Source organism: Bos javanicus, chromosome 10 (genome assembly GCF_032452875.1).
Source record: "Bos javanicus breed banteng chromosome 10, ARS-OSU_banteng_1.0, whole genome shotgun sequence".
NCBI classification, from domain to species: Eukaryota; Metazoa; Chordata; class Mammalia; order Artiodactyla; family Bovidae; genus Bos; species Bos javanicus.
Genome location: NC_083877.1, coordinates 58,912,195 through 59,056,373, shown reverse-complemented (window position 1 = coordinate 59,056,373; position 144,179 = coordinate 58,912,195). Strand labels below are relative to the sequence as shown.

Genomic DNA, 144,179 nt, shown 5'->3' with positions numbered 1-144,179 from the left:
GGTTAACAATTCTTTAACTCTCTTGGTTAAACTAGCTAGTGTGGTTTGTGTCTCCTGATTAGATCCTGACTGACCCTGTCCTTAGATCTATTTCTTGCCATTCCAAATTTATTTATTAATTTTATAATGATACTGTTTTGGCTCTTGTGCCAGTTAATAAATATCATCTTTCACCTCCATGCTGTGCTGTGCTTAGTCGCTAAATTGTATCTGACTCTTTGCAACCCCGTGGACTGTAGCCCACCGGACCCCTTTGTCCATGGCATTTCCCAGGCAAGAATACTGGTGTGGGTTGCCATTTCCTTCTCCAGGGGATCTTCCCAACCCAGGGACTGAGCCTGAGTCTCCTATATTGGCAAGTGAATTCTTTACCACTGAGTTATATAAGTCCCTCTCCCCTCCATACCACCCTTTAATACTCATGTTTTGTGATGCTGGAGCTAGGAACATGCAAACCACATTTCTACTTTGCCAATTTCCCTCTATTAGGTGCTTATAATAGTGTCAGAAAGAGACTTAAAGACTGAAGAATGGATTTCCTCCTTTCTGGTTGTTTTCCTGCTCTTTTCAGTGGCACCCTGGCCTTACTTCTTCACTATGGCAGTGTTGCTTAGATCCAGGAGAAGCATAGTTACAGAATCCCATTTACCGTTATTGTTTAACCTTGCAGAACTAGCCTCATTGCAGCTCCTCAAAGACCTTAGCACCAGCTGGTCAACACCCCTTCCTTAGATATCTGGGTCATGGTTTTGTTGAACTCCTCTTCCGAACTACGAGACATTAGAACCAGCTAAGCAATGCTCCCTTCTCACAAGTCTGGTGCTGAGTTTCTTGGGTTTCTTCCTCAAAGCCTCTAAGTTTTAATTACTCTAACCTGTTCCCTTTGTTCCCTAGCCACAAGCGTGGAAGCTCCTTCTTGTAATATGTCTATACCTATGTCTACATCTATCTTTACCTATCTATAATCCTAGTGTTCTCTTTTTCCCTTTTCAGTTCTTCAGTACTTAGTCAACAGTTCTTTAATTATCATGGTTAAAATAGCTAGTATGGTTTTTGGCTCCTGATTGGATCCTGACTAAAACTGTCTTAATTTGTTTCCTAAATTCTATGATCTCTCTTTTACAAAACTCATTTTGTTATTTTATCGATTTATGATAGGTATTAATTTTATAATAAACATGCCAGCAAAAAGAATTCTTACATTTTCCCTATACTTTGAATTATAGTTTTCAGATTGCATTTGGTTTGCCATGTTCCTTTCCTTATTACTGGGGTTTTTTGTTTGTTTGTTTTGGGGGGCTTTTATTTTTAATGAGTATATTTGCATAGCTGTTATGTGTTTTCTTTCATCTTGCCCATGCATAACATGGGACCTCTTTTCTAGACATGTTTTGCTCTGATACTGTTCGGGTACTTCTTTCTTGACAGCCTTTCTTCCTATCTGACAAGTGTTTGTCTTTTCCTGTAGCTGTAGTTTGAGAATTTATACTAGGTTGATAAAAAAGTAATTGTGTTTTTGGACCATGAATTTTAAATCATTATAACTAGGCTCAAACACATCTTTATTAATCAAAATAGGAACCATTATGATCAACACATTTTTGCTAATGAGAGATAAGTTGGTTTATTTCTGTACTGTAAAAATCTGTGCTTCGGGATTCATTGAACTCTTGGAAAGCATTTTCTGCTTCCTGCTGGTTGTGGAAGCATTTTCCCTGTAAAAAGTTGTTGAGATGCTTGAAGAAGTGGTAGTTGACTGGCCAGAGATCAGGTGAAATGGTGGATGAAACAAAACTTTGTAGCCCAATTTGTTCAACTTTTGAAGTGTTGGTTGTGTGACTTATAGTGGGGCATTGTTGTGGAGAAGAATTGGGCCCTTTCTGTTGACCAGTGCTGGCTGCAGGCATTGCAGTTTTTGGTGCATCTCATTGATTTGCTCTGCATACTTCTCAGATGTATTTTTTTAATTAATTTATTTTTTATTGAAGGATAATTGCTTTACAGAATTTTGCTGTTTTCTGTCAAACCTCCACATGAATCAGTCATAGGTATACATATATCCCCTCCCTTGTGAAACTCCCTCCCATCTCCCTCCCCATCCCACCCCTAGATGCAATGGTTTTGCCAGGATTCAGAAGGCTATAGTGGATCAGACGGGCAGCAGACCACCAAACAGTGACCATGACCTTTTTTTGGTGCAAGTTTGGCTTTGGGAAGTGCTTTGGAGCCTTCTTTTTGGTCCAACTACTGAGCCAGTTGTCAATGGTTGTCATACAAAATCCACTTTTTATCGCACATCACAATCCGATTGAGAAATGGCTCGTTGTTGTTGTGTAGAATAAGAGAAGACAATAGTTCAAAATGATAATTTTTTTGATTTGCCGTCAGCTCATGAGGGACCCACTTATTGAGCTATTTCACCTTTCCAAATTGCTTCAAATGCTGAATCACTGTAGAATAGTCACCACTGAGTTCTTCTGCAACTTCTCGAGTAGTTGTAAGAGGATCAGCTTCACTGATGGCTCTCAATTGGTCGTTGTCAACTTCTGATGGCTGGCCACTATGCTCCTCAAGGCTCTTCTCTCCTTTTCAAAACTTCTTAAACCACCACTGCACTGTACATTCATTAGCAGGGCCAAATGCTTTGTTGATGTTGTGAGTTGTCTCTGCTGTCTTACTATTCATTTTGAACTTGAATTAAAAAAAATACTCAAATTTGCTTTTTGTTTCATATAATTTCTATAGTCTAAAATACATAAATAAACAGCAAGTAATAAGTCATTAGCAAAAAAAAAACAATAAAGTGAGAAATGTGTATTAAAATGAAGCTCGGTGTATAACACAACCACATTTATTTAAGAATGTATTTAAACATCAAATAGCAAAGTTCAACAATGCAAAACCACAATTACTTTTGCAAAAGTCTATTATTAGGAACAGATTAAGACCTAAGAAATGAGAAATAAATATACTATATTTTCTTACCATAAAATCGCAATAATTGTTACATAATGAAATCTCTCCCTGCTGGCCTATAACCTTTTCTTATTTCATAAGTCTCTCTGCAAATATGAATCATGATAAACCAAGTATGGTCTTGTTTTTATTTAAAAAATGAACACTTAAGGGCAACTTGTGTTAAGTGCATAACTAAATACTACTTATTAAGAAACTTTTAATTTTGTCTTTCAGAATGCAAAAATAATGTAACTTCAAGACTAAAGAGAAAAAGCATCTGGTACAAACTTGCTGTCCTTGCTACTATTAATTGGACTAGGGCTATGGACATTGGATCCTGGTCAGAGATCTCTGATATAGTCTTGTATAAGAGCTCTGCTGAACAAAGACCCCTTCACTTCAATATTCATAGTGAATGTCCAAACCTATCAGATACTCTTTTTGAGGGCATTTGAGCTTGAGACATAAGAGAAATAGTTTGGTAGTAGTAGAAATAGTAGAAGCAAAGTATCTAAATCTCCTTAAAAGCAGAGTACCAAAGTTGGGATTGAGATGTTAATATTGCTTCCTGATGACAATACAACTTAATGTCTTATACTTTAAGACTTTGCAGTTCTGGAACTGTGATGTTGCTATAAGCCATGCTATTATCTTTCAATAAATTTCCATTATTTAACATGTCTTGAAACTTAGAAGAGCATAACTTACATTTGTTTCTGGTTTTTCACTATTCCATATAAACAGCTTCATGCTTATAATTTTAACCTTTGGTTAAATTATTTTCCATAGTATAAACTCCCTGAAGTGGTCTTAAAGTTTCAAGAAATAAACATTGTGGGTTTTGCTTCCTATGTTGCTATATTACTTTCCAAAAGTATTGTAGGGTTTTATCAGTAAGATTTGAATATGGAATTTACTCTAGTCTTAAGTATTGATTTTGTGTTTAAGTTAATTTTATAGATATAAAATAGTATCTCAAAGATTTCTTAGTTTGTATTTCTTTGATTTATATCCAAAATACTGTTGAGAAAATTTTGGTGAACTTTTGTGTAGACCCCCATGTCCACACGCCCTGTGGACCAGCAGACAAAACTTCAAAGCTACAAGTTGATGATATTTGAGTCAGCAGTGTGTAAATCTTAGACTGAATTCTAGTATTTGTGCACTTGAAAACAAAGACTTTATTAAATGTAGACCACAATATGAGATTGACAGTCTTCTGTTTGGACTAGCCTATCATCAGTGCTTCAGAAAAGATGATTATTCATTGCATTAATTTTGATGTGAGGATTGGCTTTTATTCCCTTCTGATTTGGTTTTAACTAATAGGAATTATTTAAATGAATTTATGGAGCTCAGAAATTTTTGTGTCCCCAGATCAATTTTCCACTTGAACTCATGTATAACTGCCAATGCTTTCATGTGCTTCTACTGTCATATAGTTGTCACTTTAGATTTCACTGTGGTCCTTAAGTTACCTAATCTGAATAAAATAAAAAAAAAAACTATTTTTCAATATTGTTTCAATGGTTTTGATAGTTAACTAAGAACTTCCAGCATGGAAAGGCAAACAGACAGAAAGCACCAGTTAATATCTGCTTCTGGATCTACTCTCTGGTTTCTCAAGATCATCTGAACCAAACTAAAAGAAGTAGTGTGGAGGAATTCAGCCAAGATAATGAACTGAAATAGAAACATTTTACCCTATTCAGCGCACAGAATGTTAGGCTAAATAATAACTTAAGAAATATATACTCAGGTTCAAAATTGGGGAAAAAAATTCTCCAGAAATCTATAGACATAGCAGGGAGAAGGAGTTGACACTTTGCTGCCCATGAGAGCGACCAAACTGACCTATGCCTTTGGGCTGGGCACATCTAGGCATGGAAGCTGAGGCTGTTGGTCCTGCACCTGCAGGGAGCTGTGAAACTACTACACTGTCCAAGAATGGGGACCAGGAAAGCCTTGCAATCATGATCCAGCTCGCCATGGATGAAAACAAGATGACACGCAAGTGATGGAGACCGGGGGTACTGTTCAGAGTGAGAGTTACCCTAAATTTGGATGGCCCAAATCAAGAAACAAACATAAAAATGTGTGTAACCTAAAATTAAAAGGAGATTGACTAGAGAGGAAAAACAATCGGATTGCTCATCAGCAAATAAGTGCTAGAAAACAGTAGAATAATATCTTCAATGTGCTGAGATTTCAATATGATTGTGTGACTGTATAATTTCATTTTTTATAAGTGTCAAGTTTAAAATCTATACCAGGCCTATCACTGAAGAATAAACACAAAGACTTTTTCATATGTATGAATACTAAGAGAGTTTGTCATCCATAGATCCTTTCTTGAAAAAATTTTGGCTGTACCATACAGCATATGGGACCTTAGTTTCCTGAACCCCAGGGATCAAATGCGCACTTCTTGCAATGGCAGCATGGAGTCCTAATCACTGGATCAGTAGGCAAGTCCCATATCCATAGACACTGGGTGAAAGAACTATGGAAGAACGTGCTTTGCAAGGATAATGAATACAGAAGGAAGAGTGGACCTATATAAGCACTGAATTTGGGAAAAATCACAGCTAAACTTTAAAAAGTGTGTAACTTTCCATTTTGCCTTGGGAAATGCATTTCTATTCAATGTCAAATATAATGTTGAAAGACAAATTCTTGCTTCTGAAAATTTTTCCAGTAAACACTGAAGTTATAGCTGTCATCAGATGGATCAAAAACATTTTTTTTCTTAACATAATGCCCAGACTTGTACTACGAGTATCACAAACTCTTAAAAATGAAAATTATACATTTACACAGTCATAATTAAGCATATAGCTAGAGGCTGAGAAAAAAAGAAGGGTCAGCTTTTAATTTGGACTTAACTGTTATAAATTCTAGTAAGTGTTAATACCTAAAGTGAGATAGAATTCCCAGTATTAATCAAGAATAAATGACGTCAATCTCTAAACGTCCTAAACTTGGTCCGAGGTAAGCCTATCCTCATTACGTTTGACTTTTTGTAAACTTTCAACTTCTTTCTTGAATTAAAGGGTTTGAAGAAGACTACAATACTTACTACTGTAAACCTATATTTCTGTGGTTGTAATGGGCATATTAGCAGTTCTGAGGTTGACCTCAACTTTTAAATACCTTATCATTTGATATCTCATTTTGAACATGTTATTTTCTACTTGCTTTTGCCATTAGTATTTTTCTTTGTATGAGGTCAGGTGAGTTAGTTCAAGGTGAAAATGGTTGCTCAAGTGAAATTTAGTCATTTCATGCAAAGCATAGAGCATAGAGCACTCAAATAATTGAGTAAATTTTAGTTGACTTAAGAAATAGAGTGTCCTACAAAGGAGGCAAGAATATACAGTGGAGAAAAGAAAATCTCTTTAACAAGTAGTGCTGGGAAAACTGGTCAACCACTTGTAAAATAATGAAACTAGAACACTTTCTAACACCATACACAAAAATAAACTCAAAATGGATTAAAGATCTAAACCTGAGACCAGAAACTATAAAACTCTTAGAGGAGAACATAGGCAAAACACTCTCTGACATAAATCACAGCAGGATACTCTATGACCCACCTCCCAGATATTGGAAATAAAAGCAAAAATAAACAAATGGGACCTAATTAAACCTAAAAGCTTCTGCACAACAAAGGAAACTATCAGATCAGATCAGATCAGATCACTCAGTAGTGTCCAACTCTTTGCGACCCCATGAATCGCAGCACGCCAGGCCTCCCTGTCCATCACCATCTCTGGGAGTTCACTCAGACTCACGTCCATCGAGTCAGTGATGCCATCCAGCCATCTCATCCTCTGTCGTCCCCTTCTCCTCCTGCCCCTAATCCCTCCTAGCATCAGAGTCTTTTCCAATGAGTCAACTCTTCGCATGAGGTGGCCAAATTACTGGAGTTTCAGCTTTAGCATCATTCCTTCCAAAGAAATCCCAGGGCTGATCTCCTTCAGAATGGACTGGTTGGATCTCCTTGCAGTCCAAGGGACTCTCAAGAGTCTTCTCCAACACCACAGTTCAAAAGCATCAATTCTTCGGCTAAGCAAGGTGAAAAGACAGCTTTCAGAATGGGAGAAAATAATAGCAAATGAAGCAACTGACAAACAACTAATCTCAAAAATATACAAGCAACTTCTGCAGCTCAATTCCAGAAAAATAAACGACCCAATCAAAAAATGGGCCAAAGAACTAAATAGACATTTCTCCAAAGAAGACATACAGATGGCTAACAAACACATGAAAAGATGGTCAACATCACTCATTATCAGAGAAATGCAAATCAAAACCACTATGAGGTACCATTTCACACCAGTCAGAATGGCTGTGATCCAAAAGTCTACAAATAATAAATGCTGGAGAGGGTGTGGAGAAAAGGGAACCCTCTTACACTGTTGGTGGGAATGCAAACTAGTACAGCCACTATGGAGAACAGTGTGGAGATTCCTTAAAAAACTGGAAATAGAACTGCCTTATGACCCAGCAATCCCACTGCTGGGCATACACACTGAGGAAACCAGAAGGGAAAGAGACACGTGTACCCCGATGTTCATCGCAGCACTGTTTATAATAGCCAGGACATGGAAGCAACCTAGATGTCCATCAGCAGATGAATGGATAAGAAAGCTGTGATACATATACACAATGGAGTATTACTCAGCCATTAAAAAGAATACATTTGAATCAGTTCTAATGAGGTGGATGAAACTGGAGCCTATTATACAGAGTGAAGTAAGCCAGAAAGAAAAACACCAGTACAGTATACTAACGCATATATATGGAATTTAGAAAGATGGTAACAATAACCCTGTGTACGAGACAGCAAAAGAGACACTGATGTATAGAACAGTCTTATGGACTCTGTGGGAGAGGGAGAGGGTGGGGAGATTTGGGAGAATGGCATTGAAACATGTAAAATATCATGTATGAAACGAGTTGCCAGTCCAGGTTCGATGCACGATACTGGATGCTTGGGGCTAGTGCACTGGGACAACCCAGAGGGATGGTATGGGGAGGGAGGAGGGAGGAGGGTTCAGGATGGGGAACACATGTATACCTGTGGCGGATTCATTTTGATATTTGGCAAAACTAATACAAATATGTAAAGTTTAAAAATAAAATAAAATAAAAAAAAAAAAAGAAAGAAATCCCAGGGCTGATCTCCTTCAGAATGGACTGGTTGGATCTCCTTGCAGTCCAAGGGACTCTCAAGAGTCTTCTCCAACACCACAGTTCAAAAGCATCAATTCTTCGGCTAAGCAAGGTGAAAAGACAGCTTTCAGAATGGGAGAAAATAATAGCAAATGAAGCAACTGACAAACAACTAATCTCAAAAATATACAAGCAACTTCTGCAGCTCAATTCCAGAAAAATAAACGACCCAATCAAAAAATGGGCCAAAGAACTAAATAGACATTTCTCCAAAGAAGACATACAGATGGCTAACAAACACATGAAAAGATGGTCAACATCACTCATTATCAGAGAAATGCAAATGAAAACCACAATGGGGTACCATTTCACGCCAGTCAGAATGGCTGCGATCCAAAAGTCTACAAGCAATAAATGCTGGAGAGGGTGTGGAGAAAAGGGAACTCTCTTACACTGTTGGTGGGAATGCAAACTAGTACAGCCACTATGGAGAACAGTGTGGAGATTCCTTAAAAAACTGGAAATAGAACTGCCTTATGACCCAGCAATCCCACTGCTGGGCATACACACACCGAGGAAACCAGAATTGAAAGAGACACATGTACCCCGATGTTCATCACAGTACTGTTTATAATAGCCAGGACATGGAAGCAACCTAGATGTCCATCAGCAGATGAATGGATAAGAAAGCTGTGGTACATATACACAATGGAGTATTACTCAGCCATTAAAAAGAATACATTTGAATCAGTTCTAATGAGGTGGATGAAACTGGAGCCTATTATACAGAGTGAAGTAAGCCAGAAAGAAAAACACCAGTACAGTATACGAACGTATATATATGGAATTTAGAAAGATGGTAACAATAACCCTGTGTACGAGACAGCAAAAGAGACACAGATGTATAGAACAGTCTTTTGGACTCTGTGGGAGAGGGAGAGGGTGGGAAGATTTGGGAGAATGGCATTGAAACACGTATAATATCATATGTGAAATGAATTTCCAGTCCAGGTTTGATGCATGATACAGGATGCTCGGGGCTGGTGCACTGGGACAACCCAGAGGGATGGTATGGGATGGGATGTGGGAAGGGGATTCAGGATGGGGAACATGTGTACACCTGTGGTGGATTCATATTGATGTATGGCAAAACCAATGCAATATTGTAAAGTAATTAGCCTCCAATTAAAATAAATAAATTTAAATTTAAAAAAATAAATAAATAAAAATAAAAATAAAAAAAAGAAATGAAATAGAGTGTCCTAAATATCTGGTGCTGCAGTTTTTAATCATGACATCTCCCAGGATATTGGTGAGGAGGTATAAGACATGGTACCTATCTATGTGGAATATACAATCTGTTGGGGAGATAAGAGAAATGGGAAACCAAATGAGGTAAGTTTACAGGTGCCTCCACTGACAGACTTGAGCAATTGGATTTGATCTGATAGGGAATGGAGACCTGTGACTTGCCAGAGGAAGCAAGTGATGTGCCAAAATGATGTTTCAGAGTGACATAAGTATAAATCCAAACATTATCTTAGGATCTTTGCAGTTACTGACAGTTGTTTTTTTTTTTTTAATGATCTATATCAAAGTTATCTACCTATCGTGAGAATTAACTTCAGTAGATATTTAGACTAAAAACTGGAATCAGCCTGTCATTCAGCATGCTTGTGGCCTTCCTTCCTCATCATCTGTTAACATGCTTTTTGAAATTCAAATTTTAACATTTGCTTATCCAAAACAGAATTAGAAAGATAACATTGCTGTCAAATTATAAAATCTAATATAAATGATTTCTGCTATAGTCATCTTCATGATGCCAAAATATCTACATTGACATCTTTATGATGCCAAAAAATCCACTCTCTTGATGGTTTCTTTATGGTACAACATCATCCTGTTTTTCTTTTTTAACTGTAAAAATAATACCAGGAAAATATCATCGTGATCTGGTTGTGGGGAAGGACTTTTTAAACAAGATACACAAAGTACAATCCACAAGGCAAAAAAAAAAAAAAAAAAATCAGGGCTATGTATGGCTGTATATGTTATTCACTGCGCAACTCCAGGGGGACCATTTACCTAGGTCTTGATGTGAATGCTTCTCCCAGAGTTGTAGAATGTGGTAGTCTGGTGAAAAATGGATGGATTTCTTAAAAGACACTATAAACAAACTTAAGATGGAGCACAGAGTGAAAGACAATATTTCCAGTGTTTGAAACCAACTAAGAATTTATCTTTATAACAGTATGCCCAGTAGTAATATGAGCCACAAATGTGAGCCACTTATGAAATTTTAATTTTTCTAATAGCCATATTATGAAAAGTAAAAATGAACAGGTAAAATTAATTTTGACAATATATCTTATCTAAAATACTTTCATTTCAACATATAACCAAGGAGATATTTTACATTGCTTTTGCATGAATTTTTAATATTCGGTGCATATTTTACACTTCACTACATGTCAATTTTTGTGCTTACAGCAACATGATGCGGTGAGAGAAAAAATAACATGAGTTCTACAGCACAACACCATTTATTTACATTCAGACACACAATTCTACAAACCCCCACACATTTTACAGGAATATATACATATTTAAGGACATATGATGAGAGTGGATGTCTGGGGTAGAGGGGAGAAAACGGATCAGGAATAAAAATGGAAAAATATAATACTGCTTATGGCAAAAAAAAAAAAAAAAGTTCACAATGTAGAAGTCCTCATTTTAAATTCCCCAGACCTCTTTTACTGATTCCTTTTGGGAAATTCTCTTTTTTTTTCCTGTAATTTGGAGGAGAGTTTTCACCCTTCCTGCTCACCACTTTATTCTCTAAGACAGCCTTATCTACTTCAATAGTCTTCTCTATGCCAAATCTACCTACATCTATATCTCCAACAAGATTCTCTTGTACTACTTAATCTTCTCACCTCCCACTGCACGTTTTTACTATTAGCTAAACTTAACACCATGAGCATTGTCTTCACCTTCAACCTAGATACTGCTCTAAGATTTCTTGCTTCTATCACCATCATTCCTTCAGTCTCTGAGAGGAACATTTATAGTCATCTTCGATTCTCTCCTCTCCTTTTCCTTAATATCTCAGCAGTTATCAACACTTGCTGCTTTTACCTTGATTATCAGTGTTATCTTTTTCTCATTGCAACACTCTACACCCGGAGAACTCATTAGGTTGTTTTAAGACAAATTTTTTTTTTTAAGAGTAGTTTTAGGTTCAAAGCAAAGTTGAGAGGAAGGTAAGAGATTTCCCATATAACCCTCTGCCCAACATATGCATAGCCTCCCCTATTATCAGCATCTCCTACTAGAGTGGTATGTTTTTTACAACTAATGAACCTACACTGACACATCATAATAACTGAAAGTCCATAGTTTAGGGTTCACTCTTGTTGGTGTACATTTTATAGGTTTGGATGAGTGCATAATGACATGTATTCATTATTATGGTATCATGCAAGAGTATTTCACTACCTTAAACATTCTCAGTGCTTCACCTATTCACCCTCCACCCACCACCTTTAGGTTTTCATCCCTCTGGTCCGTTTGCAAATTGCCAAATCTCTCTGTAGCATTGTTTTCATCATATTGCTACCTTGCTTAAAACCCCCAGTGGTGCCAATATGTTGTCTTTTGGCTGCTCAGCATTTATTTCTCTTTCACACCTCAACTCCCTTTGAGGAATTCTCTCTTCCCATTGGCTATGATTTGGCAAAACTGTTAGTCTAGTACTCACCTTCTTCAGCTGTGAGAAGGGTATGTGACCCAAGTTACATACTAGGGCTTCGGACCAGTCTATCCCTCTGTTTGAATCATTAGCAATGTGACAAAGAGATCAAACAAGGTTAGGTATTCATTCACACCAGCAAGTAGCTCTGGCTTACTTTAAGAAAGTGAAAGTCGCTCAGTCGTATTCGACTCTTTGTGACTCCACCGACTTTAGTCCATGGTATTCTCCAGGCCAGAAAAGTGGAGCTGGTAGCCTTTCCCTTCTCCAGGGGATCTTCCCAACCCAGGGATCGAACCCAGGTCTACCGCATTGCGGACGGATTCTTTACCAGATGAGCCACAAGGGAAGCCTGCTTTTAGTCTGCTTTAAGACCACTCTTCTATTTCCTGCTTTTTAGCCCTTGGAGGCCACACTGCTTTCTAATGTTTCCAAATTCTGTTTTCTAGCCATCGCATTGATTCTAGGCAATCCTGGTATCTTTCCAATGAATCCCTCTCTTGAAGTTCGCAAGAGTTGGTTTCTGATGCTTACAGGCAGAACCTGATTGATTCCTTCTCTATCATACAAAGCATATAGACTTCTTTCCTGGTTTCGTATCCTCTGTGATCTCACCTCCACCTATTTTTTCTTACTCAACAAAGCCTTAGCCACGTCAGTCAGTTTCTGACTCTGAAATTGCCATGTTAGTCCTGCTTCCATGCTTTATGACATCCTGAAATGACCTATTCTCTTTCATGCATCTGGCTCTCTGTTGGATACAATGTCCAAATATATGTGGAAAGCTTTGCTGAAATCTGTGATATTCCCCTGAGCTACTAATCTAGTTACTCTACCAAAAAAAAAAAAGAATTATTTTGTTATGGTGTGTTCTTAGTGAATCCACGTAGGCTGCTGATAATCACCACGTGACTTTTTTAAATGTTCACAAACCAACTGTTTAACAATCCATTCTAGACTTTTACTGATCAGTCTGAAGCTTTGTGGTTTGCAATTTCCAGAAGCTATTCTTTCCTTCTTTCTGGAAACCAGAGCCCTCGACTATTTTCAGCTCTGCCAACTCTTATTTTTGTGAATTCTTAAGCTTGTTGATAATAGACAGTGAGAACTAAACATATTTGGACTGTTCCTCACTTTGGTGCTTGTTTTGTCTGGGTGCAGGCATCAGAATGACCTTAAGGCAATTACATTTTCTTTGACTCTTTACTAACTTTAGGATGTAATAGCCTGACCACCTCTTTTTCCCCTTGATTGGCACTTTAGTATGTATTTTAAAATTATGGAAATGATATATGTTTATCATTAAACTACTCTAATATTACCAAAATGTACAAATGAAAAATAAGTCTCCCCAGTCAATCCTGGTGTTAACAAATTGGAATGTATCCTTCTAGACATTATTTATGCACTAACAAACATCTCCTCATATATTTTTTAGATAGATCATACCCTGCATACTGTGCTGTAACTTAGTTTATTCACCTAACAATATATTATTAGCATCATCCCGTGTTTGTTGTACAGAGTTACCTCATTTTTGCAATGAGTACATGGTATTCCTTTGTAAACACTGCAAAAATGCATCATTTTGACATTTCATTTAATCTTCATACAAGTCTGTGAAGTAGATAGGCCAGATAGTTAAATGATGCCATTTAATAAAGTCTCAGAAATATTAAATGCCCTGCCTCAGGTGTCACAACTATTTAGGGGCAGAGTGAGGTTAGAATCCACACCTTTTGTTTCCTAAATCTAAACGTAGACAGCTGCTCCTGTGCCCGCTTGTGGGAAGAAAATAGGACTGATGAAAAAAACCTGTGCATGACTCAGAGGGACCTCAGCATACGGTTGTCAGGAATGTGCTGTGTCAGTCCCCTGGTGCCGTGCTGAGCAGTGTTGGTTTGGGGAGTTTTTTTTAATATGGTGAGAAACAAAGAGAATTAAAGTCTTTCCATGTGTTTCTTAGGTTGAACAATGACGTCTGCTTACGCATAGAGACAGTCATAGTATGCATATGAACTTATAGTCTTACATGTAAGGCTGGGATTATTCACCTTGTCTGCGCACTGAAATCACTTGGAGAGTGATTGAAAAATAACCACCCTGGGTTTATCAACACTAGGTAGTCTGACTCACTTGTCTGGAAGTGGAAATCTTTTCAGGTGATTCTAAATATGCAATCAAGAACCATGGAGTGGGAGGGCAGCCTGAATTGTGAGTTAAGCCTTACTAAGCTTCTGGGAAGAAACTTTTTCTTCCTTCCCTGCAAGTATACCCCATAAGGGTTTCTAACTCCTTGAATTTTTACATTCTTTCAGCAGAGGAGCATATACTTAGATTTTGGTTGATCAACTGGTCTGATAGGTAGAATTTCTAGCTCTCAGCAAAGAGAAAAGACAGGAAACAAAGCCTCTATCTGGGGAAAGGGAAAAAATAAAATAAAATGAAAAGGAAGTATCATAGAGTGGAAAGTCAAGATTTTCCTCCTAAGGGAAATTTCATAAAGTAGTGTTACTTGATCTTTTGAGTAGATAATACCCAGTAGTGTCAGGAAGAGTCAGGAAGGTTGTGCAATCTTTCCAGAAAAGGGGGAACTTGTCATTCCCAGGGCCTCCCTAAGTCCTATTCAACCGCAGGTTCACCTTCAGGGCTAAAGCAGTAATGCATCCCATTTCAGTTCCTATTTATAGTTCTGGGGTCTTGGTCTCTGGGGTCAAATATAGAATAATAAAAAATGAGAATAGTCCCTAGAAAACATGGTACCCATTTAGGGGGATATTTATCTTCTAACTAGGAACCAATCTAGACAGCATATTAAAAAGCAGAGACATCACTTTTCTGACAAAGGCCTGTATAGTCAAGCTATGGTTTTTCTAGTAGACATGTATGGATATGAGAGTTGGACCATAAGGAAGGTTGAGCACCAAAGAATTGATGCTTTCAAACTGTGGTGTTGGAGAAGACTCTCGAGAGTCCCTTGGAAAGCAAGGAGATCAAACGAGTCAATCCTAAAGGAAATCAACCCTGAATATTCATTGGAAGAACTGATGCTGAAGCTGAAGCTCCAATACTTTGGCTACCTGATCCAAAGAGTCTATTCACTGGAAAAGATCCTGATGTTGGGAAAGATTGAGGGCAGAAGAAGGGGGCGACAGAGGATGACATGGTTGGATGGCATCACTAACTCATTTGACATAAGTTTGAGAAAACTCAGGGAGGTAGTTCAGGACAGAGAAGTCTGGTGTGCTCCAGTCCATAGCGTTGCAAAGAGTCAGATATGACTTAGTGACTGAACAACAGCAGGAGCCAGCACCCTGGAGGATAAAGGTTGAGTGGGCTGAAGTCACTTTATACTTATGGTGACCCTTAGAGCAAGTTTGGTATTCTCTTTATCTATACCAGAAGTAATCAAGCAACTTTTAAACACTGACCATCCTGGATTAATGGTCACTCACTGATCCTAAGAAAGAAGTTAGCAAGAAAGTAATCTAAGTTTTACTTCCATTAATATTATAGAATTAAGAAAACATCTTAAAATGTTACATGGTTTGTATCTCCAAATAGTTATCGTGTATGATTTCTACTCACATTGGAAAGAAGATACCACTGGGGTATCAAAGCACAAAACGGCAAGAAACAAAGGCATTGAATATAAGCAGATGGAAAAAAATCTGACAGTAACCAATAGATCTCAATTTAAAATCAGGATAGAAAGGAGCAAAAATTAAACAGGTAGTTCTATAAAGGAGTGATAATTATTTGTATCCAGGAATTTTTAAATACTAGTATGTGGATAAATATGATATTAAAAGATATTTGCAGGTAGAATAATTAGCCATCTCTGTTAACTGTCCTGATTTTAACACTGAACTCTTGTATTAAGAAAGTACTTAATCCTGAGCAAAAATGAGAGAGTAGGTCACATTATCTATAGGTCCATATTCTTGGAGAATTAATGAATATAAGAAAGTCTGTGAGCCAGGGTTCCACTATACATTCAAATTATAGTAATGTTGAAATGTGAAAGTGAAAGTCACTAAGTTGTGTCCGACTCTTTGTGACCCCATGGACTATACAGTCCATGGAATTCTCTAGGCCAGAATACTGGAGTGGATAACCTTTCCCTTCTCCAGGGTATCTTCCCAAGCCAGGGATCAAACCCAGGTCTCCCGCACTGCAGGTGGATTCTTTATCAGCTGAGCCACAAGGGAAGCCCATAATAATGGTAGGAGAGTATAATAAAGTGAGTATTTTAAAAGGTGTGGGCATGTTGCAGGAAAATCACAAGGGAGAGAGTAGTACCTTAGGACTGATAACAGCAGTACTACTTGTTCAGTAGTATTTGAAGGCTTCAAGTAGACAGTGAGAGTATCTGGAGCTAGATGGATGCTAGAGATAGAGGGATAAATGAAGAGAGCCACTTGACTGAGGCTGAGACCTTAAATGGAGGGACATACCTGATGCACAACAATCATTTAGGGAGTGGGCCAGGGCGTAAATACCCTGGTGTCATTCTCCCTCCGCCCCCTGATCTTCTGTGGGTGCTTCCCATTTGGCCAAAACCTACTAGAAATTAGAAGGAAGGAAGCTGTTGATCTGCCTCCTGGGGTACAGAGGAGGGTGAAAAAGTGTGGAGGGTACAACTGAAGGAAAAATAAAAACTATCTGACACAGAAAGAAAGAATGAATAATTATGTTTATCTCTGAAAATTAAGGTGGATAGTACAGTGGTTGCTCTCCAAAGATTAGGCTTTAGAGAGAGAAATGTGAATGGAAGGAATAACAAGTTTGACCTTGGGATTCAGAATGCTGCTAAGTCGCTTCAGTAGTGTCCAACTCTGTGCGACCCCATAGACAGCAGCCCACCAGGCTCCCCCGTCCCTGGGATTCTCCAGGCAAGAACACTGGAGTGGGTTGCCATTTCCTTCTCCAATGCATGAAAGTGAAAAGTGAAAGTGAAGTCACTCAGTCGTGTCCGACTCTAGCGACCCCATGGACTGCAGCCTACCAGGCTCCTCCATCCATGGGATTTTCCAGGCAAGAGTACTGGAGTGGAGTGCCATTGCCTTCTCCGGGGATTTAGAATGGCTAGAAGTCAAAAGCTCCAAACTGTTTAGCTCATGGCCATCCAAGAAAGTTTTTTGTGATGATAGAAATGTTTTATATTTGCCCAATACTATGACTGTTGCTTCTCTGATGGCTTAGATGATAAAGGATCTGCTTGCAATGCAGGAGACCTGGATTCAGTCCCTAGGTCAGGAAGATCCCCTGGAGAAGGAAATGGTAACCCACTCCAGTATGCTTGCCTGGGAAATCCTGTGGACAGAGGAACCTGGCAGGCTACAGTCCATGGGATCACAAAAGAGTTGAACACGACTAAGTGATTAACACATGATTGTTGCCCAAATGGAAATCCTAGCTAACATTACTGAGTATGTTAATTTTAAATTTTATTTAATTCTAATTAATTTAAACTTAAAGAGATATTTGTGGCTTCTAGAGACTGTATTGGATGGTGCAGGTCTATATGTGGAGGTCAACTATGCCAAGGTACTGTTGCAGCTGGATAAAAGCCAAAATGAATTAGATTTCACAGGACTCTCAACCTCATCTTAACTACTTTGAAACATTTTACACTGTTGACTATTCCTTCTTTCTTAAACTGTCTTTTGTATTTGGCTCTCATGATACTACACTCTTCTGGTTTTCTCTCTGCTTCTTTGTCCATTCCTTCTCATTCTCTTTCATAGGCTGGTCTTCTTCACTTTCCACTTAAATGTGCCTCAGTATGTGAGGATACTTTGGACTACAAGCAACAGAAAACCCATGAAGAAATTTGAAAAATAAGGAGTTTCAGAATTCAGGTGATTTAAGGGTTGCTTAATTTAGTGGGTCAATTAAGTAACTGAAGTCCCAGATTGTTTTACATATTTCTTCTTCTCTGCCATCCTTAGTTTGTTAACTTTGTCCTTGGACTAACTCCTTTCATGATTGCAAGGCAGCTGCTGCAATTCCAGATACAATGTTCAGAGGAAGAGGAGGTTTCTTTTCCTGTAACTCATAGAAAGCTGTCCCAGAAATCCCAGGCAAATTTCTTATATCTTATTGGCCAGAGTTGCCCATGCCTAAACCAGTCCCTGGAAAACTAACTATGATTAGCTCAGCTCAATTGTTATAAAGCTTCACTGCACATTTGGATCACCTAACAAGTTTTTAAAAATTCTAATATGCCCCAATCCAATTAAATTCCAATCTCTGGGGATGGATCCAACAATTTATACACACACATAGATATATTCATAGTAGCTTTATGGAGATATACAATTTAAAGTGAACAATTGAGTGATTCCTAGTAGTATATTTACAGAGTTGTGCAACCATCACCATGGTCAGTTTTACAGCATTTTCATCACCTCCAAAAGTTCTCATTAATAGTCATTCCCCATTTCCCCTAAGCTGTCAGTCCTAGGCAATCACTAATCCTTCTTTCTCTATAGATTTGTCTATTCTGGACATTTCATAAAAATGAAATTATTCAACATGTGGGCTTTTGTAATTGGCTTCCTTCACATAGCATAACATTTTCAAGATTCATCCATGTTGTAGCATATATCAGTACTTCATTCCTTTCTATGATTGAATAATATTACATTGTATGGAATGCTACATTTTATTTATTCATCAGTTAATGGACAGTTGGGTTGTTTATGCTTTTTGGTCATTATGTATGATTCTATGAACATTTGTGTATGAGCTTTCATGTGGACATATTTTTCATTTCTCTTGGGTATATACCTAGGAGTAGAATTGGTGGGTCATGTGATAACTCTAGTCCTAACCTTTTGAGGAACTTCCAGACTGTTTTCCAAAGTGCCTGAACCACTTAGTATTTCCACCAGCAATATATGAGTGCTCTGAATTTCTGTACATCCTTGTCAATAATTATGTCTTCTTTATTGTAGTCATCCTAGTGGCTGTAAAGTGATATTTCTTTGTGGTTTTGATTTGCATTTCCCTGGTGGCTAATGATATTGAGCAACTTTTCATGTATTTATAGACCATTTTTATGTCTTTGGAGAAATGTCTGTTTACATCAGATTTTTCTCATTTTAAGATTGGGTGGTTTTCTTTTCATTGAGTTGTAAAGGTTCATTATATATTTTAGATACAAGTCTCTTATCATATATATGACTTGCAAATATTTTCTCCTATATTGTCAGTTGTCTTTTCACTTTCTTGTTGATATCCTTTGAAACATAAAGATTTTTAATCTTGATGAAGTCCAATTTTATCCATTTCTTCTGCCGCATGTGCTTTGGTGTCATATCAAAGAAACCTTTGCAAAATCTGAGGTCATAAACATTTATTCTTTTATTTTCTTCTAATAGTTTTTATCATTTTGGCTCTTATAATTATGTCTATGGTTCATCTTCAGTTATTTTTTACATATGGTATAAGGAAGAGGCCCAATTTAACTCTTGGCATGTGGATATCCAATTGTCCTGGCCCCATTTGTTGAAGAGACTATCTTTTCCTCATTGAATTGTTTTGTCGTCTTGTACCAAATCAACTGACTGTAAATGAGATGATTTATTTCTGGGCTTTCTAGTCTATCCCATTCATGTTTATGTCTGTTCTTTTACAAGTACCACAATGTCTGATTACTATAACTTCGTAGTAGGTTTTGAAATCAGGATATGAGTCCTCCAACTTCTTTTTTTTTTTTTTTTTTACATTTTGGCCACACCTGGCAGCGTGTGGGAATCTTAGTTCCAGACCAGGGATCAAACCCACATCTACCCTGTGGTGGAAGTGACAAGTCTTAACTACTGGACCACCAGTGAAGTCCCCCAAGTTTGTTTTTTTTAACAAAGATTAGTGATTTCAGGTTGTTATATTTCTATATGAAAATTAGGATCAACTTGTCAATTTCTGCAAAAAACCCAACTTTGATTTGATAGGGATTATGTTGCATTGTAGATCAGTATGAGGAGAATAGCTTACTCTTTAAAAAATTATTTATTTATTTATTTATTTGGCTGCACTGGGTCTTTTAGCTGTGGCATGCGGAATCTTCATGGTGGCATGGGGGATGAACTCTTAGTTGCAGCATGTAGAATCTAGTTCCCTGACCAGAGATCAAACCCAGGCCCCTTGCATTGGGACATCCTGGACCACCAGGGAAGTCCTGAGCGTTGCTTACTGATAACAATATTAAGTCTTCTATCCATGAACATAAGATGCTTTTCCATTTAGTCAGACCTTTAAAAAAAATCAATTTTAACAGTGTTTTGTAGTTTTCAGAGTATGAGAACTAGTGCTAGGATGGTGGAGTGTAGGTTGTTGCTGGTAGTGAGATCTTTAGCTTCCCCTAATGCACATGAGTTGCATGGGGAAAGGAGACTAACAAATAAAAATCCAGATTCTCTTCAGACAGAACAAAAGGTTATACAGTGGGAAGTAGTTCCTTAGGTTTTGATTGGTGCCATGGGAACCCACACTGAGGAAGGGGAGGTGGGACATGGTTTATTTTTCACTTTTCTTGCCCCTACTCTTTTGCAGTTTCTGACTTCTCCAGAACAGGGAGGGATGAATGGATGACAGGTCAGTGAGCAAAGGCTGGTGCTGTTTATAGTTTTCTCTTGGCTGTGGAATGCCTTCTATAACAGTATGTGAGCAAATATTTTCCGGCATTTTATGGGTTCTCTGGCAAGCGTGCGTTGGACCTCCGCACACTTTTCTGTGCTTAAGGTGATCTCTCTGGGTGACCTTTAGTGATCTCCCCTCGCCTTTTCTGTTTTCTTGTTGTGCATTCCCTCTTTTTGGTGAGGTGGGGACTGTCACTCAGAGATCTGTCACTTCTCTCAGACAAGGTTCTTTCAGATAGCTCACACCTGGCTACCTGTACCCAGGTGTCCGTTTGGCCTGGTGAATTCCTGTATTCTTGCCATGCCACGTGGTAGAAGAGCAGTTTTTGACAAGTTCTGACTCCCCGCCCCTTGACTTTCTATCATGGTAGCTCTAGCCAGTCTCCTGCCTTCAGACCTCTCCAGATATAGAGCAAGCATTAAGCCCAAGACTCCTGGGACACTTATCAGACTCTCCCAGGATTCCCAGGCTCTGCTCTGATAGTAAACAGCTTGGTGCAGGCCTGAGAGTTTCTGTAACTTAGCCAGCATTCATTCAGGGACTGACTAATACGTTAGTCTCTCCTGTTGCAGGCTATCCTGATTTCTGTGAAATTTTCTTTGAACTCTACATAGCTGGCTTGGGGGAGGGTATACAGAAGACTGAAAAAAAATAGCACCTTTGCTAGGGCATACACCCTTGTGAGAATTAGGAAAAATATCTTACTCCGCAAGATATTTTACTGCCATCTGCTGGTAAACTGGTGTAGTACTATACAAATCTCCATTGACTGTGAGGTGAACGGTGCCCCCTGTGGTTGTGCAATATACACTTAGCACAGCTGTAGGGAGTGTTCCCAAGAACAGAAACCTTTGAGTCTATGAATTCCTTTCAATGACGTTTTTCTAATGAACATTTTTCCCCTCATATTTAGAGTATGTGTGGTAAGGGTTTTATCTTTTCATAATCCTGCAGAGATGTATCTAGCACCTTTCCTCTCAGTGTGGGAGTATTTATTACCCCTTGTTTTCAACTTTATGCCCTTAAAGGACATTCTGAGAAAACAGAAAAATCTCATTTTATTTCTTGTTATTGCCATTTGTTAGCCAACTGTTAGGCAGGATATGAAGGTAACTCATGAAGAATTTAGAAGATGACAGCTCTTTTGAAGTACATATATCTACAGTAAGCTCTCTCCCACCTACAGAGTTAGTAGTAACCAGATTTACCCTGGATAATAAAGTGTCAAAGAATCTAGAAAGTCTCAGTCATATTTTACAGCCAAATATATAATAGATATTTGATGAATGAATGAATGAGAAAATGAGTGAATACATGACCAAATGGAGGCCATCTAAGAATCTAAGAGTTATTTGTTTTCATTCATCAGGGTATTTGTGTGAGAATCTGCCTGTAATTACCTACCACAAACTGGTTTGCTTAAAACAGCAGCAATTTAGCTCTCATAGTTCTTGGGCCCAAAGTCCAAAATCAAGGTATTTGCAGGGTTGGTTTCCCGTGGAAGCTCTGAGGGAGCGTCCGTTCTGTGCCCCATTCCTATCTTTTATTAGCAACTCTTCATGGTGGCTGGAAATTTTGGAATTCCTTCGCCTGAGGTGTATAACTCCAATCTCTGCTTGCATCTTCACATGGCTTTTCCTGTGTCTCCCTTGTGTCTCAAATCTCCTTCTCTTTTTTCTTGTAAGGACTCAACGATTGTATTTAGAGCTTACCCTCAATCTAGGATGATCTTACCCCAAGATTCTTAACTTAATTACATCTGCAAAGACCATATTTCCAAATAAGGTTGCTATATGGGTGTGAGCATAACTGACGGCATCTTGAGGCCCATGCAGTTTCTCCTGTTTCCCTGCTGACCCTACTCAGGACTGTACTGTGTGGTAAATCACTGCCCTGTTGTCAAGACCTTTGTAGTTAATAGATACTGTTTAATAATCATCAGGAGTAGGTGGCTTCTATGTTTCATTAGTTCCCAAACAATGATGAAGACTTGTTGACATATTCCTGGTGCGCCTAAGACTGGTTACTCATTCAGTCATCTTGACCCTGGAATGCATTTCCTGTTTCCAAGCAGGCATCCCCATTCCCTAGGTTAACTATAAAATGTCCCAGTGCCCTCTCCACAGTGCAGAGTGCAGCTGCAAATGTTTCAAATCGTTGTCCAGCCAATCCCATCTTATAAGTTTGTTATTGTTGTTGTTTAGTTGATGCGTCATCTCTGACTATTTTGCAACCCCATGGACTGTAGCCCAGCCAGGTTTCTCTGACCATGGAATTTCCCAGGCAAGAATACTGGAGTGGGTTGCCATTTCCTACTCCTGGGGGTCTTCCCAACCCAGCGATCAAACCCAAGTCTCTTGCATCTCCTGCATTAGCAGGCGGATTCTTAACCATGGTGCCACCTGGGAAGTCATCCTATAAATTACCCAATGGTATATTGATCTATTCATTATATGGAACTGTCTGCCTCCTTTTCTGGTCTCAAGACATCCTCTCAGTTTGGTGGGTACTTTTCATTCCCTCCGTCCTCCAATAATTGTATTCACAGGTACTGGGATTAGAACTTGGAAAGCTCATTTTGCAGGCTATTATCCAACACACTGCACCAGTGAAAATCACTCATACTATGGTCCAGACTTGAGTTATGCAATGCAGGTAAATGAGCTTTTCCACACTTTACAGCAGACAGTAAGATTCTATTTGGCCAGTGCAAGTATGTCTTTGACTTGATATCCATGTTAACATCAATCATGAGGAATACTGCACCCACAATATTGAAGTCATATTAAGTGTCTGGACCTTGCATGGTAACAAGCTAAGGGAAATCACAAATAGAAAATCATCTGTCCTTAATATTCTGAGAGGTACAGTCATCAAATAAACTAAGATGTAAAGAATGACAGTTTCTTTGAGAATAGAGACAAACAAGAAGCACAGTAGAAGATTCCTTCCTTGCTGGCTCAATGGTTTTTCCTAATATTGAAATTTTTTAAGAGTATTCAAATTTCTCAAAAGCGTCTACTACAGAAGTGAAGTGAGAAAAATTCTTCAGCAGATATGTATAACCATTGCTTCTGAATTAGAATGAACCCATCATAATCCATTTTTTTCAGATATATTTTTGGTGAGCATGGAGGCCTTGTTTCTTCTCATTGAATTGCGATTCTAAGCACCTGGCCACTGTTATGCCAAATGAGGATCTGCAAGGGCACCAACTGCTTACTCTACTCATTCAGGTTTAAACCGGAATCCTATTAATCCTTACACTCCAGTAGGATTCCTCCATGAATAACAACCATTGTTCCTTGCTAAATTCCTTCTTTCTGAAGAATATCCTTTGTGTTTATGTGAAAATTTTGTCAAATATACACAAAGATACAGGGAACTCTCACAAAGCCATCACCAAGATTCTAGAATTATCAATATTTTATTATACATAGATAACCTAGCTATTCTCTCTCTCTTTGCTGAGATATTTTAAAGAAAATACCCGATATTATACCATTTTATCCCTACATACTTTGGTATGGATATCTAAAAATTAGACACAGTTTTTCTTATATACAACAGACAATATCAGTATCATAACCAAAGTAATTCTTCAGTATCATTTAATACCCAGTCTATATTCAAATTTCCCTGAGTACTTAAAAAATGTCTCTTTGTGATTTTGGTTTGTTTAAACCAGGATTCAAAAAAGACCCAGACACTAAATTAGATTGGTGTCTCTTTAATCTCTTTAGAGACCTCCTTAGTGGTCCAGTGATTGGGAATCCACTTGCCAATGCAGGGGACACGGGATGAATCCCTCCTCTGGGAGAATCCCACGTGCTACGGAGGAACTAAGCCTGTATGTCTCAAATACTGAAGCCACTGCAAGGAGAAGCACATACCACAACTAGAGAGTTGCCCCCTGCTCTCTGCAACTAGAGAAATCTCTTGAGCAGCAATGAAGACCCAACACAGCCAAAATAAAATAATTAATTAATTTAAAACATCTCATTTAGTTCAGGGTTTCTCGACAGTGGCATTATTGATATTTCAGACCAGATAATTCTTATAGGGATGGGAGTGGAGGATGTGTTGCGCATTGTAAGATGTACAGCAGCATACTTGACCTCTGCTTCCTAGATTCCAGTAGCACCCCTCACATTGTGACAATCAATAATTTCTCCAGACATTGTTACCCCCACTGAGGACAAAATCATCTTTGGTTGAGAAAACTGATTTAATAAGTTATCTCCTCCTTCTTCTCCTTCTTTTCAATATGACATTAATTTACAGAATAAATTAGATGAGTTGTTTTGTACAATGTCCCACATTCTGAATTTGTCTGCTGGCACCTGGGATCATCTACCTTATTAATCTGTCATGTACTCCTGTCTCTGGAAACTAGGTTAAGGGAGGCAAAAAAAAAAAGTGAAAGTGTGAGTCTCTCAGTTGTGTCCAACTCATTGCAACCAAATGGACTATAGCCTGCCAGGCTCTTCCATCCATGAAATTCTCCACGTAAGACTCTAAGAGTGGGTAGCCATTCCCTTCTCCAGGGAATCTTTCTGACCCAGGGATGGAATCCAAGTCTCCTGCATTGCAGGCAGGTTCTTTACCGTCTGAGCCATCAGGGAAACCCAAGGGAGGCACAGTTAGACTCAATACTTCTGGCAAAAATACTTCAGAGTTGGTGCCATATACTGGACTTCATATTGTATCAAATCAGAAGGCCTAACATGTCTGATAACTTCCAGATGTTCAAGCTGGTTTTAGAAAAGGTAGAGGAACCAGAGATCAAATTGCCAACATCTGCTGGATCATCGAAAAAGCAAGAGAGTTCCAGAAAAACATCTATTTCTGCTTTATTGACTATCCCAAAGCCTTTGACTGTGTGGATCACAATAAACTGTGGAAAATTCTGAAAGAGATGGGAAGACCAGACCACCTGATCTGCCTCTTGAGAAACCTGTATGCACGTCAGGAAGCAACAGTTAGAACTGGACATGGAACACAGACTGGATCCAAATAGGAAAAGGAGTATGTCAAGGCTGTATATTGTCACCCTGCTTATTTAACTTATATGCAGAGTACATCATGAGAAACACTGGCTGGAAGAAGCACAAGCTGGAATCAAGACTGCTGGGAGAAATATCAATAACCTCAGATATGCAGATGACACAACCCTTATGACAGAAAGTGAAAAGGAACTAAAAAGCCTCTTGATGAAAGTGAAAGAGGAGAGTGAAAAAGTTGACTTAAAGCTCAACATTCAGAAAATGAAGATCATGGCATCTGGTCCCATCACTTCATGGGAAATAGATGGGGAAACAGTGGAAACAGGATCAGACTTTATTTTTTGGGGCTCCAAAATCACTGCAGATGGTGACTATAGCCATGAAATTAAAAGATGCTTACTCCTTGGAAGGAAAGTTATGACCAACCTAGATAGCATATTAAAAAGCAGAGACATTACTTTGCCAACAAAGGTCCATCTAGTCAAGGCTATGGTTTTTCCAGTGGTCATGTATGGATGTGAGAGTTGGACTATAAAGAAAGCTGGGCTTCCTGAGCGCTGAAGAATTGATGCTTTTGAACTGTGGTGTTGGATAAGACTCTTGAGAGTCCCTTGGACAGCAAGGAGATCCAACCAGTCCATCCTAAAGGAGCTCAGTCCTGGGTGTTCACTGGAAGGACTGATGCTGAAACTCCAATACTTTGGCCACCTCATGCAAAGAGCTGACTCATTGGAAAAGACCCTGATGCTGGGAGGGATTGGGGGGAGGAGGAGAAGGGGACGACAGAGGATGAGATGGCTGGATGCCATCACCGACTCGATGGACATGAGTTTGAGTGAACTCGGGAGCTGGTGATGGACAGGGAGGCCTGGTGTGCTGTGATTCATGGGGTCACAAAGAGTCGGACATGACTGAGCGACTGAACTGAACTGAACTGAACATGTCTGATTGTATCATTATCAGTGGTGCTAAGATTGATCAGTCGGTTCAGAGTGCGACAGTCTGATCCCTTCATTGTAAAGTTCTCCATCAACCTTCTATTTAGGGTTTCAAACATTGATTAGCTTTGCTTGTATCAACTATTTGATTAGTTTGAAAATTGGAGAATTTCTAATTCTCTATTTGCTTTATATTTATTAACTGAAGTTTTTTGTGAAGAAATTTCTCTCATCAACTATTTGGTTATCATGAAGCATAGCTCCTTCAGGAAAGGCAGGATAAATCTTATTATTTTTAATTGCCAATTTTCAAAGTAAGCATTTGTACCTTAGGTTTCTATGATGACCAATGCATGAAAATTGTGTGTGATTGTATCTCTTATTTGATTTTGATTCTGAAAAATCATGAACTTGGGTATTTTTTATACATTTAGTATGTTTTAATCTAATGCAGTCAATATTTTATTTGATGCCCACTTTTTCTCCTGTATTTGGCCAATGGGAGCTTCTTAAAGTTTTAATTTTATTTTTCCTAAATGAGAAAGTTTTGCAGTTCTTTCAATGAGGATCTGGGCAGTAAATTACCTTAGTCTTTAAATGTCTGAAGAAGTCTTTATTTTGGCTTCATTATTAATTAAGGATATATATGTATATATATATAGATTGCTGCTACTGCTAAGTAGCTTCAGTCATGTCCAACTCTGTGTGATCCCATAGATAGCAGCCCACCAGGCTCCCCGTCCCTGGGATTCTCCAGGCAAGAACACTGGAGTGGGTTGCCATTTCCTTCTCCATATATAGATTACATTACTATTATTTTTCCTCAGTACTTTGAAGATATTAATCCATTGTTTTCTAAAATCTACTGTTTTGATGAAGAGTCTATTATCTCTCAGATGACATTCTCATAAGTATTTTCTTTTTTCTCTCTGGTAGTTTTTTTATTTTAATAAAATACATTTTATTTTTTCAACTATTTTATATTTATAGTGAAAAGTCCAGAGTTCTCATATACCCTCTGTCCCCACACACCCATAACTTCTCCTATTGTTGACATCCTACACCATGTGGTATGTTTGTTACTATTGATGAACGACAATATTATCACTCAAAGATCAGAGTTTACATTCGGGGTCATTCTCAGTGTTGAACACTCTATTGGTTTTGGCAAATGTACCCACCATTGTAGTATCATACAGAATAGTTTCACTTTCTAAAATCCTCTGTGCTTTATCCCTCCTTCCTGGCAAGCTGCAGTCCATGGGGTCACAAAGAGTCAGACACAACTGAGTGACTGAGCATGCACACACAGGCTCACAGCAGGATTCCTTGTTACTTCTGCTAAAGTCCATAGTACTTTAGATTTACTTCAAGGGCAGCCTCTTTTTTGCTCCTGGCATTATGTGGGGACTTAGGTTTCAGCTCCTTTTCTTTTATTAAAATTATGATCTTATTTTTAAAGTTTGTATTTATTTATTAAAATAATTTTTATTAGAACTTGTGGCAAAAATACACAAAATTTTACTCTCTTAACTTTGTGTACAGTTCTAAAGTTGTGTACAGTACTTAAGCATACAGTTCAATGTCATTAACTATGTTCACACTGGTATGCTAACATCACCACCTCCATCTCTAAAACTTTTATCTTCCCAAAGTGAAATTCCGTCCCATTAACAATAACTCCCCATTTTTCCTTCCCCTAAGCCCTTGGAAGTGACCATTTTACTTTTTGTTTTCATGAGCTTGACTATTTTAAGGGATCATACAGTATTGTGTTTTGGTGATTGGTTCATTTCACTTATCATAATGTCCTCAAGGTTTGTTCATGTAGCAGCATTTCCTTCAGGAATTTCCTTACTTTTCAAGGCTGAATAACATTCTATGTATGTATATATCATTTTGTTTTTCCAGACTTCCCTCAGTGGACACTTGGGTTGCTTCCACTTTTGGCTATTGTGAATAATGCTGCTATGAGCACTGATTTACAATCAGCTTCCTGATCTCTATGACTTAAGATTTAGGGCCCTTTCATCAAAGATGAACTTACTCTATCCCTCTATCCCCCCTTTGAAATTTCCAGTTTCAAAACCCCTCTAAGTGATTTAGCTTCAGCTTCCACTCATCAGGGCCACTAAGTAAAACTGTACAGATTATGTCCTACACAAGGGCACCTGGGCAAAGTGGTGTACTGGGGCAAAATCAGGCTTGAGCTCCATGCTTTGAGTCCTGCGGCCATGTGGGTGAATCTACTCAGAGGGTGGTCCATTTTCTCATTTATACAAAGACACCTAAACAGTTAACTGCCTTTGCTCTCACTTCTCTCTTGTCATGGCTTTTAGTTTCTGCTTCTGTTTTAGCATCCAGAGACTTCCCTCTCTTGCTTTTGAACTTATCTAGGTATGATATTTTGGAGAAGGCAATGGCACCCCACTCCAGTACTCTTGCCTGGAAACTCCCAAGGGCGGAGGAGCCTGGTAGGCTGCAGTCCATGGGGTCGTGAAGAGTCAGACATGACTGAGCGACTTCACTTTCACTTTTCATTTTCATGCATTGGAGAAGGAAATGGCAACCCACTCCAGTGTTCTTGCCTAGAGAATCTCAGGGACAGGGGAGCCTGGTGGGCTGCTGTCTATGGGGTCGCACAGAGTCAGACACTACTGAAACGACTTAGCAGCAGCAGCATTTATGATATTTGATAGGCCTCTTATCCCTATACATCAGAGGGCAGACAGAATGAAAACCACAATCACAGAAAACTAACCAAACTGATCACATGTCTAACTCAATGAAAATATGAGCCATGTCATGTAGGGCCACCTAAGATGGCCATCCAAGATGGATGATGTCAGAACTCATGGAGGAGAGTTCTGACAAAACATGGTCCACTGGAGAAGGGAACGACAAACCACTTCAGTATTCTTGCCTTGAGAACCCCATGAACAGTATGAAAAGGCAAAAAGGTATGACACTGAAAGATGAACTCCCCAGGTCGGTAGGTGCCCAATATGCTACTGGAGAAGAGTGGAGAAATAACTCCAGAATGAAGAGACAGAGGCAAAGCAAAAACAACACCCAGTTGTGGATGTGACAGGTGATGGAAGTAAAGTCTGATGCCGTAAAGAGCAATACTGCAAAGGAATCTGGAATGTTAGGTCCATGAATCAAGGCAAATTGGAAGTGGTCAAACAGGAGATGGCAAGAGTGAACATCAACATTTTAGGAATTCAGTGAACTAAAATGGACTGGAATGGGTGAATTTAACTCAGATGATCATTATATCTACTACTGTGAGCAAAAATCCCTTTGAAGAAATGGAGCCATTATAGTCAAGGAAGGAGTCCGAAATGCAGTACTTGGATGAAATCTCAAAAACAACAGAACGATCTCTGTTTATTTCCAATGCAAACCATTCAATATCACAGTAATCCAAGTCTATGCCCTGGCCAGTAATGTTGAAGAAGCTGAAGTTGAACAGTTCTATGAAGACCTACAAGACCTTCTAGAACTAACACCCCCAAAAGATGTCCTTTTCATTATAGGGGACTGGAATGCAAAAGTAGGAAATACTTTTGCATTTCCAAAAGAAATACCTGGAGTAACAGGCAATTTGGCCTTGGAGTACAGAATAAAGCAGGTCAAAGGCTAACAGAGCTTTGCAAAGAGAATGCACTAGTCAAAGCAAACACCCTCTTCCAAAAACACAAGAGAAGACTCTACACATGGAAATCACCAGATGGTCAATACTGAAATCAGACTGATTATATTCTTTGCAGCCAAAGATGGAGAAGCTCTATACAGTCAGCAAAAACAAGACCAGGAATTGACTGTGGCTCAGATCATGAACTCCTTATTGCCAAATTCAGACTTAAATTGAAGAAAGTAGAGAAAACCACTATACCATTCAGGTATGACCTAAATCAAATCCTGTATAATTATACAGTGAAAGTGACAAAGATTCAAGGGATTAGACCTGAAGAACTATGGACGGAGGTTCATGACATTATATAGGAGGTAGTGATCAAGACCATCCTTAAGAAACAGAAATGCAAAAAGGCAAAATGGTTGTCTGAGGAGGCCTTACAAATAGCTGAGAAAAGAAGACAAACTAAAGGCAAAGGAGAAAAGGAAAGATATACTCATTTGAATGCAGAGTTCCAAAGAGTAGCAAGGAGAGATAGGAAAGCCTTCCTCAGCTATCAGTGCAAAGAAATAGAGGAAAACAATAGAATGGGAAGGACTAGAGATCTCTTCAAGAAAATTAGAGATACCAAGGGAACATTTCATGCAAAGATGAGCACAATAAAGGACAGAAATGGTATGGACCTAATAGAAGCAGACGATATTAAGAAGAGGTGGCAAGAATACACAGAACTAGACAAAAAAGAGCTTCCTGACCCAGATAACCACTATAGTGTGATCACTCACCTAGAGCCAGACATCCTGGAATGCGAAGTCAAGTGGGATTTAGAAAGCATCGCTGTGAACAAAGCTAGTAGAGGTGATGGAATTCCAGTTGAGGTATTTCAAATCCTAAAAGATGATGCTGTGAAAGTGCTGCACTCTATATTCCAGCAAATTTGGAAAACTCAGCAGTGGCAACAGGACTGGAAAAGGTCAGTTTTCATTCCAATCCCAAAGAAAGGTAATGCCAAAGAATGCTCAAACTACCGCACAATTGCACTCATCTCACACGCTACCAAAGTAATATTCATAATTCTCCAAGCCAGGCTTCAACAGTATGTGAACTGTGAACTTCCAGATATTCAAGCTGGATTTAGAAAAGGCAGAGGAACCAGTGATCAAATTGCCAACATTTATTAGATCATCAAAAAAGAAAGACAGTTCCAGAAAAAACATCTACTTTTGTTTGATTGACTATGTCAAAGCCTTTGACTGTGTGGATCACCACAAACTGTGGAAAATTCTTAAAGAGATGGGAATACCAGACCACCTTACCTGCCTCCTGAGAAACCTATGCAGGTCAAGAAGCAACAGATAGAACTTGTACATGAAACAACAGACTTGTTCCAAATCGGGAAAGGAGGAAGTGAAGGCTGTATATTGTCACCCTGCTTATTTAACTTCTATGCAGAGTATATCATGAGAAATGCCAGGCTAGATGAAGCACAAGCTGGAATCAAGACTGCCGGGAGAAATATCAATAACCTCAGATATGCAGATGACACCACCCTTATGGCAGAAAGCCAAAAAAAAAAAAAAAAAAAAAAAACAAAAACTAAAGAGCCTCTTAATGAAAGTGAAAGAGGAGAGTGAAAAAGTTGACTTAAAGGTCAACATTCGGAAAACTAAGGTCATGGCATCCGGTCCCATCATTTCATGGCAAATAGATGGTGAAACAATGGAAACAGTGAGAGACTTTACTTTTTTGGGCTCCAAAATCACTGCAGATGGTGACTTCAGCCATGAAATTAAAATATGCTTGCTCTTTGGAAGAGAAACTATGAGCAACCTTGACAGCATATTAAAAAAAAAAAGGCAGAGACCTTACTTTACCAACAAAGGTCCATCTAGTCAAAGCTATGGTTTTTCCAGTAGTCATGTATGGATGTGAGAGTTGGATTATAAAGAAAGCTGAATGCTGAAGAATTGATGCTTTTGAACTGTGGTATTGGAGAAGACTCTTGAGAGTCCCTTGGACTGCAAGATCAGCCAGTTCATCCCAAAGGAAATCAGTCCTGAATATTCATTGGAAGGACTGATGTTGAAGTTGAAACTTCAATACTTTGGCCACCTGATACAAAGAACAGACTCATTGGAAAAGACCCTGATTCTCGGAAAGATTGAAGGTGTGTTGAGAAGGGGATGACAGAGGATGAGATGGTGGATGGCATCACCAATGTTATGGACATCAGTTTGAGTAGGCTCTGGGAGTTGGTGATGGACAGGTAAGCCTGGTGTGCTGTAGTCCATGGGGTCACAAAGAGTCAGACATGATTGAGTGACTGAACTGAACTGAACTGATGTATTATACTTCATATTTTTGTATTGCTATGCATGTTTTATTCCTATATGTTTGGGATGGGAGGAAAGGTGTTTTCATTGACTGGAAGTTACAATCTTTGTTGTTATTTTAAAATAATGCATTTCTCTGTATACACTTTATTGTTCCAAATTTAGAGGGGGAGAGGATTATAATAAAGAAACACGAACAGTTAAATTCTAATCTATTAAATCAAGAGCAAAATGATAAAGTGTCCAGTAATGAAATGTGGATGTAATGCTGTGAGCATATTTATACTAAGGGAAGCTACTGAAATGAAACCTAGCTGCCTATTTAAAAATTCAAGGGAAATATAGTGGGCTGTATTTAGGACATATTATTTGGTAATATGTACACAAAGGGTTTCCCTGGTGGCTCAGAGGTAAAGAATCCACCTGCAATATGGGAGCCACAGGAGATGCGGGTTCTATCCCTGGGTGGGACAGATCCCTTAGAGTAGGGCATGGCAACCTACTCTAGAATTCCTGTTAGGAGAATCCCAAGGACAGAGGAGCCTGGCAGGCTACAGTCAACAGGGTTGCAAAGAGTAGGACATGACTGAAAAAACTTAGCATGCACTCATACATGTGCACAAAATAGAATTTGTTATTATTTAATTTTCACATACAAACAAAAGGATAAATCCCTCTTAACCTCACAACATAGAGGTTCACTGTGTACTAGTTATTCTGAATTTGAGTATTTGTAAGTGTAATATTGGCTCTCCCAAGTTTGCTTTCCAATCTCAAGAAACCAGATGCTCCTGATTTATACAAAGTAACTGTCCCTGTGGCTCTCCTTGTTCACCTTCTTGTTATAAAATCTAGCAAGTAGCAGAGGAAGATGTTCTCTGCTCAGTCTCACTGGCTCTATTCACAGTGAAAGTTGAAGGGTTTTGCCCTGTAGGCAAAAATTCTCTCTCTGTAGTTGCTTTACACAATAATCTAGAAAAATGGAGACTTGAATGTTGCTTCACTGTTTGAATGGGATGTGAAGGTAGAATCTACAGCTTTAGGATTCTGAACCTGCAAGTGAGGTCAGAACCCAGAAGTCAAGTGCCAGTTTTGAGGTCAATGGAGGAGCCTAGAATTTTTTTTTTTTGGGGGGGGTGTGTGTTTTCTCTTTTGTTGGCAGCCACCCAATCCAGTATTTCTGCCTGAAGAATTCCATGAACAGAGGAGACTTGCGGGCTATAGTCCACGGGGTCACAGAGATTTGGACCCAACTGAACAAATAACATGTTTGGACAGGGCATAAGCAGATAACCTATGGCCATAAAAGCTGCCTAGAAGCCTGGTGACAGAGGTATTTACCTGAATCATATGAGAAAAAAGCCCAGTCTCCCCAGCCAACAAAAGATGGCCTCACTTTTCACTGGCACCTTATTCAACCTTTAGATAATGCACCTACATTTAATTTTCCATAAGATGGATAATTTCAGAGCAGCAAGACAGGAGTGAAATTATCTTGATGAATCTCAAAACAGTACTACATGAGAAACCTATATTCATGCTTACAGTGGGGTAACAAAGGTTCAATTTGCTTGAGATGGATGTAAGCAGAAAGAGGACCAATCAGGAAAGAAGAATGGAATGAGTCATAGGGTACTTTTGGAATATGAAACAGAAATAGTTTACCTCTGTGGTTTTCTGGGGAGTTTGAAGATGCAGAATATAATTCTCTCAAACTTAGCTCACTATCCTGGTTGCTAGCCCTTGTGTTAGTTTCTGAAATAGTCTTGGTGGGGATGGGAGATCAAGACATAAGGTAGCCTGCTACTGTTGTTAGCCAGGTTCAGAGAAAGACATCTTATATGTGTGTCAGAAGAGACTGAGGATTTGGGTGGTGATATTTCCATAGGAATTTAGGTCGGCAAATGGGCTTGTGTAGATTACAAGTTAGACTAGGAATTAGCAGTTTTACTGCTAAAGAAATTCCACTAGAAAAAGTCTGGTCCCTTATAGGATTGCTGCTCCATCTAGGCTACTCTTCTCCCTCTGTGAATCCCAGTCCATACCTTTTAGTTGTGATTCCTCCTCCAATTCCTTCATTTTTCCAACTCCCATACCTGGTGTCCATCAAAAGCCTGTCTTCCTACTTACAAGTGATTGCAGAGTGCCATTTGATTCCTTAGAGGTGGGAACAGGCAGATTGTAATGTGTGTTTCTTCATCTCCTACTTTCATTCTTTCTACAACATGGATAGAGTGTAAAAGCATGAGACCCAACCACATTAAAATTTTTGTATTGAAGTATAGTTGATTTAACAATGTTGTGTTAGTTTCAGATATACATCAAGATGATTCAATTATATATATATATACACATACACATACATATATTCATTCTTTTTTAAGATTCTTTTCTTATGTAAGTTATCACAGAATACTGAGTAGAGTTCCCTGTGCTATACAGTAGGTCCTTGTTGATTATCTGTCTTATATATTGTAGTATATGTTCATCTCAAGCTCTTGATTTATCTCATCCCCCAACGTTTCCCCTTTGGTACCATAAGTTTGTTTTCAGTATCAGTAAGTATGTTTCAGTTTTTTGAATAAGTTCATTTGTATTGTATCATTTAAAAAAATCAGATTCCACATATGAGTGGTATTTTATGATATTTGTCTTTCTCTGTCTGACTTACTTCGCTTAGTATGATAATCTCTAGGTTCATCCAATTGGTACAAATGGCATTATTTCATTCGTTTTAAGCCTAAGTAATATTCCATTATATATATGTCCCACATAATCTTTATCCATTCTTCTGTTGATGGACATTTAGACTGCTTCCATGTCTTGGCTATTGTAAACAGTGCTGCAATGAATATTGGGGTGCATATATCAAAAAATCATTGTAGATGGTGACTGCAGCCATGTAATTAAAAGACGCTTGCTCCTTGGAAGGAAAGTTATGACCAACCTAGACAGCATATTAAAAAGTAGAGACATTACTTTGTCAACAAAGGTCCGTCTAGTCAAGGCTATGGTTTTTCCAGTGGTCATGTATGGATGTGAGAGTTGGACTATAAAGAAATCTGAACGCTGAAGAATTGATGCTTTTGAACTGTGGTGTTGGAGAAGACTCTTGAGAGTCCCTTGGACTGCAAGGAGATCCAACCAGTCCATCCTAAAGGAGATCAGTCCTGTGTGTTCACTGGAGGGACTGATGTTGAAGTTGAAACTCCAATACTTTGGCCACCTGATTCGAAGAGCTGACTCACGTGAAAAGACCCTGATTCTGGGAAAGATTGAGAGCAGGAGGAGAAGGGGACAACAGAAGATGAGGTGGTTGGATGGCATCACCAACTCAATTTACCCAAACTCAGCACATGAGTTTGGGTAAATTCCGGGAGTTGGTGATGGACAGGGAGGCCTGGTATGCTGCAGTCCATGGGGTCACAAAGAGTTGGACATGACTGAGTGACTGAACTGAACTGATATTCTTTTGAACCATGTTTTTCTCTGGCTATAAGCCCAGGAGTGGAATTTCTGGATCATATGGAAGCTCTATTTTTGGTTTTTAAAGGAACCTCCACACTATTCTCCATAGTGGCTATACCAATTTACATTCCCACCAACAGTGTAGTAGGGTGTCCTTCTTCACACCCTCTCCAGCATTTATTATTTGTACGTGTTTTTTGATGATGGCCATCCTGACTGGCATGAAGTGATCTCTGTAATTTTGATGTGCTTTTTGGCCATTTGTATGTCTTCTTCAGAGAAATGTCTATTTAGAGCTTCTGCCCTTTTTTTTTTTTTTTTGATTGGGTTGTTATTTTTATTTCTTTGACATAGAGCTGCATGAACTGTTTGTATATTTTGGAGATCAATCCCTTGTTGGTTGCTTCATTTGGAAATATGTTCTCTCATCCTGTGGGTTGTCTTTTCATTTTGTTTATGGTTTCCTTTGCTGTACAGAAGTCAACTACATTTTAAACAAATATCTTTTCTATATTTTATTGGCCATAGAGTATTTATTGGCAGTACAATCTATAACAGTGATTTATATTACTTTCCAGTAATTGGTACGAATCACATACTCTTATTAATCTATTTCAGCAGTTTATACTGTATCATAACTTTAGTTTATCACAGTGCCTACTGCAATGCTACCTGATACTCTTCTCCCTGAGAATAATTTTCTTCTTTTGGGCTTCCTTTTCTCTTTTCTGTTCAAATTCCCTTGTTATAGTCTCATGGTTTGTTGGAATAATTCTGTCCTTCTACCTTCTTTTCCCAGCAGGGTTCAGAGGGTTGGGGGGATGTTGAGTTCTATGCTTCCGCACTTCTGGTGGATTCTTTTCTGTTTCTTCTCTTCTTCACTCCTTTCCTGCTCTTGTTACCAGTCTGTTTTTTCCTCTCTCTTTCCTCCTTTGCCCAGTCTTACTGTGCCCTCTAAGAAATATGATTAACAGGAAAGTTTCTGTTCTCTGGTATCAATTTCTTCTTTGACTGGATTTTTAGTTTTTCTGTAGTCTCTGAGATTTCTGCTACAGCAACATTCATGGAGGACAGCTGGACACTAGGGAAAGGAGAGGGGAAGGGGTGGGCAAAGAAAGAGAAGAGGGAAGGAGAGGGGTCCTGGGAGGACCCCAAACAAGCTAACATGGAGCGTTTGGGAGTAAATCATAAAAATAGATGGACTTGTACAATATTTTACCAGTTACAAATTGCTTTTTACATTTGTTACCTGATTTATCTGGAGTATAGGTATGCTTCATATTTTGAAGATAACCAAACTGGGGCTATAAATTAAGAATAATATAAACTGTGATGATGCAGCTTGTAATAGCAGAGTCAGGGGTAGAGGCTTCTGACTTCAGCTGTATTTCTCTGTCTACCATTCCATGATGCTAGGAAAGGTGAGTAGGGGTGTACCGAGGGAGAATCCCAGTCACTTTACAAAAGGGTATGCTCTTCACCGATTAAAAACACAGAAAGTCAAGACTTAAACCCTAGATTACCGTGATTCATTTTTCTTGGGGTAATAAGGTAAATTAAAAATTAGGTGTGTCTGTTATAGGAAGAAGGAGCGAATTATCTTCTGAATTAGAAATAGTCTTTAATAGTCAATAGAAGAATGAGTAAAGGTAAAGAAGAGTAACTCTGTTAAATAAGATCAACCTTAAAAAATTACTGAGGTATTGACAGAATGTGAGACCTGATTTCTAAGTGGGCAGAAAGCTGTCTTTCTAAAACCTTTATTTCGGTCCCATGTAGATGCAGAGGAAGAAGGAAATGGCAGCCCACTCCAGTACTCTTGCCTGGAGAATCCCGTGGACAGAGGAACCTGGTGGGCTGCTGTTTATGGGGTTGCACAGAATTGGACACAACTGAAGTGACTTAGCATGCATGCATGCATTGGAGAAGGAAATGCAACCCACTCCGGAATTCCTGCCTGGAGAATCCCAGGGACAGAGGAGCCTGGTGGGCTGCCGTCTATGGGGTCACACAGAGTCAGACATGACTGAAACGACTTAGCTGTAGCAGCAGCAGTAGATGCAGAAAGATGGACATGGAGAGCGTTCAGGGTCCCTTCCAGCAAAGCAGGGATGATAGACATTCGGGAGACTTTTTCACCTTTTGTGATTTCGGAATCTTGCAGTCTATTATTCTCTGTCTTTGCTGCGCCTTTGTGAACTGCTTGTTCTACCTGAAAGCTCTGGAATATTCAGGGCAAACATTCTGAGCAAGGACCTCATTGAGTGTAAGGTCTCTAGAAAACAGACTGCTGTATCATCGCCTTTGGAAAACAATAGTTTTAAGATAGTTTTCAGGTAGGTGAAAGACCAGTGCAACAAACCGATAAAAGGCCTCTGTCATCTGATCTTCTGCAGTCGTTCCTGATGAGAACTGTGTTCCTGCTAGGAGTCCGAGCAGATGCTCTGGCCAGGAGGCCTCTATTTTGCTAGAATCTTGCCCCAATTTAAGGATCAGATTGCAGCTCTCCCAAAAAAATTGCTCTGTGATAGGCTGCATTACTTAGAAAATTCCAATAAAGCATCAGAATGTCTGAGATAAAAGAGCTCTTTGTAAATTAAAGAGAAAAATAAAGGACATCAGTATAATCCTATCTTTAAGCCAAATCTGGATAATGTTAAAGTACTTCCAAACATAATAACACCATTTAACTCCTTCTTTGCCGGAAATGCAACAATCTGCACTAGGAAAAATGTCTCTCCCTCAGTAAAGCAACATTTCTTGAACTTACTATTTAAACTGTGGAAAGGGGAAGAAACAAATGAGAATAAAAAAGGTAAAGTGGGAACTTGTTCTGATCCTGGTAAAGTCTGACATCTCTGGCCTCACCAGCTCACTTTGTGTGGTGGTTTTAAGTATCAAAATGAGAATATGTATGCAGAGATACATTATCTACTTAATAATTTTGTGTGTGTGTGTATCCTTAGTGCCTAGAACAGCAGTGGCACATAGTAGGTGTTCAATAAATACTTGAGCAAAAAGAAAAAGGTAAATTGGGAAGATGGCAAGGAATTGTCCCACTCTTAAAACATTTAAAAAATGGATAAAGATTTTAATGCCAAGATTTGCTTAAAGAATTTCCTCAAGCCCACTAGGGACCTAGAATCTACTGACCCTGACACCTCTTTCATCCCCCACTCTTCTCCTGTGTCCTTACTTCCCTCCTTACCCAACTTCTATTGATAGCCCTTGCATAAACCCTCAATTTCTTTGCCTTCTCTCCTTTCTTCCTCCTTTCTCCTTGCCTGGCAAATTCTCAACTCTAATAAAACCAGCTCAGGCTTCCCTGGTGGCTCAGATGGTAAAGAATCTGCCTGGAATGTGGGAGACCTGGGTTCGATCCCTGGGTTGGGAAGATCTCCTGGAGAAGGGAATGGTTACCCACTCCAATATTCTTGCCTGGAGAATCCCATGGACAGAGGAGCCTGGTGGGCTACAGTCCATGGGGTCGCAAACAGTTGGACATGAATGAGTGACTAACACACACACATTGGCTACCTCACGCTTAAAAGTGTTGGGGAGAAACATATAACCATGCCAACTGGACTCAATTTAAATTTGTGGTCATAGACATCCCATGGCCCTCCCTCCATGCTGCCTGCCTATTGTGTTGCATCTTCCACTCCCCTAGATAACTAGTTCATGCTTGCTCCTTTTTACTTTGTGGATCACTTTGCTTACTATTTCCTTATATGCAAAATTAGAGAAAAATTCCATATGCTCCCACTACCCTAATCCCCCTACAGCTCATATCTGTTAAACTCTTGGAAGATGATGCTCAGCATTGAATTCATGCTTTAATTGTCGTTTACTTAAAAGTAGTTACTGGAGGTTAAAATAATCAGACAGCATCAACATAGCACTGTTCTGGGCACATTCCCTGACAGTAGTGTCCCTTTGCCCGTATTGCTGTGTCTCTTCTGTTTGAAGTTTCAGTAAGTGAATGCAAGCCTGTGTAAACTAGGGACTAAGCATATGACCCTTGCCTGTGCATGTTAAGTCGCTTCAGTCATGTCCGAGTCTTTGTGATCCTATGGACTGTAGCCCACCAGGCTCCTCTGTCCATGGGATTCTCCAGTCAAGAGTACTGGCATAGGTTGCCATGCCCTCATCCAAGGGATCTTCCTGACCTAGGGATCAAAGCCGTGTCTCTTATATCTCCTGTTATTGGCAGGTGGGTTCTGTACCACTAGTGCCACCTGGGAAGCCTGGGGCTACATTTCTGCTGAACTGCAGGTAGCCTGTCTTCCTGGGCCAGCACTGGGGGCATGCTAGGGGTACAGGCTGCTTTCAATTCTCACTGCTATGAACCCTGTCCAGCTGCCACACAGAGCCCTGCCTAAGGTTTGCGGGTTCATTTCCCAGGGGTGGGGTGCAACCGTACAGGCCAGCCCCTGTATAGTACTGCCTTCCTTTCTGCCACATCTGCCATGTATCCCAGATGAAGAGACAGTGGTAGGACTTGGAAACCAATCTTGGGCATTTTCAAACTAGCTCCTACTGGTTGAGTATCTGTTATGTGCCAGAAGCCTTACGCACATGAGCTCACTTAATTTGCACAACCACACTCCAAAGTAAGTTTCATTGTCCTCACTTTCTAGATATAAACACCCTACCCTCTCCGAGGCCCCAGTTTCAGATTTCTGGATAGTACCTTCTCCCTCAAGAATATATGTTTCCCCAGAGACGAGCAACAGGGCTGCCCTGATCCATTTAGATTCATATGAAAAGAAAAGAAGCATTGCCTCCACCTCAAAAGTGACAAAGCAGGCAGACAGAAAGCACAGGCTTGGAAGCTAACAACAGTTGTTACCAATGGGACTACTTAGCTAAGTCCTCCACTGAGAACATCTGTGCTTAGGTTTACTCAAAGTGCTTTCCACTACCCAGGGAGCTATGAGTTTTACATTTTGTAAAGGGGTTAGTTGGGTCATTTCACCAGGTCAAAAGGTGTCAACAATGAATAGTCAAGTTTTAACCTCTTTCCAAACTGAAAAATTCTCTAGCTTTGAAGCAATAGCTCTTCTAGTTTCTTCCAGTCACCTCCCACCCTCCCCAACTTATCAGTTCTAGGCATCCTGCCAAAACAAGCCCATTTAAAAGATTAGAAAACTGAGATCTATATAGACTTGATATCCTCAAGATCAGGCAAGATATATGCTCAAATTTTAGACATAAATTCATATGTTTTCCATCATAGAACACTATAAAATTAAACTGCTATAAACTCACAAAGAATTTGAGAGATATTTCTTAATAAGTTCCCAAGGTTGAACATTCCCCTATGTATTGTGTGTATGTGTGGAAAAGAAACTAGCCCCAAATTTCGATGTGACTATAGCTGGAAGAATAAATATTGATCTCATTTTTTCCTATAATTCTAAATTCTAGATCTTAGGAGTTTAAAGTTATAAGCAAATTTTACACATTATTTAGTCCAATCTATCATAAATTTTAAGTATAAAGGAAAATCCAGAATTGTCTTATTTGAAACAAAAAAAAAGCACCTTTAGAAAAAAATGTTTTCACATAACACATTATCACCAAATGAATCTATTGAGACAAAAATAATACTAGAATAGGCTGTCTCTGAGGCCATAATATGACTTCCCCTTTTATGTTAATGGTAAAATTACATGTTTAAAATATATATGTTAGGATGAAGGTGAAGAAATATATGTTACAAAGACCATCAAAGTACAATGAAAGTTTTGGCTTTCATACAAGATTTTAATTTGTTTTGTAGATTCTTCTTTGTAATTAGATTTAAGTTAGATCATCTCATGTGACTCTTCTATAAAAACAGAGGTTTTAGCCAAGCACAGACATGCAAAACAAAAACAAAAAATGTTTTCCTTCAGGGACTAGCCTAGCTATAGTTTTAGTTGGAAGCTCAGTAATGCATCTATACATCCATGGTAATTAAATCTAACTTCTAACAAGCTTAAAGTTAAATTTTAATGATCTTTTATAGCTGGGCAGTAAATGATATGTAAATGAGTCATGGATACAGACCTTAGTTTGTAGAAAATGTCAAAAAAACAGTACTGATTGATATACTGTAAAAAGAAAGAGGCTGTGTTCTAAATTGACCTCTGCCACCATAAGTAAAGCTCTTTCCTGTGCCTGGTTTAACTTAATTCTTTTAACTCTACAAAGTAAGAAAGACAGATACTGTTATCCTCACTATACAGATGAAGAAACTGAGGCTCATAAAGGCTAAAATACATGACCAAAATCATGCAGTTTGTAAACAATAGAGCTAGGGTACAGATGCAGCCCTTCAGACACAATTCTATATAGGCAGACATCATGCCTACCACCTCTAAATGTCCGATATAATAAAGTTGTGTTTAGTCATCACTCAATTACAACCAGACTTTTAAAGTACTTTAAACACCATTCAGCAAGCACAACATGTTCTCTAGTCTGCAGGACTAAATGCTTTTATGATTCCACTCTAGGAGGATCCAATTAAGTGCTAAGTTAATAGCCAACTTTATAGCCAAGCTAATAGAAAAGCCACATTACACTGGCTCCTTCTTGTCAGAACAGCCACTTGTAAGACTTTCTGCTGATTTATATCCCCTGATATTTATTGGAATGTCTAGGTTACTGTTAAAAAAAAAAAAGAAAAAACAAACAAACAAAAAAAAAAACGCTCCCCATTGCTCTGTTACATGTTAAGTCACAATTGTAGGCAGAACATTTGTAAGTAAACAATGTAGAGTATTCAACCAATTCAAAAAATAATGCTAGCTATGTGTCTCCAAACTCTTTCCCCAGATATCTGACGCCAAGCATTTGGTAAATCCTAATAAGCCATTTCAGTTTGGTTTCTTCTTGAAGTCAAGCCAAATATTACATGTACATAGCATGCTTTTATATTTTTCAAAGGGCTTTCGTGTTCATTATTTTATTTTATCCCAATATGACAGTAATGTGTAGGCTGAAGTTATTCTCTGTGGTCTCCCAAAACAGCTATTTATTTAGTCTTGGATTTTCTGTCTGTTTTTAACCCACCATAACACTGCAAGTGTTAAAGAATGAATAGAGCATGAGGGTCACAAAGCTTTTTTGAAGATAATAGAATGAAGAACAGGAGTGTTCCGTAAGCCCACCTTAAGTTGGCAGTGCTTGAAACTAAGGAAGTAACAATAACAAAATAGAGCAACAAACGTTTCAAAAGTTATGAATTAATCTAAAAAAAATATAACCTAGGTTCAGTCATTAAATTTGTAAGTTGAAAGGATAAGATAAAGTTGGTAGGAACTGGCAAAAATACTTTTGTATCAGAAATGCCAATAGCACTTAAGAATTCAGAAGGAGCCCAAAATATAACTTTTTTAAAGATTAAATAAGAAATAATTGAACACAGCTTTACCAAAATCCATGAATATTCAAAGTAAGAGAAGAGAATAGGGAGTGAGGTTAACAGATGTCATGATTTAATCAACAGTCCTCTTTATAATAAAGTTTTAAAGATCATTTGAAAGTGCTAGATTTTCTTTTTACAAAGAAGAAACATATGCTTATATGTACTTTGGAAAAAGCATCTGGAGGCATATACACCTCTTTATTAGCAGCAAGTGTCAAGAAGAGAATATTTGTATGGATCTTGATCCGATCTCACACAGAAGTTTCCACATGTTCTCGAAATATGTGTGAAGAGTGTTCTCCTTCAAAAGATAGTAAGCTCAGTCTCCTTTAAAAATTCCAGCTGGAGAGCTACTGATCTGCCTGTAAACTGTCCCTTGAGACATTTTAAGTCAGTGTGTTTCAGTCATGGGTCCATCAAAATTTGGCTTCATGCCTCCCTCATAAACTGGATGAGGGAGAAGGAAGAGAGGAGAGAAGTCACAAGATGGAGGATAAAATATTGTTGTTGTATTTCAACTTATCCAGGAGCAGAATGGGCAGCATTCTAAGTCTAATGTCAGTGATAGCATATTTCAGAATATTTGGGGCCTCCTAACCATGGCGATGGCACCCCACTCCAGTACTCTTGCCTGGAAAATCCCATGGATGGAGGGGCCTGGTGGGCTGCAGTCCATGGGGTCGCTAGGAGTCGGACACGACTGAGCGACTTCACTTTCACTTTTCACTTTCATGCATTGGAGAAGGAAATGGCAACCCACTCCAGTGTTCTTGCCTGGAGAATCCCAGGGATGGGGGAGCCTGGTGGGCTGGCGTCTATGGGGTCGCACAGAGTCGGACACGACTGAAGTGACTTAGCAGCAAGCAGCAGCAGCAACCATGGAACAGCAGACTGGTTCCAAATAGGAAAAGGAGTATGTCAAGGCTGTATATTGTCACCCTGCTTATTTAATTTATATGCAGAGTACATCATGAGAAACGTTGGGCTGGAAGAAGCACAAGCTGGAATCAAGATTGCTGGGAGAAATATCAATAACCTCAGACATGCAGATGACACCACCCTTATGGCAGAAAGTGAAGAAGAACCAAAAAGCCTCTTGATGAAAGTGAAAGAGGAGAGTGAAAAAGTTGGCTTAAAGCTCAACAGTCAGAAAACGAAGATCATGGCATCTGGTCCCATCACTTCATGGGAAGTAGATAGGGAAACAGTGGAAACAGGATCAGACTTTATTTTTTGGGGCTCCAAAATCACTGCAGATGGTGACTGCAGCCATGAAATTAAAAGGCGCTTACTCCTTGGAAGGAAAGTTATGACCAACCTAGATAGCATATTCAAAAGCAGAGACATTACTTTGCCAACAAAGGTCCATCTAGTCAAGGCTATGGTTTTTCCAGTGGCCATGTATGGGTGTGAAAGTTGGACTGTGAAGAAAGCTGAGCACCGAAGAATTGATGCTGTTGAACTGTGGTGGTGGAGAAAACTCTTGAGAGTCCCTTGGACTGCAAAGAGATCCAACCAGTCCATTCTAAAGGAGATCAAGCCCTGGGATTTCTTTGGAAGGACTGATGCTAAAGCTGAAACTCCAATACTTTGGCCACCTCATGTGAAGAGTTGACTCACCGGAAAAGACTCTGATGCTGGGAGGGATTGGGTGCAGGAGGAGAAGGGGACGACAGAGGATGAGATGGCTGGATGGCATCACTGACTCAATGGACGTGAGTTTGAGTGAACTCCGGGAGTTGGTGATGGACAGGAAGGCCTGGCATGCTGTGGTTCATGAGGTTGCAAAGAGTCGGACACGACTGAGTGACTGAACTGAACTGAACCGTTTAAAACATGCAAAGCCTCCTAGAAAAAGCCTAATGTTTGGTTTCCTGCCACTTTGGGACCATTCTGGCTCTGGGGCTGGAGTTGTTTTCCTCACCTGTTCCCTCTGGGTGCAGTTAAATGGTTGCCTAGTGATTGAGTTGGGAACTGCAGCTTCCCTAAGCACCCCCTCCACCTTCAACCCCAGCCCTGGGAAGTTTTTCAACTAAAATATAGAATAAGAGAAATTTGTCCATAAATATTTCTCACAGAGCCTTAAAGTGTCATATTACCTCACACTGTTCCCAAGGGGAATACCTGAAACTATATAAACTGAAACATATAAATATAGTTTAAAAAATTATTGTTGTTGTGTTTGTTTGTCAAACCCTTGGAATAGGTCACCAACGCAAGTCTGTCATAAAATCAGGAGTGTCAGGCTAGGCAAGACTTGAGAAATCAATAGTCAGAACCCTTCATTTCAAGGATGAGGAAACTGAGGCTTAGAGAGGTAAACAACAGGAACTGCATGGGGCTGTTATACTTTCATTCACGTATTAGCAGATATTGTTCACTGAATTTCTACTTGGCCCTATGTGCTGGGGAAGCAAAGAGTAAGGTCCAAAGAGCACACTGTCTAGAGGGGAGCAAGACCTGAAAGCAAGAAAAAAGACTGTGGGAGTGCGGTGGAAAAGCTGTGCAAAGGACCTTCTCATGTCAAATCCACTGGGGGACACTGGTCCCATATAAGGCTACACACTTTTAAAAGCACACAGAATAAAAAGAAAAAAAAAAAAAACATGGTATATCTTTACAGTGAAATGTTATTTTGCTTTAAAAAGGAAGGAAATTCTGACACATGCTACAACATGGATGAATCTTGACGACATTATGCTAAGTGAAGCAAGCCAGTCACAAAAAGACAAATACTGTATGATTCCACTTATATGAAGTACCTAGAGTCATATTCAAAGAGACAAAAATAGAGTGGTAGCAAGCTGGATTTAGAAAAGGCAGAGGTACCAAAGATCAAATTGCTAACATCTGTTGGATCATAGAAAAAGCTAGAGTTCCAGAAAAACATCTACTTCTGCTTTATTAATTATGCCAAAGGCTTTGACTGTGTAGATCACAACAAACTGTAGAAAATTCTTCAAGAGATGGGAATACCAGACCACTTTACCTGCCTCCTCAGAAATCTGTATGCAGGTCAAGAAGCAACAGTTAGAACCGGACATGGAACAACAGACTGTTTCCAAATAGGGAAAGAGGACATCAAGGCTGTATATTGTCACCCTGCTTATTTAACTTTTAAGCAGAGTACATCATGTGAAATGCCAGAGTGGATGAAGCACAAGCTGGAATCAAGATTGCTGGGAGAAATATCAATAACCACAGACATGCAGATGACACCACCCTTATGGCAGAAAGCAAAGAAAAACTAAAGAGCCTCTTGATGAAAGTGAAAGAGGAGAGTGAAAAAGTTAGCTTAAAACTCAACATTCAGAAAACTAAGGTCATGGCATCCGGTCCCATCACTTCATGGCAAGACAGACTTTATTTTCTTGGGCCCCCAAGTCACTGCAGATGGTGACTGCAGCCATAAAATTAAAAGACTCTTGCTCCCTGGAAGAAAAGTTACGACTAAACTTGACAGCATATTTAAAAAAATGGCAGAGATGTTACTTTACCAACAAAGGTCCATCTAGTCAAAGCTATGGTTTTTCCAGTAGTCATGTATGGATGTGAGAGTTGGACTATAAAGAAAGCTGAGTGCCAAAAAATTGATGCTTTTGAACTGGTGTTGGAGAAGACTCTTGGACTACAAGGAGATCTTAAAGGAAACCAGTCAATTTTAAAGGAAATCAGTCCCAAATATTCATTGGAAGGACTGATGCTGAAGCTGAAACTCCAATACTTTGGCCACCCGATGTGAAGAACTGTCTCACTGGAAAAGACCCTGATGCTGGGGAAGACTGAAGGCAGAAGGAGAAGGGGATGACAGAGGATGAGATGGTTGGATGGCATCACCGACTCGATGGACATGAGTTTGAGCAAGCTCCAGGAGTTGGTGATGGACAGGGAAGTCTGGCATGGTGCAGTCCATGGGATTGCAAAGAGTCGAACACAACTGAGCAACTGAACTGAACTGAAATGAGAGGAGGGGCAGATAGGGAGTTACTGTTTAATAAACACAGAGTTTCAGTTCTGGAAGATGAAAAAGTTCTGGAGATGGATGGTGGTAACAGTTGCACAGTATTGTGAATATAATTAACAATGCTGAACTGTAACACTTAAAAATGGTTATCATGGTAAATTTTTTGTTATATATATTTTACCACATTAAAAAAAAGTACACAGAAGGGAATGAGAATAAACCAACGATAGCTCCACATAATATGACATGAAACTCTCAAAATGTTGAGCAAAGGAAGGCAGACACGAAAGGATGCAGAATTTTGTGCTCCCTCTGTACAATCCATGTGTTAAAAGTCACCTCTATGGGACGCAGAGACAAGACAGCATGGGCTTCTAGGGTTCTGGTGATGCTTCTGTTTCTTGACCAAGGAGTGACTTTGCAAAAATTAACTACACTACATACATATGTAATCTGTGCACTTTTCTGTACATATATTAAACTTCATGTTTTTGTTGCTGATTTATGGGATATAGATGAACTGGAGAGGAATCAGTAGGAAAGTGAAGGGATTTAAAACTTTCATAAGAGGAAAGGTTGAATATTTTCAGGATGGTCAAAGGAGTTTGCAGTCTTTAAATGCCTGCAAGAGTGGTTGCTCTACCCACATGGGTAGAACTTGAAGGTGGTGGTGGGTAGGAAGTAGAGGAAGACAAATTCAGCTCATTGTAAAGGATGCTTCAGTGGTTAGAATGGGATCTCACGGAATATCACACAGTCAAGCGGAATGAACATTGACTTCCAGGCTAACTGCAACGGGTATGAACCCTGGCCTTGCACTTACTTGGACTGACTATGTCATTCTGAGTCTTAGTTTCATATTTGTAAAATGTGTCTAGTACTAACTACCTTGGAGTAGCAAATGTTAACCCACTCCAATATTCTTGCCCGGGAACGCTCACAGACGGAGGAGCCTGGCGAGCTGTAGTCCAACACGACTGAGTGACGAGCACGCACACGTGCTAACTTCTTTGCTGGGATATTTTCAGCATTAGTGACAATGTATACAATATACAAGCACCTAGCTCAGGGCTTGGTCCATAGGAGGTGCTCAATAACTAATACAAGTTTTTTTCAGTAAAACATTCAATAGAACATGGATAACACCTCTGTGAGGTGTTGGCTTCTGTTCAGGCATTGATCCTTTCCAGCCCCAAGAATCTATGATTTTTTGCATCTTTCTTTGTAACTTTCCCAAGATCTCACAGCTACTAATTGGCAAGGCTTTCTGTCTCTGAGATCTGTTTACTCCAGTAGCTGCCCCAGGGAAGAGGGTTACTAGGCAATTAGATAACCTCTGTCTGCATTAGGTCCTGAGGGATAGGGCCCAGTTCCTTTAAATTCTGAGTGTGTGCTGGAAAAGTTCAAAGAAGGGAAAATCTGGGAAGGTTGTTCACGTGGTAGGTTGTGAACAGACAGGTTGCAGCCTGAAGATACCAAGGGTCTCTGGGGCAGAGATTTTGGGAAAGGGAGAAGGGAAGGAGCAGATGGAGGGGAATTGTGTTTAAAAAGTGAATTAAAGACAAAATATGAAAACAAGCTTAGCGTGCCTCACCATTTTTCACGGTCCAGTTATTACTTGCAAAATTTATAAAGCATAAGCCATAAATAAGAAACGCTACTTTGAAAATGAGTTTCTTCATTTGTAGGAGAAGCAATATATTCAATCCACAAAGCTAAGAAAAACCTGGGTTAGTTTAGCGCTTTAAGCTAAGTTTCCCCAAAGCCTCTTTCTTATTCTGACTGCAGGCTTATTAACCTGTTACATTTCCAAAGGAAATGACTTGCTGGAGTGGGACTTCTCAGTTTTACTCATGGCTGCCTTCCTGACCTCTGTTGAGTATTTCTCCCTTGGATTTATGCCCTGGAAACAAGCCGAGTTTTTGTGACAAGAGACCTGAGGAAACAAACACCTAGAAACAGTCTCTCTTTGTCTTAGGTATTACACATTCTAGTCAAAGTGACCCTTTGAACTTGTTTATTTTCTGTTGGTGCTCAAATGTTACATCTTGGCCCATATGACTTTCATAGTGAATGATAGATGGTATGAATTTACCTTGCTTAAGTTTTGGCCTTAGCCAAAGGAAAGAAACTCCAGCAGCTTCCTTTTGCAAGTAGCAACTTATTTTAGCATTTTCCCTCTTCAGACTAAAGCCCTCAGCAGAAACCAGCGTTACAGCCTAAGCCTACACGAAAACCTCAGCTTTTAGTCATATGTCTCAAAAGGATATTACATCATTTCTTAGTTTACCCGTCAGAGATATTTCCTGAAACACAGACACCCACTGCTGGATTTTGCCTAAAGGATTTTGGGGGTGACCTGTAACTAGATCTCATTACTTGGCTATCCCATTGCAGGTTTTTTTCTTTCACCTTGATCAGCAGGCCCGTGCTTTTCACAGGCAGAGGACAAAAAATCAGTTGTCTCTTTTGGATCCCAAGAAGCTCCTGTAGACAGTGTTAGGGTCCTGAAGGAAACCATGGCATACACAAAATGAGTAATTTGAGGAGAGTATGATAAAAGGACTATTTTCAAAAGAACAGAGAGTTGGAGGGGAAACCACAAAGGACTGGACAGTATCACTGTTAGTAGCTGTGAGCAGATAAAAAAGAGTAGTTACAGCAGTGGTTCTCAAACTTTGTATAAATTAATTACCTGCAGGGCTTGTACAACAGAATGCTGGGCCTCACCCTGAATTTTCTGCTGTGGTAGGTTTGGGGTAGGACTGGAGTATTTTTATTTTTCACAGATTCCTGGGTGATGGCAATGCTGCTGCTCTGGGGAGAAAACTGTGTGGAGAAGGCAGCTGGACTCCAGCTGTGCCCCCATAGAGAGATGCAGCAAACCTGAGGAGACCCAGCAGGCAGGAGACAGCGGACTCTTTGACCAAACTCAACCAGTAGCCAAAAGGAAAAGGGGCCTATTTACTGATGCAGTTCAGAAAGTTCAGCCTCTAGGACACAGATTAGAGTGGAGAGTGGATCTGGAAAAGTAAGTGGAAAACACCAGCACTTCCACTTGATAGTATCTTCAAGTCCTCACTGTATATTTTCATATTACTTTATGTTTTTATCATGCTTTCCAGTGTACATGAACATTCACATACCTGATATAATGTGTTTCTCACAGTAACTCTACAGGGTAGGTGGGAATGATATTTATGCTCATTACAAATGTGAACACTGAGGCTCAAAATAGTAAAGGCTGCACATCTGATAAGAGCTGGGACTTCAGTACAGGTCTTCTGGATCCCAGTTCATTGCCATCACTTCACACCTCAGACACAAGGGGATCGCAGTGATGTCATTCTCCCCACCTCAGCCCCCAGGAAGTGACTATGTGTCCTTGCTGTCCCATGTCAGGTCCCTCATGCTGCATCCTCTTCTGGGAAAGGTGGCTCCCTTCCTGACTGCGGAGCTCAGCTCTTGCTCAAGGGCATGTGGTGAATTTAGTCTCCTGCTAAAGTCATTTCTTTGCATTATTCACTGGTTTTTGAACTCTTCAATGGCCGAGTTACTTAAAGTCTTAATTTGGGGGCTTTGAATATGCCAACAAACTGCATCTCTTAGCCCCTCTGTGTTCAGAACCTTATGAGAAACAGACATGTTAGTCAGACACATAGAGATAAAAGTGTCAACTTTAATAGGGGTAAGGCACAGAGGAAGAGCCCCGCAGGTCAGGGCTTACAACCGGACTTCCCAACACTTGCCCCCTAGACCTTCTGAGGAGGCAGGGGTGGCTGCATGTGTGTGCAGGCTCAGGGTTTGAGACATCTTTCGGATGGACAGGCTAGTCCTAGGAGAAGACACAGAAGTGTGCTCATTCCTTCTACACTGGCCCAGTCAGCTGAGTCCCTCCTGCCTTGGGGAGAACTGAAAAGGAACTATCAGGAAGGTTAATGCTGTTCAGAATTTTGAAGAAGTGAAGTTTTTATTTTGTGGAGCTGGGAGAGGGAGAAAATGACCTCCCCTTGCAATAACGCCCTTTGAGGAATATCTTGCTCTTAGAAGTAGGAAGGAGAAGGCAATGGCAACCCGCTCCAGTACTCTTGCCTGGCAAATCCCATGGACGAAGGAGCCTGGTAGGCTGCAGTCCATGGGGTCGCTAGGAGTTGGACATGACTGAGAGACTTCACTTTCACTTTTCACTTTCATGCCTTGGAGAAGGAAATGGCAGCCCACTCCAGTGTTCTTCCCTGGAGAATCCCAGGGACAGGGGAACCTGGTGGGCTGCTGTCTCTGGGGTCACACAGAGTTGGACACGACTGAAGTGACTTAGCAGCAGCAGCAGCAGTAGGAAAAAGTGATGTAATTGATTCCCATATGACCTAGGTACTGTATTTTTAAAGATTCTACTCTCATTAGTATAATAGTACAGGCTCAGGCCTCAACAGTACTATCATCTCTTCAGAATGCTACTTTTCTTTCCTTGATTCATTTCTGATCTCCCGATTATCTTTTACAATGGTCTGGATCAGAGACTGCTTGAAGATTCAGAAAGTTCCCATAGTTTCCTTCTGAGAAGATCCTGCTTATTGAATCTAGAGTTTATCTCTTTTTCTTGTCCAGGATCTGGTAGACTATTGGGAAAAGTCCTCACAAAGATTTCCTGGGAACTCGATTTTTAAAACAAGTATCTGTGGGAAAATATTCTCCAAGTACGAAGGGGCTCTGTTTTTGCCTCTACTTATTTCTCAAGCTCCTCAGGGAAAACAAAGTATTACAGGTCAAATCTTTTTACAAGTAAGCTCCACTGGACTGTCCAAATACATGGTATGGATTAGGATTTTGGTTCATTGACTATGACTTAGGTTAGACATAAACTGTGCTGTGGAGGATTCTTGGTTGAATAAAGATTTTCACTGCAAATGTATTTGTTGTAGAGGAATTTACCTGGTAAACACAAATCTCTCCAGCTAATGTTTTCAGCAGGCTGTTTCAGACTGGGGAAGAGGAGTGGGAAAACACTGTGGACACAGTCTGCTGGCTAGCAGTCAAGGCAGAGGAAAGAAAACACAGGCAAAGGTTTGTGTGAAATGCGAATCTGAGTCACAGAGGGAGAGGAAGAAAATAGTATGTGTCATTCTGAAAAAGTTCCTCTTAGAGCAGTTTCTTTTGGCTGTAACAGTTGCCTCTCCCCCGGAGAGAGTCAAAGGGCCTCATCTGGCTCTTCCTGCCCCATTTTCAGACTTAAAAGGCAAATCCCCCCTTTCTCCCAAGAAAGAAAATAAAATGAAATTGAGAGTCCTGGTCTCTGAAGAACCTGGGTGTGGTTTTGAATGAAACCAGGAGAGTACCTTCCCTTAGCTGGGAATGCCTGCAGTCAGGACTGGGATGTGCTCCTCTGGTGCCCCCTTGGGCATGAGAGTGGAACTGGGTACTTTAAGTTTCCTGCTGCTGCTGCTGCTAAGTTACTTCAGTCGTGTAAATCCCCACTATTGAACCAGTACTCTACCTAGAATGTTCAAGACCTTGCCGCTCAGTGTGGAGCAGTTCCTTGACCAATATTTGGCCGTTACCAAGGCTTCTCTTTTGAAGTTTTTCTCTGGCCACTCCCTATATGCCCTCCTCAATATATTCATTTTTCTAACAAATTCTTTCTTTCCATTTGGCATGCATCTCTGGTAACATGCATCTCTGGGATTGCCTGTTGGCTCAGATGGTAAAGCATCGGCCTGCAATGCGGGAGACCTGGGTTCGATCCCCGGATTGGGAAGATCCCTTGGAGAAGGAAATGGCAACCCACTCCAGTACTCTTGCCTAGAAAATTCCATGAATGGAGGAGTCTGGTGGGCTACAGTCCGTGGGGTCACAAAGAATTGGACATGACTGAGCGACTTCACTTCACTTCACTTCTTCTGGTAACTAAGTCCAAGAAAGATCCTGTCATTTCAGTTCAGTTGCTCAGTTATGTCCGACTCTGCGACCCCACAGACTGTACCATGCCAGGCCACCCTGTCCATCATCAACTCCTGGAGTTTGCTCAAACTCAAGTCCATTGAGTCAGTGATGCCATCTAGTCATCTCATCCTCTGTCGTCCCCTTCTCCTCTTGCCTTCAGTCTTTTCCAGCATCAGGGTCTTTTCCAGTGAGTCAGTTCTTCACATCAGGTGGCCAAAGTATTGGAGTTTCAGCTTCAGCATCAGTCCTTCCAATGAATATTCGGGACTGATTTCCTTTAAAATTGACTGGTTTCCTTTAAGATCTCCTTGCAGTCCAAGTGTCTTCTCCAACACCACAGTTCAAAAGCATCAATTTTTTGGCGCTCAGCTTTCTTTATAGTCCAACTCTCACATCCATACATGACTACTGGAAAAACCATAGCTTTGACTAGATGGACCTTTGTTGGTAATGTCTCTGCCTTTTTTAAAAAATATGCTGTCAAGTTTGGTCATAACTTTTCTTCCAGGGAGCAAGTGTCTTTTAATTTTATGGCTGCAGTCACCATCTGCAGTGATTTGGGGGCCCAAGAAAATAAAGTCTCTCACTGTTTCCATTGTTTCCCCATCTATTTGCCAAGAAGTGATGGGACTGGATGCCATGACCTTAGTTTTCTGAATGTTGAGTTTTAAGCCAACTTTTTTACTCTCCTCTTTCACTTTCATCAAGAGGCTCTTTAGTTTTTCTTTGCTTTCTGCCATAAGGGTGGTGTCATCTGCATGTCTGTGGTTATTGATATTTCTCCCAGCAATCTTGATTCCAGCTTGTGCTTCATCCACTCTGGCATTTCACATGATGTACTTTGCATATAAGTTAGATAAGCAGGGTGACAATATACAGCCTTGACGTCCTCCTTTACCGATTTGGAACCAGTCTGTTGTTCCATGTCCGGTTCTAACTGTTGCTTCTTGACCTGCGTATAGATTTCTCAGGAGGCAGGTAAAGTGGTCTGGTATTCCCATCTCTTGAAGAAGTTTCCACAGTTTGTTGTGATATTCACAGTCAAAGGCTTTGGCATTATCAATAAAGTAGAAGTAGATGTTTTTCTGGAATTCTCTTGCTTTTTCCATGATCCAACAGGTGTTGGCAATTTGATCTCTGGTTCCTCTGCCTTTTCTAAATCCAGCTTGAATATCTGGAAATTCATGGTTCGTGTACTTAATGAAACTGTGCACCATGTTGTGTAGGGCCACCCAAGACGGATGGGTCATGGTGGAGAGTTCTGACAGGTGGAGAGTTCTGACAAAATGTAGTCCACTGGAGAAGGGAATGGCAAACCACTTCAGTATTTTTGCCTTGAGAACCCCATGAATATTATGAAAAGGCAAAAAAGATCCTGTAGCAAACTGTAAATCAATCAATAAATGAGCATTTCTAAAATCCATTTAAATATTTTATAGTTTTATTGTGATGTAATTTACATACTATAAAATTCACCCATTATAAGTGTACAGTCAATGATTTTTAGTAAATTTATAATGCTGTGCAACCACTGTTACAGCCTAGATTTAGAACATTTCCAAAACCCCATAAAGTTCCCTCATGAGTATTTGCAGTCAATTTCATTTCCAGTTTCAGGCAACTACTGATCTGATTTTTGTTGCTGCAGATTTGCATTTTCTGATCATACATAAATGGAATCATACAATATATAGTGTTTTGTAACTGATTTCTTTTACTGAGCATGTTTTTGAGGCTCATCCATGCAGTATGGGCTTCATTTCTTTTTATGTATGAAAAGTAGTCAATTGTATGGATTCATTTTATTTATCTATCATCAGTTTATGGACATTTGGATTGTTTCCAGCTTTTGGCTCTTATGAATAATATTTGCAATTTATCTATCAGACTATTTTGAACTGAGAATAATAAGATCAGATTCTGAAATAGAAAGCTCTTTTTAAAGGTTTAGCTGAAAAGAGAATTGGTAGTGGTTAAGTGACTAATTAGAAGTTTTTTTTTAAATTAATCCAGGACTGAGATGAGATACTAAAGCAAGATGGCAGGGGAAATGGAGCAAGAGGATGTTTTAAGCATGTTATCAGGGGTAAGTGGAGGCAATTTAGCTTGAGTGGGAAAGCAGAATTATTGGTGGGAGCTGACAAGGTCTTTTCAGGGAAAATACTGCCAAATGTGAAATACAGAGAACAAGGTGATGAAGAAAGCTAAATGGAGTTTAGAAGTTGACGGGGTTGGAGACTGGATGGATGACTAAGAGTCTAGACAGGAGTCTAGCCAAGGATAGCGAGTGAGAAGTGGGCAGTGGGGGTGTGGGGTGCGTGTCCTGGTATCCCCATGCACATTCCCAGGACAGCATGGGGACCTTGGAACAGGAGATTGTGAACAACTGTTGTCTGTCTTCAACAGTCCCATTGACTGAGGGCAGAAATTTTTTGAAAAATGTTAGATGAAGGAATGATTCCCTGGAGATAAATCCTGAAAAGAAGGGGGCTGAATTCTCTGTGGGCATGGGGGTGGAATCCAAGGCTTTCAAAGCAAAAGCTAATGTTCATGTACAAAATGTTTCTGAAGAAACAGATCATAACAGTTGCTTCTATGGAGGGGAAGTTGGTGGCCGGGAATGGGAAGTGAACAAGTCTTGTCTTAGAATAACTTTTTGTACATTATGAATTTTGAATAAAGTGAGCTTAGCATCTGTTCAAAATAAAAATTTTTAAAAAAGAAGCTGAGAAAATATACTGGAGAAAAATATTTTATCACCCTCTCACACATTTGTATATATTTTCAGGTGAGACAGCCCTGCTTAGAAAGTTTGTGGTGGGGCTGCTCATATTCTTGTGGAGAATAAACTAGTTTGCCCACTACTGTCCTAGGACCACCTTACTAAAATGTACTGAGTCACTTCTCTGCCCTGTTTTCAGCTCAATGAGAGCCACCTTCCTCCCTGACTGAAAGAAGAGAGAGAGGAAATCCTGTTGTTGAGGGTTTAATTGAATAGGTTCAATCCTGGTGATGGTATGTCATTCTGAGTGAAATTACCTGGGACAGAGGTAGAGATGGGAAAAAGAGAAAGAACAGCCCATATTTACAGAAAAAAATGTATGGTCTTAAATTACAAGCTTAAAAAAGAACATCCACATCCCCTTCATTTCAGGGCAGGACTTGGAGCCAAAGCCTCAGAACAGGAAGCCACGGACAACCTCTTCAGCATCAATACTAAGAGAGTACAGGAGAAATGTTCCAGGCAGAGTCTAGATTTAGGGATGTGACTTCAGTTCTACCTCTAAGTTTGTATGATCTTAGACAAGTGGCTTCCACAATCTAAGTATCAGTATCCTTTTCTACAAAATTAGTAATTGGATGTGTAGGTGAACTCCAAATATTCTACAGTTCCCACATCTTATAATTTTAAATCTTACAGAGCCTGCCGTATAGTTCTGCATCTTATCCTAACAGGTATTTCACTTCTGGGCTTTTGACGTATGTTTCTTAGCTCTACTTTCAATTTTTAGCTTTGGGAGGTGGAAGCTAGCAGGAGCATAGTAGGAATTGGTGGATATTCAATGATCTTTATGTTTCAGCAACTACTGTTCATAACCTAGTCAACTGGAGATAATTTTGTATTTTTTTTTCCAATTTTTTCTCTCTTCTGAGAACTCTTTTGTCTTTTTCCTTTGTAACCATTCACCTTACTTCTAAATTCTTTTGCTGTTCACTAGCCTATACTCATTTATTGATATTGACTGAATTATGATTGAATTATAAATATAATGATTACTTCAACAAAATGAGTACCTACTAAGTACTACATAGGCAGTTTTCAAACATTTTGGTTTCAGGACCACTCCACATGCTTAGTAATTATTGAAGACCCCTCAAAGCTTTTGCTAATATGGGTTACATATATAGTCTTTTCAGAGAAGGCAATGGCACACCACTCCAGTACTCTTGCCTGGAGACTCCCATGGACAGAGAAGCCTGGTAGGCTGCAGTCCATGGGGTCGCAAAGAGTCAGACACAACTGAGCCAGTTTACTTTCACACATTGGAGAAGGAAATGGCAACCCACTCCAGTGTTCTTGCCTGGAGAATCCCAGGGACGGGGGAGCCTGATGGGCTGCTGTCTATGGGGTTGCACAGAGTCGGACACTACAGAAGCAACTTAGCAGCAGCAGCATATAGTCTTTTACTGAATTAACAAATTAAAACAGAAAAATTTAAGCTAATAGCTGGTTTTAAAATAGAAACAATAAGGACTTTCCTGGTTATCCAGTGGTTAAGAATCCACCTTGCAATGCAGGGTTTGATCCTTTGGATCCCTGGTTGGGGAACTAAGATCCCAATGCCATGGAGCAAGCTAAGCCCTTACACCACAGAGAGTCCAGGGTCTGCTATGAAAGATCTTGAGTGACACAAGAAGATCCCCCATGCCACAAGTAAGATCTGACACAGTCAAATGAAAAATTAAAATAAAAAAATAGCAACAATAAACATATTACATGTTAGCAACATTAAAAAAAAGCTATATATTCAAAAATGAAAAAAGTGAGAGGAGTGGCTCTGTTTTGCAAATTTGCATATCTGTTTACATCAAGCTGAATATAAGATAGCTGGATAGTCTCATGCCTGGTACTGCATTTAATCCGTCACTTTGGGGTTTGTAGTAGTTTCCTGGGGCTGCTGTAACAAATTACCCGTGCCTCAAAACAACAGAAATGTAATCTTTTTTGGTTTTAACTGAAACATTGGAAAAGTACCCTGATGCTGGGAAAGATTGAAGGCAAGAGGAGAAGGGGCAACAGAGTATGAGATGGTTGATGGCATCAGTGACTCAATGGACATGAGTTTGCACAAACTCTGGGAGATAGTGAAGGACAGGGAAGCCTGGTGTGCTGAAGTTCATGGGGTAGCAGAGTCGGACACGACTGAGCGACTAAACAACCACAGTGGTTTTGGAGGCCAGAAGTTCAACATCAGTCTCACCGGACAGAAATCAAGGTGTGTGCCAGGAAGTACTCCCTCTGGAAGCTCTAGAGGAAAAGTCATTTCTTGCCTCTACCAGCCTCTTGTGGCTGCTGGTGCTCCTTAACTCGTGATGACTTGTTCCAATCTCTGCTTCTATCTTTACACCAAATTTTCCTCTTTCATGTGTAGTGGCTAATCTCTCTCTGCCTCTCTCTTATAACATTTATGATGGCACTTAGGGCCTCCTGAGATAAACCAGGATAGTTTAATTTCTTTCTTGTAAGACCCTTAATCACATCTGTGCAAGTTTCACTCTATAAGGTAACATTCACAAAGTCCAAAGATTAGGATATGACCATATCCTTGACAGACAGTATCAGCCTATCACGGGTTGGTATGTTTGAAGTTTATGAAGAAATCCTAGTCTCACATAGATTATGTAGTTCAGGAAAAAAGAAAGTATTTTAATAGCCTTTTCAAATAACTGAGGTATTCTTCTTTGACACCATACCAAAACTCAATAAGCAGTAGTTTCTTAAAGGTTTGTTGCAATATGGAATTTGAAAATATATCAGTGAACTTTTCATATAGGATTACATTAAAATCATTAGTCCATATGCATTTTAGGTAAAATGCACTTAAATTGAATGAGACTTAAATTAAAAATTCTTACTGCTTCATTAAAGATATGCTTCTACTGATGGCTGATTCATGTTGAGGTTTGACAGAAAACAGCAAAATTCTATAAAGCCATTATCCCTCAATTAAAAAAAAATAAATTAAAAAAAAGATATTCTTTGGTGTAACTGTCTTTTTTTAAAAATGTGAGTATTTGGTGGTGAAGAGTACAGTTGAGAGCCTCTGCCTTGATTTGTGCCAAGGTGCCAGCAGTTTTGTCCGGTGCTAATTTTACACAATTAGTGCAAATATCAGCACAATTGTTCCAGCATAAACTATGAGATTAAAAAAATTGTAAAATGCTTTATTTTAGCATCCCTTTAGTTTAATGCCAGGCATTTATATAAAAGATCTTCAAGGATTAGCTCATACTGACACTTGATAGCTACAAGCAAAGCAATGAGTCTAGCTACATCTATAATTACATAATTTTTATCTATCTTGACAGTATAATTCGGCAGATAGGGTATTAAATTAAAAATCTTTATGTCTGTAACTAAATTTATAAACTGGATCTTTGGAAAACATGATTTCTTTGACAGATTTTTCACCTAGCAAGCATTCATTCAGTAATGTGCAGGCTTTATTAGTCTCTCAGCTATCATATGCCCTTCTCCAGCCAGGCCAATACAATAATTTAACCTGTAAAATGCTTCAGCTGGCTATTCATTTCTAGTTTGAAAAGTGGTAACAAAAAAGCTTTGGCTTTTAAAGAGGTTGTCATTTTGATTTTACCTTTTTATTTATTATTATTATTTTTAAAGTTTTCTCACCTTTCTTGGCAGGCTTTTTTCCTACATTAAAAAAATTATTTTTAACTGGAGGATAATTGCTCCACAAGGCTGTGTTAGTTTCCGTTGCACAACAACGTGAATCAGCCGTAAGTATACACATATCCCCTGCCTCTTGAGCCTCCTTCCCACCACACCGCCCATCTCACCCTAGGTCCTCATGGAGCACCGAGCTGAGGCCTGTGCTCCACAGCAGCTTCTACTGGCTATCCACTTTACACGCGGTAGCTCATATACATCAGCGCCACTCTCCCAGCTCGTCCCACCCTCTCCATCCTCCACTGTGTCCACAGGTCCATTCTTCATGACTGAGTCTCCATTCCTGCCCTGCAAATAGGTTCATTAGTACCATTTTTCTAGATTCCACATATATGTGTTAATATGTGATACTTGTTTTTCTAGAGAGCTTATCGTTTTTAAAATACTCAATTTCCTTTTCTTTAAACTGAGAATGACTGGTCTCAAAATGATGCCTCAACCTACCTGGCACCATAATAGTGTTTGAAAATATTCTGTTGACTGAGGTAAACCATTAATATGTCTAAAGTCAAGGAAAAGAAATAAGCTTTGGTCACACTTTCCTTTCTTATTTACAGTTCACTTAGATTTTTCCCTTTACCTGAGTCAGAATCCTCTGATACTGATGTATCATCTTTTTTAGCATCTTTACATGTGGGAGATTGAGAAAGCAGATCTTTTAATTTCTCTCTCGTGTGTCAATGAAAGAACCTAAAATTAAAAGAATTACAAATAAAATTTTGTTTTAGAATAAAATATTAAATTATAAAAAATAAGCTTTTGATAAAATTTAAATATTAAGAAAAGTTTTCAATAAACTAAAAATATTCTTGCAAAACAAAATGTTTTTCTTTGTGTTTTTGCATAAGCACAGTCACAATTTAGGGATTTCAAAATACCATTTATTGGATGATTAATGAGAAATAATATATAAATAAATGTTGACAAAATTCTTAGAGGAAATGGAAAATGTTATTTGAGCCAACTGAGGATTAAAACCTGGAAGACAGTCTCTCAGAGAGCTCTGAGAACAGTTCTGAAGAGGTACAGGGGGAGGCCGGTAGTATAATATGAGTTTGATGAAGAGGTATGTGCAGTCAAGCACTCATCTTGGTAGAAGGTTACCACTGTTTGTGAGGAACAAATATATTAGTTAATGGGTTTAGTGCTTTTCTAAGTATTGTTGTTGTTGTTCAGTTGTTCAGTTGTGTCTGACTCTTTGCCACCCCAGGGACTGCAGCACACCAGGCTTCCCTGTCCTTCACACAGCTCCTGGAGCTTGCTCAAACTCACGTCCTTTGAGTTTGTGATGTCATTCAACCATCTCATCCTCTGATGTCCCCTTCTCCTCCTGCCTTCAATCTTTCCGAGCATTAGGGTCTTTTCCAATGACTCATCTCTTCGCATGAGGAGATCAAAGTATTGGAGTTTCAGCTTCAGCATCAGTCCTTCCAATGGATATTCAGGATTCATTTTCTTTAGGATTGACTGGTTTGATCTCCTTGCTGTCCAAGGGACTCTCAAGAGTATTCTCCAGCACCACAGTTCAAAGGCATCGACCGTTCAGTGCTCAGCCTTTATCATTGTTCAGCTCTCACATCCATACATGACTACTGGAAAAACCATAGCTTCAATTATAGGGACTGTTGTAGGCAAAGTAATGTCTTTGAGTTTTAATATGCTGTCTAGGTTTGTCATTGCTTTTCTTCCAAGGAGCAAGTGTCTTTTAATTTCATGGTTGTAGTCACCATCTGCAGTGATTTTGGAGCCCAAGAAAATAGTCTGTCACTCTTTCCATTGTTTCCCCATCTATTTGCCATGAAGTGATGGGTCTGGATGCCATGATCTTATTTTTTTTAAGCCAGCTTTCTCACTCTCCTCTTGCACCTTCATCAAGAGGCTCCTTAGTTCCTCTTCACTTTCTGCTATAAGGGTGGTGTCATTTGCATATCTGAGGTTATTGATATTTCTCCCTGCAATCTTGATTCCAGCTTGTGCTTCATTCAGCCCAGCAGCTCGCATGATGTACTCTGCATAGAAGTTAAATAAGCAGGGTGACAATATATAGTCTTGACATACCCCTTTCCCAATTTTCTTACATTTAAGTATAAGAAGATGTAAGAAACTAGGTTCGTAAATTTTTTTCCTACAAATATTTATCCGAGAGCCAGTTCTGTCACATTTCCAGAGCACAGAGCGCCTCATCCTGATCTTTGCCTTGAATTCCTTTCAGGGTATATTTTAGGTCAGCAACTGCCATGGCTAATGACCTGATTTTTGAAGAATTGGATGGTGAGCAACATTTTTTATTTTACAATATCTTCCTTTGGTCTTAATTTTGACTAAAGTTTGGGAGTAATTTTGTGATCAATTTTTTCCATGGTGCTAATTGCCAACATCCACTGGATCATGGAAAAAGCAAGAGAGTTCCAGAAAAACATCTATTTCTGCTTTATTGACTATGCCAAAGCCTTTGACTGTGTGGATCACAATAAACTGTGGAAAATTCTGAAAGAGATGGGAAGACCAGACCACCTGACCTGCCTCTTGAGAAACCTGTATGCAGGTTAGGAAGCAACAGTTAGAACTGGACATGGAACAACAGACTGGTTCCAAATAGGAAAAGGAGTACGTCAAAGCTGTATATTGTCACCCTGCTTATTTAACATCCCATGGACAGAGGAGCCTGGTGGGCTGCCGTCTATGGGGTCACACAGAGTCGGACACGACTGAAGCGACTTCGCAGCAGCAGAGTACATCATGAGAAACGCTGGACTGGAAGAAACACAAGCTAGAATCAAGACTGCTGGGAGAAATATCAATAACCTCAGATATGCAGATGACACCACCCTTATGGCAGAAAGTGAAAAGGAACTAAAAAGCCTCTTGATGAAAGTGAAAGAGGAGAGTGAAAAAGTTGGCTTAAAGCTCAACAGTCAGAAAACGAAGATCATGGCATCTGGTCCCATCACTTCATGGGAAACAGATGGGAAACAGTGGAAACAGTGTCAGACTTTATTTTTGGGGCTCCAAAATCACTGCAGATGGTGACTGCAGCCATGAAATTAAAAGACGCTTACTCCTTGGAAGGAAAGTTATGAGCAACCTAGATAGCATATTCAAAAGCAGAGACATTACTTTGCCAACAAAGGTCCTTCTAGTCAAGGCTATGGTTTTTCCTGTGGTCATGTATGGACTGTGAAGAAAGCTGAGCACCGAAGAATTGATGCTTTTGAACTGTGGTGTTGGAGAAGACTCTTGAGAGTCCCTTGGACTGCAAGGAGATCCAACCAGTCCATTCTGAAGGAGATCAGCCCTGGGATTTCTTTGGAGGGAATGATGCTGAAGCTGAAACTCCAGTACTTTGGGCACCTCACACAAAGAGTTGACTCATTGGAAAAGACTCTGATGCTGGGAGGGATTGGGTGCAGGAGGAGAAGGGGACGACATAAGATGAGATGGCTGGATGGCATCACTGACTCAATGGACGTGAATCTGAGTGAACTCCGGGAGTTGGTGATGGACAGGGAGGCCTGGAGTGCTGCAATTCATGGGGTCGCGAAGAGTCGGACACGACTGAGTGACTGAAATGAACTGAACTGAACTGAACTGAGGAATGCTCATCCCCAGGTCAGGCACAGATTCCATTGATAGCCTCTCACTGTGTGCTATTGCTGGACTAGGCATTGTTAACAGTAACCAAAAGCCTCTGGACTGCCTGTCTTATTAGTTTGTTATAGTTCAGGAACCCTCTTGTTGCTTCTTCCCATATCTAGAATTACACTACTAAGATGATTGATCTTATAGGACTACATATTTGACCAATTGTTTTAAACAACGTAATCATCATTCAAAAAACAAAGATAATGGCATCCGGTCCCATCACTTCATGGCAAATAGATGGTGAAAAAAAAAAAATGGAAACAGTGACAGGTTTTATTTTCTTGGGCTCCAAAATTACTGCAGATGATGACTGCAGTCATGAAATTAATGACGCTCGCTCCCTGGAAGAAAAGCTATGACCAACCTAGATAGCATATTAAAAAGCAGAGACATTACTTTGCCTACAAAGGTCCATATAGTCAAAGCTATGGTTTTTCCAGTAGTCATGTATGGATGTGAGAGTTGGACCATAAAGAAAGCTGAGGGCCAAAGAATTGGTGCTTTTGACCATGGTTTTGGAGAAGACTCTTGAGAGTCCCTTGGACAGCAAGGAGGTCAAACCACTCAATCAAAGGAAATCAGTCCTGAATATTCATTGGAGGCACTGATGCTGAGGCTGAAGCTCCAATAGTTTGGCCACTGGATGCAAAGAGTCAACTCACTGGAAAAGATCCTGATGCTGGGAAAGACTGAGGGCAAGAGAAGGGTATAACAGAGGACAAGATGGTTGGATGCCATCACTGACTCAATGGACATGAGTTTGAGCAAGCTCTGGGAGATAGTGAGGGACAAGGAAGCCTGGCATGCTGTAGTCTACGGGGTTGCAAAGAGTTGGACCTGACTGAGCGAGTGAACAATAACGGTTATCATGAATTTTTTCTGAGGCGTGGCCACACAGTTGATAATGCAAAAAATCAATGAGAATACAATTAATATAGTTAGTAACATTCTGAATAAATATTTAAGCTAAGAAATTCTACTAGGTGTGACCCAGAATCTCCCCTGTTCATCTCACCAGTCTGTTTTACACCATTGGCTATTTGTAAGGGAAATGATACACTGGCATTGTATATAAAGTTCACTAAAGTTGTCTACAGGTACAAGGTGAATGGTGGAGCATTGTGACCCCTTACAAGATTGAGAAAGAAGCTTATCTTCTAAGAGTTAGATAACTAGTGCCAAAAAAAAAAAAAGAAAAGAAAAGAAAAGAAAAATTGATGTTTATGGTGGAGTAGGTATTTCTGCCATTGGGGAAGTCTGGTTAATGCATAATGCAGTTGCACAATGCACATTAGAGGGGAGGGACCGACCCAAATAGGCACAGAATAATTTTATGTCTAAATTTCTCTTGTCTTGCCTTAAAATATGAATTTTTTATTGCATCACGAAGATAGCTTATAAGAACCCACTAGAAGTACTAGAAGTACTGAAGATAAAACGAGCTAATCTCTGAAAATACACTGATCTACCAACATATCCTAAACCGTAGCTGAATCTATAAACTACAAGAGGAGTATTCAAACACGTATTTCCCCAGCCAGCAGAGGCTGTAAATCATCTACCCTCTTGAAAAAGTCTCTATACACTCTGGAGAGGATAAGCATGAAAACAGCAAATAACATTAAAGTAATGTTGTGACTATTGTTTTGACTTCCTGGATCCTCTCTCAGAGACTCTCAGAAGTCATCAGACCACATTCTAAAAACCACTGTACTAGATTCTGTTCCAGACCGAGGTTGGGATAACAGCAATGAATAAGACATCCTCAGTACAGGGAGAAAAATATTGATGTAGTGGCAACTGTCATCCGTTTTAAAACAGAAAATAACAGAACATTGCGAGACGACAGGTCGGGGGCGGTGGTGGCGGTGGCCACCTGACCACTTCCCCTTGCTGGCTGCCTCCCCAGATCCTAGAAGAGGGGCTGAAGGGTAGGGACACTGGCCAAGAGTCCCCGTACGCGGCGTGGGCTGAACCCGGCAGGATGAGTCCATAGGACAGCCGCGCTGTCATTCAGCTCCACCAGGGTCCCTGGCACCGCCAGGACCAGGGCGGCGCGTGGTGCCGCGGTCCCTCGTCGCCCCTCAGGCTGCGGCGGCGGGAGGTGTAGGGATTGCCGGTAGTCCCCAAGCAGTGGGCGGTGGCCGAGAGAGGGCCAGGAACGTCCACCTCCCTGTGGTGTCCCCAGCAGCGCGGAGGCGCCTAAAGGGAAACCGAGACTTTGGCGGGCGAAGTATGAGGGAAGGACGGCGGCAGCGGTTACCTTAGGAGGAGCCAGAGACTCGCGAGACGCTGGCGTTGCCATCGAAACCGGGAGCTTCCGGCCCTTTTCAGTTCAGTTCAGTTGCTCAGTCGTGTCCGGCTGTTTGCAACCCCATGGACTGCAGCACACCAGGCTTTCCTGTCCATCACCAACTCCCGGAGTTTACTCAAACTCATGTCCGTTGAGTCGGTGATGCCATCCAACCATCTCATCCTCTGTCGTCCCCTTCTCCTCCTGCCTTCAACCTTTCCCAGGGTTAGGGTCTTTTCCAATTAGCCAGTTCTCCGCATCAGATGGCCAAAGTACTGGAGTTTCAGCCTCAGTGTCAGTCCTTCCAATGAATATTCAGGACTGATTTCCTTTAGGATGGACTGGTTGAATATCCTTGTAGTCCGAGGGACTCTCAGAATCTTCTCCAATACCACAGTTCAAAAGCATCAATTCTTCGTCGCTTCTACTCCACCACAAGACAACATCCGCGCAGGCTTGGAGCGCGGTCTTTCGCTCGCGGACTCTCGCGCCCTCTAGCGGCGTCTCTCGAGAAAAACACTGTACTTGTCCGCGCGGGACGCGAATAAAGATTTCTTCTTCAAACAAACAGGAAGTGCCTACGGAGGCCGGGCCGGCGGCGGGTCAGGGGCCGGGCATGAGGCCGGGCGGCGACCGGGTTGCGGGCGGCGGCGATGAGCGACATAGTGGAGAAAACACTGACGGCACTGCCGGGACTCTTCCTGCAGAACCAGTCGGTTGGTGGGCCTGCGGCCGCCAAGGCGTCCTTCTCCTCCCGGCTGGGCGGCCTGGTCCGCGGCATCACCGCGCTCACCTCCAAGCACGTAGGTGTCCGTCGGGCCGGGAGGTCAGGGGCGCCTGAGGGAGGCCCCCTCTCTGGGAGGCTCTGGTCCCGCGGTGAACCCCTGGAACTGGCTCTCCGGCGGGTTTGTCTGTCGGTCCTGGCTTCTCTCCGGAAGCGTCACTTGGGCTGCCCGGACAGACAGACAACTAGGAGGCCAGGTTTCCACAGTTGGCCCTGACGTTGACTCATTATTATCTGGGGCAAAGTCTTTACTATTTGAGCCTCCGTGTGTTTCTCGAACGTTGAAGTGTCAAAGTACCGATACGTATTTCATAGATTGTTTCGAGGATTAGAAGAGACACCAACCAGTTGAAAATACCAGGTGCCATGGAAGTGTCAGCGTTATTCTCAAAAGTTTCTAACTCGGATTCTTGCTCTCTCCCAGTTCTTCAGTGTATGCTAGATAACATACATTAGAACAGACCCTGCCATCTGAACCTGCTGTTGAATATGTTTGGGGAGCTCGAGGTTCTTAGGTTAGATCTCTGGATTGGGGAAAGAAAAAGCGTAATTCTTCCCAATCTCAGTATTTGCTGAGTAAGTTTCTGCCTCCGATGGGCTTTGAAAACGAGCATTTATAATGGAAAATTTTAAGTTCCCACAAACTTTCTGTAGTTGCATGGGTTGTGTAAGATGCTGATAAAAAGCGTCAAGGATTTTGTATCTTAAAAAAAAAATCATGTGGTATAGCATAATTTATTTGTTCAGAAAATACTTATGGAAGAAGCTGTGTGTTAAACCCTAAGGAAATAGTCTAAAACACATTTACTTTTTCCAAAGAATTGGTCCTTCATCTTGGGCTTAAGACAGGTATAAGCAGTATATGGTGAAATATGTGTCAGGAGAGAAGAAAAGAGAAAGGAGGTTTTTCTTCAAAGTGCTCTGAGGGTTTAAAAACTGTTTGTAAACTGAAATAGGATGATGTACTGGAGGGGATCTGTTTCACATTCAGAAATCACAGAAAACAATTATTTGTGGACTTAATAGTGTTTAACATTTTGTCCTTTGCTAATTTTTATGAGATGGTAAATGAAACAAAATATTTTTGGTTTTAAATTGCAGTTTGAAACTGTATATAAGGTATCTAAATGTGGCAGTACTTCACTAGTATTTTTTGGTTAGTTACTTAATGGGCATCTGCTAGTTCATTGTGTAACTTAGAGATGGCATTGTATTGGGCAAAATTTGGACCAATTTTCAAGTGCTTAAGGAGGTGAAATACAATACAGACGATAGAAGTAGCCATATTTGTGAATTTATTCTGTGTGTGTGAGAAAGAGAGGAAAGGGTAGGGAAAGGATGCAAGGAATAAAGGGAAAAAGGTAGGGAAGAAGAATATAGTTTAAGGGAAAAGGATTGGTTTTTGTTTGTCTTCTTACCCTGTTTCTCCATTCCATGAAGAAGAAGGTGTGAGAACCTTATTCTGGGCCACTACATGAAGAATTTCTTTTCTACTTATTCTCTAGTGTTAATTAAAAAAAAAAATTTTTTTTCTGCTAAACCGTCCTTAAGGGGACAGTAACTGAAGAAAAGAGGAGTGGTGAATTAGCATGAAAATATTTATTCTTTCCAGGAATGATTTCTGAGGGTTGGAGAAATTCCTTTAGGCAAATCTGAAGCACATACTTTTTATAACTCTCCTTTAAAATAATGTTTCTTATTTATAATATTGTGAGTTGTATTTTTCCCTTTTAAAAATACTATTACAGTTTAAAAAGACAGTTATTCATGAGTCAAATATTTTCACTTTTTTAGGAAGAAGAGAAATTAATCCAGCAGGAACTGAATAATCTGAAAGCAACTGTTTCTGCTCCTACTACAACCCTAGTAAGTTTACATAGTCGATGTCAGCATGTTTTCAATTTGAAATCTGGTCTACAATTGACTCAGTAGTGGCATTAACTAATGAGTTGCTAAAATCTAATATATCACAGTCAAAATCAGTTATGGATGATAATAAGTCAGACGTTAACTTTGGCCTTTTATTACCGACTGACTGCACCAGACCAAAACTTGCTTGACTGATGTCAGTTCAGTGACAACATGATGATAGTACATAAATGTGGTAATACTCCTGGGACCCCATAACTGATCTTATTGTTTTAATGTTGTGCACTGAAAGAAGGTTGCTGCTGCTGCTGCTGCTAAGTCGCTTCAGTCGTGTCCGACTCTGTGCGACCCCATAGACGGCAGCCCACCAGGCTCCCCCATCCCTGGGATTCTCCAGGCAAGAACACTGGAATGGGTTGCCATTTCCTTCTCCAATGCATGAAAGTGAAAAGTGAAAGAGAAGTCTCTTAGTCGTGTCCGACCCTCAGAGACCCCATGGATTGCAGCCTTCCAGGCTCCTCCGTCCATGGGATTTTCCAGGCAAGAGTACTGGAGTGGGTTGCCATTGCCTTCTCCGAAAGAAGGTTAGGACACATAATTTAAAATAGTATTTTAATAATATTAAAATATATAATATTTAATATACATTAAATATAAATATAGATAATATACATTATAGAATATTAAAATATACAAAAATATAAAATATAATACTATTAAAATAATAGTATTTTAATACAGACCTTACAGACCTGAATTGATACATTGTAAAAATCTCCTATTTTGCATTTCTACATCTTGGAGTATAGGTTGACTGACAGAGTAGAAAAATGATTTTCTTGCTGTAAAACTGAGTATATTGCATAATAGCTAAATCAAGATCTAGTTTAAAAAAATTGATTCCCTATAATTTGATTTTCAAACAGCATTCATTCAGCAATTAAGCAGTAGCCACTGTGGGACTGTCCCTACATGGTTAGATTAAGGCCTAGGTTTTTTTTTTTCTTAATTTTCACGTGGTTTTAAATAATGAGATTTTATAAGCAGCATTTATTTAGCAAAGATTTAGTGAGTGCTTTCTTTGTGTAAGTTGCTGTGGCATACACTTCTAATAAAGATACTAGGGTGATCATTTTGCTTGTGCACATGATCATGTGTGTGAATAACACTTGTAAAGTCTGAGAGAATGTATGTATTTCCTTTTCTGGTTATAATAAAGGACGGTGAATGGTGCTGCCGGATTCGTGGTCTCCGAAGGAGAAGATTTAACTCCAGGACCAAAGTTAGTCACAGTCACTCAGAACTTTGTATAGATTTTATTTAAAGTGAAAGTGACAGAGAAAGCTTCTGGCATAGATATCAGAAGGGGGCAGGAGAGTACTTGCCTCACTAAGCAGGACCTTGTATACTTCTCAACCAGTTGCTGAGAATAGATAACAAATAACCTCAAGGCTGTGAGAATTTCGCCCAGACCCTTCCCTGTAACATACATCCTGGGATGACATCAGCATGTCAGGATGAGATTAGCCAGAAGGAACAGGTTAACCCAGAGCTCAAGACTGTGGAAGTTTTACCCAGGCCTTCTCCCATAACATTCATCCAAAATTCAAAAAAAAGGCATGTCCTTGAACAAGAGATGCTGCTGCCTATGAGACCTGCTTGTCTAAGGCAAAAGTATGTGTTAAAGAAAGAATGTTTACTTGCTCCTTAAAGGGGCCTTACTTCTTGTCAACCTGCCTAAGTTATTCTTCCAGGTGCACAAATGAAACTCAAAGCATAATTAATGTGATACAGTGTTCAATGTCAGTCTCTCAGTTGTGTCCAACTCTTTTGTGACCTCATGGACTGTAGCCCACAAGCTCCTCTGTCTATGGGATTTCCCAGGCAAGAATACAGGAGTGGGTAGCCATTTTCTTCTCCAGGGGATCTTCCGCACCCAGGGATTGAACCCAAGTCTCCTGCATTGCAGACAGATTCTTTACTGCCCAAGCTATCAGGGAAGCCTCCAATGTGATATATCTGTGTGTATTAATGTATATATATATGTGTGTGTGTGTATAGATATGTATATGTTTATATGTGTATGAATAAAGTCATTATGCATTGTGATACTTGAAAGATATGTTAAGCAATGACTTCTCTTTTTAAGCAGTGACTTCTCTCTTTTTACTTGATTTCCATTTTCTACAGTTGGCAGTATTAAGTACAATTTTTCATGTTATTCAGTATAAACCTGATGTTGACAGAATTTAGATAAGTAGATAGAAGTTAGGGAGCAACAGTTTGAAGGAAGATTTTATAATAATTATGGCCAGTTATTCTGAGTGTACGTTTTAGAATAGTCTGTCCTTGAGGTGGTGATGTAAAAGTTAGATTACAGTTTGTTAAAGAAATTCTGAAGTGAATTTCTACATTGGAGAATCATTTTCTTCTCCAAAAATAAGAGAATAATAGTGTATGCAATAGAATTTTACTTAAAGTGCCTAATGACTTTTGAGAACCTATGAGATAAAATGTTACAAAATCAAGGTTGATATTTAAGGGCTTAAATGAACACTTTCACTCCTCATTGATACAGAATTTTGCTTATATATATATATATATTTATTTATTTTACTGTGATGGGTCTTAGTTGCAGCTTGCAAGATTTTTAGTTGCGACATGTGGGATCTAGCTCCCTGACCAGAGACTGAAGCCAGACCCCCTGCTTTGGGAATGCAGTCTTAGCTACTGGACCCCAAGGGAAGTCCTAATACAGAAGTTTTTGAAGAAGCTTCCAGTATCTTTTATACGTTTTCTCAGTTGTCATTGTTCAGTTGCTCAGTCATGTCCAACTCTTTGGCGACCCTAGGGACTGCAGCATGCCTGGCTTCCCTGACCTTCACCATCTCTCAGAGCTTGTGCAAACTCAAGTCCGTCGAGTTGGTGATGCCATCTAACCATGTCATCCTCTGATGTCCCCTTTTCCTCCTGCCTTCAATCTTTCCCAGCATTTGGGTCTTTTCCAGTGAGTTGGCTCTTCATATCAGGTGGCTGAAGTGTTGGAGCTTCGGCATCAGTCCTTCCAGTGAATATTCAGGATTGATTTCCTTTAGGATCGACTGGTTTGATCTCCTTGCAGTCCAAAGGACTTTTAAGAGTCTTCTCCAATACGACAGTTAAAAAGCATCAGTTCTTTGGCGCTCAGCCTTCTTTATGGTCCAACTCTCACATCCATACAGGACTACTGGAAAAACCATAGCCTTGACTGTATGGACCTTCGTCAGCCAAGTAACATCTCTGCTTTTTAATTTGCTGTCTGGGTCTGTCGTAACTTTTCTTCCAATGAGCGAGCATCTTTTAATTTCATGGCTGCAGTCACCATCCATAGGGATTTTGGAACCCAAGAAAATAAAGTCTGTCACTTTTCATTGTTTCCCCATCTATTTGCCATGAAACTATGGGACTAGATGCCATAATCTTATTTTTTTTGAATGTTGAGTTTTAAGCCAGCTTTTTCACTCTTGTCTTTCACCTTCATCAAGAAGCTCTTTAGCGTCAGCTTCACTTTCTGCCATAAAGGTGGTGTCACCTGCATATCTGAGGTTATTAATACTTCTCCCTTTAATCTTAATTTCAGCTTCTGCTTCATCCAGCCTGGCATTTTGCATGATGTCCTCTGCATATAAGTTAAATAAGCAGGGTGACAATATATAGCATTGATGTACTCCTTTCCCAATTTGGAACCAATATTTCTCAGTATTTAGTAGTTAATGTGGTAATGAATTAACTTTTATTACTTTAAACCCAAGTGAACTAAATTAAATCATTAAATATTATTCCCTTAAGATTTTCCTGTGATTTATTTTTAAACTTTCCATATTTAAATGTGTATGTGTATATCTATCTATATATAATATATATGAAATATTAAATGTTGTCCTTAGTTTAAAACATTTTATGTTACTATTCTTAAGCATTTTGTGATTTAGGAATTCTATAATTCTGTTATATATTAGGATTAATTTATTAACCCTAATTAATTTTTAGATACTAAAATAGTCTGAGCTTTACATATTTTGAAACACATTTATTTATATTTTAAATTTTTGATTAAAATTTGCTGTCAATATTGAGAATGCAGATATTCTCATACTAATAAATTTATAGAATCTCTTAAAACAAGTTATTAGCTTATGTTGTAAATTTTGAAAGACTCAGTTAAGTTTAATTTTGGAATGACTCTACCATTAATAGGGCTTCCCTGGGTGGCTCCGACAGTAAAGAATCTGCCTGCAATGCAGAAGACCTGGATTCGATCCCTTGGTCGGAAAGATCCCCTGGAGAAGGGAATAGCAACCCATTCCAATATTCTTGCCTGGAGAATTCTGTGGACAGAGGATCCTGGTGGGCTACAGTCTGTGGGGTCGCAAAGAGTCGGACGCAACTGAGTAACTAACATATACACATACCATTAATAAAGTCATAATAATTGTGAGAGTTGTTGAAAAAGTAATACTTAGACAATAAATTATTGCATATCATATACAGCATAATAATTCTGAAGAAACTCCAGATGCAATTTGGTTTTTAAGTATGAAAAATATTTTCATTACAGAAATTGTTACAAACTTGTGGGGATTTCATGGATATTTTCATTTGACAAAGTGTATTAAATGATGTGCTGCATTCTAGAAGCGAAGTTAGAGTACTATGACTGAAGTTTTTTCTGAGGACCATGCATCCCACATTATGACCAAATTTTTCAGGAGGGGGACCTAGAATTAGAAATAGCTATAATTGATTTATTTTATATTGTTGCCTCTAACAAAATATCGAAACAATTTTGCTAAAATGAGTACTGTTGATAGTTAAATTTGGGAGAAACTTGTTTACAAAGTCTGACTTTGGGTGGTAATTTACATATGTTGTTTCTTCAGTGCCAGGATTAAAGAATTCTGCTGTTAAATGATTACAAACATACTAAAGAAAGAGTCAAAGCATTCTCTTTATATGATTACTGGATTTTTTTTTTTTTTCAGAAAATGATGAAGGAATGTATGGTGAGACTTATATATTGTGAAATGCTTGGATATGATGCTTCCTTTGGCTATATACATGCAATCAAGTTGGCACAACAAGGAAATCTTTTAGAAAAAAGAGTAGGTATGTATGCGTTTAAGACTTTTGCACTTTATCTTGTCCTTAAAGTTCTGACTAGTATGTAAAATGAATGATGACTGATATGTAGTATGTTTTTAGAACACTACCTTGTGATTTCCTTACCTTTAAAAGATAACGCGTCAAAAACTTACAGCCTATAAATGAAATAAATTTTCCTGATTCATAGCATTTTGGAGTTACATAGAAGATTAAAAGTTGTTTGTTCTTAGGATGGTGGTTAGATGACTTTGTCAAGACTCACTGAACTATACCCTTAAAAGGATGACTTTTCTTGTATGTAAATTATACTTCAGTAAAGCTGATTTTAAAAAGTCTATTCAGTTTCATCAGTTTAATGATCAGATATGGTTTTTTATAGAATAAGACTGAAATTGCTGTGAATAATTTTAGCTATCTTGCTCTTAGTTTCACAAATGTTAGCTATAAGGATTTCAGGTATCTTTTAAAAATTGTTATCTCTATAATTAGCCTTCAAGGCAATTAGTAAAATTCCTTTCAAAGACTTAAAGCTTGTTTTCTTATAGCTTCAGCTTCATATCAGAAACTTACGGAGCAAGCACTTTAGAATAACATGGGAGTAGAACGTATTCTTTATTCAAAGAAGTTGCTACTGTTACCTTGTTGGGGACCAACCTTCTTATGCTATATTGACCCTTGCTGTCAGGTGATGGGGAAGGGTGGAGATGTCTTGGTAAAAGATTCTGAGACTATCCTCACACAGCATTCTACTTGTTGAACCTCACTTCACCAAAAATACTCTTCTGTCTTTCGTTATATTCTTCCCTCCAAGTACAGTGGCCTCTGGCAGCCTATCTCTCCCTTTCTGTATTTCAAACCAAGTTTTAACTCTTCTGTGATCACTCAGGTGGCTCCTACCATCTGTTTGTCTTCTCCAACCTAATTGTAAAATCTCTGACAGCAGGAAATTTCGAAAACAATAGATAGTCAATACTTTGTACATCTGTTGCTGTCTTTTTCTTTTTAGACTTTCATGTAATTTTTTCATTTTCAATTAAATTTATTTACTTATGGCTATGCTGTGCAACTTGCGGGATCTTAGTTCTTTGACCAGGGTTTGAATCCAGACCAGCAGTGAAAGCGCCAAGTCCTAACCACTGGACCACTAGGGAATTCTCTGTTTTATTTTTAAAATGTGTAAAAATTACTTGTGTTACATGGTCCAAAGTTAAGACCTGATAAAAAGGTATAATCAGACAAATTTCTGATTTGTCAAATTTTTACTTTTATTTCTAGCTCCTGTATGAGGTTTGCCCCTTACCCCATGAATAACTATTTTCACTAGTTTCTGATTAATCTTTCCATTGCTTCTTTTTGAAAATAAGCAAACAAGTACACATTTATATACTCTCTCTTACACAAAAAATGGCTTGCTGTAGAGATTATTCTACACCTTGTTTTGATATCTTTGTATTTTTATATAGTTGCATAGTTTTCATTGGGTGGGTGGATATACCACAGTATTTTCAATCAAGTCTCTATTGGTGGATATATGAGTTTGTCTTTTGTTTTTTGGTCTCATAACCAATGTTGCAGTGAATGACCTTGTACATGTGTTATTTCATAGTTAAAGTGGCTAAGGAGACCCCAGATTCATTGAGATTCATGGTCTTTCTTAGGAAAGTATTTTCTTGCCACCTAGAGAGACATGTTTGTGGGTATCAGATGTTCTTTATGTGTGCTAATGACTGGAAGTTTTGTTTTTTTAATGTGATGTGAAAGTTGCTCAGCCGTGTCTGACTCTTTGCAACCCCATGGACTATACAGTCCATGGAATTCTCCAGGCCAGAATACTAGAGTGGATAGTGTTTCCCTTCTCCAGGGGATCTTCCCAACCCAGGGATCGAACCCAGGTCTCCCGCATTGCAAGCAGATTCTTTACCAGCTGAGCCACAAGGGAAGCCCTTGTTTTGTAAGGTAGCATTTAAAGCTTTTATATCTTGATTTTAGTACTTCTGTATCATCTACTCCTCTGAGATTTCTATGGCTAACTTTGGTGCTTTGTCTGATAGATAATGCCTTATTGTTTTTGACATGAATATTGTTGAATAAATAAATCTCAGTATCCACTAAGTCAAGTATTATGTTAGGTGCTTTATCTTGTGAGATGGTATTTCACTTTACAGAGGAGAAAACTGAAGCTCAGAAAGGAAGTCAGTTGTTGAAGGTCATAGAGCTATTAAATGGTAGAGCCAAAATATGAACCCAAGTTTCTATGAATCAAAGCCTGTATTCTTTTTTTTTTTTTTAATTAATTTATTATTTATTTGGCTGTGCTGGGGTTTTAGTGGTGGCACCCAGGAATCTTCAATCTTCACTATGGCTCGAGGGATCGTGGCATATGGGATCTAGTTCCCTGGCCAGGGACCGAACTTGGGCCCTCTGCGTGGGGAGCATGGAGCCTTTGCCTCTGGACCATCAGGGAAGTCCCTAAAGCCTGTATTCTTATCCTATAGCTCACTCTTAATCATAGCAAATGTACTTTATAATCATAGTTGTTGTTATTTCTTTTCCTGAAAAAGAAAGTGAAAGTGAAGTCACTCAGTTGTGTCCGATTCTTTGTGACCCCATGGAGTGTAGCCTACCAGGCTCCTTGTCCATGGGATTTTCCAGGCAATAGTACTGGAGTGGGTTGCTATTTCCTTCTCCAGGGCATCTTTCCAACCCAGGGATTGAACCTGGGTCTCCTGAATTGTAGACAGACGCTTTACCGTCTCAGCCACCAGGGAAGTCTTCTTTTCCTGAAGTCTTTTTCATTTTTTGAGTCACAGAATATCTTTTCCCCCTGTTTCTGGATTATCAAAATAGTTTCCCTGTTTTCTCTGGTTGTCAAAATAGGACATTCTTTGACACAGATTTAAGGTTTTTTGTAAGGTTTCAAGGTGGTCTTTGGATTAGTTTGTTAATCTTCTTGCATTGTGGTACTAGTGACTTAAGTGTGGATAATATCTTTGCTGAACAGATGTAGTCTGATAAGATGTAATCTCTGCTTTATTTGTTTTTTAAAATTTATTTATTTTAATTGAATAATTACTTTATAGTATTGTGATGGTTTCTGACATACAGCAACATGAATCAGCCACAGGTATACATGTGTTCCCCGCTCCTGTAATCTCTGCTTTAAATACTGTCTAGGGTTTTTCTCTTCCCTGGTCCTGGTTTGTTCTTTTTTCTCTGTCCTGATTATGGGAGTGATAGCTCTGTTCCTCTGACCTTCAGTGAAGATGCTTGGTTATGAGAACAGGAAATTTCTGACAGTTTTCCCACTTTCCACAACAGGCACAGACAGTGTGAATGCTGGGTAGTGATAGGGATAGTTAACCTTAGAATCCCTAATAAAAGGGCTGAAAGAATTGAAAAGAATGAAAAACAATGGGGATGGGAAACAGGGAATCGGGTCTCAAGGGAGACTGAAGAAACAGAATGGCATAAGGGTTAAAAACGTGACCTAACTCCTACTGGCTTGGTTATAGTCCTGGCTCCACCATGTAGTAGCTGCAGACCTTGGGCAGTTATCCTTTTGGGGCCTTTTATACTGGGGATAATAATAATATCTACCTCATATAGTTATTGTAAAGATTCAATAAGCTTGTAATGTATTTGACCCATAGCAACTGTCTAACAAATGTTATCAATATGAAGGGTGACAGGAAAATGAAATGGGGCATCCAGATTCCATACACATGGTATTTGTCATGGTATTAAAGTACTTCCTCAATTTTAAGATGTACTTTTTAATGTTTTGATATTATTAAAAGTGCTTAAGTCAATGAGTATATTTAATGTGGTAGACAGTGTTTTTTTCCTCAACATCTATTCACTCAATAGTTTATCTTCAAACTGAGAAAACAAGGTATTTCTTGTGGCTTAATGTATGATTTATGTCATATGGTATTAAATAGCTCATTCAGTAATACAGATAGCTGGTAACTCACTATTAACTATAACAGCTGTTAGTTTTTGGATAATTGTATTTGGCTACAAGACAAAATGTTTTGATTGATTATGTAGAAATTTGCACAGAAGATAGAAGGTATATATTCCTAATGTCATTTATAGGACTTTAAGCTGGTACACATAGCCTTTTTTCCATTTTAGTTATATCCTGTGAAATACCTAATTATGAAAGACTTCAGGATGAAGAACACCTGAAATCTTCCTTACTGAATTTTTTTGAACCTTCTTATTTTACTATTTGTTTTAATATTTACCTGTAACTCTGTCTTTGACATTCAAACTTTGGAATATATTATTGCTTTGTTTAACTTCTTGAGAAGAGTTAATTTTTGACGGGTGTTAATGAGACTTTTTCTCTCAAATTTTAAGGTTATTTGGCTGTATCTTTATTTCTACATGAAAGTCATGAACTATTGCTTCTCCTTGTGAACACAGTTGTAAAGGTACTGTATTGTATGCTGGTTAATATAAAGTCTTAAATTATTCCATCAGGCATTTGACAGTTTTTATATTTTTGAAAGAATGTTGGCTTGCAGAATGTGTTTATTGGAAAGATCTTTTAGATCGGTTTCTGCATCTGTAGAATGAGGATAATAATAGAACTTAACCAAGTTGTAAGGGTCGAATGAAACACTGTACAGAATATCATTTGCTACTGCTGCTGTTATAGTGGTTTCATTTAAAAAAGCAGAGTTAAGGAAAATAAACTCAAAATGGTCTAAAGATCTACAAGTAAGACCTGAAACTATAAAACTCCTAGAAGAGAACGTAGGTAGAATACTCTTTGACATAAATTGTAGCGAGGTTTTCTTGGATCAGTCTCCTAAGGCAGAATAAATAGAAAGCAAAAAATAAACAAATGGGACCTAATTAAACTTAAAAGCTTTTGCACAGCAAAGGAAATAACTGATAAAATGAAAAGACAACCTACCAAATGGGAGAAAATATTTGCAAATGATGGGACTGACAGGGCTTGATATTCAAAATATACAAACACTCATACAACTCAATATAAAAAAAGTAAACCGTAGTCACAAAATGAGCAGAAGACTTGAATAGACATTTTTCCAAAGAAGACATGTAAATAGCTAACAGGCAATGAAAAGATGCTCAACGTCACTAATTATTAGAGAAGTGCAAATCAAAACCACAGTGAGGTATCACCTCATTGAGAATGGCTATTGTGAAAAAGTTTGTGAAAAATAAATGTTGGCAAGGATGTGGAGAGTTGGCAAGGATGTGGAGAAAAGGGAACCCTTATACGTGGTTGGTGGGAATGCAAATTGGTCAGCCACTATGGGAAACAGTATGGAGATTCCTTAAAAAACTAAAAAAGAACTACCATATGATCTGGCAGTTTCACTCCTGGGTTTCTATCTGGACAGAACGAAGACACTGACTTAAAAAGGTACATAACCTCAGTGTTCATAGGACTATTTATAGTAGCCAAGACATGGAAACAACCCAAGTGCCCATCAACAGACAGTTGGATTAAAAAGACTTGGTATATATACATAATAGAATATTATTCAGGTATTAAAAACAGTGAAATACTGCCATTTGTAGCAATGTGGATGAACCTAGAGAATATTGTGCTTAGTGAAATAAGTCACACAGAAAGACATACAGTATGATATCACTTATATGTATAGTCTAAAAAATAATACAAATGAATGGAAATGCAAAATAGAAATAGACTCACAGACAGAAAATGAACTTGGGGTTACCATAGGGAGAGAGGGGAGGAACAACTTAGGAGTATGGTATTAATAGATAACAAATTACTGTATATAAAATAGATAAGGAAAGGGATAGCACGGGAATTATACCCATTTATCATATAATAGCCTACAGTGGAGTATAATCTGCAAAAATTTTCTAAATCACTATGCTGTACACCTGAAACTAATACTATATTGTAAATCAGCTATACTTCAGTAAAAGAATAAATAAAAAAAAAAGCAGAGCTGGAACTAGAACTATAATTTAGATCTCCAGACTCTTAGTCAGATGCATTTTCCATGCTATTGTCTTTTTTTCTAGGATCAATTTTAAAGGGATATAATATAAACTGAATAATTGAAGTCTTTTAAACTCTAAAAGTCAATTTAAAGGAGAATAGAGTATATTGAAGTCTTTTAAACTCTAAAAGTCAATTTAAAGGAGAATAGAGTATAATTGGGTAACTGAAATGTATGATAATAAAAACAATTTAATCCACATGCAATATTTTTTTCTGTTAAACTTTTAGACAAAATTGGTAATGAAGTATAATTGAATTGTTGAGCTTTTTCGTGTTTATCTTATTTCTTCTGATATGTGAGAGAGTGTGTGTGTGTAGTACTTTCTGAATTTTAAGTCATATATTCTCTTAAGGTCACTTGTGGCTTTAAACCTTCCCAAACTTTCAAAAACGTAGTTTCAGTTTCTATTAAAATAGTTTATAAACTTTGTGCTTATATAAGTATATATAAATGCATACATTTTATAGAATGTATTAAAAAATTGCTTCCTTTTAAACTTCCACTCATTGCTTTAACAATAAAAATTCATAAAATTTTTTTTGTTACTGGTTTAGAAAAGTTTTAAAGGCTGTAATAAAGAAGACTACTTTGGTCAGTGTCAGAACAGAAATATAGTTTCCTTTAGATCGGTTACTTTCGGGCTGTCTTTATCTATTGACTCTATTAAGGCAAGTGAAACACTGATATTCCTATAAAATACAAGGTATTCCTAAATGGACAAATTAGTTGAAAACTACCGTATTAAGTATATAGGACCATTGCAATGTTGAGCTCACTGTCCCTAGTTTCAGAATTTGCACTGAATGTTTTCTTTGCTTAATAATTATGTCAGGACTTGCAGAGCACTAACCTAGTAGAAGTATGTATGGCACTTACTATCGTCAGCCAGATTTTCCCCCGAGAAATGATTCCAGCTGTTCTTCCATTGATAGAAGATAAACTTCAACATTCTAAGTAAGTAAATTCTTTTTTGGATAGGTGTCTACACTGTGTATTTCAAAAGAAAAATTTATACTAAAAATTTTATTCTAACTTTGATTTAATGCTACCAGGATAGAGGATATTCTTTGACTGCCAGGTATAATACAAAAATCCCCAATAGCACTGTCCTTTATTTTTATGTGGGTTTAGAAAAATGTTAGGCAGCTTTCTAAAGTAAAACTGAGACAGTGAGGCTTACCATCAGGAATCCTTGGCTCTCTTTCCACTTCTGCTGCTAACTCTCAGTGGTCCTGTTTTTCCCTTGGCTATATGGGGTTGATTGAAGCTCCTTAGTTCTCACAAAGTTGTTTTATAAAGTGAAATAATGGAAAACATTTGGAAGTGGTTCAGATGCCATGAATCCATAGCTTCAATGTACTGGAAATGCTTTTATATCAAAACTGCAGCTTTAGCAGGATATATACAAATGAACCTTAACTTGTAGTATTTTGCTAATTTTGAATGATTCCTCAACTCTCTCCTTATTAACTTGATTAGTATTTTTTCCAAACTTGGAATTATTTTGTTTTTGCTCAAGCCCCTTGATTTCATAACCTTTATAGCTAGGAAAATGTTTAGTCACTAGCCATTTTTCATTTGTGATTGTGGTACTTTATTGTATACATATTTTTGTTAAAGATTTTTTTTTTGTTACCTGTATAATATCTCTTTATTTCTATGCTTTTTTAAGTCAACATTTTTAGTGTTCTAAGATTATAAAATGTTGTCTTATGGTCTGTGTTCTTTAAGAAATCTTGGGCCATGAATCTTCCAGCTAAAAATGATAGCTCTTACTGAGAATTATGGAGTAACTTCATAGATTTTTCAGACTTGTTTTGTTTGTGTTGAATCGGTGTTTAGAACAAATGATGGGCATGGACAGTTAACTACTGGAAATAAAATATTAGCCTTTCTTTATTTAGAAGTTGGTCTATCATAGCTGAGCATATTTTTATGAAATTTTTCCATACCACCACTGTTTTGTGGTAGCCGTACTTACCCTTTGTATGAAATCTTTCTGAGAAAGATTTGAATTTTTTCCTTGTTGCTTCCTATTTACCCTCTCAATTTTTTCCGTATTGCTTCCCATCTACTCTCATTTCAAATCCTGGCTTTTCCTGTCTTGTACTAGTTAGAATTTAGACTTTCTGAAACTCTGCTTTTGCAATTATGGCCATACCTACTTCCTCACTGTGGAGTAAAGAGCTAAAGACAGAGTTGTGGGCCACAGCTACAGATAGGCCAGTAGATGTCACGACGAAGCTGTGAGACAGGGGTTGGACTTGACTTTTGAATCCTTGGTTTTATTTTCACATGCCAGACCTACAGCCCAAATCCAGGTTTTTTGATACCTTGTGTTATTGCCACCATTTTGGGCCAGACCAAGGGATTCCTGAGCCTGATGAGGGTTTGTATTCTTTTTCCTCACCTCATTTATTTACTGTGTCCTGGAACTCATATTGGTTAATACCCTATAGCAACACTTTGGGATGTAGATTCCAGTTACCATAATATTAATACTAGTGGCAAATCTGTTGTTAATCTGCTTTCTTTTTATGTGAAAAGGATTTTCCATCATGACATAGTTTACCCAGGAAGATAATGGGTTGCTTGTTAATGCAGAAGCTGGATGACCATTTGTTAGGAATATTATAAAAGGTATTCTTGAATGGAACACAGAGGATTGCACTGAATAATCTCAGTTTTGAGATTCTATGATTTTAGGTATCAGAAATATGTCTTAAGGAATCCTGAAAGTAAATACTTCACTACTGCTGTTGTGAGCACTGCCAGCATTATCTGCAGATATGAGCCATGTGGAAACAGGCATGAGAGAGAAAAACAAGAATATAATTCCTTGAAAATGACATTGTGTTCACAGGATAGCAACTCTTTATTTTTGCTTCTTGTGTGCTAGACATTATCTGTTACAAATGAAGTGCACGACTTGTATATACTTTCCTCCTCATTGTAATGAGGTTTTTGAAACATGAGCTGGGCAAGGAGAGGAGTAACATCTTTTAATGTAAGTCCCCCTTATACTCCCCTGCCCCACTTAAGTATTTGGAGTATGTTTACCCATGATATAAAAAAAGAAATATAAAAAGCTGAAATGTTAAGGAGACTTTAATGTTAATGAAGAGACTGTTTAATATTACTAGCTGAAATTACCTCTTACTCATTTAAACTTACTATTTATTCTCTTCCCAATCTTTAGAGATATGGCTTTCAGAAATGGAATTTGGGAATTAAGAAATTTGTTTATCTTTCTTGCTTTGTTTTGGTTTCAAAAGTAATATATGCTTGTTATCAAAGAATGTTGTAACTAAAGAAATACATAACATGGAGACTTAAAGTCTCTTGAGGTAACCTCGTAGAGATAACCTCCTAGAGATAACCACTATTTTATAATTTGGTAAATTAGAATAAAAATTAACAATAAATGGGTAATTCTCTCTCTTTTTTTAGATTAAAGTAATAGCTGGTATTTTGAAATCATCTGGTCCGTAATCTTTTCAGCCTAAATGTCTGATATTTCCAGATGGTTTATTTAGATTTTATTTTTTATCTTTAGGGAGATTATACGAAGAAAAGCTGTTCTGGCATTATATAAATTTTACCTCATTGCTCCTAATCAAGTACAGCATATCCATGTTAAGTTTCGGAAAGCACTTTGTGATCGAGATGTTGGAGTCATGGCTGCTTCCTTGCACATATACCTTAGGATGATTAAGGTAAGTTGACATTTTGAGAAGTTACTGAGTAGCTATCATTAGAAAAATATAACTATGTAATTAAAAGAAAACTCATATTTTTCAGTAAACTGCGTCACATTTAAGTTTGTATTATTGACCCTTTAATAGTAATTTTTGCATGTTGTTAATAGCATGAGTTGCAGACACATTCTAGACTTAGTCTTTTTTAAATGCCTGAAATGTTTTCATGTTATGAAAGAAGCATGGAAAAATGGTAGCTCTGGAAGGTGGTTGAAATTTGCAGATTTGTGGATTTTCAAGAAGTGGCTCCTTTTTATACAGCTTCATGGGATACTTACAACAGCTTCTAAAGTGAGGAGAGCTGGTGGGGAATGTGTAAGGCACAGTCTGCAGAAGCAGTCCCTAATTGTTTTGGCACTAGAGACCAGTTTTGTGGAAGACAATTTTTGGATGGGTTGGGGAGGGGGAGGATGATTTTGGGGAGGGTGATTTTGGGGATGAGTCAAGCGCATTATGTTTATTTTGCTCTTTATTCCTATTATTATTACATCAGCTCCACCTCAGATCATCAGGCATTAGATCTCAGAGTTGGACCCCTGGTCTATTGTGTTGATTCCATACATTGATTCTGTGTTAGAGGAGGAAGGAGGATTAAATGTTATAGTAAAAATTTTTTTCTAAATGGCAATATGGGTTTATACTAATTCAGCCCCAGTGTATTGCCTGAAACCTTTTGTGTCTGAAAGTATATATTTGTGAGAGATTTCATCATATCTCATAATGCTATTGAAATAAATTTAAAATTATACAAACTGAAAGTTGTCTTTACTTTTATGCGTTGTGTGTTCCAAAGTAGTATGGTATAAATAGATAATTGACATTAAATCTTATTTTCCTCTGACATTTATTAAACTCTGAGAGAGCTATTATTTCTCTTCCAAAAATTTGTCCTTGATACTATAAAAATTACAGTGAAGAGTCTAGCATTCATTTTGAGGAGTACGTATTTACTTTCCCTAATTCAGGCAGATGGTTACTAGACCACAGTTGTGATCAGTTTGTAATATATACAATGTTGAATCACTATGTTGTACACCTGAAACTAATATAATATTGTGAGTCAACTATACTTCATTAAACAATATAAGATGAAAAAATTTCCCATGTCTGAGAGAGTAGTCTGATAGATAATCAAGGCACACTCATTCAGAATCACAAATATGTTTAAATACTATACAGTTAATTAATTTTTAATAAGCAGGCTTGATGATTTGGGGAGTTTTGAATGTTCAAGTAATGTTGGTTGTGCTCTTCCACCCAGAGGATAATTTAGTTCAATTACAAGGGAAGTCTTTTGCAAACAAAATTCAGATTGCAAACAGGCCTTGATTTTCATCTAAAGTAGAGAGATTACTGCTTTTTTTCTTTTCAATTTTTAATTGCTGATACTAGCTATTAAAAGTTCTAAGATATAATTATCGAACTTTGGAAAGGTAATTAAACTGGTGTGTGGGACAAGTAGGGAATGGTGGAAACTTTAAGGGGCATGATTCACTTCTGAATCTGGTCACCAGTAGAGTTTCATTGTGGAAGGAATTACACAAATCAGAGGACTGTTTCATTAAATGTGAACATGAGACTTCTAAATGAGCATATACTAAGTTAGATTCTGCATAGCATTTCAAGCAGGTCTGTTTTATTTTTGAGATATTGTTATTAACAGAAAGTTTTTTTGTTTTATTTTTTGAATATAGGAGAATTCATCTGCATATAAAGACTTGACTGGGAGTTTTGTAACGATCTTGAAGCAAGTGGTTGGAGGAAAGCTCCCAGTAGATTTCAATTACCACAGCGTACCAGCACCATGGTTACAAATTCAGTTGTTGAGAATACTAGGACTTCTAGGAAAAGATGATCAAAGGTAAACTCTTCTAAGTAAATTTGATAGTCTTAGGCTTTAGCCATGTAAAGGTTCATGATAAACCAAATTCTCCCAATGCTTAGTTGACTTAGTAGTGATAAGTAAGCCACTGTAAGAAGTGTATAAATTCAGCTTGTTGAGATAATCCTGGCTTTCTGCTTATCTAAGTCCACTCATAGAAAAAGTTACCTTTGGAGCTCCATATCTTCTGTGAAACTTTCTGAATCATTCTAGTTTGGAAGTTGGGAAGCTTTTTTATAAAAAGCCAGATTATAAATATTTTAGACTTTGTGGGCTATATGTTGTCTATTGCAACATGTTAACTCTGCTGTGGTATATAGCTCAAAAGCAACCATAGATAGTATGTAAATGAATGAGCACACCTCAGTTCCAAAAAGCTTTATGGACGTTAAAACTTAAATTTCATATAAACTTTATGTGTCAAGAAATCTTATTCTTTTGAATTTTTTAACCATTTAAAAATGTAAAAACCATTTTAGCCTATAGCCAATATAAAAACAGACATCTGGCCAGATTAGGCATGCAGACTATAGTTTGCTGACACTATTGCTATACTGGAACAATTCATTTTGTCTGAATTACTTTTTTTAGGCAATAATTTTATGAAACTTTTTATTCATGTCTTTCCAATTACATATATGTTTTGTAACTTTTAATTTTGCTGTAGTTTTTTAAACTTCCAGAAAATTTCCAAGAATAATACAGGGAGCTCTCTACCTAGATTCATCAGTTATTTATATTTGCTTTATCGTTCTTTCTATCTCTTCCTGTATGTGCATGTGTGCACACATTATTTTTATTGAAAATTTTTTTCTGAGCTGTTTGAAAGCAACTCGATTTATTCCCCTCAAGAGCAAGGACCATTGGCTGAAGTCCCTGATGTGTTTCTATCTTGAGAACATAATATTAATCAGATTCTGACTTTAGAGATATGGTTTTGTTTTATACAGTAAGGTACATGTATTTGCTAATTCTCTAGTCTTGCCATACTACCGGATTGTCCTCCAGGCTATTGCTCCTAGTAAAGCCCTCTCAGCTTCAAGTCAGAACCCATCATTGGTGAGCTTCTAATGAACACCAGCTGGGCTGTATCACTCTTGGTATTGCTGTTTTCCTTTTTTCTATCTTTATGAATCTCAACCTTGATTGAAGCCTGGGGTGAAAACCTGGAGTTGATGGAGCAGACACACACATTAGAAATGTTTGTCCATTGTGGAGCTCTAGTTGAAGCTCACTAGAATTGTTTTAAAACCATTAATTTCATAGTAATGCATTCAGATCTCATTGGTCCAAAAAGATTTAATGCCATCATATGTTGTCAGAAAGTTACTTTGTAGACATTAGTGAATTTACTAAATTCATTAACTCATTATCATCCTTTCCTTCAAGGATGCATTTGGAGAATACATACAAAAATGATTATGTTTACAGAGTTCAGAGAGCTCAATTGCATAGAAATTAGGCTTAATTAAATGAGTAAAGAATATGTCTCTTTTACAGTGTTGTAGACATTAAAATGTTTTCTCCTTTTTTGTCCCAACTCTAACGAGATTTTATGTTAACATGTATTTCTTAAGACATGATATGCTCAATTTGGCAAAGTAAAAATGTTATTTTATAACAGGATTCTAATATATTTAATTGTAAGTATTAATTTACTGGAAAAGTCTTATGTTTATGGTCTTTTATATCTATTTGAATATTTTCTTGTGTTTTATAGCATTCTGCTTCTTAGGTTATTAACATTCAGCTCAATCATGTCTGCAAATGTTTCCACATTTTGTGTGGTTAATTATAACTCCTACATTGGCTTTTAAAATTGGGAAGTTACACTGTAATGTTAAGTGTAGAATTACCAGATTTTTTGGGGGGGAATATTTGTAATGTCTACTATATGATTGTTGTCTGTGGAAAAATGCTTACATAATAAAATAAGGGATTTTAAAATATGGTTCTGAATTCTCAGTTGATATGTATACTTCAGTTAAGGTATAATAAAAGTACATGCACTTCAAATTGAGTTTTATAGCTGTATAGTTTTTTTAAAAAAGAAGACATTTTCTCAGAAACTTGTAACATACATGATAGATGATTTGTATAGCCCAAGATTATTTTGATCTTTTTGTTTTGTAGTATAGTTTTTCTACAAGAAACTACTGTGTATTTCTTTGTTGGTGGTGCTTTTTTCTATTAGTGCTTTTTGATTTCACAAAACATACAAAAATATCAGCTGAGAAGCCATATTTTTCACCATTGGCCTTTTAGAGAGGACTTTTACCTGGAGAAAAGGCGTAGTGGCAGAGTGCTAGGGGTCTATAAGGCACTGCATTTTTGTATAGTTTCTACCTCAACTCAGTTCCTGTAACTGTAATCTGTGACCATAAAGACATAGAATGGTATTAATTTGTTAGTTTCACAAAAATATAATTTCTTTATATTTAACATAAATGAAAGTTAAAATTTTCTCTCTGAAGAACCTACTGCTGCTCAAAGAAAGACTGATACTTGAATATTTTTTTAAAAATAAGTATTTAAAATACATATAATATACTGTCTGGAATAATTTGGATATGTGAAGTATTACTATAGTAATTTTAAACAGGTAGAAATATTATATTACAAAGAAAATGATAAAAGAGTGTTCAATCAGATGAAAACCGTAACCATATTTAAAGTAGGTACAGATTGAGGAACGAGTTGATTGACTTTCCTCATTGGCTAGTCAGCTTTGATAAAGCAGAAGGTTAAACTCTTAAAAAAGTGAAAGTGGAATATTTAAGAAGTGAAATTCCCATAACTTCATAAAATGAATTTCTTTCACTTCTTTTCTGTAGATCCTCAGTTTTAAAGAGAGAGAAGTTTGAAAAACTATGTTTTATTGGGTTATAATACTATAATTCTACTGCAAATAAAATATCTTTTAAACAGGACAAGTGAATTAATGTATGATGTTCTTGATGAATCCTTACGAAGAGCTGAGTTAAATCACAATGTCACATATGGTAGGTAATATTTGTGTAAATGCTGCTCTAATAATGTTTTCAGTATTATAGCTAAATCTGTGTTAGAATACTCTGAATTCCAGTAAGTTTTAAATGTTAATTTTTAAGGTGGTTTGGGTTATTATTTTTCATTGAAAGTATTGAATAACTAATAAAAATAATTTGAAATTATGACATTGTTTTAAATGTTGATGTAAATTGACTATTATAATTGTCTCTCTTTTAAAGACTTCATTTTTAAAGAGAAATTGTCTCTTTATTGAAAATGTTCAATAGATGATTCAACAATCAAGCATCTGACAGTGGAGATAACCCAGTAGATCTATTCCATACTTAAGAAAACAGTTTTCAAATAAAGCAATCTGTCATCTAGTCACCAAATATTTAAGGTTTTATTATTTATTAGTCCTTGTGCAAGATGCTTGGAATACAGTTGTGAACAAAACAGTCTTATCATTGAGCTCATAGCCTAGAGAGATGGAAAGGGACAGGTACCATGAATGTTACAGAGGCAAGTTACAGGGTACTGTGGAGCATATGGCAGCTATTCTTAGTTGAGCAGAAGGATAAGGAAGGCTTTTCTCAAAAAGTGATACTTAAGAAGACAACTAAAGGTTGAATTTGAGATAGATAAGAATATATAGATATGGAATAATGAACTTTGTAATGAAGAGACAGCAGCTATTTATGTTAAACACAATTTTAAAAAGTCTTTTAGTGATAGGAAACAAGAGTAAAATGGCGGAGGAGGGAGAAGAACTGAGAAAAGTAACTAGTCGTAATAGCCAGAGGGAAGAACTCTCAAGATCAGCTTGAGAAAGCTTATTGAAGAAAGTGGGATATTTTGAGGTATTTAAGAGATAGAAGTAAAACACTTTGAATTTTGCCTACTGTGGAGATGAGCAGTAGAAGAGGTATTGAAAAATACAACTCAGATGAGAAGTCATTTCTTAGTCTGGTGAAATACCATGAAATAGGGGATAGAGAGGAGTATTTGTTCTTTCAGGCAATGATAAACTGCAAATCTTAAAGAATAATGGTTGTAGAAACATAGAGTAGACTAGAGGGTAGAAGTTGAACTGGTTTTAACTGTAATAAAACTGAAGAAAGGATTGAAGAAAGGATTGCATCTGTAAGACTAGTATAGAAAATGTAATGTACATGTTAGTGAATTGGGATAGTAAATTTTGAAGGATAGATTTATGTTTTGCATGTATAAATGGTAGTTAAGGTAACAAGCATGGTATTCATTTGTTCAACCAGTATTTATTGAATTCCTACAAAACAAAACCTTAAACTAGATACAGATTGAGGAAAGAGTTGATTTACTTACATATTCCTCCCTGCTAAATGTGGAAGATTAAAGGAAAAATAAGGTAGACACAGGCCCTGCCCTTCTAAGTGTTTAGTATAATGGACAGTTGATGGCATCTAGGATCTTATTGGGACTTACCAGGTGGCGCTAGTGGTAAAGAACCCGCCTGCCAATGTAGGAGATGTAAGAGACTGCAGGTTCGATCTCAGGGTCGGGAAGATCCCCTGGAGGAGGGCATAGCAACCCACTCCTGGATTCTGGAGAATCCCATGGACAGAGGAGCCTGGTGGGCTACAGTCTGTACGGTCGCAGAGAGTCAGACATGACAGCAACTTAGCACGCACACAGGATCTTATTATGTAATGAGAAGAATAAGGCATCAGAGGTAAGGATGATCCTTATTGAGGCGGGTGGTTTGGCTAGGAGCTGTCGGAATAATCCAAAGTAGTGTCAGAATTTTTCCAGGCAGCTAAAGTAAATTAAAAATTGTTTGAGATATAATTATTTTATTGGATAGGTAATATATGCACGTGGTTCAGAAATCAAAAGGTATGAAAGGGTATACAGTGGACAGTAAAGTGTCCCTTCAACCCTTATCACCTACTCCTGTAGATAACTGCTGTTACCTGTTCCTTTCCATTTAGAGAATACTATATACCTGAGGAAATAGTTTTAATGTTCTCCATTAGGACATCCTTCTTTTATTAAGATTGACGAGACCAATGCTAACAATTTGTTTCTTTGTAGTCTACTGGTCCAGTGTTTAACTTTGCCAGAGAAACTTAGTTTCTGTTGTTTTCTTTTTTCCTTTATTTACTTCTCTTTGTTCTGCATTTCCCCCCATACTTGTACCAATACAGTTTATAGCTTACATTTATCAGTGGTAGAGTATTCTCTAGTAAACTTAATATAAATATTTTATTGCTTAAACATATCAGTATTAAATTATAAACTTCATAAGGACCGGGACTATCTCTGTCTTATTGGCTAGCATATCCCAGTATCTGGCACTGGGTTAATCAGTGAGTAATATGTTTTAATTGAATTAATAGAAGAGAAAGTTATTTTACTTTTGATCAGTTATCTCATTGGGTTTCAGTCCAAACCATATTTTAATTAAAGTTTCATTTTTATAACTTACCTTAGTGTCAAAGGAAGAAATTAATCGTATCAGAGGCATTTAGAGTGTATCTGCTATGTGCCAGGTGTTGTAAAGTGATGTAGAGGATATGAGGAAGTATAAAATGTAAGCTTTGCCTTCAAGGAGTTTACAGTATAATGGAGGAGATAACTTATATATGAAGGCATAATACCAGTATAAGGCAGAATGTAAAGGGGGAGGTAAAGGGAATAAATATACAGGATTCCAGAGGTGGTTAAGATCACTGTGGGCTTCAGGGCACTTAAAGATTTATTGATGTAATAGGACCTTGAAAGATAGGATTGAGATAGCCAGAAAGGAGGTTAAAAGCAGTTCTAGGCAAAGGGAACATGAAAGAAGGTGCAGAAGTGGGGGTGTTTAAAACCCCCCACTGTTTCAGAAAACTGACTTGCCAGCTTGATTGGACAGTTAATAGTGGGAGCAGTGGGAAGGGTATATTGCGGACGTCCTCCTATGGTAGCCACAGAGTTTGGATTGTATAAATATGGAGATATGGGATAGTTTTGGGCAGGAAACTGATAAGATGAGAAGGACATTTTTAGTAAACTATTTAGTAAACTGAGAGATAATATAAAATGAAATACAAGGGATAGAACCATTGAAAGTAGATAGAAGTACTTTAGGTGTACTCTACCCACTAAGTACACCTAAAAACTTTGAACATTATATGTAAAATAAACACATGAGATTCTGAAACGTGGATAAATGAAGGTAGACTGATTAGGGACATTGGCATGTAAGGAATGACTCCAAGGTTAGTACCCTGGGTTTTCTTTTTGCCTTGTATGCCCCAAACTGGTTACTGGAGAGCCAGCAGTCTGAAAATGCCAACAGGTGCAGATAAAAATGCCCTGAAAAAAGCCTACTCTCTAGCCAGAGGACTCAGGCAAAAAGGGCAGACTAGCAAGATGGAAGACTTTTAGACAATAGTTTTTCTATTGCAGTCAAGCACCACATAGAAAAAACTATGGACTACCCAGAGCAGCAAAGGCTGAATGAAGAATCAAGATTTCCATCCTCATCAGGTATAATGAGGTACCCCAACCCTCCCATGGAGCTCGGTGGTGAAGACCAAGAGGGCAGCTGCAGTTTGATCCCTGCCGTATGTCAAGAGGGACCCTCCCTGGCATTGCCAGTGGAGATGATGTGGGAAGCCTGGCTTTTACATCATCAAGGAACAGAGAACAGTTGAGGTACCCCTCCCATCTTTCCTGGGGTGGTGGTAGAGGAAACTTAGTAGAGTGACAGGGCTTTTTCTACTGGTCCGGTACACTAGAGTCACTCCGTTGTTCTCAGTACAGGTCACATCGGGAGCAGTACTGGGGTGCCCCTTCCTCTCCCAGACAGGGTACCCTCATCCCCCATCCAGAAGGATGCAGCATCCCCTGCCATTCCAAGTGTTAAAGGAAGCAGAATGGAGAAAGTGGACTACCACCCTCATTGGCTGGTACCCCCATCTCCTTGCCAGAGTGGTGACAGTAGATAACTTATTTAAAATGTAAGTAAAGTCTAGTCTGAAGGATAGAGTAATCAGTAGAATTCCTCAAATTTTGTACATAATCCTACCCAAAATATCTGTGATAAAGCCACAGTGTGTCACAAATGTTAGGACATTATTAATTTGGTAATTTTTACTTAATGATATTTTGGTTAGGACCTAGGTTGCTTTGGAGGAGTAAGCAAAACTCCACATTGCATTTTTTCCTTTAGAAGTCCTCAGAGGCACTTTCGTTTTAACCACTGCAGTGAGGAGACAGTGGAGTGACTGCTTTTTTATCTGTGGACTTAGACTTTTGTAGAGTTGGAGTATAAACAGTCTTAAAATCTCTAAATGATTTTAAAATAATTTAAAAACCTATTTTTAATCGATGGGGTCACAAAGAGTCGGACACGACTGAGCGACTTCTGAGTCTGTGTGTATGCCTAAGTTGACAAATAAGTGTATTTTTTGAACTATTAATTTTATTCTATACCTAAACTAGCAGTTCTTTTAGGTTTTGTGTAGGTCGTATAGGTTTCTGTCATATATTCTCCTTTTTTTTTAACCTTTAACAATGTAATTGTACACCTAAAACTAATAATTTTATATATCAGTTATATCTCAAAAAATATAAAAATCATCCTTAGTTCACAGTTTACAAAGATAGGCTGAAGGCTGGGTTTAATGGTATTTTGCCTAGTCCTGCCTTAGTTGATTAGTTAATTGACCAAGGCTTTCTCTGTTTACTTCATGAAGTCATAAAGTCAACTTTTTGAAAAAATTTTTCTTTGAAAACAAATCTATTAAAAAAAATAATTTTATTTACTGTTTTGGCTATGCTGGGTCTTTATTGCTGTGAGGGCTTTTATCTAGTTGCTGGGAGTGAGGGCTGCTCTTCAGTTGCTGTGGGAGGGCTTACGATCATGGTGGCTTCCCTTGGGGAGCACAGGCTCTGGGGTGCATGGGCTTCAGTAGCTGGGGCATGTGGGCTCAGGACTTGCAGTTCCTGGGCTGTGGAGCACAGGCTCAATAGTTGTGGCGCAGGGGCTTAGTTATTCTGCAGCATGTAGTCTTCCTGGGCCAGGGGTTTGGTAGGCACATTCTTTACCACGGAGCTACTGGGGAAGTCCAAAGTCAACTCTTTTTCATAGCACAGAGTAAAGACTTTACAGCATAATCTCTGCAAAGATCTTTTTAGGTTCAGTTGACTTTATAGGTTTTCCTTTAATTAAAGTCTATTCACTTCTTAAAGAGATGTTTATTTCTTAAAAAATGCTTATTTCTAATTTCTTTTCTCTCCTTATTTAGAAAGTATTTATTTTAGTAAAACTTTTTACCCAAAATGTTTATGTGTATCAGTTGATAGGCAACTTAGCAGTGTAAAAAACATAGCTAGTTGAATATTCAGGCTCTATTTTATATCTTGTACACGAATAAATGATTATTGTGTTTTAAACTTTTGGAAAAAGAGCAGGAGTGATTCTTTCAAAGATATGATATTCTTCAACCGTGTGTGTTAGTTGCTTAGTTGTGTCTGACTCTTTGCAACCCAATGGACTGTAGCCTGCCAGGCTCTTCTGTCCATGAGATGGATTCTCCAGGGCAAGAATACTGGAGTGGGTTGCCATTCTCTTCTCCAGGGGATCTTCCTGGCCCAGGGATCAAACCGGGGTCTCCTGCATTGCAGGCAGATTTCTTTACCATCTAAGCAACCAAGGAAGCCCTCAGTTGAACTGTTTTTAAGTCTGCTTATTTTGTTTAATGGTGCCTAAATTATTCTTCTTTACCATGACCAAGCTCCAGCTCTTTCACTCTTGATCTTTAAGAGAGTTTGAAAAATATTTTAGTGTCCATTTTAATCATCTGTTATAGTTATCTGATCTTTGATGAGACTAGAAAATCAAATTTGAACACTATCAAGATGTCAGTAGGTTTTCTATAACCTTGGAGGTTAATTTTTAAGTTAATTTTTAAAAAGTGACTTGAGTTTTGAGTATAAAAATTTTGAAATAAATGCTAGAGCACCCTAAAATGATTATATTGAACTAAACCACAAAGAGTTGGACACAACTGAGCAACTGAACTGAACTGAAACCACATGGAAATAAACTACATATCCAGTTTTTGTGTATAAGTGGTAGAAACTGCCTGAGAATAACTTATTTTGAAGCATTCAAGGCGTGTTGGAAGTATCTATTTATATAGGAGTAATGAATATATTACTTACGTGCCCATTAGAATGTGAATTTCTTGAGGGTAAGGGTGTTTGTCTCTGCTGTATCCATACTAGTAGAACAATGTCTGACTCATAGGAGGTTTCAGAAAATACTTGTTGCATGGATGAATATATCATTCTTATCTTTTAATATATATAGTTCTCTCTAAATTGTACTGTGGCAACATAATCCTAACAACCGTATAAAGCCTGAAAATAGTAAAATTCTTATCTTTGAAAAATTTCCATAAGATTTTTGACTAAAACTGACCTTCTGATTAGTTTGTTTTGTTAGGAGTTCTGCACAGATACATTTTTTATTATGGCTTACTATGATCTCTGAAGTTATAATATTTTATTTTTCTAGCTATTCTGTTTGAATGTGTACATACAGTCTATTCTATTTATCCTAAATCGGAATTGCTTGAGAAGGCTGCCAAATGCATTGGAAAGTTTGTTCTGTCACCTAAAATAAATCTCAAATATTTAGGTAAGATGATTGGTTCTTTTGATGGAAATTACCAAGAGAGCTTTTTGAAATTTTCTGAATATTTATTTTAAGTCACTTTATGTTATTTAATCTTTGTTTCTAGGACTGAAGGCTCTTACCTATGTTATCCAACAGGATCCCACTCTGGCTCTTCAACATCAGATGACAATAATTGAATGCTTAGATCATCCTGATCCCATTATTAAAAGAGAGGTAAACTGGTATTTTGAGTAGTGTATGTGAAATGTTAAAATTTTTAAACATTTTGTTGGTCTTATGGAGAGAGATGAAAATTATGGGCATGTGCACACGTGTGTATTTTAACTTTTGAATGCATTTTATTTTTTCTACTGAAGTTTAAGGGACTTTTCTAAAAAGTACTTGTATCAATAACCACAAGAATGGTTTTAAATTGTGAGTTGGAGAAGTTAGGAAGGTGTAACTAGGTGGTGGTAATGGTAAAGAACCCCCGCTGCCAATGCAGGAGACGTAAGAGACATGAGTTTGATCCCGGGTCAGGAAGATCCCCCAGAGGAGGGCATGGTAGCCCACTCCAGGATTCTTACCTGGAGAATCCCGCGGACAGAAGAGTCTGGCGGGCTACAGTCCATAGGGTTGCAAAGAGTTGGACGCAACTGAAGTGACAGCACACATGCATGCACACACCTGTGTAGGATCCCTTATCAAGGAATCTTACTGGTCCAAGGGTTGTGTCAATAGAAGACCAGAATTCTATTTCCAGTTCTTCCTATTAGTATAATTTTAAGACATAATTTATGATAATTAATTTTTTTCATTATTTTCCTTGACATCTATAAAATGGGCTACTCTATTCCTTATTGAATCTGTAAGAATGTTGATAGAATTAATAAAGATAGGGACTTCCCTGGAGTTTCAGTGGTTGGGACTCCATGCTACTGCTGCAGGGGCACAGGTTCAGTCTCTGCTCAGGGAGTTAAGATCCTACATGCTGCATGGTGTGGCCAAAAAATAAAAAGAATTAGTAAAGATATCCCTGAACTGTTTTGAACTTCTTGGAAGGAAAGGTGTATAAATCTACTTAATTTTTTTCAACTTTTTCCTTTTATAAAATTGCTTCATTATCTGCTTGGGTGTTCTAGATAGATCTGGTAATTCTCATGTACAGACATGATTCTATACCTTCATTTAAAATGGTTTATGGGACCTAATTAAGAAGAGTGATTGTTTTATTTCTGATTTTAAAAATAATGAAGATAAAAAGATAAATTCTAGTAAACATCTAAATTATTTAAAAGCAATGAATTAAAAGTTCATTGAAAGAACATTATTGCATTGAATAATATGAATGTTGAATTCTAAAGGTACTATTTTTGAAATAATGTTTCTGAGAAATTGCCATCTACATATATGCAATATATATGCATATATATTTTGGATTCATATTTTTGATCTTCTAAAAAATAGTTACCTGCCTTGAATGAATCCAGAAAGTTTATGGATAATTTCTATGTGTAGACATTGTAGAAAAATGCAAAGATGCCAAGGGACAGTAACAAATAATTATATGACTCTTCTACTTTGAATGGATACAGAGCATGCATTTTCTTTGTGTGGTTAAGTAGTATGTTGAACAGGGTTGACTTGGGTACAGTTTTCTTAGTTCTGTGCTTAATTATTGGGATTTAATTTAAAAATGAGAGTTAAAGAGAAACAGAGAACTTCTAAAATTATCAGGTCTGGTCTGCAGTGAGAAAAGTAGTTTGAATTCTTTGGGGAGGATACTGAGCATCAGTGGTGCCCAAAGAAGGCACTGTAGTACTGTTTCCTTAATTCCACTGTCATATCTAACCTCCATCAGTAATTATGTGGCAAGAACTTTGGTCCTGGGGTATGGAGTGACCTGTTGCTTGGGTCTGGGATGCTCTTTTACCTGATTGTATTACCTTTCTTTCATAACAAGACAAAAGAAAGCATGAGGGAGTTAATAGAAAAGACCTTCCGCCATGCAATTCCTAATACAATGCCCCATTCAGTCCTGGAAACGCTAAGTTTCATAGTCTTAGAGTAGGAATTAAATTTGGTGTACATTATCTTAAAATACATGGCTTACAGAGCCTACAGGAAGGATGTCTGAAACAGCTTTGTAAGTGGAAAGCTAGTGATGGGGGATCTATGTATTTATAGATTTTAAATGGTGTTAAGGATTAACTGGAACAGTTTAAAAAAAAAATTCAAAATCTGTTATCCTTTGTACTTGAAGTCCTGGGTATAAGGATTGAAAAATTAGGAAGAACCCTAAAGAAATCTGAACAGATTTAACAAGTAGGGTACATAGAAATTCTCTTACAGCTAATATTGTTGATCCTGAAATGCTAGTAAAGGATGCTTTCTTATTGCTGCCTTTTGTTTCATACTGATTCTGGGAACTATGATATTTGTGGAACCTTAATATAGGGCCTCAGAAAGCCAGGTAAATGGGAGTTTACTTTGGTAATGGTTTTTCTTCATCTTACTTGAGGCAGCAAGAGGTGTATTCCTCAGCACTGAGGAGCCATAAAACAATTCTTCCTTGATACCTGAGATTCTGAAAGTAGGCCTTGCTGCACTTTGAAGTGCTCGCGCTACCTTATCCATCCATGACAGACCATTTAGCATATTCAAAAGCAGAGACATTACTTTGCCAACAAAGGTTCGTCTAGTCAAGGCTATGGTTTTTCCTGTGGTCATGTATGGATGTGAGAGTTGGACTGTGAAGAAGGCTGAGCGCCAAAGAATTGATGCTTTTGAACTGTGGTGTTGGAGAAGACTCTTGAAAGTCCCTTGGACTGCAAGGAGATCCAACCAGTCCATTCTGAAGGAGATCAGCCCTGGGATTTCTTTGGAAGGAATGATGCTAAAGCTGAAACTCCAGTACTTTGGCCACCTCGTACGAAGAGTTGATTCATTGGAAAAGACCCTGATGCTGGGAGGGATTGGGGGCAGGAGGAGAAGGGGACGCCAGAGGATGAGATGGCTGGATGGCATCACTGACTCGATGGACGTGAGTCTCAGTGAACTCCGGGAGTTGGTGATGGACAGGGAGGCCTGGTGTGCTGCGATTCATGGGGTTGCAAAGAGTTGAACACGACTGAGCAACTGATCTGATCTGATCTGACAGATCCACTCAAGTGCACTTTTCTGTTTGGGAAGTATGGAAAAGCATTTTGGAAGACTGGATTTTTGTATATGTATGTATACAAAAATCCAGTCTTCCAAAATGCTTAAACACACACATGCATAGTATGCAGGCATGTGTAATGTAGGCTTAGATGCTTTCTCCTTGGAAGGACAGTTATGACCAACCTAGACAGCATATTAAAAAGCAGAAATATTACTTGGCCAACAAAGGTCCATCTAGTCAAGGCTCTACTTTTTCCAGTGGTCATGTATGGATGTGAGAGTTGGACTATAAAGAAAGCTGAGCACCAAAAAATTGATGCTTTTGAACTGTGGTGTTGGAGAAGACTCTTGAAAGTCCCTTGGATTGCAAGGAGATCCAACCAGTCCATCCTAAAGGAGATCAGTCCTGGGTGTTCATTGGAAGGACTGATGTTGAAGCCGAAACTCCAGTACTTTGGCCGCCTGATGCCAAGAGCTGACTTATTTGAAAAGACCCTGATGCTGGGAAAGGTTGAGGGCAGGAGGAGAAGGGGACGACAGAGGATGAGATGGCTGGATGACATCACCGACTCAATGGACGTGAGTTTGGGTAAACTTCAGGAGCTGGTGATGGACAGGGAGGCCTGCTGTGTTGCAGTCCATGGGGTTGCAAAGAGTTAGACATGACTGAGCAACTGAACTGAATTGAAGAAGCTGTTACATTTTTAGAAAATAGGTTATAAATCTTTTAACTTTTTGGTGTTTGCATGGCCTGTCAATGTAGAGATGTCAGATCATAATTATCTGTATCAGTCGAAGGGTTTTAGACTTTTGAATTGATTATAATTCCTTTTTTTCAACAATGGTTTTACCTTTCTTAAGTTCTATTCTGGTTAAAATGTGTATTTCTTGAGTGCCCGTTAACTGCCCAGTAAAGCTACATAAAAGTGGAAGAACCAACTATTAAAAACCTTTGAAAGTGAAAGTCACTCAGTCATGTCCAACTCTTTGCAACCCTATGGACTGTACTGTCAATGGAAATCTCTAGGCCAGAATACCGGAGTGGGTAGCCTTTCTCTTTTCCAGGGAATCTTTCGAACCCAGGTCTTTGGCATTGCAGATGGATTCTTTACCAGCTGAACCACCAGGGAAGCCCAAGAATACCGGAGTGGGTAGCCTACCCCTTCTCCAGGGGATCTTCCCAAACCAGGAATCAAAGCGGGGTATAAACCTTTATGTTACAGTATTTATTGGGATTATCATGCATAGTTTTATAATACTGCTTTTGTTTTTCTTTCTTAAATAGACTCTGGAACTTCTTTACAGAATTACTAATGCACAGAATATAACAGTGATTGTCCAGAAAATGCTTGAATATTTACATCAGAGCAAAGAAGAATATATTATCGTCAATTTGGTTGGAAAAATAGCTGAGCTGGCTGAGAAATATCTTTTGGGCCCTGAGTCATAAAACACTTTTTAGTTACACAGTGACTTTATTTATTTATTTTTCAAAAAATAAATGTTTTTCCTTTTTTTTTAACTAAAATTTTTTTTATCACCAAAAACGTTTTGTATTGAGGTAGAGCCGATTAACAATGTTGTGATAGTTCAGGTGAACAGTGAAGAGACTCAGCCATATACATGTACATGTATCCATTCTCCCTCAAACCCCCGTCCCATCCAGGCTGGCACGTAACATTGAGCAGAGTTCCATGTGCTATACAATAGTGTTTTGCTTGTTATCCATTTTAAATATAGCAGTGTGTTACACAGTGACTTTAAAATGATTGGTATAGACATAGTCACTTGTAGGTTGAATTCAGAGGCCCAGCAATAACTTCCATTCCTGATGTTCAAGCCTTTCTTATTGTTAAAAACAAAAAGTTGTGTAGACTTCCTGGGCGATAACTTTTTTCCTGTTTCTTTTTATTCTACTGGGCCGTATTATCAACAGGAGTATACAGGAATCTCTTGACTCTTCTTTTATCCCTCCTTGTCTTTGACTTTACTTCCTACTCAGTTTCTTTCCTGAGTAAAAGTTCTTGTTGTTTGAGGGAGATTGGTGAGGATATCAGTATGCTAAAATTCAGCCTTTACATGATTGCTTATACTGGGAATGGTCACAAACTCCATTTACGTGTTACTTTTCTTCACATTTGTTTTTAAAAACTCAGAGGAACTTTACAGGCCCCAAGGTTACTCAACATTCTTTTTAAGATGTTTGTTGTTTAAATCTAAGATCGAATGAATGAATGAGTAATGTCAGTCAAATTATCTTGGAATGCTTAAGTATAGTTTTGTCCTGGCCAGTGCTATAGCCCTGGCTAGCAGAATGGTAGAATTTTAGAACTGAAGAGGAACAGATTAGAAAAGAGGGTAAACAATTGTTCAGAAAGACATATCACAACACTTAACCTTTCTGAAGTGCATATCATTTTCCATTATGTATTTGTCCACAGTCAGCTGGAATATTTCTTTCAGTTATTTCACATTTAATTGAGTGCCTATTGTGTCCAAAATATGGTGCTAGATAAAAAAAAGCAACATGAATTGGTTTACTAAGTTTACTAAATAAGCTTTACTGAACACCTATTTTACACAAAGCTAGAGTATAGAAAAATTTATTGGCAGAAGTTAAAATTATAAATGCCAAACTGGGATGAATTGAGGGTTATTTTTGCAAAGATTGATTCAGGAAGGGTAATTTTAATAACTGGCATTTGGAAGTGTACTTGTTCTTAACACTGTGGACACATATGCTCCTGATAACGCGTGGTTTATTCAGACAATGAATGCTGTATTTTCAGTGGGAGGAGATGTGATGCATCCTGATATTCCCAATAACTTTCTGAGACTGCTAGCAGAAGGTTAGTAAACTATTGCATTCTGTAAAGATATTAAAATTAAATGTTTTTATTACAGAGTCCTTGGAGAATTTAATGGAAATTAAAATGGTATATCAATTCCTTTGTAGGTTTTGATGATGAAACAGAAAATCAACAACTAAGACTTTATGCAGTTCAGTCTTATCTTACTTTACTAGATGTGGAAAATGTGTTCTATCCACAGAGATTTCTTCAAGTTATGAGTTGGGTAAGCAAAGTACATTGACTCATAAATGTTTATAATATTATTTTTTATAAAGACAAATACTGATAATGTATTTCTTCAGAAATCATTTATTTCAGATCTGTTAACTCCTTCAGCTGCCGATTTTCTTTCCCAGTGGCTACCTTCTATCACTTACCTATTTACTTGTGTATTCATTCTCTCTGCCCTCTCACTTGAATAGTCTTTTAAATATGGGTATTTATTTAGATGCCTGTCTGTATACAATGCATTTGTTGTGAATCTGTATATGAATATGTGAATACTCATGAAGCTGTGGTATGCTAGCTTTCTATTGTTGCATAATCATGTTACCACAAACTTAAAACAGCATACATTTGTTATCTCACAGTTTCTGTGGGTTAGGAGCTCAGGTATGGCTTAGCTGGGTTTTCTGCTTAAGGCTTTTTAAGGGTGCAATCCAGGTGTCCCTTGGGGCTACTGTTTCATCTGAAACTTGATTAGTAAAGGATCTGCTTCCAGGCTCACATGTGGTTGTTGGCAGAAATCAGTTTTTTGTAGCTCTAAGGCTGAAGGTTTGATGTTCGGACTGTTGACTGTTGGCTGCCCTTGGCTCCAAGAGTTGTCCTCAATTTCTTGCCATGTGGGCCTCCCAACATGGAGGCTTGCTTCATCAAAGCCTGCAAGGGAGATCATCTCTTTGCAAAGTGAGGTTACAATTTTGTAGAGTATAAGGCTTACATAATCATATACATCCTGTCACCTTCGTATATTCTTTCCTGTGCATGTGAGTGAGCATTTCTGTAGGAGGAGATTTGGAGAAGTGCATCTCTGGGTCATAGGATGTTCACACTTTAATATTTTATGGTTTTGTCAAATGTTAGTATGTTAAATTAAATTTTACCCAGACTTTTATGTAAGAATTCTTTTCTCATCTATGAGAAAGGTGAAAAAGTGGCATAATAAATACCCCTGTACTGTTCATCTAGATTCCCAGTGAATGTTTTTAGCCACCTTGCTTTACTTTATCTACATCTCTATATATAGCTGCTTCCCCTATAAAAGAATTCAATATAACTCTCCCAAGAGTCACATTCTAGATAACCATAAAACCATTATTGCAACTGAAAAACATGACCTTAATTCATTAATGTCACCCAATATACAGTCCATATTCATATTAATCCAGTTATTCAAAAAATGTCTCTTATGACTATTTTTCCATTCCTCCTTACCCCATATCCAGTCAAGGTTCACAAATTGCATTTAGTTTTTCTTTTAGCCTCTGTATTTTACAGTGATCCTCAGGGTTTTTTTTGTTTGTTTTTTTGTTTTCATGACATTGTTATTTTTTTTGGATGAATACTTGTAGAAAGTCCAGCATTCTGAATTGGACTATGTCTGGTTCAGGTAAACATTTTTAGCAAGAATACAACATTGTCAATATGTACTTCCCATTACATCATATCAGGATGCATATAATATCAGTTCCTCCAATTATTGGTGATTGTTAATGTCTTTGGTTAAGATGGTGATCTTCATATTCTCTCCATTGTAAAGGTACCATTTCTTCTTACTGATTTAGAACTAATCTGTGAGGTGATTCTATGAGACTGTGTGAGCATCTGTTCTTCAGCTGTCTTTTATCAATGGTTTTAGCATTGATAATCTTTGCCTAAATTGATTGCTGTATTTGGTAGCCATTTGTATATGTTCATATATTTAGAGTGTTTCTTTTTCTACAGCATACAAATCCTGTCCCTGTTTTGTTAGATTTATACTTAGATACAGATGGTCCCTGATTTAAGATAGTTCAGGTTAGGGTTAGGGTTCTGGCGATGCGAAAGTGATACAAATTTAGGAGAAACTTCAAATTCTTTATTTTGAATTGAAGTATAGTTGATTTACAGTATTAATATTATATCAGTTTTAAGTGTACAGCATGTTGATTCTTTCTTTTGCAAATTATATTCCATTAAGGTTATTATAAGATTATGGGTCTAATTTCCTGTACTATTCAGTACATCCTTGTTGCTTACCTAGTTCATACTTTGTAGTTTGTATCTCTTAATCCCTTATACCTAACTTGCTCCTTCCCCCTTCCCTCGTTCCACTGGTAACCACTGGTTTGTTTTTTTTTATTATTTATTTTATTTTATTTTATTGAATATAGTTGATTTACAGTGTGTGTTAATTTCTAGCATACAGCAAAGTGATTCAGTTATACATATACTGCTACTGCTACTGCTAAGTCACTTCAGTCGTGTCCGACTCTGTGCGACCCCATAGATGGCAGCCCACTAGGCTCCCCCGTCCCTGGGATTCTCCAGGCAAGAACACTGGAGTGGGTTGCCATTGCCTTCTCCAGTGCATGAAAGTGAAAAGTGAAAGTGAAGTCGCTCAGTCGTGTCTGACTCTTCGCAACCCCATGGATTGCAGCCATTCTTTTCCATTATGATTTATTATAGGATTTTGAATATAGTTCCTGGTGCTATACAGTAGGACATTGTTATTTATCTGTTTTATATATAGTAGTTTGTATATGCTAATCCCAAATTCCTAAGTTATATCTCCCCTATCTCCTACCCCCTTTGATAACCATAAGTTTGTTTTCTCTACCTGTGAGTCTGTTTCTTAGATAAATTGGTTTGTGTCACATTTTAGATGCCACGTATAAGTGATATCATAGAGTATTTGTCTTTTTCTTTCTCACTTGCTTCACCTAGTATGATAATTTCTAGTTCCATCCATGTTGCTTTAAATAGCATTATTTCATTCTTTTTCATGGCTGAGTAGTATTCCATCGTGTGTGTGTGTGTGTGTGTGTGTGTGTGTATGTATGTGTGTGTGTGTATATATATATATATATATATATATATATATATATACATACACCATATCTTCTTTATCCTTTCAGTATGTCAGTGGACATTAGGTGGCTTCCATATCTTGGCTATTGTAAATAGTGCTGCACTGAACATTGGGATGCATGTATCTTTTCAAATTCTGGTTTCCTCTGGATATATATGCCCAGGAGTTAAGTTGCTAGATTATATGGCAGCTCTTTTGTATTTTTTAAAGAAACATCCATACTGTTTTCTGTAGTGGCTTCACCAATTTAAATTCCCGCCAGTCATGTAGAAGGGTTCCCTTGTCTCCACATTCTCTCCAGCATTTGTTATTTGTAGACTTTTTGAGAATACTCATTCTCACAGGTGTGAGGTAATATCTCACTGAGGTTTTTGATTTGCTTTTCTCTAATAATTAGTGATGTTGAGCATCTTTTCTTGTGCCTGTTAGCCAGCTTTATGTCTTCTTTGGAAAAATGTCTATTCAGGTCTTCTGCTCATTTTTTCATTGAGTTGTTTTGTTGATACTGAGTTGTATGGATTGTTTGTATATTTTGGAAATTAAGTCCTTGCTGGTTGCATTGTTTACAAATATTTTCTCCCATTCTGTAGGTTGTTTTTTCATTTTGTTGATTGTTTCCTTTAGTGTGCAAAAGCTTTTAAGTTTAATTAGGTCCCATTTGTTTATTTTTGCCTTAGTAGACAGAGCCAAGAAAATATCGTTACAATTTATGTTAAAGAATGTTCTTTTCTAGGAGTTGTATGATTCAGGTCTTACAATTAGATCATTAATCCATTTTAAGTTTAATTTTGTATATAATGTGAGGAAATGTTATAATTTTATCATTTTACATGTAGCAGTCTAGTTTTCCCAGCACCACTTATTGAAGAAACTGTTCCTTTCTCTATCCTATACGCTTGCCTCCTTTTTCATAGATTAGTGGTTTATTTCTGTATTTTGATCTTATACCTTGCTAAATTCACTTATTAATCTAGAATTTTTTTTTTTTGTAGATTTCTTGAGACTGTGTTAAGAATTTTTGCATCTCTGTTTATGAGGGATCTTCTTTTTTTTTTTTTTTTACTTTTTTTTGTTTTGTTTTTTCCCTACTCTTTGGGTTTAGTATCAAGGTCATACTGGCTTCATAGACTGTTTGGGAGTGTTCTTTCCTCATTTATGTAATGGAAAGATAGGGTGTTGTTTTGTCTTTAAGTGTCTTGAAAATTTCCTGTTGTCCTTCCTGTTACTGATTTTAGTTTGTTGTCAGAGAAAATACTCTTATGATTTCAGTTCTTTTAAGTCTCTTGAGGTTTATTTTATGGCCTAAGATATAGTCTGTCTTGTTAAATGTTCTGTGGGTGCTCGAAAAGTATCCTGCTTACTGTTGGGTGGTGTGTTCTATAGATGTTGATTAAATTCTTTTGGTGATGGTGTTGAGACCTGAATAAGTTAGATGTAGAAAAGAGAATGTGTAACATAGATCAGTGTTCCTCAAAGTCTCTTCTGTGGATCATCTGTATCAGAATCAGATGGTATTTGTTCAGAATGTGTATTGTAGATCCCCACCACAGACATACTAAATCAGATTATCTGGGAGTAGAGTCAGAAATCTGTATTTTTGTGAAACATTTCAGATGGCTCTTACGCATGCTAGTGTGTGGGAACCACTTGTTTAAATGGTTATTGGAAAATAGTAACAGAATGTGAAAGTGCTTGTAAAAACCAACATCCAATCCTGGAAGTTCAGAAGAAAGCTAACTTGTAAAGATATGATGCTTTATATATTGTTAATAATAAAGATGTGAAAGTCCTTCTTGTATTCACTTCCAGTTCATGGTGGTGGTGTTCAGTTGCTTAGTCGTATCTGACTCTTTGTGACCCTATGAACTGTAGCTCGCTAGGCTCCTCTGTCCATGGAACATTCCAGGCAAGAATACTGGAGTGGGTTGCCATTTCCTCCTCCCCAATTCATGGTGTAATTTTGACCTAAAATATGCAATTTTATTTTTAATAATTTTTTTACTGTGAGAATATGCTTAGTATAGATTAAATTTACTCTGCAGACACTTTGTTTAGATTTCTGAGTGTAATTGCTATCTAACTTGATGTTTGCATATATTCATTTCTTTGTTTTACTTACAGGTGTTAGGAGAGTATTCCTATCTCTTAAATAAGGAAACACCAGAGGAAGTTATAACCAAGCTCTACAAGTTACTTATGAATGACTCCATTTCTTCAGAAACAAAAGCCTGGATAATAGCTGCTGTGACCAAGTTGACACCCCAAGCACACTCTTCTAATATAGTTGAGAGATTAATCCAGGAATTTACCACATCTTTGGATACTTGCTTGAGACAGCATGCATTTGAATTAAAACACTTGCATGAGAATATAAAATTGATGAAGAGCTTACTTCCACTTGATAAGAGTTGTGAAGACATGGTGGTAAGACATCTGCATTCTGTCTTTTTAAGGGTTGCATTGTGTTTAAAAAGAATAATTCTTGCATTTGAGATATATCTATAATGTACCAAAATGTAATTTCTGTAGCGCTTAAGATGAAGGTTGGCGTTTTTCTCATGTTAGTGTGAGAGAGGATTTGAGAGCTTCTATTCAGTTGTTGTTGTTCAGTCGCTAAGTTGTGTCTGACTCTGCAACCCCATGAACTGCAGCACTCCAGGCTTCCTTGTCCTTCATTATCTCCCTGAATTTGCTCAAACTCATGTCTATTGAGTGAATGATGCCATCCAACCATCTCATCCTCTGTTGCCGCCTTCTCCTCTAGTTCAATAGTGATCCTAAATAGTAAGGAAGACTAATCTGTTCTGGAGAACTGCTGTGGAAGGGGTTTATATTCTGTGACAATCTCCTTTAACATATAATAATTTGAGAAATTAAAAATTTTATCTCCTTCAAACTTCTCTAATATATCATTTTATTATTACTCTCTTTGAGAATGTAAGAAAAAAATTTCTCCACTTTATTTTATGCATCTACCATCTAAATCTTTACTACTCTGGAACCTGATCACTCACCTTTCCTTCTCCCACCTGCTTTCAGCACCTGCCCTTTTAGGCAAAGCACTTAGTCACATTTCACTTTGAGTTCTCCCTCAGATTGGTGTAAATCTGAAAACTTCAAAGAGGAAGTCAGATTTTTCAGATTTTTATGTTAGATGTCATATTCTACAGGAGAGGATGGGCATTCCCACTAATTACGATTCAGATGGAGATGCAGGTTTGATCTCTGGCTGGGGAGATCCCCTGGAGGAGGAAATGTCATTCCAGTATTCTTGCCTGAAGAATCCCATGGACAGAGGAACCTGGCTATAGTCGATAGGATGGCAAAGAGTCGGGCATGACTGAGGTGACTGAGCACATTCATGGCTTGTATTCATTTTGAACCTTTGTTCATTAATTTTTTTCATTAGCTCCTCATGGGCAGAGGCCTTGGTTTAACATTCCTGAGGCTGTATGAATACATATGCTGTTAAGCTAGTTAGTAACTCTACTTCTTTTTCTATCTGAAAGATAATGATGATGACATAGCTTCATCTATTTAAGAATCTTACCAAAACAAAACTTTTCCAAATTCAGAGTGTGAGATGCCAATTAAATTTTTGAGAATTACCTGCATTTCTAAATTATCTGAGCTGGTTGTATGCTGCTGCTGCTGCTAAGTCGCTTCAGTCGTGTCCGACTCTGTTCGACCCCACAGATGGCAGCCCACCAGGCTCCCCTGTCCCTGGAATTCTCCAGGCAAGAACACTGGAGTGGGTTGCCATTTCCTTCTCCAATGCATGAAAGTGAAAAGTGAAAGTGAAGTCGGTCAGTCGTGTCTGACTCCCAGCGACCCCATGGACTGCAGCCTACCATGCTCCTCTGTCCGTGGGATTTTCTGGAGTGGGGTGCCATTTTCTCCAGAGCTGGTTGTATATACTTAGCTAAATCAGGAGAAGCAGATCTGTGGTTTCGGAGGTTGTTATTGCTGTATCCTCTTGTGTATCTTGTTTTCCTTTCTCACTTAATTTTCTCTTTTTCTCATTTTCCTCTTACTCTTTTTTCGTCTCTTTATTTCTTTTCATTTAACCTATCTATTCTTGTACTTTGTTGAAATTAAGTTAATATTCCACAGATTTGTGAAGAAACATTTCTAGGTAGAAAGGAATAAGTTCAGTTCAGTTTAGTTGCTCAGTCGTGTCCAACTCTTTGCGACCCCATGAACCACAGCATGCCAGGCCTCCCTGTCCATCACCAACTCCCGGAGTCTACCCAAACCCATGTGCATTGAGTTGGTGATGCCATCCAACCATCTCATCCTCTGTCGTCCCCTTCTTGTCATGCCCTCAATCTTTCCCAGCATCAGGGTCTTTTCCAATGAGTCAGCTCTTGGCATCAGGTGGCCAAAGTATTGGAGTTTCAGCTTCAACATCAGTCCTTCCAATGAACACCCAGGACTGATCTCCTTTAAGATGGACTGGTTGGATCTCCTTGCAATCCAAAGGACTTTCAAGAGTCTTCTCCAACACCACAGTTCAAAAGTGTCAATTCTTTGGTGCTCAGCTTTCTTTATAGTCCAACTCTCACATCCATACATGACCACTGGAAAACCATAGCCTTGACTAGACAGACCTTTGTTGGCAAAGTAATGTCTCTTTATCTAGGTTGGTCATAACTTTCCTTCCAAGGAGTAAGCGTCTTTTAATTTCATGGCTGCAGTCACCATTGGCAGTGATTTTGGAGCCCAGAAAAATAAAATCAGCCACTGTTTCCACTGTTTCCCCCTCTATTTGCCATGAAGTGATGGGACCGGATGCCATGATCTTAGTTTTCTAAATGTTGAGCTTTAAGCCAACTTTTTCACTCTCCTCTTTCACTTTCATCAAGAGGCTCTTCAGTTCTTTTTCACTTTCTGCCATAAGGGTGGTGTCATCTGTGTATCTGAGGTTATTGATATTTCTCCTTGCAATCTTGATTCCAGTTTGTGCTTCCTCTAGCCCAGCGTTTCTCATGATGTACTCTGCATAGAAGCTAAATAAGCAGGGTGAAAATATACAGCCTTTACGTACTCCTTTTCCTATTTGGAACCAGTCTGTTGTTCCATGTCCGGTTCTAACTGTTGCTGTTGAACTGTTGCTGTTGAAAAGAACAGGGTAGTGAAATCAGTGTGGGAGGCTGGATAACAGCCCTCCCCAAGATATTCACATCTTAATCCCTGGAGCCTGTGCATGTGTGTGTGTGTATGTTAAGGCTCTTCAGTTGTGTCTGACTGCAACCCCATAGACTGTAGCCCACCAGGCTCCTCTGTCCATGGAATTCTCCAGGCAAGAATTCTGGAGTGGGTTGCCATGCCCTCCTCCAGGGCATCTTCCTGACCCAGGGATCAAACCCGTGTCTCTTACAACTCCATTCTCAGATGGGTTCTTTACCACTAGTGCCACCTGAGAAGCCCAGAGCCTATGCATATGTTACTTTATGTGGTAAAAGGGACTTTGTAGGTTTGATTACGAATTTTGTAATGGGGAGATTAATGTGGATCATCTGAGTAGGCATAATATAATCATGAAGTGTCCTTATAAAAGTGAGGCAAGAGGTCAGAGAGGAGAAGGCAAAGTAACCATAGAAGCAGAGATTGGAGTGATATAGCCACAAGCCGAGGAATGCCTCTAGAAAGAGACAAGGAACCTGTTCTCTCCTGGAGCCTCCAGAAGGAACTAGCCTTTGCCACCACCTTGTTTTTAGCCCCCAGCAGGAGGAAACTAATGAAGACAGCATAGCTCGTAGTGTATATGTCTTCTCCTCTAGTAAGTTACAAGTCTCATGAGGGCAGGTCTTGTGTCTTCCCTTTTCTGAACGATTAGCATCCAACATGATTCTTTAATATACAACAAAAATGTATTCTGCAGTGCAGTGAATTAATAATAAGTGCAAATGACTTATATTGTTAGATTCTTAGAGCTGAGGGATTTGATTATTGATGTTTCAAAAAGCTAGAGAGTTGAGTAGCAATTTTAGAATTGAAGTTCTGTTTTTCACTTAAAAATTATTTTTAGGAAATGTGGGCTAACATTACTTATATGATTGTGCAGTCTACTGTGTAGGGTAAGTGTTTTAATTCCTAATTTTTGCTTTACTTAGGTAGATGCTTCCTTATCTTTTCTGGATGGTTTTGTGGCTGAAGAACTAACACAGGGGGCAGCGCCTTACAAACCTCACCACCAACGGCAGGAAGAAAAGCTTTCTCAGGAAAAAGGTAATTTTTCATGAGTTTATAATAAGTTACATTGTAGGGACATGACTTTTTCATGTGATTGGTATCATAGTCATGTAAGTATATAACTGAGAAGATTTATTATCCCTCTTTAAATCTGCTTGTGACTTGTTCACCCTGGCCTTATTTGGGGTAAACAGAAAAAAAAAAGGGGGGGAGTTCCAAAAGTCATACGTTTCATGTACATAAGTGCCTCAGATCATCTTATAATTTTAAAAGAACTTGAAGGTAGAATTATCATGTTGGTCACTGTGCTAAAGGACTGACAGATGTTCCTGTCAGCATACCTGCAGAAAAACTTCAGAAAAAAAATGCTGGTTACTATGGATAGTGAGTTTCATTTTCATTCTGAACAATCTTGTATATCTAATCAGTGAGTTTAGTAATGGCTAAGAAAGGAAATAATAACTTATATTTTAAAAATGTAGGGTGTCAGGGAAAGACTTCTGTCATGGTTTTAGTCAAGAGGAGATTATAGAAATATTTGATGGTGGATGGGATATGAATAAAGGGAGACCATTGACTTATATATATAGGAATTCAGAATGTTAATACTAAAAAGTTTAATGCTGAAAGTCCTTTTTTTGTTCAGCTGCTGCTGCTGCTAAGTCGCTTCAATCGTGTCCGACTCTGTGCAACCCCATAGACGGCAGCCCACCAGGCTCCCCCATCCCTGGGATTCTCCAGGAAAGAACCCTGGAGTGGGTTGCCATTTCCTTCTCCAATGCATGAAAGTGAAAAGTGAAAGTGAAGTCACTCAGCCGTGTCCGACTCTTAGCGACCCCATGGATTGCAGCCTTCCAGGCTCCTCCATCCATGGGATTTTCCAGGCAAGAGTACTGGAGTCGGGTGCCATTGCCTTCTACTCATTCTTTAATGATTTTGTTGAGTACTTGTTAATTCAGGCTCTGTGCTAGGCAAAAAAGTTCAAGTAAATGGATGATCCTATGATGAAACCAAAAAGTATAAACATTTATATAATCGGCTTGATGGTATTTTTTTGCAGAAGTAGAAGTATTTTCTCTTTTAAGGTTTCAGTTCAGTTCAGTCGCTCAGTCGTGTCCAACTCTTTGTGACCCATGAACCACAGCACGCCAGGCCTCCCTGTCCATCACCAACGCCCAGAGTCCATCCAAACCCATGTACATTGAGTCGGTGATGCCATCCAACCATCTCATCTTCGTCATCCCTTTCTCCTCCTGCCCTCAATCTTTCCCAGCATCAGGGTCTTTTCCAATGAGTCAGCTCTTCGCATCAGGTGGCCAAAGTATTGGAGTTTCAGCTTCAACATTTGCCCATCCAATGAACACCCAGGACTGATCTCATTTAGGATGGACTGGTTGGATCTCCTTGCAGTCCCAGGGACTCTCAAGGGTCTTCTCCAACACCACAGTTCAAAAGCATCAATTCTTTGGCATTCAGCTCTCTTTATAGTTTAATACATTATTTAGTACAATGATACCTAATGGTGTAGAAAGTTCAATTTTCTGTCAAAGGGTAATCAGTTTCCTTCTTATTTAACCCTCATATATTGACAGAATATATAGAGGGGGAAGTAAAAATTTTAAATTATAATTACCCAACCTCTGACTCGAGTGCATGTCTTATGACATCCGAGGCACAGGGTGAAAAATGCAGAGTTCCAGAGTGGGAGACGTGGTCCAGTTGCCATATTTCCTTGTTTTCAAATGTTTGGGGGTTTTAAATTGCTCTTTTTTTTGGCTGTGCCTTGTGGCATATGGAATCTTAATTCCCCATCAGGGATTGAATTTGTGCTCCCTACAGCAGAAACGCGCAGCCCTAGCCACTGGACCACCAGGAATTCCCCATCAGTTGCTCTTATTACTGCAATTCAAGGCTAGAATAGGGAAGGGGAGGTAGGACAAGGAGCCTAATTTCTGGTACTCCCTGACTTCTTTCTTAAAATAAGTTAAGTGGCTGAGACAAATACAATAGCCCTGAAACTCCCCAAGCTAGTGTATTAATTTGCCAAGTACATTTTTAATCATAGATTCATCGTTATAAATGAAGTTAAACTGTCAAATTAGGCTTTTCCCCTCTCCTTCAAAATCTATTTCTTAAAAGTTCTCTAAATTAAAATTTCATGAGCCTCAACATCATGGAAAGGGAATCAGTTACAAGACAGGACATAGTAAGTGCTTTAGTAAGTACTTCAGGGGTAAGTTATAAAATCATGTATCTTATGATTTGATGGCAATGACAGGAAGTAAAAAGTTGGTGGAAAATAGGTATTTTCAGCCTAAAAAGTTGTTAATTCTGGAATCTTTCAAGTGTCAATTGGTTCTGATGCTGATCTTGTTTGAAATTTTTGTAAATAATTTATAGTTAAATGTCACTTTTATGAGGGATACAGTACTTCACTCTCTTGGGTAGAAAAATGCCAAGCATGTTAACAACAAATTTCAGGAAAATACTAAGAATTGGTAAAAATAGGTGGGATAGTGAGGAACAAACTTACTACCATTTTGTACCCAAGAGAAACACTGAAGAATCAGTGTGGATTATTCTGTTAAAAAAAAAAAAAAAGATAATGTCATCCAGTCCTATCACTTCATGGCAAATAGATGGGGAAAAAGTGGAAGCAGTGATTTTATTTTCTTGAACTCCAAAATCACTGTGGACAGTGACTGCAGCCATGAAATTAAAAGACACTTGCTCCTTGGAAGGAAAGCTATGATAAACCTAGACAACATGTTAAAAAGCAGAGATATCACTTTGCCAACAAAGGTCCATGTAGTCAAAGCTATGGTTTTTCCAGTAGTCCTGTACAGATGTGAGAGTTGGACCTTAAAGAAGGCTGAGCACTGAAGAATTGATGGTTTTGAATTGTGCTGGAGAAGACTCTTGAGAGTCCCCTGGACAGCAAGGAGATCAAACCAGTCAATCCTAAAGGAATTCTACCCTGAATATTCATTGGAAGGACTGATGCTGAAGCTCAAAAATACTTTGACCATCTGATGTGAAAAGCTGAGTCATTGGAAAAGATTCTGATACTGGAAAAGATTGAAGATAAAAGGAGAAGGGGGCAGCAGAAGATGGGCTGGTTAGAGAGCATCACCGACTCAATGAGTTTGAGCAAACTCCAAGAGATAGTGGAGGACAAGGAAGCCTGGCATGCTGCATGCAGTCCATGGGGTCACAAAGAGTTGGACACCACTTAGTAACTGAACAGCAGCAGCAGCAACTCCTGTCTACAAAATTAAGGATTTTTGAAAACCACATCAAGTTGAGAATGTTGGTCTCTCAAAAAATAAAATTAATAAGATCTGGGGGTAGTCACAGAAGTATAGCAAATGATAAAGAAGGAATGTGCATATAGTCAAGGCCTCTGAAGTTGTGAAGGATACAAACAAGTTAAATATTGAATTACTTATGCCCAGGATAGTTTATATTTTTATTTCTCACCTGCATTACTCTTGGTAGCTCCCAACTCCCAAGGACTCTCTCTGCTTCTGGCTCATGCTTTCTCTTCTGTATGAATTGCCCTTCATCTGGTTAACTTCTACATATCTGTTAAGTTTCAATTCAGCCATCTTCTGTCTTCTCCTGACTCTCTGTATAGCATTATTCTCTTCCTGCTCCTCAGTTTGCACATATTCATCTAGTTAACTCTCGCCAATTTTTGTCCCTCTAGTCATTTATCTCTGTAAGAATCTTGGGAAATTTTCACTTAATGAAAATAATGTGGTTTGAATGTTATTCTCAATGTTAAGCCTTTCTCAGCCTTTCTTAGATGACAATCTTTAATTCTTCTGTATCATAATCAGAATTTTATCTGACTGTTCTCCAGATATTGTCCTCTTTCATGTCTAGTTTTTTCTTCCCTTCTATTTTCAACTTTTTACCTCTAATTTTGAACTCTTTCTGGTCTTTGCTTAAACATTATCTTAAGTGCTCTTTGTCTTAAACTCTTGAAACATTTCTTGAGCTCTGCTATTACTGAAGTGTCAGTGCAGAGGCTGGATGGCTGGCTGTCACAGATGCTATTTAAAAGAGGCCAATATGGACTAGAAGGTTAAACAGATGATTTGAAAACTTAAAATGAGAGGATATTCTAGCTGAAAAGCACCTTAGAAAGACTTAGACAAGTGGTTTCCAAACATGATTAAGAATCAGAATCACAAAGAGAGTTCTGAAAAAATGATACAGATTTTTGAGTCTTACTTCTGTACCTTTTGTATCTGTGTCTCTGAAAGCCTGGTTGTAGGTATAAAAAGATTTGTAGATTCTGTGAAGTCAGCTTATTCTTGGTTATCTTGGAAACTGCTGATCTTCACTTTATAGACAAAAGAAAGTTCTATTTCACAATCTAGTTAACACCCAACCTACATTAAGAACTGGTTCTCTTGATTATTATTAATGAGCCCATTATTTTTTTCTACTGAGAAGTAGTTCTCTTCTGTATCTTTCATTTAGCTAACAAACAGGCTGATTTATGTAGTACACCTTAGATTAGGTGGTGTTTCCTTTGAAGGAGCCAGTGTGTACTATGACTGAGGGTGCAGTTCTGGAACCAGAGTATCTGATGTTGAGTCTGCCTCTTTCATTTCTTGTCTTGGTACTCTGGGTGTCTTCATTGTAGGCTCTTGACTACAGTTTCCTCATTTGTAAAAGAGAATACTAGTTGCAGAAGTTTACATTTTATTTTCTGAGATACTTTTTATTATTTAAGAAGGTCTTTAATGGCAAACCACTCTGGTATTCTTGCCTGGAAAATCCGATGGATGGAGGAGCTTGGCAGTCTACAGACCATGGATCGCAAAGAGTCAGACACGACTCAGCAACTTCACTTTGTATTGTAAATAGGCAATCCAAAGAGTTAATGTGCCATTTAGGATTGAATTTAGTTAAATAGCATATTAGAAAACAGGGCCTTATGCAAGGCACAGGGTATTGCTTTTTCCCATTAAAGAAATCTGGAAATAGGCAGCCTAGTATTGATGATGGCTTTATGAACATAAAAGAGGAAGGAAGAGAGGAAGATTTTTTTCTTCCAGGAGGATTCCTTCCAGAAGTTGTACACAAAATGTGCATATAATTTCATTGGTCAGAATTCAGTCACATGGTAGAAGAGTCTGGAAATGTTATCTCTTTTCTGGGTGGCTATTTACCTAGTTAAGAATGGAGGGTTCTATAACTTATAAAGAAGAGGAGAGTGGATATTGATATGTGCTCTACCACAATCACAATATGAATTTTGTGGCTCTGGATGAGTCATTTGGGTATACAGACTCAAAGGAATCTGAACCTGGGTAAACCTTGTTCTTTGACAGTAAGGGAGATTTTACATTGAGGGTTCCATCAGTCCAGTTGGTACAGGAATGTGCGTAAGAGCATTTTGTGAAACAAAAACACAGTGAGATCTTCATTCATAGTTCATTAAACATTTTTGCATGAGAAGAGCAACTTATCAGTAGACCTGACTTATCAGTTGTCTTTCCTGGTTGAATTGTTTTTAGCTTTGAAGGGAGCTAAAAAAATGAAAGACTGTTTGTCTTTGATAAATTAATTGTCTGAAAACTGTAGTAGAGATTCAATAAATAATAGCTGCTTTGTTATTATTATTACTATAAATATTTGATTAGATTATTTCCCAGACGCTTTCCAGTTTAAAAATTGTCACTGAATCCTAGTATTCAGTTATTTTATTTCAGTATTAAATGGTGCTTTTGATAATTTTTGCTTTTTTCATAATTTTTGCTTTGTTTTAAATATGAACCTCTGTTTTTGTTTTAAAATTCTAGTTCTCAATTTTGAACCATATGGACTCTCTTTTTCTTCATCTGGCTTCACTGGACGACAGTCTCCTGCTGGCATTTCTCTTGGTTCAGATATATCTGGGAATAGTACAGAGACCGGACTAAAAGAGTAAGTTCCTTTCTTATTAAAATTGAGAACATGGGAGTGTTTAAATGTCTTTAAATGTTGAAGGGTTCCTGAAAGCTAAATTCTGCATGGGTTGTTGTTTCTATGTATTGCTTTCAAAGTACTGATAGTGTGCAGACTGTCATACTTTAAGAGAGCTTGCTTCCAAGACAGTACAGAAAGTATACATACTTTGTGTGTGTTATTACTGTATACCATGTATACACACACACATTTTTAAAGTAGTGTATCAGAACTTCTATACCCAGGTGAGTATTCAACATATCATTCCACATTCCTCATAATCTATTTCTTAAAACCATCTCATTGGAAATTGACAAACATAGATGAACATAAAATAAGGTGACAGGTGACAGACTTCACTTGATAAAGCTGTATATTTTGTTCAGAATGCTTTCAGAGCCTCTTTACAGCCACCTTGAAATTTGGTGATACATTTGTCTAAACGTCTAAACATGGAACCAAATCTCCATCCTTTTTAGGTAATTTTTATTTTTGAAATATGAATACATTAGAAATTATGATCAAGTTAATAAAATGAGATAATGTATGCAAAGTGCCTTGTACAACCCAATACATAATAAAGGATTGATAAATGGTACTAATATAATTAATAACTGTCATTGCTGTCATTATTGTTATTAACTAAAAGCTGAATTTACTACATAAAAGTTGTAGTCAATCTGGATAACTGGTTAGTATACCAATGTGACATAAAATAATGAAAATGGCATTTTTGTTTGTGAAGGAGCTTCTTCTAAAAGAATTCAAAAATATTTTGTGTAATGGCAGCATTGTTGAAATAAATGATAAAATCTCATATGAAAGATGACATTTGAATTGACTCAGTGACCTTATTTTATGTTCATCTTTGTATTTGTCAGCCTTCCAGTGAGATGGTTATAAGAAGGATTTATCAGAAGAATGACAGAATATGAGAAACATAGATGATATGCTGAGTGAAAAGGCATAAGTTCAAAACCTCTTTCCTAGCGTTTTTTTCCCCTGCTCTGTTGACACCCTTTTCTTTCCCAGACATTTAATGTCAGCATTACAAGCATGGGGTGCAGATATGGTCCATGAACATATAATGGTGGTGGTGGTGATAGCATTTAAGTACCTTAGACAGCGAATAGAGAGGCGAGGCAAGGAGAAACAGAAAACCCAAACCCTCCCAATCCAGGGAGGAAATGTAGTCCCTTTTACTGAACAACAGATGATGGCACCTGCTTTTTTAGTATTGGAACTAGGGTCTGGGGGACTTGACAGGACCTTGTGAATCCTATATGTGTACATGTACTGCATGCAGAGAAAAGACATTTGGCAAAGCTGCTAAGGAATTATACATATGCCGTATTATCATGAAATGCAGTGTGAGGGATGAATTTAAAATTTCTATCTAAAAAGGACCACAGCTCACACATTATTTCAGATTAGGAACCTGTGTGGTAATTGGCAAGGTGAATCAGCTTTAGAGAGGAGATGATGGTTCTTCTTCAGTCTCTGGCAAGTTGAGAATAAAGTGAAGTGGAAGTGAAGTTGCTCAGTTGTGTCCGACTCTTTGCGACCCCATGGACTGTAGCCTACCAGGTTCCACTGTCCATGGGATTTTCCAGGCAAGAATACTGCAGTGGGTTGCCATTTCCTGCTCCATAAGATCTTCCTGACCCAGGGATTGAACCTGGGTCTCCCGCATTGTAGGCAGACACTTTACCGTCTGAACCAGAATAAAGTACAGCAAGCCGATTTAGAATTTCTTACCTTAAGTTCTATTGTAGAGCAGCACCCTAGCTCGAATGGGAATTTCTGGAGCTCAAAGTATATTCCCAGTCTTTGAATGTTGAGTGAGTGAGTGAAAGTCACTCAGTCGTGTCCAACTCTTTTTGACCCCATGAACTATACAGTCCATGGAATTCTCCAGGCCAGAATACTAGAGTGGGTAGCCTTTCCCTTCTCCACGGGATTGTCCCAAACCAAGGATCAAACCCAGGTCTCCCACAATGCAGGTGGATTCTTTACCAGCTGAGCCACCAGGGAAGCCCAAGAATACTGGAGTGGGTAGCCTATCCCTTCTTCTGCATATCTTTCTGACCCAGGAATCAAACCAGGGTCTCCTGCATTACAGGCAGATTCTTTACCAGCTGAGGTACCAGGGAAGCCCCTTCTGAAGATTGCTTCATTGGGCTTCACTGGTGGCTCAGATTGTAAAGGATTCACCTGCAATGTGAGAGACCTGCATTTGATCCCTGGGTTGAGAAGAGCCCCTGAAGAAGGCAACAGCTACCCACTCTGGTATTCTTGGCTAGAGAAGTCCGTGGACAGAGGAGCCTGGCAGGCAGCAGTTTTGAAGATTGTTTGGCCATAATTTACATCTGTGTTTGAATGGCCTGATTAAAAATAGCACAAAAGGTATACCATATAAAACCATGTATTATATTAATATTATTATTGTCAAAATCCAGGCAAAGATGACTGATGTTTAAAATTTTTTTACAGTGTTTCATATCAGAAAGAAGCGTATTTTGTGTGTGAAATGGTTTTATGCTGCTCTCATATACTTCCTATTTAGACTTTCTATATGTAATGCATGATAGTGAAAATTTTTGTGGCTCAGATCATGCACTCCTTATTGCCAAATTCAGACTTAAATTGAAGAAAGTAGGGAAAACCACTAGACCATTCAGGTATGACCAAAATCACATCCCTTATGATTATACAGTGGAAGTGAGAAATAGATTTAAGGGACTCGATCTGATAGATAGAGTGCCTGATGAACTAAGGACGGAGGTTCGTGACATTGTACAGGAGGCAGGGATCAAGACCATCCCCATGGAAAAGAAATGCAAAAAAGCAAAATGGCTGTCTGAGGAGGCCTTATAAATAGCTGTGAAAAGAAGAGAAGCGAAAAGCAAAGGAGAAGAGGAAAGATAGAAGCATCTGAATGCAGAGTTCCAAAGAATAGCAAGGAGAGATAAGAAAGCCTTCCTCTGTGATCAATGCAAAGAAATAGAGGAAAACAACAGAATGGGAAAGACTAGAGATCTCTTCAAGAAAATTAGAGATACCAAGGGAACATTTCATGCAAAGATGGGCACAATAAAGGACAGAAATGGTATGGACCTGACAGAAGCAGAAGATATTAAGAAGAGGTGGCAAGAATACACAGAAGAACTGTTCACAACCCAGATAATCACGATGGTGTGATCACTCACCTAGAGCCAGACATCCTGGAATGTGAAGTCAAGGAAGTCAAGGACCTTAGGAAGCATCACTACAAACAAAGCTAGTGGAGGTGATGGAATTCCAGTTGAGCTATTTCAGATCCTAAAATCATGCTGTGAAAGTTTTGCACTCAATATGCCAGCAAATTTGGAAAACTCAGCAGTGGCCACAGGATTGGAAAAGGTCAGTTTTCATTCCAATCCCAAAGAATGGCAATGCCAAAGAATGCTCAAACTACCTACCGCACAATTGCACTCATCTCACACGCTAGTAAAGTAATGCTCAAAATTCTGCAAGCCAGGCTTCAGCAATATGTGAACTGTGAACTTCCAGATGTTCAAGCTGGTTTTAGAAAAGGCAGAGGAACCAGACAGCAAATTGCCAACATCCGTTGGATCATGGAAAAAGCAAGAGAGTTCCAGAAAAACATCTATTTCTGCTTTATGACTATGCCAAAGCCTTTGACTGTGTGGATTACAATAAACTGTGGAAAATTCTTCAAGAGATGGGATTACCAGACCACCTGACCTGCCTCTTGAGAAACCTATATGCAGGTCAGGAAGCAACAGTTAGAACTGGACATGGAACAACAGACTGGTTCCAAATAGGAAAAGGAGTATGTCAAGGCTGTATATCGTCACCCTGCTTATTTAGCTTATATGCAGAGTACATCATGAGAAACGCTGGGCTGAAAGAAGCACAAGCTGGAAAATCAATAATCTTAGATATGCAGATGACACCACCCTTATGGCAGAAAGTGAAGAGGAACTAAAAAGCCTCTTGATGAAAGTGAAAGAGGAGAGTGAAAAAGCTGGCTTAAAGCTCAACAGTCAGAAAACGAAGATCATGGCATCTGGTCCCATCACTTCATGGGAAATAGATGGGGAAACAGTGGAAACATTGTCAGCCTTTATTTTTTTGGGCTCCAAAATCACTGTAGATGGTGATTGCAGCCATGAAATTAAAAGACACGTACTCCTTGGAAGGAAAGTTATGACCAATCTAGATAGCATATTAAAAAGCAGAGACTTTACTTTGCCAACAAAGGTCCATCTATTCAAGGCTATGGTTTTTCCAGTAGTCACGTATGGATATGAGAGTTGGACTGTGAAGAAAGCTGAGCGCCGAAGAATTGATGCTTTTGAACTGTGGTGTTGGAGAAGACTCTTGAGAGTCCCTTGGCCTGCAAGGAGATCCAACCAGTCCATTCTAAAGGAGACCAGTCCTGGGTGTTCTTTGGAAGGAATGATGCTAAAGCTGAAATTCCAGTACTTTGTCCAGCTCATGTGAAGAGTTGACTCATTGGAAAAGACTGTGATGCTGGGAGGGATTGGGGGCAGGAGGAGAAGGGGAGGACGGAGGATGAGATGGCTGGATGGCATCACCGACTCCATGGACGTGAGTCTGAGTGAACTCCGGGAATTGGTGATGGACAGGGAGGCCTGGTGTGCTGCAGTTCATGGGGTCACAAAGAGTCGGACATGACTGAGTGACTGAACTGAACTGATAGGCGTGTGTGCCTGTTATAGAGGATGAGATAGTTGGATGGCATCACTGACCCAATGGACATGAGTTTGATCAGACTCTGGGAGATAGTGAAGCACAGGAAAGCCTGGCATGCTGCACTTCATGGGGTCACAAAGAGTTGGACACGACTTAGCAACTTAACAACAATAATGCAGGCTCCATTTTCCTTCCCTTTCTCATTTTTGCCAATTATTGTGGGTTGAAATCCCTGGGAAGTGCATTTGGAGATGGAATTTAGCATGCAAAATATTAAGGAGTGTCCTTGGCATTGTCAGCTGTGGAAGGGAAGGAAAAGAAGAGGGTTGGGCAGAAAAAGAAGTCTAGAATCAATGTTGTTATTGCCAACAACAGTGTCTGCCAACTCACTTGGAAGCTCTGGAGCTAGAATGGCCCATCAGAGCTGTCCTGAGTTGGGCTGAAATGGGTGGCCAGGACTCTATATGTCTGCTCATTAATTATTGGATGTGGGTGGCCTGGGAAAAGGGCATTTTCTGCAACTGATGTGACTCTACAACTGAGGCAAATCCCTAAGGGTTCTACAGTCCCAGCAGCTGCACCAGTGACTCCTTCATTGAACGGGGATCTGGATGGAACATCCCAGGAACTACTACGCTTACTTTTCTTTTTTTTTATTAAATTAATATTTGAATCATTTGGAGAGTTTCTCTTTTTTTTTTTAAACTACCCCTTAATAATTAAAGGATATGTTTTGGTAAACAAGGTTACAAAACACACTGTCATTCTCCTGGGGGATTCATGAATCCCTTGTTGCTGTTGAGCATCCTAGAGATGCTAGGGTCATTTTAGTGGCTCCCGTGATGACTTTTTTATCTGCTCACACAAGATCAACCAGTTTTCTTCTGAAAGGTTTGATAGATAAGTAACAGGATTTTGTTTGTTTGTTAACTTTTAAGAAAACTCTTTGGTACCTGAAAGAGAGAAATGAAGATATTTATAAAGGAACATTCAACATTTGTTGAATGGACTGATTTCCTGTAGGGCGTTCTTTATTAGCGTTAGACTTTCTTTTAGACAGTTGGTACTTAATAGCATTAGTTCTTCACTCAGTATGAAGTATAATGATCTTTTTTTGTTTCTGGAGTACTACAGAAAATCAAACTGACTGTGATTCCAACAAATCATTAAGTAGAATGAAGTAGAATAACAATCAGTACAGATATTTCTGAAATCTTATTATAGAGTCATTTCATGATCTGCCTATCTTATAGCACAAATTTTAAAACTGCAGTTTTAGATCATGGCAGAGATACTTAATGAGTTGGTGCCAAGGACACATGGTTCTTAAATGAAAACAATAGAGGTAGTCTTTGGTTGTTTGAGCCTACACTTAGGATTTGCAGCTGTAGCTTCTGGGACAACAGTAGATGAGTCTTAATCCTAATCACTGCTTTATTCTTCTTCACCTCAGGTATTAACTCCTCACATTCATGCTTTTTCCAAAAGTATCATTAATACTTTTTTCTTTTATAGATCAAACCTCATTCATTTTTATTAATGTACTTTATAATAGTTAATGGGGCTTTTCTGGTGGTTCAGTGGTAAGGAATCTGCCTGCCAATGCAGGAATGTGGGTTCAATCCGTGGGTCAGGAAGAACCCTGGAGAAGGAAATGGCAACCACTTCGTTGTTCTTACCTGAGAAATCCCTTGGACAGAGGAGCTGGGTGGGTCTCAAAAGAGTTGGACACGACTTAGTGACTAAACAGCAATAATAGGTGAAAATGTAGATTGTGTTCACATTAATAAAATCTTTTGGATTAAAGGTAAATTTACACATAGGAGTAGATTTGAATGAATTTTTTTTTTTTGCTTTCCACAGGATTTTATGTAGTGAATTTATAGAGTGTTAATTCCTTCATTAAGTGATTATAGCTATGAAACTATGTCATTTCTGATCTTTAACCCATCAGAAGTAAGGATAATTTTGAAAAGTCCGTACACTGAAAGGAACTGATTTATAGTATTTCTGTTTTTGGACATCTTATTCAAACAATTAAATGAAAATTAAATGATCTGAAATTTTAAACTAAGCCTTGAGTTCTGTTGCATTAAATATTTTGGCTGGAGGGTTGGTGAAGGTTGGCTTTAACTAAAATCAAAACTGTAGATCTCAATTTTATTTCTGGCATATAGAATATAATCTGAAAGCTATTTCTAAAAGATGACAACAAAGATGTGTTTTTTAAAAAATGCCTCATGAAGGTAACCATTTAGCAGTTATTTAAACTGACTTGATTTCATTATCAATCTCCTTAGGACAAATGGCTTGAAGCTGGAAGGTATAAAGAAATTGTGGGGGAAAGAGGGCTATCTTCCCAAGAAAGAAAGCAAAACTGGTGATGAAACAGAAGCTCTGCCAGTTCCTCAGGAGAGTATAATGATGGAGAATGGAGATCAAACTGTAACAAAAAAGGATCCATCTCAAGTCCTTACCCAATCTAAAGAGGAGAAAGAAAAGCAGCTGCTGGCATCATCATTGTTTGTTGGGCTAGGATCAGAAAGTACAATCAATTTGGTAAGTAGTCAGTTATATTCCTCTGAGAATCTTATGTCCCCTGTTTTGAACAAAAAAACTGGCTCTACAAAAGCTCATGACTGTTAATCTATACACATTGTGGGAATGGCTCCCGCAGCTCCAAAGCCATCAGTGACATACCTTTTATATTCCTGAAGGAGAAAATCTTACTGGCTCAGCTTCAGTCAGGTGTTCTCTTTAGTCAGTGCAAGGGTCAGAGTCCAGATTAAGTTGCAAATATGACCATGTGTATTATCACCCCCATTGGTGGAAAGGACAGGCCTCAGTGGAAAGGGGACTTGATGGAAATTAAAAATAGTAATAGTTAACAATATTGATGTGTCTATGGAAAAAGTACTTCTTAAAATGGTTATTTTTAATAGTGAAAAATAGGAATCAATTTAGATGTCTTAAGAGGATGGGTACATAAATTATATTAGCACTGAATATGACTTTGTCATTAAAAATGATAAATACTACATTGTAAAATTTAAAAATACTTACATATATCAAGCAAAAACCCCCCAGAATATTAATTTTTTATATTGCTTGTAACTGTTAAGATAAAAGTGTATTGAGGTTGAAAGGAATTATACAAAAGTGATAATTATATTCAGAAATTTTGATTATGATTTGCAAAAATTTTTATGCTGATATATTATTCTCTTAGTAAAAGAATAAACTGTGGAGTGAAGGACAGGTGCTATTTTTGAGTGTCTGTGTATTCCATATGTAATTTTCCATTTGGTGGGCAAATGATCCCACCTAGTGCAAAATTATGATTAGAGCTATATTTTCTTCAGTTTTATATCACAGTTTTTTTCATCCTTCACCTCCCTTGGTGGAATTTTCCCTCCATCTCTGTCAACACTAGTCAAGTCTCTAGGCTACATTCTTTGCCTGTATCTCTTTCTTTTCCAGAGCTTATTTTTGTCAGACTTGATAATCAGAAAAAGTGAATTGAATTCATTTTAAAAGTATTAATAGGTAATTAATGTATCTTAATGTTGTCTCAGCATGTGTAGTTCAGCAGCAGAGTGACTGATCTTGAGTCTGTGAAATGTTCCAGCAGGCTGTGGTGGTTTCCATTGAATGATCTGTCACTAATAGGGCAAGTTCTCAGTGGTCAGAGAGCATCAGGGTCAGGGTGCTCCAAGGCTTATGAAGCCCTGATTGGTGAGCCTTTTTCCTGGTGTTGAAGGATTTCTACCTTCTCAACAAAGTACATAGCTTTCAGAGTATTTCTCAGGAGAACATTCAGGGTGATAAATTAATTAGACTTTTCTTTTTTTTTGGTGGGCTCGAAATAAGAAATGTAAGTAGGATGTTTTTCTATTTAAGTTAGGTTAAATCCTTTCTGCGTTACCCCTCACATTTTTCTTTTTTCTTCAGCTGTCACTAGATTAGTTGGAAAAAAAGAGTGTAAAAAGAGTGTATTTCCTTGTTTCGGGGGGCTCTGAATTATGTGAGGAACTGTGTTATAACTCAGATGGCATCATGCAGAAAGGAGGGGAAGCAAATAATTATGTAAAATTAGCATGTATTATTTTTTAATAATACATGTAATAATGTTGTTGAGTTGCTCAGTTGTGTCTGACTCTTTGCAACCCCATGGACCATAGGATTCTAGGCCTCTCTGTCCCTCACCATCTCCCAAAGTTTGCCCAAATTTATGTCCATTGCATTGGTGATGCCATCCAGTCATCTCTTTGTGAGGCAAGAGGGCTCTTGAGCCATCACTCTTGCATGAATTCTCAGCCATTTCCTTGGGAGGCTTAGCTCAAGAATAGCAAACTTGCTGTTCCCATCCCCTGAGTCTGTAATGTACTTCACTAGTCACTTTTAGAATTCTTTGCTTCTGTGAGTTCTAGTTAGCCAGTGCTAGTTGATTATTAAGGTAAAGTCAGTTTTTCTTCCCTGTTTATTGACTCACAGGTCATAAAAATAGGACTATTATAGATTACTGAGCCAAAGTTTGAGGCATCCCTATGTTTAAGGGTATTTTAGCTTCTACAGGACAACTCTGGAAACAAAAAATTGCTAACTTTCTCACTGTTTTTAATTTGTGCAATTCTGTACTCTAGCATTCTGAAATCTAACAAGATTTAGAATTGTTCATTGTTGACTTTTTGACCTTATTTCTTTTTCTGGTTTTATGTGTTTTTAATGAGAAGTAGATTTAGCTTAATAGTAGATTTAGCTTATGTAGCTGTCAGAATTTTAGGGCTTAACATTTTATTCATCTCTAATAGGTAGAACCTTAGCTAGTTACTACATTGTTCATTTGAAATGATTAAAAAAAAGTTTGACTCATGATGTAGTAGAATGGTTTCTTTTTGTATTATTATGTTTTATCTTTGCAGCTCGGAAAAGCAGATACCATTTCTCACAAGTTTAGAAGGAAATCAAAAATCAAAGAAACCAAAAGTGAGGAAACAACCACTGATCAAAATATAGTCCGTTCTTCCTTTAGTTCTTCATCAAATGTGACTTACGAAGAAGATTATTGTTTGGATAATTTGCAGGATAGAGGAGACAAAGAATTAAAGAAATTTTCTCTCAGTTCAGAACTTTTGGATTCTGAGTCACTGACAGAACTGCCCTTGGTTGAGAAAATCTCAAATTGCAGGCTGTCTACACCCTCTTTGTTTGCTGATAACAACATGGAAGTTTTTCATCCTCCTCAAGCCACTCCAGCCTCAGTTGCCAATGAAATCTCTTTAGCTTCTTCTTTGTTGGAAGAAACTACTGAACACATACATTCAGATCTTATGGAGGTCTGTAATAATGAAGCCATATCTGTGTCTTCTTACAAAATTTGGAAAGATGATTGTTTGTTGGTGGTCTGGTCAGTTTTTAATAAGAGTGGTTTGGAACTGAAAAGTGCTAACTTAGAAATGGCTCCTGCAGAAAATTTCAAGGTAAGACAATGAATGGTTTATTTTTTCTGCCTTAAATGGACAGTGCTTCCTTAGTGTTTCTACTGTTGATGCTTCTGATGGCTTATAAATTTCTCCCACATCCTTGTTTCTTCTTTAGCAAAAAAAAAAGGTGTGACAGATTTTTAAAATTATTTTAAGTGGGACAAATCATTCAAAGGAGACAAGGGAACATAATAAAGATTGTATTAGAGAAGACTGAGAAAACTGATCCAATTTCTTCTCTGAGCTAGAATGCATTGAGTGGGATATTACCTGGGCCTGACCTGGCAGAAATTCCTAACTGTAGATGTGTGCGTTGTGCTGCCATGCTGTGTTAAGTCGCTTCAGTTGTGTCTGACTCTTTGCGACCCTATGGACTGTTGCCTGCCCTGCTCCCCTGTCCATGGATTCTCCAGGCAAGAATACTGGAGTGGGTTGCCGTGCCCTCCTCCAGGGCATCTTCCTGACCTAGAGATCAAACCCACGTCTCCTGCAGCTCCCTCATTGTAGGCGGATTCTTTACTGCTAAGCCACCAGAGAAGCCCATAGATATACATTAGAATCACCTAATTCTAAAAACCTAAAAACAAACCAAAACCCAGTTCAGTTGTCTGAGCTTTACCACCAGAACTTGATTTGAGTAAGGGTGGAGAATGAGAGGGAAAGATAGACCTGTTTTTTGTTTTTGTTTTTTCTTTAAATTCTCCTAGCTTTAAAAACCTGCTACTAGTTAGTATTGAGAGCCACAGGACTGTTGTTGTTGTTGTTGTTTTTTGGTTGTTGTTAAACCACATAGACATTTTCATTGTAATGCTGTTTGTTGCATACTTCTGACCTATGTATTGTTATTTCTTAATTATCTATGCTAGTGAATTTTTCTCAAGTGAAGTTGTCAGTTATCCTAGTGTTGTGGCTTGTTATTAATATCTCACTATAGTATGCTTTTGTACCAATTCAGTTAAATAGAATATTGGTATTCATGTGAAAGTCTGTATTGATACCTTCTTCAGTACTTACTTTACTTTTATTTACAGATCACTGAGCAACCTGGATGCTGTTTGCCCGTAATAGAAGCAGAAAGCACCAAAATTTTTCAATATAGTGTGCAGATGGAAAAACCATTTACAGAAGGAAATCTGTCTGGTTTTATAACTTATCAAGTGATGGATACTCACTCTGTTCAGCTTGAATTTTCAGTAAACTTATCACTGTTAGATTTCATTAGGTAAATATTTTTTGGAATATTAATTCAAGTTGTTCATTCTTTCAGCAAGTATTTACTAGGCTCTTCTCTGGACAGAGCACTGTACTAGGTGCTAGGGAGTATAACACCACAAAGGGAGGAGAGGGTTCATTCTAGGGAGAGATATTGAATAGTTATACAGATGGATGTATAACTGTGAATTGTCCTATGAACAGGAAGTAAATGGTGTGATGGATGATTATAGTGTGGGGGACCCTGTATAGGATAGGGTTGGCTAACCTATGGAAAACTTCTGAGAGAAACTAATGTTAGTGTTTCAGTTCAGTTCAGTCGCTCAGTCATGTCCAACTCTTTGCGACCACATGGACTGCCGCATACCAGGCCTCCCTGTCCATCACCAACTCCCGGAGTTTACTCAAACTCATGTCCATTGAATCAGTGATGCCATCCAACCATCTCATCCTCTATTGTCCCTTTACTCGCCTTCAATCTTTCCCAGCATCACGGTCTTTTCAAATGAGTTAGTTCTTTGCATCAGGTGGCCAAAGTATTGGAGTTTCAGCTTCATCAGTCCTTCCAATGAACACCCAGGACTGATCTCCTTTAGGATGGACTGGTTGGATCTCCTTGTAGTCCAAGAGACTCTTAAGAGTCTTCTCCAACACCTCAGTTCAAAAGCATCAATTCTTCGGCACTCAGCTTTCTTTATAGTCTAACTCTCACATCCATACATGACTACTGGAAAAATCATAGCTTTGACTAGATGGACTTTTGTCGGCAAAGTAATGTCTCTGCTTTTGAATATGCTGTCTGGGTTGGTCATAACTTTCCTTCCAAGGAGTATGTGTCTTTTAATTTCATGGCTGCAGTCATCATCTGCAGTGATTTTGGAGCCCAAAAATTAAAGTCAGCCACTGTTTCCACTGTTTGCCCATCTATTTGCCATGAAGTGATGGGACCGGATGCCATGATGTTAGTCTTCTGAGTGTTGAGCTTTAAGCCAACTTTTTCACTCTCCTCTTTCACTTTCATCAAGAGGCTCTTCAGTTCCTCTTCACTTTCTGCCATAAGGGTGGTGTCATATGCATATCTGAGGTTATTGATATTTCTCCCGGCAGTCTTGATTCCAGCTTGTGCTTCATCCAACCCAGCATTTCTCATGATGTATTCTGCATATAAGTTAAATAAGCAGGGTGACAATATACAGCCTTGACGTACTCCTTTCCCAATTTGGAACCAGTCTGTTGTTCCATGTCCAGTTCTAACTGTTGCTTCCTGACCTGCATACAGATTTCTCAAGAGGCAGGTCAGGTGGTCTGGTTCCCATCTGTTTCAGAATTTTCCACAGTTTATTCTGATCCACACAGTCAAAGGCTTTGGCATAGTTAATAAAGCAGAAATAGATGTTTTTCTGGAACTCTCTTGCTTTTTCAGTGATCCAGCAGATGTTGGCAATTTGATTTCTGGTTCCTCTGCATTTTCTAAAACCAGCTTGAACATCTGGAAGTTCACAGTTCATGTATCACTGAAGTCTGGCTTGGAGAATTTTGAGCATTACTTTACTAACATGTGAGATAAGTGCAATTGTGTGATATTTTAAGCATTCTTTGACATTGCCTTTCTTTGGGATTGGAATGAAAACTGACCTTTTCCAGTCCTGTGGCCACTGCTGAGTTTTCCAAATTTGCTGGCATATTGAGTGCAGCACTTTCACAGCATCATATTTTAGGATTTGAAATAGCTCAACTGGAATTCTATCACCTCCACTAGCTTTGTTCGTAGTGATGCTTCCTCAGGCCCACTTGACTTCACATTCCAGGATGTCTGGCTCTAGGTGAGTGATCATACCATTGTGATTATCTTGGTTGTGAAGCTCTTTTTGTACAGTTCTTCTGTGTACTCTTGCCATCTCTTCTTAATATGTTCAGTTTCTGTTTAGGTGCATACCATTTCTGTCCTTTATTGAGCCCATCTTTGCATGAAATGTTCCCTTGGTATCTCTAATTTTCTTGAAGAGATCTCTAGTCTTTCCCATTCTGTTGTTTTCCTCTTTCTTTGCATTGATCGCTGAGGAAGGCTTTCTTATCTCTCCTTGCTGTTCTTTGGAACTCGGCATTCAGATGCTTATATCTTTCCTTTTCTCCTTTGCTTTTCGCTTCTCTTCTTTTCACAGCTATTTGTAAGGCCTCCTCAGACAGCCACTTTGCTTTTTTGGATTTCTTTTTCTTGGGGATGGTCTTGATCCCTGTCTCCTGTACAATGTCACGAACCTCCATCCATAGTTCATCAGGCACTCTGTCTATCAGATCTAGTCCCTTAAATCTGTTTCTCACTTCCCCTGTATAATCATAAGGGATTTGATTTAGATCATACCTGAATGGTCTAGTGGTTTCCCCCACTTTCTTCAATTTCAGTTTGAATTTGGCAATAAGGAGTTTGTGATCTGAGCCACAGTCAGCTCCCGGTCTTGTTTTTGCTGACTGTATGGAGCTTCTCCATCTTTGGCTGCCAAGAGTATGATCAGTCTGATTTCGGTGTTGGCCATCTGTTGATGTCCATGTGTAGTCTTCTCTTGTGTTGTTGGAAGAGGGTGTTTGCTATGACCAGTAAAGTTGTTAAGCTTTTATTAGACATACAGCATTTAGTTATTGTACTAGCTTGTGCAGTACTACCCGCATAATTGAAAACAATCTTTTAACCCTTCTGCTCTCATTTAGTATTATGAATATATTGTACTGTGTTCAAACATTTTTTAAAATGAAGCATGCCTGAAGGAAGAATGTAGAATACCAATGAATATCTGTAAAAAATTTTTTTAACTTTCCATATCCATCTATAATTTTTGCCCATTCTTCAAAGTCTTCTAGTAAGAACATGTTTATCAGTCTGTCAAAGAGTATGTATTTATGCCTGCCGTGCTGAAAAGATAAAATCCAGCCTTCAGAAAACTTAGATTCTGTGACTATGAAGGTTATGTCCCATGGTGAACATTAGTAACTTGAAGAAGCACAGCATATGTGCCACAAACAATTCTGTTCTTATGAGTAAAATCCTCTGTATCTTAAAAATTTTTTTTCTAATTATAAAATCAGTACTTATTATAAGAATTTAAATGATATAGAAAAATGTAAGTAGAATATAAAAATTTCCCATTCCCCCCAGAGATATCCCAGTGTTAACTATTTGATCTTTAGCTGCTTGAACCATTTAAAAACTGTATTTATTAAAATTCTTTCTTGGTCCATTTTGCTTAAGGTGCTGGATCTTTGTATTCGTACTTTTGTACATGACTTTGATAGAGTGTCTCGTCCCCAAATCTAAAGTATGTGTGCTCAGTTGCTTCAGTCATGTTTGACTCTTTGTGACCCCATGGTCTGAAGCACGCCAGACTCCTCTGTCCATGGAATTCCCCAGGCCAGAATACTGGAGTGGGTTGCCATGCTCTTCTCCAGGGGATCTTCCCGACCCAGGAATCGAACCCATATCTCTGGCATCTCTGGCATTGCAGGCAGGTTCTTTACCCACTGAGCCACCTGGGAATCCCCAGTCTAAAGTATACATGAAAGAAAAGTTTTATATTTGAATGATTCATGAAATTATTTGGTGAAATTTTACTGTAATGACTGATGCGCAGAAAAAGAACTGGGTGATTTATTGAAAAGACATTTGTTCTGTAATAACATCTGTTTTCAGCATTGTCTTCAAGTTAGAGGATTTTGGTCAGCATTCTGATCATGTCTGGTTTAAAAAACATAGATTTCATAGGATTTAGATTTGTAATGATTTTTTTTTTTATTCCCATGAATCAGTTGAAATGTATTTGTTTAGAATCATTTCATTCTTAGGGACATAAATCTAATTTTCACAATTATTTTCAGGCCATTAAAAATCTCGACTGAAGACTTTGGTAAACTCTGGTTATCCTTTGCAAATGATGTGAAACAAAATGTAAAGATGTCAGAATCTCAAGCTGCTCTGCGTTCTACCTTAAAGGCCCTGCAACGGGAACTAAGACTTCATGTTGTTGACATTATAGGTTTGTAGAGTTTTTGAGAAGGCAGTCTTGTGTTTATGGGGCCTTTTCTTACAATCAGAAGGCAAACTCTTAAAAATATCTAATTTCTTAGGGATGTATATCCTGTTATGAGCATTTTTTTTATGAGCATCTTTTTGATAAGTGTGTTGTGCAGACTTTATTAAAGAATTTTTTTCTGTGGTAAAGTATATGTAGCATAATTTTACCATTTGGATCATAAAGTGTATTGGTGAGTGGCATTAAATATATTTCATTTTGTTGTGCAGCCATTGCCACTCTCATTTTCAGAACCTTTTCCTCTTTCTTAACTGAAACTGTACCCATTAAGCACTACTTTCCATTGCCTCTCTGCAGCCCTTGGCAGCCACCATCCTATTTTCTGTCTCTATGAATTTGACTACTCTAGGTACCTCATCTAAGTAGACTCATACAGTATTCATCCTTTTGTGACTGGCTTATTTCACTTTAATGTCTTCAAGGTTCATCCATGTTATGTGTCAAAATTTCCTTGCTTGTAAGCCTAAATACAGTCACATTTTATGAATACACCATATTTTATCTGTCAGTTAATCTTTTGATGGACATTTGGTTTGCTTCCACCTTTTGGCTGTTCTGAATAATGCTGCTTTGAACATGGATATACAAATAATCTGTGTTTGAGTCCCTGCTTTCAGTTCTTTTAGTTATATACCCCAAAGTAGAATTTTGATAATTGCTGTTTTAACGGGTATGAGTAGTGTGTCATTTTAGTTTTGATTTGCATTTCCTTAATGATCAGTGATGTTGAGTATCTTTTCACATGCTTATTGGATATTTGTATATCTTCTTTGTAGAACTGTCTGTTGAAATCTTTTTGTATTAAAGAATTTCTGATTTTGCTTTGTTGTAGGTAATGAAGGGCTGTTGGCCTGTCAACTGCTCCCATCCATCCCCTGCTTGCTGCATTTCCGAGTTCATGGTGACACGTTAGCCCTGTGGTTCAGATCCTCCTGTTCTACTCTTCCTGACTATTTACTTTATCAGTGTCAAAAAGTGATGGAGGGATCCTAGCAAAAGCTCTGCTTATATTTTACTCCGTCAAAATAAATGGTTTACATAGATAAACTTATTTACCAAAGTAAAAAGAATTAATGGTACTTCTAATGAAAATGGGGATTATTACAGGTTGTGGTTTTATGTGTTTTCTTTATGGTTCATGATCAAGAAAGATCCCCAAGAAACTGTACCCCTAACCTTTTACTCAGGATTGTACAGTAGGTTTGGGTCCTAAAAAAGTGGCCTAAGCTAATGTTATAAACTGCTAAAGATTTATATATATCACTTAGTGTAGAGGGTCTGAAAATAATTTATTTTGTTATAAATAATTTTATAGCAGATTTACTCTAGTGTTAAAGCTGATTTATAGTAAAGCCAGGTCTCAGTTTTCTGCGTTAATGGAGGGGAGACATGGACTTAATAATCCTAAATCAAATTCATATTTGGCTTTGGAATGCAGTATATGCTTTTTGGTCAGCAAGTCATTACTTTCAATAATGTTTGCTTAGATCAGTACTGAGCTAAGTTGGCACAGCACATACTAATACTTCAGGAGACCCATAAGCACGTTGGATTTTGGGGGGATCCAATCTATGGTAGATGGACTTCCCTCACAGCTCAGTCAGTAAAGAATCTACCTGCAATGCAGGAGACCTGGGTTCAATTCCTGGGTTGGGAAGATCCCCTGGAGAAGGAAATGGCAATCCACTCCAGTATTCTTGCCTGGAAAATCCCATGGACAGAGGAGCCTGGTGGGCTACAGTCCATGGGGTCGCAAAGAGTCAGACACGACTTAGCGACTAAACCACCACAATCTATGGTAGAGTTTTTATTATAACTTGATACACATAATTGCAAACAATTTGGCTATAAAATTTGTTTTCCACTTGCATTAATTTTTAAAATTCAAAATGAATTACTGTGTTCTTGTTTTCAAAACTCAGAGCCATTTACATAATACTATCATTTAGAAACAAAACCTGTTAAGAGCACACAGTACTAAAGTAAACAGGTATAAAAGGACTTTTCAGTTATGGCAAATATCTTAGTTACCACTTAGATTTTTTGGGCACATTAAAATATGTGAATAGAGTACAAATGGCAAAACCATCTTTCCTGGCCTTTGAATCCACTAGTACTCAATGGATGCAACGAGAAGAGTGGTAGTCTAAGTTTACCATACAGAATCTTCAGTAAAATATGATTTTCATGTTACAGTTGTGCCTATATGACCTCTGTGAGAACTATTATCAGTAAAAGAGGTTAAGCCTGATATGAATGATAGACCAGAATCTTATGATTATACATTTATGTTAAAAACAGAGTATTTTATAAAACCTTATGGTGCTGTGGAAAATATTTATTATTTCACTTTTTCTGATACTTCATGGTAGAAACTATTCAGGTAATATAGTTTTAAGTCATTGTAGTTAATACTCTGGTTAATTGGTACTGTTTATCACCCAGGTGTGGAATTGTGGTTTTAGGTTGTCTCATTAGTCATAACTGATAGGGAATTCCCCAAAGCTGATAGACTTCACTAGTTATTGTGTTTAGCGTATGTCTCCCTAAAAACAAAAGCCACGTTAAGAAATTGATTTTTAAGTTACTCATTAAAAAAATACCTTGTTAATTTCATACTTCTAAAAAGCATGCAGTAAAACCTTGCTACAAGAGCAATAAGTGGTTAGAATTTCCTGAGTAGGTTTTTTCTTTTGAATAGAATATCAGATTCATCCTCAAGCTCTCAGCAGTGTCATGACGACAGGAATATGAATGTTGGGAGAGTGTGGACACTGTTGGCTTTCTCTTTAGTGCTGCCTCTGTCAGCAGCACCCTCCCACCCCGCCTAGTTCTGTTGATACTCTGACAAAGAGATAGGAAGTGCCCTCTCACTTTGTGAAGGAATGTAAAGTGTAGCAAAAGAGGTGCTTCATATTTTTGTGTCCCTGCTTCCATTAGTTTGTGTGGTCACCACGGCTGGGTGGAGTGTGGAACAGTGGATGTAAAGGTTCCCAACAAGCAGGTGGACAGCTAGCTGGGAGAGATTACAGTGAGCTGTTGTGCTGCTTTGTTACAGGGTTGGCAGCAGCAGTTGTCATGAGAGATGTGCTTGGCCCACAGTGCAAATGGTGGGAAATGTGGAATGGTAGGTTAGGGCTGGGAGTATGATTTGGGGTCTGTCAGAGGGAACATGGTGTCACTTTTGTTCTTTCTGAACCCACTGCATAAAGTAGGATAAAAGGATTTCTGCTGAATGTTTAATAGAATGTTTACATTTTTGTATTTTTATGGTTTTTAAAAATAGGAAGGAGTAGATTTTAAAGAACTTCAGAGCAGTATAAATTCTGCCTAAACTAATGAATGTTTTAAGTTCTAGATGAGGCATTGCCAGCCTTTTCTGCATTATAGGAGATGTGACGAAGTAGGAAGAACAAACTTTTTGGGGGCAAGATTGTCTCTTTATCTTACAGTTCAGTCAAGTAAAGGGGTGACATCTGGAGTGAGAGCTCTTGTGGAGGGGAGATGCAGCTGGTGAGTTCTCTGCTGGGCATCTTTGCTGAGAACACAGGTGGCAATGAGTGTGAATCTGGGGAGAATAAAGGGAAGACAGGAAAGCCTTAAGAGACAGTGGAGGAAGAAGGAGCAGGCTTCCACCAGAGGAGTAGATTAGTCGCAGGGGAGTGTGGGCCCTGAGAATGGGTCCTTCCGACAAAAACTGCAGATGGAAGCTGAACAGTTACCAAGTGCTAATGTGCCAAGCATGCCAAGCACAGCATGTGCTCTGCAGAGGAGCAGTATTTAAAAAAAATATTCTATAGTCTATGGAAACAATTTTGGTTAAAGCGCAGTGTTTTATTTTTTCCTTTATTTTAGTTCATGTCATTTGTGTTTTAAAATATCAAGCAATTTTTTTTTTAGGGGTTAATGTGGTCTTTATCTCATGTTTGTGAGCCACTGAAAGTGCACTGAATCTATTCACATGTCTTTTAAGGTGTTGTTTTCATTTGTTTTAAAATGTTAGGAGGGAAAAATGCAAGGGAATAACAGCTTACCAGGCATTAGTTGCCTTATTTTGGAGTTGAATTCTGTAATTTGAAGAAATTCAGTTAAACATGTAATAAATGCAAAGTGATCTATGTTGTTGTTCTTCAGTCTATATATTCTTTATCATCTAAAAGTAATACTATTCAGTAATTTGATAGGCATTAGCTAAAAAGAGCAGAAGCAATTGGAATGGGATGAAAAAAGTGATTTACTTATTATAGCCCCAAAGCATGTCATATAATTGGTTAAAAGTAAAGACACTGCTCTTTCTGTATGATGTTCAGAGAAAACTTTATGGGCTTCTGACAGGTTAGAGCATGGATTGATCCTCAGGAACTTGTCCATATCCCCTGCTTTCATCCTAGCCTTACCAGAGCATTCAAAGCAGTGTTTTGTTTCCGTATTGCCTCTCCTCAAGATGCAAGAAACACGGTAAGTCAGGTGGTGACTTCTTATCTAAAGATTCTAAATCTGCTGGCCATCTCTGCATTGCGTATCCTAAGACACAAAGAAGTGATATTTAAATCTCACTTACAGATGCCTCTTGTTGGCTATAATGCATAGTAGGAAAAATGTTCTGGGGCTTGAAACTGATATTTGGGGCACAGAAGGTAAAGGAGGTTTAAATGCCTCACACCCATTGCAATAATTAAAAAGAAGGATGGCCTGCAGCCAAATGGGTAATGATTATATGAAATTTACTTGTTATGTGTGTGCATAAAAAGAGGCTGTGAGCTTTTTAGAGCTAGGAACCAGGTGTATATTTTTATGTCCCTTTTGCCTGGTACCTAGCAGTGTATTCAATGAATGACTAAAAAGACCTGTTCCCTAAAAATAAGTAATCTGAAGTGAAAGTTACTCAGTTGTGTCCAGCTCTTTGCAACCTCATGGACTATACAGTCCATGGAATTCTTCAGGCCAGAATACTGGAGTGGGTAGCCTTTCCCTCTCCAGGGGATCTTCCGAACCCAGGGATCAAACCCAGGTCTCTTGCATTGCAGGGGAATTCTTTACCAGCTGAGCCACAAGGGAAGCCCAAGAATACTGGAGTGGGTAGCCTATCCCTTCTCCAGGGTGTCTTCCTGACCCAGGAATCGAACTGTGGTCTCCTGCATTGCAGGCAGATTCTTTACCAACTGAGCTATCTGAGACCAGGTAATATCCAGGGATTGATTTTAGTAATCCTGTGGCTGTCCTAGAAATAAAGAAAAGGGACTGATCTGGCTTATAGATAGAAGTCAGCAGAAAAGGGTTCCAATGGAAATAACTTGTTTGTACCAGGTAGGAGAGGAGAAATATGACCACTTGAAGAGACCCTTACCAGCCTCAGTCCCATGAAAATGTGCTATGTCATTTAAGAGATCTTTCTGCAAAGGAAATGTGATTACAGATAGAAATTATGACTTGGAGAATGGGTACTGTTCTATAATATGTCAGATGTTTATGAGTTCTTACTGGTCTATAAGAACTTTTTCTAGGATGAAAAATGGTAGACATTTGGTCAGTGAAATTAAATATAGGGAGGTAATGAATATAAGGCAGATTTACCAGCTAAATTAGTATCACCTATTTTTTTAGAAAAGTGAGAACTATGATAAGGGGAGAGTTTAATGTAGTTACTAATGGGAGAGTAAATATAGTTTAAAATCAACTATATTGATATTAAAAAGGTCAGTAGCATCAGGAAAGTTAGGAAAGAACAGGCCGCCTGGGATAGGGCACGAGAAAAGGAAATGTTCATTTGCATCACACAGGAAATGTTATGGTAGGTACATGGATCCAAGATAAGAGGATACCCCTAGAAATGAATCCCAGACAACCATGAGCACTTAAAAGATTGTAGCCTAGATGCAGAGAGGATGGGCCTGTGTGTGTGGAAAGTCAAAACAAGTTTACTGTAACACTTATAACGCTGGAAAACTAGTGGGTCCTCATAACTGATTGTGGCTAGATTGTGGGCTTTTCTCCAAGAGAAGGACTCAATTTCCTTTAGTTAGTTTGAACTATTTTCCTAAGTGGATGAGTGCTTTTCCTTTCTTAAACTTTAAGTTGCCTTTGTGACTAAATGGCTGACCTCAGGACGTTTTTTCCCTGACGGGGTCTGACAGGACTTAGGCCAAATGGATAGAGACTAGAGCCTAGAGATTATTCATGCTTCCAAGAGAGAAAAGTAATTAGAAGTTTAATTGCACATCTCCACACTTTAAGTGTGTGCATACTTAGTGTCTGACTCTGCCCTTTATATTATATGACAAATAGGAACAGAGGTAAGGCATATATATTCTTAGGGAGAGGCATTTAGTCTGATTTGATGCCTTGTAATTTAATGAAGTTAAGGGCAGTATCTGTGACTAGAACAAACTGGTCCTCATTGATCATGGATATCAATGTATAAGAATTTAGTTTTTTCATCTTGGTTGATGGTTAGTGGGGTTAAGTAGAACAGTTTTGAGCCTTGAAGGGAAAGGTGAAATTATTTGAACCCAAACATCGGACAAGTCTTCACCTCCAGAAGCAATAGGAGTGTCTTTTCTTATTTATATTAAGCCTTTTTGAACACACTTGAGTTAATGCTAATGAAAAGACTTTGGCCTGTGGTTCACCCATAGTCTCAGAAAGGGGCTGGTCACCAGAGAGACCAAGTACTTAGAGAGTTAGAACTTTCAACCCTACCCACTGACCTCAAGGAAGGGAAAGATTTGAGGGCTGGAGATTAAGCTCAAAAAATTTTTTACTGAACCAAGGAATTTGATGAGCTTATGTGTTGGTGAATGCATCACATTCTGGGAGGGGACACACCCCAGTTCCAGTGAGGACCGAAATTCCTGTGGTTGGGACCCTTCTGTTGCTCACCCTCTATACGTCTTCATTTGTATCCTTTATAATAAACTGGTAAACATAAGTAAATGTTTCTCTGGATTCTGTGAGCCACTCTTCCAAATCAATTGAACCTGAGAAGTGGGTTGTGGGACCTTCCAGTTTACAGTCATTGCATCAGCAGTGTAGTTGACAACCTGGACTTGTGGAAAGTCTTGTGGAACTAAGCCTTTAACGTATAAGATCTGATTCTGTCTCCAGGTATATAGTGACAGAATTGAGTTAATTTGTAGGACAAGCCAGTGTGCCTCCACTCAGCATTGCTTTGTGGCATGGGGGAAAAAATGCATCAATTGACAAAAAAATTTTGATTGTGCAATGTGATTTTTTTTCAAGTTGTCCAATTTGATGATTTAATATATATTGTGAAATGATTACCACAGTCAAATTAATTAAAATGCATCCATCACTTCACACAGTTACTTTTGTGTGTGTGGTGAGAACACTTAGGGTCTTAGCAGATTTCAAATATACAATATGGTATTCTTCCCTGGTGGCTCAAATGGTAAAGAATCTGCCTGAAATGCAGGAGACCCAGGTTTGATCCCTGGGTCTGGAAGATTCCCTGAAGAAGGGTATGGCAACCCATTCCACTATTCTTTCCTGGAGAATTCCATGGACAGAGGAGCCTGGTGGGCTATAGTCCATGGGGTCACAAAGAGTCGGACATGACTGAGTGACTAATACACAACACAACACAAATATAGTCACTGTGCAGTCCACGAGACTGGGGATCACTTTAAAATCCCATACCCTAGACCATAATCAGATTCTTTGAGGGATCAGACATAGGCTCCTGCTATTATTAAACTCCATAGATAATTACAACATGCAGTCAAGTTTGAGAACCACTGTTTTAAATGCTGTCTGTCTCACCCTACTTTTCCTCAATGGGATTATTTTTGGTGATGTTTTCCCCACACTCCTTCCTGCAATGGAGACTGATTAAGAGTAGCTATTGAGTATTTGGAAGGTAAGTAATGGCATTATTTGGAAATATTGGGGTAGGTACACAGGAGGAATCTTGTGTGAATATATAAAAAGTTGTAGGTTCTATGACAGTAGCAGCTTAGTGTTTGAATTTAGCAAGCTTAGGCTTGCTCTTAAAATGGTAGCATGGTGGGATTTGAGAAATGAGAGTCCCTCACATCCAAGCAGGAAAGCACTGTAGAAATTGTTAGGTAATGTGAATTGAAGTTGGATTGTCAAATTTTAATTCTTGGCTTCACTAATTACTAACTTGTGCTTTTGGGCATAATACTTAACACTCTGTGCCCCAGTTTCTTTTCTGTATGGGGAATGATAGTACCTTGTAGGATTACTGTGAGATGATGTAAGACACATAGTGGTTCATGTTATAATCTGTCAGTGTCTTAAAGTATGAGTTTATTAACATCATTATGGGAAAAAAAAAAGGGCGTAGTAAAGATGAAAGAAAGAGAGAGCTCAGATAAAAGTGAAGAATTTAGCAGAACCAGGAAACATCAGAAGGTTAATTGCCAAAATTTTTAACATAATTTAAAAAACAAAAAGGAAAGCTTCATGAAGTTAGAAAAGCTGTTTTCAATGATGTCCCTAAATATTTAGGAAAATAATTTTATACAAATGTAGGCATCAGAAAAATACTATGGTCAAATCCCATATAAACTTATTATGAGAGAGAGGGTGATATTAAGAGGTGGGATAATATCCCTATAGAAAATAAAAGTACACTAGTATAACATGCTCACAAAATAGATCAAAACTGTTAACCTACTGTTGCAAAACAAGCTAGATGAGATTTTAAAAGTTAAGATGTGAGAAAACAAGATATATTAGTGCTGTAGAAATTCTGAAACGAAGTGATAAATTAGGGAAGAAATAAAATTTTTAAAAACTCAGAACTAAAAGCAACTAGAAGAATCAAAAGTGTGAATAAACACACAAAAATGCTTTAGGGAAATGCAGTATGAAGATGATATATTTTTTAAATAAATGAAATATGGTGAATATTCAAGAGAAAGCAACAAATATTGAAGATAGGTAAAGAAGATTCAACATATGGATTATAGGAGCTCCTGAAGAAGAAATTCCAAAACACAGGACCAAAACAAATCCTGAACGTGGTAACTCAAGGGAACATTCCCAAAAGTACAATTTAAAAAATTTGAAACGAGAGAGTACACTGTGTACCTGAGACTCTCAACTGATAAATACCAAGACAGGACCTTCTAGTAAGATTACTAAACTCATAAAAATTGGAAAAATTCCTTGACCACCTAAGAAAAAATAGCAAGTGACTTATAAAGAAAATAGATTATCATCAAACTTTGACAAATGCTATATGCCAGAAGAAAATAGGATAATATATTTTAGATACTCGAAGATGTGAACCAAGAATTTTATGCTCAGTAAAACTAATCCCCAAGTTTAACAAGCACAAACTGCTATCAACATATAAGTAGTCAAGGAATATTGTTCCTATGAACCCTATGGAATCCTATAGGGTTCCTATGAACCCTATGAACTCTTCCTGAGGAAGCTACTAGAAATGAGATTCATAAGGGCTGGTTGTAAGCATTAAATATATGGCTGTTAGTAGAACCAGGAATAAGTGAAAAGGAGAAGATAAGAATATGTAAGGGCTGTGTGCACTGACAATGCAGATACAGCTGAAAGAAGTGGGGGAAATAGAAAAAGCATATGCAAAATCAAAAATATTTTTTGTAATTATATCAGTAGTGGTAGCATTATCTGATACCATGTAGGATAAAACAAAAGATTAATGATGGGATATTCCAATTTTATCATTGTGTCCTTGAGACCAGGAGTCTCAGAGTGGAAGAAAGTAAGTACAGAAATAATATAGAAGATGGTGAATAACTTCTGTAGTTCTCATTTTGTGTTGAGGATACACACATATACATATGCCCCTGCTACCTAGAATGTGGTCCTGGAATGTTGTTATACTGTGGTGGTTTGGTGGTTTTAGTTGCTCAGTTGGATTTTCCTCTAAAAGAAACCAAGGCTTCTTGGAGAAATTATTGATTCCAGGTCGGGGACAGAAATTATACAAGATGAGCCTGAAATATTTTTTATACCAGATAGCAAAGAATCTATCAAAGACCACTAAAGTCACAACAAAGGACACAGTAGCTAACTTGTGTCTCCCGATGAAAGAGTACAGATCACCTACAGTCTTAACCAAAGTGATAGAATAATCTGAGTTTGTTCAAGTCTTTGGATGAAGTTGCCAGCTTGGTACTGAAAATACAGAGGAGAGAGGAATAAGCTAAACTGCATCACATGTTTGCAGTCAGCAAAATTTAGACTGTGGAAAACTCTAGAGACCTTCAACAAATAAGGAAAAGAAAGGGATGGGATGGAGTTTTCACATTAAAAGAAACATGTCAAGTTTCTTAAAAATGGGCTAGACTAAACTGTAGTGTCTAGGGATGCACAGTTGGGTATTTAAAAGAAATGCAAGGAAGTGATTGTAATAAATGTTACTCTGGGGCAGGGGGAAGATTGTGATTGGAATTGGGCCCACTGAGGGACTGTTTTTGGGGGAGGATGTCTTCCCAGGTGGTGCTGTTGGTAAAGAGCGTGCTTCACAATGCCACTGCAAGAGACCCAAGAGACGTGGGTTCAGTCTCTAGGTTGGGAAGATCCCCTGGAGGAGGTCATGGCAACCCACTCCAGTGTTCTTGCCTGGAGAATCCTATGGACAGAGGAGCCTGGTGGACTACATAGGGTCGAAAAGAATCAAACACTACTGAAGTGAGTTAGCATGCATGCAGGGGCTTTTTGGGGTGGTTGGCAAAGTATTGTTTCTTGACCTGGGTGGTATTATAACAGTTTCCCTTTTATTGTTAATCATTTTTTCAAGTTAAAAGCAAAAATAAATGGGACCTTATCAAACTTACAAGCTTGTGTACTGCAAAGGAAACCATGAAAAAAAACAAAAAAGGAAATGACAACCTATGAACCTGGAGAAAATATTTGCAAATGATGCGACTGACAAGGGCTTAATTTCCAAAATATGCAAACAGCTCATACTATTCAGTAACAAAGACCAAACAACCCAATTGACTACATGATCAGAAGACCTAAATAGATATTTCTCCAAAGAAGATAGGCAAAAAAATGGCCAATAGGCACATGAAAAGACATTCATATCTCTAATTATTAGAGAAATGTTAATCAAAACTACAATGAGGTACCACCTCACACCAGTCAGAATGGCCATCATTAAAAAGTCTACTAATAACTAATGCTGGAGAGCATGTGGAGAAAAGAGGAACCCTCTTAACATTGTTGGTGGGAGTATAAATTGGTGCACCTACTATGGAAAACAGTATGGAGGTTCCTCAAAAAACTAAAAATAGAGTTGCCCAGCAGTCCCACTCCTGGATATATACCCAGACAAAATTGTAATTCGTGAACACTGAAAGCAATGGCTCTGCTCGCTCATCGCAGAGTCTGACCCCAGACTCCAGAGTCCCTTCCTACACGAAGGTGAGTGGCCCTCTGTCTTACCAAGGATGTGACCGAAACGGTCCTTAGACTTTGGGAGTGACTTGTTCAAGGCAGCCGTGTTCCCCATCCGGGAAGGGGAAAGAGAGTCTGCTTTCCGTTGTTTCAATCCAAGAGCAGGAAACTTGGCTCAGTGGTCCCTTCTCTGCAGACACAGAGAGTGGCCTATAAGCCTTTGTGGACAGGACGCTCTTCCAGAGAGATCACTAGTCTGAAGGTTGTTTTGAATGTGGGCCTCGTACTTGGCACTAGTGATAATCCTTCATGAATGTTCTCTCTGAGAACAAGCAGGAGGTGTCAACCCCAGAGGAAGCAGAAGGAGGTCCAAGGCTTGGCCGACTCTGCCTGCCCATGTGAGGCTCACTGAGTGCTGTGAAGTAGTAGTATCAGTTGGTCAAGAGTCTGAGAAGACACACCACTGTGAAAGACGCTCTGGATTTTTACACATCCCATTTTGATGCATGAGGAAGTTATGAAAATTGATCTATCTAGCAATAGAGAACAAGCAGGGAAGCCTGGTGTACAAAAAAAAAAAAAAACCCACCATAATTCAAAAAGATACATGCACCCTAGTGTTCATAGCAGCACTGTTTACAGTAACCAAGACATGGAAACAACCTAAATGTCCATTGACATGAATGGATAAAGAAAATGTGGTATATACACAGAACGGAATACTACTCAGCTATGAAAAATAGTGAAACAATGTCATTTGCAGCAACATGGATAGACATAGAGATGCTCATATTACAGTAAGTCAGAGAACGACAAATAGCATATAATATCACTTTTACATGGAATCTAAAATATGACACAAGTGAACCTGTCTGTGAAATAGAAACAGACTCATAGACACAGAAAACAGACTTGTGGTTGCCAAGGGGGAGGGGGTTGGGGAAGGGAAGGATTGGGTTTGGGATTAGCAGATGCAAACTATTTATATGTAGAATGGATAAACAAGGTCCTATTGTATAGTACAGGTAACTATATTCAGTATCCTGTGATAAACCTTAATGGAAAAGAATATGAATATATATATATATGTATAACTGAATCACTTTTCTGCTTTATATAGCAGAAATTAACACAACATTGTAAATGAACTGTACTTCGATAAAATTTGAAAAAATAATATATGAAATTATCCATTTGTATAGTATGGTTTTCTGTGTCTGTGTTTTATTTTACAGTTTAAAACAGGGTTTTCTAACAAAAGTAGATCATTAAGAGGCCCCTAGTAATGCAGTCTGAGCCATTTTCTGTAAT

General features: G+C 38.3%; 1 protein-coding gene and 1 non-coding gene across 4 annotated transcripts; one reads left to right on the top strand and one right to left on the bottom strand.

Annotated features, from left to right (window-relative positions):
* The first annotated feature begins 66,226 nt into the window (after positions 1-66,226).
* Positions 66,227-135,613, top strand: AP4E1 (adaptor related protein complex 4 subunit epsilon 1). Of its 3 annotated transcripts, XM_061428774.1 has the most exons (21): positions 66,227-66,458; positions 68,234-68,305; positions 73,330-73,453; positions 77,816-77,889; positions 80,303-80,424; positions 83,027-83,186; positions 84,923-85,089; positions 88,039-88,112; positions 94,652-94,774; positions 94,878-94,987; positions 99,201-99,329; positions 100,641-100,764; positions 100,872-100,990; positions 105,959-106,261; positions 109,954-110,068; positions 115,852-115,975; positions 123,019-123,277; positions 125,641-126,198; positions 127,233-127,423; positions 131,281-131,438; positions 132,328-135,613. In XM_061428774.1, exons 1-21 carry the CDS (start codon positions 66,309-66,311, stop codon positions 132,486-132,488), a joined length of 3,417 nt encoding a protein of 1,138 aa, XP_061284758.1. In that variant the 5' UTR covers positions 66,227-66,308; the 3' UTR covers positions 132,489-135,613. The 3 variants fall into 3 exon arrangements, with proteins under 3 accessions (XP_061284758.1, XP_061284759.1, XP_061284760.1); XM_061428775.1 differs by lacking the exon at positions 68,234-68,305; XM_061428776.1 differs by lacking the exons at positions 66,227-66,458; positions 68,234-68,305 and adding an exon at positions 69,502-69,590.
* Positions 76,147-76,218, bottom strand: TRNAC-ACA (transfer RNA cysteine (anticodon ACA)). Its single transcript has one exon. It is a non-coding gene; the product is annotated as a tRNA-Cys (tRNA).
* Positions 135,614-144,179: the final 8,566 nt, after the last annotated feature.

Bases quoted from the DNA above. Each gene is read 5' to 3' on its own strand.
- AP4E1 (XM_061428774.1), top strand. From the start codon at position 66,309: ATGAGCGACATAGTGGAGAAAACACTGACGGCACTGCCGGGACTCTTC. The intron at 100,765-100,871 runs GTTAGTAAACTA...ATTCCTTTGTAG, and splicing joins TCTGAGACTGCTAGCAGAAG to GTTTTGATGATGAAACAGAA. The intron at 123,278-125,640 runs GTAAGTAGTCAG...TTATCTTTGCAG, and splicing joins CAGAAAGTACAATCAATTTG to CTCGGAAAAGCAGATACCAT.